Here is a 144,179-nt window from a genome sequence, read left to right as displayed (position 1 = left end):
CAACTTGCCATCCGCCTACACAAAGAAGGATTCAACTCCTTCCTCTTCCTCACAGTCTAAGGGAAAAGGGCAAGCATTTGTGGCTACAACAGGTTCTTCACAGCAATGGATACTTGACTCAGGTGCCTCATATCACATGGGTTCTACAAAGGAGCAGTTTTCTTCATTGGAGCCATCTAAGGTACCTCACATTTACATAGGTGATGACACACGAGTAGAGGTTGAAGGGAAAGGTTCAGTTGACATGGATGATGGAACATTTGAGAATGTTCTCTATGTTCCTAACTTGTCTACCAACCTTCTCTCCATCTACCAAATCACTCACTATGGAAATGGAAAAAAAGTTGAGTTTACACCAGATTCAGTTGTGGTAAAGGAACTTGATGATGATGTCTTGGTAGCAGTGGGACAAGTCAATGACAACTCAAGGCTTTATTCATTCTCCCACTTTGTGCCAAGTTCACCTTCTAGGGCCTTGCTTACTCATTCAAATTCAGAAAGTAAGCTATGGCATGAGCGGTTTGGTCACCTCAACTATCGCTATCTTCAGCAGCTAAGCACTAAAGACATGGTCACAGGTCTTCCTCAAATCAGTTTTTCAGAGGGTGTATGTTCAGGTTGTTCCATGGGCAAGCATCCTGAAGAGAATTTTGATAAAGAGAAAACTTGGAGAGCTTTGGAAGTTCTTCAACTTGTTCACATTGATGTAGCAGGTCCATTTCCAGCACCTTCATTCAGTAAGGCCCGCTATGTTCTTACCTTCATTGATGACTACTCCTGCTTCACTTGGGTCTACTTTCTCATTCATAAGAGTGAAGTATTTGATAGATTTCAGGACTTCAAGACTCGTGTGGAGAAGCAATCAGGGAAAGTGGTCAAGATTCTTCGCACAGATAATGGAAGGGAATATGTGAACAAGAGACTTGAGGATTTTTGTACCTTTGAGGGGATTGATCTTCAGCATTCTGTTGCATACACTCCACAGCAGAACGGGGTTGCAGAACACAAGAATAGAACTCTCAAAGAAATGGCTAGCTATATGATTCATGCACGTTCTCTTGATCCCGCCTTTTGGGCAGAGGCTATCAGTTGTGCCACACACATCCAGAATCGAGTTCCTCACAAAGCTTTACAAGGTATTACTCCTTTTGAAGCTTGGGCTGGTAGGAAACCGATTGTGAGACATTTCAGAGTCTTTGGGTGTCCAGCATGGGCTCGCATACCTCCACAGAAATGCAAGGCATTGGAACCTCAGAGTCGACCTTGCATATTTGTTGGATATCCTGAGGGTGTTAAGGCATACAGATTGATGGATCCAGAGACACATGAGGTATTCATTGAGAGGAGTGTTCACTTTGAGGAAAGCTCTCCTAGCTTAGCCTCTCTACCTCCTCCACCTTCCTCCATTGTGGATAGTGATGTTAGTGATTCAGATGATGAGACTCCCTCAACTCCGACTCGCAAGGTTCCACCTCCGCAGGGTCCACTTGCAGTTGAGGAGCCTCGTTCTCCACCTCCACCCAGACCTCGTTGGGCTCGCCAGACACTTGTGTCTGCGGGTTCTCTTGTTGGGGATCCTTCGGATACATGGAGAACTCGATCACAACATCAGGATCTTCCACATGCATTCATTGCTACCGCTTCCGATCCACAGACATTAAGGGAAGCATCAAGGGTTCCTGAGTGGGACCAAACTATGGAGGAAGAGTATAGTTCCTTGATGAGGAACAACACATGGGATCTAGTCCATCTCCCTAAGGGGAGAAAGATGGTTCGATGTAAGTGGATCTATCGGACCAAGTTTGCAGCGGATGGTAGTGTGGATAAGTATAAGGCTCGGCTTGTTGCAAAATGTTTCTCACAGGTTGCAAGTGTTGACTATACTGAGACCTTTGCACCCGTAGCCAAGATGAACTCCATTCGTTTGACACTTGCTATTGCTGCAGCTCATGGTTGGGCTGTACATCAGATGGATGTGAAGAGTGCCTTTCTTCATGGTGACCTTGATGAGGAGATTTATATGGAGCAGCCACAGGGGTTCATCCAGGATACTTCCTTGGTTTGCAGACTAAGGAAATCTCTCTATGGCCGCCCCTAGGGCTTGGTATGCCAAGATGGATTCCTTTCTTCTCTCCGTAGGTTTCACCAGGTGTCATTCCGATCCGAATGTCTACATTTTGCGACAGGATGACTCTCACTTGATACTTGTGCTCTATGTTGATGACTTGATCATTATAGGGAGTACTTCATCCATCATTAGCAGGGTCAAATCTGCTTTGCATGACAGATTTTCTATGACTAACTTGGGTCTTTTGCACTACTTTCTCGGGATAGAGATTTCACAGTCACCTTCCAGGATTACTCTATCGCAGCCCAAGTATGCTCTTGATCTACTTGCACACTTTCATATGGCTGATTGTAAGCCTGCCCTGACTCCCTTTCTTTCAGGAGTCAAGCTTGAGGCTCAGTGTTCTTCTCCACCAGTTGATGCTACTTTGTATCGTCAGCTTGTGGGTAGTCTCATCTACTTGACTCATACACGCCCTGATATTTCATTTGCAGTTGGCATGGTTTCCCGCTTCATGTAGGAACCACATGAGCTTCATTGGAAAGCCGCCAAACGCATTCTACATTACATCCAGGGTACACATCACTATGGGATTCACTATGCAGCAGGCACAGGACTTCGCTTGGTTGGTTACACAGACTCCGATTGGGCTGGTGATCTAGTTGATCGTAAGTCTACTTCTGGTTACAGTTTTCACCTTGGTTCAGGCCCCATTTGTTGGCAGAGCAAGAAGCAACATGCTATTGCTCTCTCTTTGACTGAGGCTGAGTATCAAGGCGCTGTTAACGCAGCGACTGAGACCATTTGGCTCCAGCAGATTCTCACAAAGTTTGGATTCACTACTCCATGGCCGACAGTCCTACATTACGACAATCAGAGTGCTATTTCCATCTCGAAGAACCCGGTCCAGCACCAGCGGACCAAACACATCGAGATTCATATGCACTATATCCGAGAGCTCATCCAGGAGCAGGTCATTGATTTGCAGTATTGTCCTACAGCAGAGCAGGTTGCTGGCATATTCACCAAACCTTTCACCGAGAGTAAGTTCCAGCAGTTGCGAGCTCTCTTGGGGGTGCGGGATGTGTCATTAGGGGGGGTCAGCTGACTTCTCCTTCCTCTCTTATGGGGGGGACTTTTTCCCCTTTGAGGTTTTGTCCTTCCTCTTTTCTTTTGTACATTCATCTCTCTTTTGGGGGGGAGTTTTTTCCCACTGGGTTTTCTCCCTTTCTCCGTTTGTGAGAGATTGCATTGCATAGTTTTGCTTGCATTTGCATATTGTACATGGGTACCTATCATGGCCTAGTAGCCGGGACCCATCTTGCATTGTTGACTTGAGTCTTCATTCCCCTAAGTTGCACTTAAGGGGGGGTGTTGGTGTAAATAAATATTCATTTTGGATATTATTACACTTACTTAAGTTAACTTAGGATAGTGCATCTCATCGTAATTTGGAATTGAGACAATTAGGGAGGTGTGCACTTAGGGATAGAGCTTGTAGGAGAAATTCCACCTTTTGTGGTCTTATTTTGTTGTTACACTCCACATTCGGTGGGTCATCCACCTCTTGTGGAATATTATATTATTTCTCCTACCTACCCTTAGTATTTCTTACCTACCCTTGTTTCTCATTGAGCCACATGTCATGTTTGTGTGCTCATACATCCATATGGCCTTGCCTATATAAGCAGGCCTCTATTCATTGTATTGGTTAATCCAGTTGATCATTTTTATATTGATGAGAATTCAGTTGGTTCTTGTCATTCTATTGTCTCTTTTATGCTTTTCATTGTGCCCTTGATCTTGGCAAAATCCAACAAGATTGAATTGAAAAGGAAATGACTTCGAAATCCGAGCAACACAGTATGACCAAGTGCTATGAATGAAAAGAAGCAACATGAAATGAAGAAAGTCATTATCAAACACGTGACTGTAATAAATATATGTTAAAAACAATGTAATCATATGTGAAATAGAAAATAAATCTGATCCATTGATTGCCATTGAAAGTCACTTAATAAAATCTTAATTTTCTTGAAAAGAAGATCTAAAATTAGGACCTTCTCATGAAAATTAATTTAAAAGTTAAAAGTGTGGAAATTTGAATTTGTATTCAACTTTGAGGGGTGCAAAAATTGATAAAGTACGCCAATTTTTTGGATTTAAGCAAAAAAATACAGTCAATTCTGACTCCTGAAATTTCGGGAAAAAAGTCACCATGTACAAAGTGCACTCGATCTGACCAACTTTTTTTGAAACTTTCAGGGATGATATAAATTATGTTTTTTTGCAGAATTTGAAAAAACAACCGATTTGGAGATGTCTAGATTGGTCAAATTAGCAGTCAAAGGTCGAAATAGGAGATTCTTAAAAATTAGTGTTTTTCTTTTTTACCACTTAATTTTCATAATGAAAAGATAAATTTGATTTGCAATTTTGAAATAGAAATTAGATCTGAAACAAACAATTAAAATGTTGCACTTCACAAGCTTAATTTTGTCAAAATGAAAAATTAAGGTTTTTATGCAATTAACCTCTAAATTTTGTAAAAAGATTAAACTTGGAAATGAAAGTTTGAAATTCAAATTGCAATAATTCAGATCTACCAATAAGAAATCAGAATTAGAGTATAAGACGTCGGGTTCACCAAAATGTAAAGTGGAAAATTGAACCCTAATGACTCCCCACCTAGGAGAGAGAAAGGAAGTCACTAGGATGATTTTCACTTGAGATAAATTTTACATTCAAAAGAGGGACTTAAATCCACTAGGTCCAAATCCAAGGGGAACAGGGATATGAATTCCAAGTGGATTGCAAGGGTTGGAAAGTGATTTCCCATCTTTTGTAAATAGATATGTTGACTTGTTGACTAAGTAGAAAAGGGAGATACAATGAATGAAATAAGGAGCGACCAATTCAGGATCGTGTTGTAACTTTGGATCTGAGATATTTAGACTAATACGGATCTGCCCTACAAATTTGGAGAAAATTCATTAAGACCATGTTGAAAGTGCACACGGTCCTCCAAAAAATCCACACGCCGAAAGTGTTTTTTTGTCTCTGTAAATGGAGTCCAATCCTGCAATTACAGTTGGGCACCTGCAACCTACACACAAAAAAGAAGGGAAGAAGGATTGTGGATAGGGGTTTGCCTCAGTCAAACCCTGATTGAGGAATCAACCTTTAAAGAAAGTAATTGCAAATACTTAAATGTAAATATAGGAAATTTATACCTTGTAGATCTGCAATTGATGATGATGATTGCTTTGCTTCTTGAATGTAATCACAAATGTTGTATGAAATGGCATGTAACATGACAAAACCCTAACACACACACATGCTTGCAAATGAATGTTGTAATGTTTCTCTAATGGATGAATGAAGAAGACACATGAAGGAGAGAACTTGGTGAATGCTTGAAGACTTAAATGCTTGATGAAGACCTTTCGCTTGAATTTCATTTATTCTCCTTATCTTGCCTATGTATCATGTCTATCTCGATTGAGGGAGTTGAATCTCCTTTTATACATTCTCAAGAGAATTAATTTTGATCCATCAAAGGCCGACAAAAGGAAATTGAAATCCTCGAAGAACAAATTAAGCAAAAGGGGTTGGATGGACCCATCTTAGGGCCTCCCTAAGAGGGAGGACAGGGGCATCACGCCCCTGTCCTATTGTATCTTGGGGCCTAGACGGGGTCATGAGGTAGCATAAGGGCTGAAACAAGGGGAGAATCAAGATGAAAGCATAGAGAGGGGTCTTAGTCAAGAGAGAGATGCAATCGCTTAGGTGAGGACCTAAAATGTGATCAAAATTGCGGGGGTCGCAATTTTAGGACACTACAGTTTTAAATCCCTCTGTGGTTTTTCCCATTTGGGTTTCCACGTAAAAATCTGGTGTTATGATCTTGTGGTTGTTTGTTTTATGTTTCTATATTTTAGCTTCAAGTATTTGCTTCTGGTGGTTTAAAGTTAAGTTTGAAAATATGATAACTAGTAGATCACTGATTCACCCCCCCCCCTCTCAATGATCCTTGATTCTAACAATTGGTATCAGAGCCTAGTTCCTCTGAGGAAGGTCCAGGAGATTGAATCAATGGATTCTGATTTTTAGAGACAGCTCAGTGTGGCCCTTGAGGATCTTGATGCATCTAGAAATGAGATCTGTAACTTGAAGAAAAACCTGAATGTTGATGATGATTTCATCAATGACTTGAAGGATCAAGCGAACACTTCAAGAGACAAAAGGAAAGAATTGATGGACAACCTGAAGGAGAAAGAATATCAGATCATGGAATACCAGGGTAAATATGATGAAGTTAACAAGCTTGAAAGAGAGAATGTTGCTTTGAAGAATGAGATGCAATCCATTGTGATGAGACTAACTAAAGGGATTGAGGACTGAAAGAAGAAAGAAGAGAATATGGCACAATCAGTGAAGGAAAGAGCAGATGAATGCTTTAGGCTTACCTATGAGAATGATCAGTTGAAGCTTGAGTTGACACAATCAAGGAATAATGGTAAAGAACTTGAAAGACATATTGCTACCTTGAGGGATGAACTTGCTACTACTAATGAATATAAAGAAAAATTAAAAGCTAGCTCGGCAAGGCTTGATGAGATGTTGGAGAGTCACAGACATGGAAAGGATATGTGAGGAATTGGATTTGAGAAAGGTGAATCCTCCATATCTAGACAAGGCAATGCAAAACCTAATCAAAAGAAGAGAAAGAATCCTCTGGTAAGACTGCCTAATGTTCATAAATTCAATGGTAGATGTTTTACTTGCAGAAAATTCGGTCATATGGAAAATCAATGCAGAAGTAGGATGAACAATGGAATGAACAACATGAATAATGTTCCTACCTATACTGATCTGTGTTTCATATGCAATAATTTTGGTCACAAGTCAAATATGTGTAGAACAATAATGAATAACTTCCAGAACAAAAGGTGCTATGCTTGTGGGATGTTTGGACATATCTCTAACCAGTGTAGGATGAGACCAAATAAAATGAACTTTAGACCTATGCAGAAGAATATTGTTTGTCGTGCATGCAAAAAAACCGGTCACATTGCAAAGTACTGTAGAAGCAAGAACAATGCTCTGGTAGACAAAAGCAAATCAAATGAGAAGGGAAAAGTGAAGGTAGAAGAGATCAAAGACAAACATGAGAAGATGTGGGTTAGAAAAGATGAATCTAAAGCTGACAATGGATCTACACCCAAATTTGGTGTAGGATCTTCATTCGGTAACTAGGGCTTTATACCTTAGGGGGAGCTTTTTCATGCAAATTTTAAGAACCCCCTATTCAGTGGTCTGTAATCGATTCTAGAAGATTGCAGAAGGATAGAATCATATGTGCAGATATTATCCAAAAATTTCAGAAAAGATTTGCTACTCCGGTAAGCGACTCTATGAAAATCATGGTAACCGATAGCAACATTTATTACAATGGAAAAATAGGTTTTTGAAGGATAAAAGTTCATTTCAAAGTTTCATTTGTCACAATGCAATCAAGCGAATAGTGCAATGAAGAGAGCAAAGTGATTTGGTGATTTCAACTGCGATTTCAGCGATTCTAAAGTGAATTCCAGTACCCGATTGCGAATCAAGGTATTTATTTGTTCAGGCTTTCAGTTTTCACAAACCCTTGCATTTGAAATGGCTTCATCTTTTGGTGTTGCTACCCCTTTGGTTCTTGAGATTAAGGACAGGGCCAGACCTATTTTCAAGAAACCTAAGGTTGATCTGGTGCCCTCCAAGATCAAACCTGAGGAGACCAAGTCTTCTCCTTCTCCAGTGGCACAATCTGTTGGACCTAGGCCATCCGAAAAAGGTGTGTTGAAGCAGAAGGAGAAGCCTAAAATAACCTATCTTGCAGTATCCCTGGTAGCTTCTGAAATAGAGTTTGAGGAGGAAGTAGGAAAGGTAAAGGAGAAAGGAGAATTTTTCAGAGTGGTGAGGAAGTCATAGTCTGGTGGAGCCCAACTGGTGTAGGAGCACCTAAGGGTTGGAATGCCCTTAACCAGTTTTGGTTTTTGAGACCTTCCAGTGGTCATGTACATACATAAGGACTGGCTCTAAGTCCATTTCTATTTGTTTGGTTGTTTATGGAATTTTTTGAGATTTTCCTTATTGGCAAGACCTACCCCGATCAGGAAGTCCTACCCCGATGAGGTCGCCAGAGTGAGAGTAGTTATATTGAGTATAGGCAGGAGTGGTTCACACTTACTCTGATGACTCGATAAGTCATTGGTGTTCGGAGAAGTTGTTATCGGGTAGCGTGAGGAACTGTTTCAAGTCACCCCAATGAGTTAGCATTGGCTTGGAGCAGAGCTATCGGGTATCGGCGGGAGTATTTTCATGTTACCCTGATGACCTGATGAGAAAGCAGGCACAGAGTATTGTTATCGGGTATCAGAGAGAGTGGTTTCAAGCTATCCCACGAACCTAATAGAAAAGTGGACTGACTCAAGTAAGTCATCGGCTATCGGAAGGTATGCTTCAGTGTTACACTGACGGCCCAATGACAAAGCACAAGTGGAGGAAGATGGCATCGGCCATTGGGTTAACATGTTTGGAGGAGACACGATGGAAATGCCCAGGAAGCGAAGGAAAGCATTGGCCATTGGACGAAGGGATTTCTTGCTATCCTAACACCCGATAGGAAAGTGCGAAGCGGAAATGTGAAGACATCAGTCATAGATAGCCTTGTTTTGGTGTTCCACCGAAGACACGATAGGAAGTGTGACAAGTTAGAGGTTGTCATCGTACATCGGTAACCTTGCTTGGATGTTACCATGATGTTTTGATGGAACCTGTGAGACAATTACAAATGGAAACCATTGGTAACGAGATTTATATCGTCCAATAGGAGAAGTTCATAATAGAAGAGAAAATGTATAAAATACCCAACGGGCATCTGTAAGAGGTGGATGGTTGAGTCATTGATTGTCAATTGCCTCAGAGAATACAATGTTGGCTTGATGATGATTATAATGTATTCATCACTTGTTGTCATTGATGAAACACTCTCACACACATATTTGATAACATTGACTACCGGTGTAACTTCAATTGGTTTACACTATCAACCAGTATGTTCCTTTGAGATTACCTGAGTTAACACTTAGTCGGCATCAGAATTAGAATGAAGATAGAAAAGAAGATCAAGTGGAAGATCTCATTACAACGGTTCACTAATTTTATTTCAACCGGTATTAAATTGTTCTAACCAGTATCTAATTCTGTGATGAGTTACTAGCACCATTTGTTTGGTGGTCATTTTTGTGATGAGATATGATTATATGTCTAGATTCACTGCACCTAGGAAATTGTGTCCCTATGGCCAACATAAGGATTGTATGTCTATTTAAAGACATCGTAGAGAGTCATTATGATGATGATAATAGATAGAGAGTTGTTATGCAAAGAGAGTGAAAAATATTTTAAGTGATAAGTGTTAAGATGCAGAGCAGTATTAATTGTACTTAGAAGGATCTAATAAAGCAAGTCTTGTGCTACTCAGAACAGATCAAGCTACTCTTGTTGTTTTCTAATCATTACAACGGGTACAAATCCCTTAACCGAGTAAGCTCTAACAAGCTTCATTGTACAAATCCTCTAACAAGGTGATCCATTAGTTTGGATTCTCAAATCCTCCAACGAGGTTACTCTTAACAGGGTATAAGCTTCTAATCAAGCTTGGAATCTCTAACAAGATTTTCTCCTAGCAGAGCTCTTTGTAAGGCCTTAACCGATCAATTTTCTATTACTATAGATAGTTAACTTGTGAGTTCCATCTCACCGTGGTTTTTACCTATTTGCGTTTTCCACGTATAAACACTTGTGTTATGGTGGATGTTCTACTTTATGTGGATGTTGTTATTTCATTTTGGATAGCATGTATTTTGATTAACCACTTGGTTAAATTTATCTATCAGTCAGTGTTTAAAGTACTGTTAGTTTTGGAGTCACTGATTCACCCCCCCCCCCCTCTCAGTGCTTTTCAAGTCCATCAATTGGTATTAGAACCCAACTTCTTTGAAGCCTAACCGCTTAGAAGGGAATCTTGAAACCACCATGGGGGATAGAAGCTACTTTGAGATGGTTAGAGAACTAGAAGCTAGTACAAATGAAGTTGAAACTCTTAGGGGAAAACTAAAAGCTTCTCAAGTCAAGAGGAGAGAGCTATCTGAAAAATTGTTAGAAATATCTGACAATAGTTCTTCGGATGAAGATAATATTGATGCCTTAGCAGAAGAAGTTGAAAAGTTGCAAGGTGAGAAACTGAATCTAAGAAGAGAACTGGAAGGTCTTGCTATTCGCATGAGTCAGGAGCTAGAATCCAGAAGAGCTGCTGAAGATCTTATCAAAGCAAAAGATCAAGAGATCCTAAAAATCAAACGGGAAAGAGACACCATGCATGAGGATTTAATAGCTGAAATAGAAGAAAAGGAGAACTTAAAGTTAGACCTCGAGTTGGCATCATCTCTGAAAGAGAATCTGTCTAAGCATAATGAAGATCTTGTCACTAAGCTTGTTGAAGCCAATGAGACTGGAAAAGTTTGTCAAAAGTTCTACCATGCTGGAAGAACAAATTCAATCATAGAGAATGAAGGGTGATATCTCTGGACTTGGCTTTCATACAACTGAAAAAGGTGAATCCTCTGGTACCAAGAGCAACTATCCAAAGAATAAAAATGCATCTAAAGTCAATAAGGCTATCGGCAAAAAAGCTTTCAAACCTGTCTATTTTGTTTGTCATAAGACTGGTCATACTGCAAATGTTTATAGGAACAAACCTATTAGAGATGCAAGTTATAATACCAATGCTAGGTATGTATCTAGAAAGTTTGAAGGACATTGCTACACTTGTGGAATGTATGGGAATAAACATATTGAGTGCAGATATGGTGCAAACAATCCTGTACCACACATGCATCCTAGACCATATGGTGACCGAACAAGTAATTTTGATAACCGGATGAACAAGAACTAGCAAAGATCCTATGTCAATCGGTTTAGTCTGGAAAAGGAAACAAATGTTTTGTGTACCTTTTGTAATAAAAGTGGTCATGTGGCTATGAACTGCAAAAAAAGAAGAGGAAATGCAGGACCCTGGAGATCATCTGGTATGGTCTGCTATCACTGCAACAAACCAACAAACCTGGCAAAGTTTTGCAGAACCAGAAACAACAAACCGGTCAACTCTACTAAGGATCAGAAAGGCAAGCAAAAATTTGATGTTGAGGAAACAAGAGAAGATATGAATCGGACATGGAAAAAGAAGAGTGAAGAAGTGCTTGTAGAAGAAATCACTCCTTCACTTAGTGAAGAGAGTCTGGCACCGGTGACCTAAGCTTGTTTAAAACGGCTAAGGGGAGCATAATGGTAAAGCATATTTCGGACCCCTTTGTAGAATAAGCGAGAAAGAATCTTTTTGAATTTTGAATTTTGGTGATTTATTTTTTTTTTGTGTTGACGTGTCAATCAACTAGTATGTCACTTAAGCGGAACAATTAGGGTTTTTAACCTAAAAGTATGAGCATTTATTATGGTCGGTAAAAAGAATATAAACTAGTTTTACCTTATCATTTTTACCCTAATCCTTTCGAAAAAGAATTGAAGCAATTGTAGAGTAGAGCAAGATATTTTTGGTGTGAATTAGCAAATTGCTTTGTGACTAAGAGAAATCAAGTTGAATTGGTAGCTGCAGAGAAGCGAACGGGAGTGCATTTAATCAATCCAATTGAGAATCGAAGCGACGTGCTAAGTTCTAGGTATTTCCTTGCTTACCACCTTGAAACTTATTTGTCTAGAATGGCATCTACTTCTAAATCTATAGGGAGGTTGATGATCACTGCTGAGCCTGAGGAAGCTGTAAAGGCAGAGAAAATTATGTCTTATAATGCATTATCACAAGTCCCAAGTGGATTCGTTATCCAAGGTGATTTGTCCAGCTATATAGACTACAAAATTGAAGATATGGGAACTCTTCACATCTATACTCAGTTGAAAACACTCTGTGATGAGGAAGGAAAGATTGAAGCTAAATATTCTAGGGTTTTTGAGAAAGGATTTCATAATGTCGCCTACCCTCTTGAAGATTTTGAAGAAGAGAACATAAGAATAATTTTGAGTCGAGTACATGAGAATATGTATCTGGAAAGGACTCACACAATTACCAAGGAAGTCATTAGGGTTGTAATGGGTTATTGCTCAATTGGTAAAATTCCCAAGTTGGGGAAAATCACAAAAGACATAGTCTTCAAGCTAACCAGTTCCACCTCTAATGGGCGTTCTTTCTCTGTTAACAATATCAGAGATCTTGCGGTGAAACTCGCAGCAATGGTGATAGGCTACAAAGTATTTTACTCCAGTAGACTTAACAGTGTTTTGTCCACAGCAATTCATACAGCACACAGTATGATTGTTGGGAATGAAGACTATGATATCTATGAAGCTATCAGAGTCCAGCTATTTCTAAATTTAAAGTCTATCAAAAATGATAATACCGAGAAGTTCAAATTTGGTCAGCTGCTAGCTGGGTTATTTTTCTACTTTTAGAATTTTCTACCTGGTATAGGTGACATTGAATGGTCCAAAGAACAACCGTTCAATGATCAGATTAGAAACAACATTAAGGTTGTAAAGAATACCTTTTCAGTTGCCACCAACAGGTATTTTAATGAATTCCAAAAGAAAATGAGTATGAGAATGAGGTTACCTGAAGATGTAGTAAGACATTTTGAAAAAGACATAATCTTCATGGTTACCACTGATGTTTGCTTAATGCAAGCAAGAGAACCTAGAGAGGAAGAAATGGAATAAATGAGCTATGAAGTCAATGATGACTTACTGGTTGGCTATGCTAATACTCTATTAGCATCACCTATAGACAAAAAGAAGGCAAAATTGGATATTCTTGCAATCCAAGCTGCACTTGCTGAAACCAGTACTGGATCTGTAGCTAAAGCTAAAGGAAATCAAAATAAAAATGAAGAAAAATCTCCTGAGAAGAAGACTACAAGGGTGACTCGAAGTGTCCTAAGCAAGAAGGAACAAGAACCCAAAATAATTGAGAAAAAGGAGAGTGCACCAAAGAAGAGAAGGAACAGGAAATTAATTTTGCAACCAGAGTCTGAGGGAACAGAGTCTGATGAAGAACCTAAGAAGGAAAAGGTAGTGCCAAAGGCAACTACACCACTAGATATTGCCTCCTACAAACCTGCAACAACATTTGAAAGAACAATGAAGTCATTGGAAAGAAATAGGTCTGAAAATGTTAAAGAACATTATGATTCTTTTCCTGTAGATGAGAAGAAGCAAATACACCAACAGGTAATAACCTTGTTGAGTCATTACTGTAGATATCCGCATGAATTAGAGAAAGATATTTCAGTATCCTTGTATAATACTTTGTTAGAAAAATGGGAAGAAGCCACTTAGTTAGATAAGGAAATTATTGATGAAATATTTGTACAGTATTTTCCCACATTATCATCAGAAGGAATTAGTGCTTTGACTGAGGAACACAACGTATATTTTGATTTTAAAATAAGGAGATTGAAGCTTCTTACTGAAAAAGGGGCAGTTATTGAGGCAGAAACTCACAAACTAGCCTGTCAAATCAAACAAAGGATAGATTGCATCCAATCTCTCGATAAGGATGAAACCTCAGATGATGTTTCTCTACCAGAAATGGACATAGAGGAAATTGTCCCAGTTGATTTAGTCTTCTCAACCGATAAGAAGGATGACTTAGTTATTCATATTGATGAGGAAATTGAGGATTCAGTAGACCTATCTGAAGAAATTACTGCACCTGATATGGATCCTCCTTCAATCATAGAAGTACAGAATACAATAGGTGATCAACTGGCTACTCAACCAAAGGAAGTCAGTATACCGGAAACTACTCAACTAGAGAAACCCCAACCGGCAACTGAACAACAAGAGAAACCCCAATCTCCACCGGTAATTGAGATCACTCAAATAGAAACCACTGAGGAAGTTGGTACTCAGAAAGCATAAGATAAAACGGAAGCAGATACAGAAAGAGCCATCATTAAGTGTATATTCTCTGAAAGAGGAAAGCAAAAACTGCTTGATGATGATGATGATGATGATGATGATGATGAAGACTCTTTAAGTATTTCAGGACCTATTGATATGAATACCCTAAGTGCTTCTGAAATGATGAATTTTGTGTGTATGATGGAAACTTGTGCACATAAGAAAAGGATGAAAGAACAAAAAATTGAGGCAGAGACAATTTAGAATGTTGTAGACATCTTGTCTGGATTACCATCAGAAACCTCTATCGCACATCTTCCTACTCCTATCAGCAAACTTGCTCAGCTAGTTGCAGAGGAATCTGATCAAATCAAAACACTTGAAGATGCTACTCAAATGTCTCTTGAGAAGAGCCATAAAAAGGCATATGGAGATAATCTCACAAACCACATTGAGAATAGCAAAATGGCTTTATCTCATAATGGCAGTTTGTTGAAGAAAGCTATTGAATCTGGAGGAAAGTATCTTGCCTCTACCTCCAATGTTACTTTCTTTTATTTCGATATTTCTAAAAATCAAGTTGAAACTGAGCAGGAAATAGAAAGGTTATGTAAGGCATATGTCCCACTCCAGGACTAAATTCATGTCTTTAACCAGTCTATGGATGAACTCCATGACAGACTGATCAGGAGTGATAATGAGAGAGCTAAGAGATTCCAATCTCTCAGAGAGCTCAAGAGTTAGCTCACCTCGCAGCTTGACATTCTTCAGAAAGCCTACTCTCGTGTAGAAGCTATTCTTGCTACTCTGGAAATGTACTCACTTGATTTAATGGAAGAATTCTATTTTCAGTTGTTGTCTACATCAGAATATACGAATCACATACTGGAATCATGGCAGAATGCTCTCTCTCGGATGAAACAAAACTTCAACCATATTTTCATGAGAATTCCTAATGCATGACTTTGTTTTCAAAAGTCATATATACTGAACTTTTTGATACAGATTTTCTATGTATATATATTTTACTTTATCATTTTGGCATTGTTGTCAAAGGGGGAGTAATAATATGAATGTATGTGTGTTTGAAAATTTTGTATTTATAATGCATTAAGGGGGAGTATTACAGTGTTACACTCTAAGGAAGCTTGAGCATATATATGTAGATATGTTGTGTATGCACACTTAGGTGTATTGTAAATTTTCTAAGTGTTGCCCTCAATGCCAAAGGGGGAGATTGTTGGCTTGATGATGATTGTAATGTATTCATCACTTGTTGTCATTGATGAAACACTCTCACACACATATTTGATAACATTGACTACCGACATAACTTCAATTGGTTTACACTATCAACTGGTATGTGCCTTTGAGATTACCTAAGTTAACACTTAGTCGGCATCAGAATCAGAATGAAGATAGAAAAGAAGATCAAGTGGAAGATCTCATAACAACGGTTCACTAGTTTTATTTCAACTGGTATTAAACTGCTCTAACCGATATCTAATTTTGTGATGAGTTACCAGCACCGTTTGTTTGGCAGTCATTTTTGTGATGAGTTATGATTATAAGTCTAGATTCACTGCACCTAGGAAATTGTGTTCCTATGGCCGACATAAGGATTGTATGTCTATTTAAAGACATCGTAGAGAGTCATTATGATGATGATAATAGATAGAGAGTTGTTATGCAAAGAGAGTGAAAACGATTTTAAGTGATAAGTGTTAAGATGCAGAGCAGTATTAATTGTACTTAGAAGGATCTGATCAAGCAAGTCTTGTGCTACTCAGAACAGATCAAGCTACTCTTGTTGTTTTCTAATCATTACAACAGGTACAAATCCCTTAACCGGGTAAGCTCTAACAAGATTCATTGTACAAATCCTCTAACAAGGTGATCCATTAGTTTGGATTCTCAAATCCTCCAGCGAGGTTACTCTTAACAGGGTATAAGCTTCTAATCAAGCTTGGAATCTCTAACAAGATTCACTCCTAGCAGAGCTATTTGTAAGGCCTTAACCGGTCAGTTTTCTATTTCTACAGATAGTTAACTTGTGAGTTCCATCTCACCATGGTTTTTATCTATTTGGGTTTTCCACATATAAACACTTGTGTTATGGTGAATGTTCTACTTTATGTGGATGTTGTTATTTCATTTTGGATAGCATGTATTTTGATTAACCACTTGGTTAAATTTATCTATCAGTCAGTGTTTAAAGTAGTGTTAGTTTTGGAGTCACTGATTGACCCCCCCCCCTCTCAGTGCTTTTCAAGTCCATCATACGATTGTTTGTTTTTTTCTGAAATGCAATAGAGAATTCCATTTTCTGGTTTCCAATCAAAGTTTACTTTATGTTCGTGATTTGCAATAATCTGTTAAAAATATCTGAAGTTCTCGTATGTTGTTAATGTAAAGCTTATTTTCTTTTTTCTGTGAGTTGTTGGCTTGAACCTGTGCATAAGCTCGGAATCTATAAATAAAGTTTTCCTTTTCAATTTTTGTTCTTTGTTTTCAATAAACACATGGCTCTGACTTGAGATTCCACATGATCATTGGAGATTGTCAAGCAGAGCCAATTATGTACCGGTAGGGTTTTATTGGTAAGAGTCTAGGAGATGGCATTATCTATTCCTACAAACTGGCCCTAGGCGAGCTTGGTGATAGTCCAGCTAGGTGTCAGTAACTTGAAGGAGATAACTTGCAGGGGGGAAGGAATTGGTTGAGAACTAGAAGAAGACCCAGAATGCTATACGCTTGAAACTTAGACATTGTGTAACAAAAAGGAGTGTATTTGCCAAACCAAATAGGATGGGCGGTTTTACAAAGAGAGAACACATGTGTGTGTGTGTGTGTCTTGCACCCCTGCAAGGATATAGTGAGCAAGATTACTTTGTGAGCTTTAGGAAGGTGAGATAAGAAAACAAATGGTAGGGAAGCCCTTAGAAGTCTAAAGGGATAGACTTGGAACCCGAGAAGGGATAGAAGAAACTATCAAAGAATCCTAATTGATGGTAAACTAGGTAGCCTCCCTATCACCAACAAAGCAAGAAGACAAAATCTTATCTCGCCCCTGCTAGAAGACCTAAGAGAGAAAGGAAGGTTAAAACTCAACCTGAGTCCAGTAATAAACAAGGTAAATCTGCACCTGTTCCTTCATTATCAACAAATCAGTTGATTGATGACATAATTGTAGATGGTAATCTGAAGAATATTGGACTGTGTTATGCAAATATGAATGAAGTTGATCAGAGAAAGGTAGAGGAAGCAGTTGTATTATATTTGCATAATTTTAGTAAAATACTAATTGAGCTAGAGAAGAGCATTCCCAAGGATCTGTGCAGTCTTGTTGATGCAAGGAGAATGACAGTTAGCAAAATTGACAAAGAGATGAAGGAGAGAGAGATAATAAATGTATGTACATGTATCACTCATGATGAAGCCAAGAGGATGATTGAGCAAGCTAATAAGAAAGAATTTTGAAGCAAGAACATGGTTAACTGACTAATGATTGGGAAGGTGGAAGAAGTGAGGAAAGAGATAGAGGATATATGGAGAAAAAACATTCAAAATGATCCCCTGTACAATAATGCATTCAAGTCCTCTCAGCTGGAAGAAAATAAATGTGTTTCTGGTGGTTAGAAGGATGAAACTCAGACTAAGGGACATCTGGAAGATCAAGGTAACACAACACTTGATGTTGAGACTGGTGATACCCCTCTAGTGGTAGACAACTCTACAGCCCCTGAGATCCAAAAGGATGATACTGCACCAAGTGGCAACATCGGTGCAAAATATAAAAGGGGATGAGTCAGAGAAGAAGGATGTTGAAAGTGCAGAGACAAAGGTAGTTGAGTTTAACAAAGGTAAAGGAGTAGCTAACCTAGCAATTGTCACTCCTCTGATTACATGGACCCCACCTTAGATCCCTATCAATCTAGATGGTCCACTAAACCTCGGAAAGATTTCTCCTGTGGAAAAGATCATGCTCACAGTTGTTGTGCAAGCTCAGGCTAGCCAGGATCTAGTGAAGTTTGAAATTGAGGATAAGAAACTAATTTTGATGTCGGTAGATTTTTTGTAGAAGGTGGCTCCAAATGTATAGTTGGATTCTAAGAATAGCCCCTTTGGTAAATTGTTGCAATTAATTAAAAGTGTAAATACCAGTTTTAATTCTTTAGAGAAGTTTGCTACTCAGAAAATTTTGGATAAATTTAAGGATGTTAGGATACAGACATTCCGAAAGATGATTGAGGATGATAGATTGAGACTAAATAACAGATTGCAGATGATTTATGATACATTATCAGAAGGCGGTAAATTGTACAAATCTTGCGTAATTTTGCCTAAATTCACTGTAGATATAGACAAGCAGATAGGTGTTTGCCAAGTCAAGCTTGCTAGTATTTCACAGTCCTTTAATCCTACTATAACTTTAACCAGTATTGTGGAAGGGAATATTATAGCTCTAAATGATCAGATCTCAAGCCTCCAAGCAGACAAGGACAAAATTTTCAAAAAAGTTGGTGAACTCCAGAACCTAATTGCCCCCCGATTGGACACCATGTTGAGTAACAAGGTAGATTGTATGAAGGAAATGGTCTGGCCTGTGTCATCTGACCTAAGGGAATTAGAGATTCATGCCACTATATTTAGTGAATTCATCATAGTTTTGGATAACTTGAAGAGTGGGTGGGATGCTCACCTACGATTTTTTAAGACTATTTATGCTGACATCTTCAAGTATTTATAAATATCTTTGTATATAAGTTTTGAAGAGCACCCCATCTTTGGCATTGCTATCAAAGGGGGAGAGGAATGGTGAAAAATGTACAGTATATAAGAGTGAAATTCTTTGTTTAAGGTGGAGCCTTAGAAATTCTTTTGAACCAGTGTACAATGCTCAACACTTAGTCATCTTTCACGAGTGTTACCATCAATGCCAAAGGGGGGGGATTGTTGGAAATTGACACATCTGGTGCTTTATGGTGGTTTCCTATTGGTTTACGATTGTCATTGATGGTAACTCTTCATGGAGATTCAATTCGGTGATCATAATTATTTATATCTGGAAGCGGGTGTTGTCTGGTAGCTGATTAACTGGTATTTTAGGAAGAATAGAGCTTTTTTGGGTCCGGAAGATTTCTGGTGATTGCGGTACATTGAATTGTGTTTGGGATGATTGGGCCGACTTAGAAACATCATTTTATTATTATTTTGGTAATCCGCATTTATCTTTGGTGATCTGGTCAAGCTGACATGAGACTACACATTACACTAGCAAGCCAACATGACAAATAACCTATTTTGTGGTTGTCGATATATAAGTTTGGTGTAGATGATCTTTTTGGTGAATGGATGCAACTGTATGCGAGTGAGAGGTGATCGAGAATCTATTTTGGTGAAGTTTCACGTGTGCATTCTTGATTCGGTAGCTGACTAAGACAGAGAACAGGGCAGAACAGGGCAGAACAGGAGAAGTGATACAGTCAATATATTTAGCACTCAACCGAAACTCATCTAGGCATTGTGGATTCTATTTCAGAGTTCATTCACTATAATTCATCACTGTAACTATCTTCTAAGGCAGTGAGCCTTCCCTGAGGGTTGTAGCCTTTTGGATTATTGTAATTGAGCAATGAGCTCCAGACGGTGTGCCTAAATACCTATGCATTCCCATTTTGTATTATTGTTTTGCCACTGGCCATAGTGGAATAATATTGTGGGTTCAAATCCCACTGTGGTTTTCCCTATTTGGGTTTCCACGTAAAAATCTGGTGTTATGATCTTGTGGTTGTTTGTTTTATGTTTCTGCATTTCAGTTTCAAGTATTTTCTTTCGATGGTTTAAAGTTAAGTTTGAAAATCTGATAATTGGTAGATCACTGATTCACCCCCCCCCCCCCCTCTTAGTGATCCATGATTCCAACAATGGTTGGGTCATAATCCTTCATTGAGACATCTTAGAGTTTTTGGTTGTGAGGCAATGCACATGTACCAATGGAGAAGTGAACAAAGTTGGAGAACAAGGCTATAAGTGTATCTTCATTGGATACAGTTATGGTTTGAAAGGATACAAGCTTTGAGACCCTGTTGCACAAAATCTCATACATTGTAGAAGTGTTATTTTAAGATAAATGAAGACTCCTTATGTTACATTGCAGCCAGAATAGACTAAACATGAAGATGTGATTTGATTTTCTTCTAGGCCTGAAAGTGTTTATTCAAGACCCCCAAATATACAAGAAGTTGAGGAGAGCTCATCTAGCTCAGAATCTTAAAAAGAGGAGGAAGAACCTCCAACTCGGCTTGTTTGAAGTTCTACAAGACATAGATAACCACTTGAAAGGTATTGATTGATGATTGGAGATTTATTTTTGCTTTGAATTCTAATGTGGATGAACCTAGATTTGTAGAAGAGGCATTAGGTATGAATGATACGAAATCTGGAAGATTGTTATGGATGAAGAAATGACAGGTTTGAAAAAGAATGATACATGGGATCTTGTACCATTGTCTGAAGGACAAAAACCTATTGGTTGCAAATAGGTGTTCATGAAAAAGATTGGTCAAATGGGTGTATTAAGAAGTATAAAGAAAAACTGGTTGTGAAAGGCTTCTCTCAAGTTGAGGGTGTTGATTATAGCGAGATATTTTCTCTTGTCACAAAAATTGCATCATTAGATTTTTGCTTTCTATTGTTGTTTATGATTTAGAGGTTGAGAAAATGGATGTGAAAATTATTTTCCTTCATGGTGATTTGTAGGAGGATATTTATACGACATAGTGAGAGCACTATGTCGTAAAAAGTAAAACTAATTTGGTTTGTAAATTGATGAAATCTTTGTATGGCCTTAAACAAAGTCCTAGGATGTGGTACCAAAATTTTGATACATGTGTTAAGCTTGGTATTTGAGCGTTCTAAATTAGATCACTATGATTATTGTAAATTTGATGGTGAGCAGTTCATGTACATTGTATTATATGTTGATGATATGTTATTCATTGGTAAAGGGAAAGGTATGATTTTAAAAATGAGGTCTCAACTTGTTGCTAAGTTTGAGATGAAAGATCTTGATGCAGCAAAACACATTCTTGGGATGGAAATAAGAAGAGAGAGCATGAACAAAAATCTTTGGCTAGGATAGAGTAACTATGTAAATTTAGTTTTACAAAGGTTTAACATGCAAGATTATAGACCATTATGTGTGTTAGACTTGTGTGAATAATATTGTCATTGATGTCAAACCAATCATCTGGTTTTGTACCAGATAGTGTATGCAAGCCTGGATATCAGTTCAAACATTATGGACATAATGGATATTATGCAAAGTGTTGTGGTTATGTATGTATGGTTCAGTTGTTGTGGCTTTTGGTTAGGAGTCATTATGCAGCATAGACAGTTTTGGATGATGAAATTTTGAGGTCCCATTGGGCTCTCATTGACCCCGGTATTCCAATATCAGTTATATGTCCTAGTGTTAGCAGTTTGCAGCTTTAGTATCTATCAGAAGTATCTCTTCAAGTTTTGTGATTGTGGTTTCATTGGTATGTATGGAGTCTACATTTTGGATATGTTGAGTGTGATCTTGTGGCAATAGGTCCATTCTCTTGGGTCCAAATGACCCTAGCCCTTTTTCAGTAATCACGATATATGTTTTGGTAATCAGAAGTATGCAAAGGAATTATGTAGATGTATTGTAGACATCGACATGAGCTTATTGATAACGTGTTGGGCTTGGCCGGCACACTATTTTGTATTTGTGCTCTCCAATATATATACATATATGTTCATGATTGATGGATGAAGAAGAGTGAAGCAAATTAATCAAGAGGGAGTGAGTATGATGTGCAGAATATAGTTGGTAGCAAAAGAAGTAGTGTATGTGAGAGTTGCAAACAACGAAGGAAATCAGTAGTGCAGTAGTCCTTTACCGAACCTACTATTGAACAGTGGTGCATATATCTCTAACCAGATATTTTGTAAAGTCTTAGGTTTGTAATATGAGGTTATCTTGGAACTGATTCCATGCATTTGGAGATGCAAATTTTCAAAGTTCAACCCTTTCAATTGCAATGAGCATTCTGATAGTTGCCCATTTCATTTGTATCTACAGTGAGTTGTCCGACAGTAAGCCATTTTTTTAATCTAGTAGTGAGACACCTAGCAATGAGATACCTATTTGTAAACACAACTATAACTAGTTATATTTTCCTAAGAGTTAACACTCTTTGTGGTTTTTCTATTTTTGAGTTTTCCATGTACAAATTATGGTGTTCATCTTTTGATTGTGTTATTGTTTATTCTACATTAACTATTTTACTTCAGTCAAGTTTGTTTGATATTTTGAGGATAGCTTCAAATGGTAAAAAGGTTTATTATTTTAAATGAGTGGGAATATTGATTCACCCCCCTCCCTCTCAGTATTTTGATGCTTTCAACCTGATCAAAAATTGGTATCAGAGCCTTGGTCCCTTTCTTGGAAATCCTAACCACTTGAGGGAGATCCAAGTTGGTTGAAGCCATGGCACCTATATACTTGGATGAAGAAGTGGAAAGTGTTGAATCAAAGAATGAAGAACTAAAGGAGAATGTGAAGATTGCAAATGAATGTGTAGAGAAGTTGAGAGAAAATCCAGAAATTCAAGTTGAGACATAAGGAGGGTAACAATCAGTTTAATCAAGCAAATGAGAGCGTCAAAGACTTGATGCGAAAGATAGAGGAAAAAGACAAGACAAGGCAGTTCCTAAAAGATATATTAAAGCTGAGATCTGAGGAATATGAAAATCTTGAATAAGAAGTGAGGAATCTAAAGACAAAAAACAAGATCCTTGACAATAGTAGGCTCCTGGAAGATTTGATCAGCATGCAACAAATTAAGTCAGACAAAATCGGACTTGGTTACCAAACTATGTGTACTCAGATCAGAATATTAAAGAAGAAAGTAAGGAAGTCAAAGAAGAGTAGAAGTCAGAAGATGAGAAGAAATCCGAGAATCAGAAATCAAATGCAAGAAGACCATCGATCCAACAACCCAATCCACAAAGGTACCCATCTTTTAATGGCTATTGTTTTAAATGCAATAAATTTGGACATAAGGCAGTGAACTATAGAAGCATTCAATGTTATAGTTGCAAGATGTTTGGACATAAGGCAAGCCTTTGTAGGAATCATGTTGGGAATCAAATTTATAACACAGTTGTTGCAAATAAGAAGAGTTATAACTTTCAAGGACATTGTTACAATTACAATATCTATGGAAACAAAGCCAGTCAATGCAAATACAGATCTCATCTGGTAAGATTTGAGAAGAAAATTGTTAGTTGTTTCAAGTGCAATCAACCCGAACATTATGCTAACCTATGCAAGAAAGGAAATGAAGAAAAAATTGCTGAAAAGAGTGAAATGAGGAATGATGAACTAAAGAAGAAGGAAAACTTGGTCTAGAGAAAGAAGAATGAGAACAAAGTGAGCCTAAAGCCGAAATCTGGTGCAGGCACCTCTTCCTCTGGAAACTAAGCTTAGAGCTTTGGGTCAAGGGGAGTTATGATCAAAAAAAAAATCTTCTAGCCTCCTCATCTACATGTATCATGTCGCTAATCTGGCATGACAGTGCTTGTGTGGTATTCGGTAATCAGAGGAATCATGATGAAATCATCAAAAAGATAGTTTTTGGTGGAAAAACCCTAATGAAGCATCTTTAGTAAGATAAGTATCTTATCTTGAAGTTCATTTCTTTCATATCAGTTAAATTTTCTTGAGATCATTACGAATAGTAGAGCAGAAACAAAGTGAGCAGTGGAGAGTAATCACAAAACAAAAAATGATCATCAAAGAATCTAGCAGCAGAGAATTTCAGATTATGGACAAAGTGCTCCTGGATGAGTTTAGCATGGAGAAAATCAAAATTGTTGAAGCAGGTTTGAAGGATGATGAATTGCAAAGGGTCAAAGAATTAGAAGGCAAAAGTCTGAATCTATGGATCAAATTCCCTTGGTTTGACAATACAGAAGTAATTAGAATAATCCTTAGTTGTGTGCGAGATACTTGCATCATGTTGGATAAACCCTATCTAATTACGAAAGAAATCATTTCTATTGTCACCGGCTTGTGCGACAAAGGAGAAGTTACGGCAAAGAAATCAATTTTGAACAAGGAAGTGGAAGCCCTAATCAACGTGAACGGCGATCAGAGAGCTCTTATCATCAACTCAATCATTAACACTGTAATAAAGTATGTTTCCTATGACATCTCTTACAAGGTTTATTTTAGAAATAGGGAAGGAGCCACCTTAGCTATTGCAATATATATGGCATATATGTTTGTGATGGAGAACAAAACATTTGACTTGTGTGAATTGCTGTGAGAATTATTGTTTGAAAATATCAAGATGTCAAAAGAGAATAATTATGCCTTCTGGTATGGATCATTTCTTGTAAGTTTAGTTATGTACTGTTTAGAATCACTTATGCTAAAAGATAATGTTTTTTGGGAATCTGGTGTGTCAATTTCAAGACAAATCTTCAGATATCTGAATAGCTTGAATAACAATGAGGAGATTTTCAATAATTATTTTAAATCATTTGTGGATATGTGGAAATCTGGTTCGGTTTCTATTTTTCTCTTCCAGTTTTGGAGAATCTTCTTTTGGACATAGGAAAAGGAGACAATCTATTCCTATTGATGTTTCAGAGTCAAATAAAATAAAGATAGAAAATGTGGTGATAATTGATGATCTGGAATTCCCTGTAGCCAAAGGAGTTTCAGAAATGAATGAGCAAGAAGCTGGAGACTCAAATGATGAGTGTAATCTGTTAAAGCTGATTGATAGTGCAAATGGAATTCACAAGATTGGTGACCTTGGTCAAGTTAGATAGAATTGAGAGAATTTTGATGAAGCATCTGATCCAAAACAACATTAGTCCATAAGAGGTTAGTAATCTCTTTCCAGAATCATTGATAGAGATCTTCAAAGAAATAATGTTTGAGCAGTCAACTGAAGAAAAAAGCCCGCATATGCAAAGACTACTGAATGAATGTTCTATTTCTCAAAAGCACTTATCAAATTGCATACAGGAATTGAAAGATTGTATCTGCAATGCTAGCAGAATCCATAGATATTGTACCTCTTGGACGGCAGCAGTTGTGAAACACAAAGGAATAATTGATGTTATTGAAGTCGAATTGTTGAGTCTAGGTAAATCTTTTAATTTTTTGAATGATAAGGATGGTGAGCAAGGGAAAAGAACTATTTAGGTTGAACTTCTTCTATTGCAAAGGTAGAAATAAGACTTTCTGAGCATGTTTTGGAAAGTTAAGGAGATTGTGGAAGCTAAAATAGAACACTTTTCAGTTTCGCTTGAGAATGTAGTAGAGTATGAGCAGAATCCAACTGCTCTGGATATCTTTTCAAATTCTATTGATATGTTGGTTGAGTGTAGAAGCCTTTTAGTGAGTATCAAACTAGCTATACATTCTTGGGAAGTCCTTCTTTCAGAACTAAAGGAAAAGTAAAAGCTTATATTTCCAAATAACAGCACCTGAAGGTTTCCTTGTGAAAGATTCACATTTTTTGTTGTATATATATGTTCTTTCTCTTCTTTTTCCTCTTTTTTTTCATTAGTGGCATCCTTTTTCCTTGATGTCAAAAAGGGGGAGAAAGGAAAAAGGAATATGAGTTTAAGGATTATGGTTTTGAGGAATTGCATGAGTAAGGGGGAATCGGCGTAGTCATGTTTTCAATATGTTTTGTCATCAATGACAAAGGGGGAGATTGTTAGACTTGTGTGAATAATGTTGCCATTGATGTCAAACTAGTCATCCAGTTCTGTACCGACTAGTGTATGCGGGCCTGGATATCAGTCTGGAAATTATGGATGTTATGGATGTTATGTAAAGTGTTGTGGTTATGTATGTACGGTGTAATTGTTGTGGTTTTTGGTTAGGATTCATTATGCAACATAAACAGTTCTGGATGATGACCTTTTGAGGTCTCATTGGGTTCTCATTGACCGGAATCAGTTATATGTCCCGGTGTCAGCGGTTTGCAGCTTTGGTATCCATTAGAAGTATCTCTTTGAGTTTTGTGATTGTGGTTTCATTGGTATGTATAAGTCTACATTTTGGGGATGTTGAGCGTGATCTTGTGGTGATAGGTCCATTCTCTTGGGTCAGGATGACCCTTTCCCTTTTCTAGTAATCACGATATATGCTTTGGTAATTGGAAGTATGCAAAGGAATTATGTATAAGTATTGTGGAGGCCAACATGAGCTTATTGCTAACATGTTGGGCTTGGCCAACACAGTATTTTGTATTTGTGCTCTCTGGTATATATATATATATATACACACACACACACACACATACATATATATATACACATACATATATATATACACACATATATATACATATATATACATATATACATACATACATATATACATACATATGTGTGTGTGTGTACATGAGTGATGTATAAAGAAGAGTGAAGCGAATTAATCAAGAGGGGGTGAGTGTGATGTGTGGAAGATAGTTGGCACCAAAAGAAGCAGTGTATGTGAGAGTTGCAGACAGTGAAGGAAATCAATAGTGCAGTAGTCCTTTACTAGACCTGTTGTTGAACAGTAGTGCAGAGATCTCTAACCGGATCTTTTGTAAAGACTGAGGTTTGTAATATGAGCTTATCTTGGAACTGCTCCCATACATTTGGAGTTGCAAACTTTCTTAGTTCAATCCTTTCAATTGCAGTGAGTATTCTGGTAGTTAGCAGTTTCTTTTGTATCTACAGTGAGCAATCTGCCAGTGAGCCATTTTTTTAATCTGGAAGTGAGCCACCTATTTGTAAACACAACTATAACTAGTTATATTTTACTGAGAGTTAACACTCTTCATGGTTGGTGTAGTCACCGGTTAGGAGGGACCTCAAATAGATCAATCTGGACCAGGCAGCAAGAGTAAACACCATGGAAACAAGAGGCTATGATGGAGGCAATGCAGAACTAAATGAATTAGATCATGAAAACTAATTACAGATAATCGGTAACATCTCGGTTACGAGATTTGGATCATTGGCCTGCTACAAATATGCTTAATTACAGAACAAGTCACTCCTGGACCTCCAAACCTAAGATCTATCTACTATATTCTATTTGATTTCCTTTCGACTAATTTCTAATGCTCAATTACAATGATTTATATGATCCAAGAAGATCCAGTCAGCCCAAAAGGAATCAAATGTTGAAGAACAAGATCATACGTGTAAAACCAATAGGTCGGCCTCCGCCAAAGAGATTCCTTCGAAAAATCCAAAGGATGAAGTGCGGATCAAAGGGAAGGTCGGCCACACGCCAAGGAACATATGAATCAATGCACAGGGCTCTGCAAGCTATAGAAAGGGATCTGGTAGATTCACCAATGCAAATAGGTCCAAACGGTTCTGGTGCCAGAAAATTATCTCGAGATCTAGAATCGATAACTTGTCAGAAAATGATCCAAATGCTTCACGGTTTAGGAATAAGGAATATGATCATGTCCTCAACCAAAATCCAACTCCACAAGATCCGGTGAGCCAATGCAAGAAAATGTAGAATGAAATGCTGAAACTACAAAATAGAAAACAAACAGAAAAGAAATATTTTTGGTTGATGCAAGATTGCCAAGAACTGGGGATGCTCCTACATCAGACATCCAAGGTTCTTGAAAAAGTGAGTCTCTCACTTTATCGAGGTCAAAGGAAAACCAAGGTGGTCTACCTATGCCTGAGAAATCCAAGATTAATCTTCAACTGGTTTGTCCTTCCATTTTACAAGATACTCCTTATACTGACTACTCCAGGTGCTATGCCCAATTCTACTGTCCAAAATGTCTTCAATCTGATCTAGCTCCTTCTGGGGCAACTGTTTCTCCAAGTCTGCAATATTGTCCTCACTCAATTTCAATTCATGATATTGATGTAGATCTGCAATATTAAATATATGGAAAAAACTCAAACTATCTGGTAGCTCCACTTCATATGCATTTCTGGAACTAAACTTCCTCAAGATCTTACAAGGTCCAAACTTCCTCATCTGCAACTTGTTATAGGTTCCAACTAGAAATCTCTCTTTTCTCAGATACACCATCACTTCATCGCCAACTTCAAATTCCTTATGTCTTCTCTTCTCATCTACTTTCTCCTTATACTTGTTGTCCATGTCCTCCAAATGCTAATAAACCTAAATATGCAAGGCCTTCATGTGATCTGCAAATTATTCTACCTCTGCACTCCACTTGTCTTCATTACTGACATCTCTTAATTCTGATATACCTCTAAGGTGTGCTTCAGTAATAATCTCAAAAGGTGTTCTTCTGGTGCTCCTGCTCACTGAATTATTGTAAGCAAACTCTGCTTCTGCAAGAATCAAATCCCAACTTCCGGTTTTCTCTCCAACTAAGCATCTCAACAAATTTCCCAAGCTCTGGTTTACTACTTTTGTCTGTCCATCGGTTTGTGGGTGAAAAGTAGAACTAAATTTCAAATTTGTCTTCATCTTCTTCCAAAGTGTTCTCCCAAAATAACCAACAAACTTAGTATATCTATCTGGAACTATGTTCTTAAGTAATCCATGCAATCTCACCACTTCCTTGAAAAATAGGTCAGCTATATGCACTACATCTGATGTTTTCTTACAAGGTATGAAATGGGCCATCTTCAAGAATCTATCCACTACCACAAATATAGAATCGTTCCCTCTCTATGTCTAAGGCAATCCAAGTATGAAATACATGCTTATTTCCTCCCAAGGTCTTTCTGGTACTGTCAAAGGCTTATACAATCCCACATTTTGACTACTGTCTTTTGCAACTTGACAAACTCTACAACTTTGCACAAATTTCATAACATCCTTATGAATTTGAGGCCAAAAGTAATGTTCACTTATAAATGCTATTTTTTTGTCAACACCAAAGTGTCTGGATAATCCTCCACTATGTTTCTCCTTTATCAAATTCTCCCTCATCGAACTCTTAGGTATACACAACTGAACTCCTTTGAATAACATTCCATCTTGAATGAAGTAATCCAACCACTTGCTTCTATCTACCATAACCAGTTCTCTACATGCTCTCCAAGGTTCTGCAAAAGTCGGGTCATCATCATACAAGGTCTTCAACTCCTCAAATCCTAATATTGTCACTTTCATCTATGTCAGCAAATTTCTCCTTCTACTTAATGCATCAGCAACTTTGTTAGATTTCCCACTTCTATGCTTCAACACAAAGGTGTAACTCTGCAAAAATTCTACCCATCTCATATGTCTCTGATTCAACTATGGCATAAAATTCATGATCATACATTGAATATCTCCTCTTGGCATCATTCAACTTCTCACTGAAATAAGTTATTGCTCTCCCTTCTTGACTCAAGACTGCTCCAATTGTGGTTCCACTTGCATCACAATCTACTTGAAACACTTTGTTGAAATCTGGTAAAGCTAACACAAGCTGCTCAGCCACTTTCTACTTCAACAGTTCAAAGCTTTTGTTTGCTCTGGTTGTCCACTTGAATTACTTCCTATCTCCCCTCATTGTCTCAGTCATAGGGTTACAAAGTGAACTGAAATTTCTGATGAACTTCCGGTAGAAACTAGCCAATCAATGAAATGATCTTACCTCTCCAATGCTCTCTAGTGTAGGCCATTCAACAATTGCTTTTACTTTCTTAGGGTCCATCTTCAAACCATCCGCAGATGTCACAAATCCCAAATAGACTAACTCTTCCTTCATGAAAGTACACTTCTTAAGATTTATCAGCAACTTTTCTTCTCTCAACCTCTACAAAACTTGTCTTAAATGCAACAAATGCTCCTCTTTTGTCTTACTGAAAATCAGAATTTCATCCAAAATATACAATAACAAACTTACCCAAGAATCTCTTTAATACCTCATTCATCAATCTCATGAAAGTACTCGGTGCATTAGTCAACCCAAAAGGCATCACCAACCATTCATACAATCCTTCATTTGTCTTGAATGTTGTCTTCTACTCATCTCCTTCTTTGATTCTAATCTAATGATATCCACTCTTCAAGTCTATCTATGTGTAGTATTTGGCTCCACTCAAACAGTCCATTATGTCATCCATCCTAGGTAAAGGAAATTGATACTTCACTGTGATCTTGTTTATTGCTCTGGAATCGGTACACATCCTCCATTCTCCCTTCTTCTTAGGTGTTAATATTGTTGGTACTGCACAAGGACTCAGACTTTCTCTGATCAAATCTTTCTTCAGCAATTCCTGCACTTGTCTATTCAACTCTTCATTCTCTATCGGTGTCAACCGATGTGTAGCTTTGTTAGGCAAACTAGCTCTGGGAATCATGTCCATGCAATGACTGATACTCCTCATAGGTGACAATCCTTCAGACACATTATCTGAAATGATGTCTTCATACTCTGTCAGCAACTCCCTTATCTCCTCTGGTGTTTCTTCTTCATGCTCTGGATGCTCAGTATTCTTAGGAACTAAGGCAAAACACACATTCTCATGTCTCATTCCATCCAGGAATTTCCTTCCATCCACCAAACAGATTCTAGCATTCGTACAGACTCCACTCTTCAAAGGCTCCTCCAAGGGTAACAAGGTTTGTTTCATCCCATTTGCTACAATAGTGTATATGTTCTTTCTCTGATCGTGTATTGCATGTCTATCAAACTGCCAAGGTCTACCCAACAAAAGGTGGCAAATATCCATAGGCATAATATCACACAAGACTTCATCATGATAATTTCCAATTTTCAATTTCACCAAACATTGCTCACTTACTAACAACTTATGATCATCCTGAATCCATGATATCTGATAAGGCTTAGGGTGTTTCAATCTTTCCAACTTCAACTTATTCACCATTTCTTCTTAAACAAGATTATCTGAACTACCACTATCAATAACAACTTTATCGCACTTACTGGATACCTTACATCTGGTCTTGAACATATTTTGCCTCTGCAAGGGCTCTTCATCTCCTCCGGTATGACACAAAGCTCTCCTCATCATCAACAGTTCTCCATCTTCTGATTTGTTAGCTGATCTAGTGGGGCTTTCTTCTACCATTTTTTTTCTCCCAGTGTTGTCTATCTTCTTACATTCGAAAACACGATGTCCTTCTCCTCCACACTTAAAGCAAGTTCCTCTAAACACTCTCATCTTGTCTTCTATCATCTTTTCCAAAACCCTCATTCCAGTAGCCATCAGGTTCTCTCCTCTGGTAGAAATATGTCATCCTTCTGGTATGAATTACCTTCTTTTCTTACTTCCTTATCCTTGTTCTGATTTGTATAGGTTCCTCTTCCTCCTTGAAATCTTCCTCCAGAAAACCTTCCACCTTTACCTCATTGTCTCTGCTCATGTCGTTTGCTCATCTTCTCTTCTGCTTTCAAGGCATATTGGTATGCTTCTTCAACACTTTGCAACTTGATCAAACTAAGTTCATCTTGCATAGAAATATGTAGTCCATTCAAATATCTCACAACTTGTTCAACCTCATCATCGTCATTTCTAGATCTGATATTCAACTTGTAGAATGCTTTGGTGTACTCCTTCACACTAGATTCCTTCTACTTCAAGTTCTGCAACTTCTGGAACAGGTTCACTTGATAATCAGCTAGCAAAAATTTTGATTTTAACTTGGCAACCATCTGCTCCCATGTTTTGATCTTCTCTTTACCTCTTCTATATCTATCAACCTGCAAATGTTCCCACCAAAGAGATGCATGACCTTTCAACTGGGTATAGGCATACTTCACCTTTCTTTCCTTTGCGGTGTTCTCAAAATCAAAATACTTCTCCATCTTCGAGATCCAATCCATCAATTCATCTGAATCCAACTTTCTATCATACTTCGATGGGGTAAAATGTGGTTTAGTGTTCGCCCTACTCAAAACCCTCAAGAACCTTTCTTCATCTGGATCAATCGTTGGTGGATTTTCTACTTGTTCTGTTGGGGCCTCTTCTTCCTCATCTTCACTCACAAATTCAATGTCGGCCTCTTCTCTGGATTGTCTCAACGGCTCCCAACTGGGCTGCAATACCTCTCAACATTTCCATCACAGCAGGTTTTGCATTCCCACGAGCTCCACCATTCCTATTTCCTCTTTGTGACATCTTCACGCCAGTCCTCTGCACCTGCAGGTCGGATCCACAGTCTACCACCCCACAACAAGATTCTCAGGATAATGCAATCTCTAAAATGAAATCTCACTCTAATACCACTTGGTGCAGTCATCGGTTAGGAGGGATCTCAAAGAGATCAATCCAGACCGAGCAGCAAGAGTAAACACAACGGAAACAAGAGGCTATGATGGAGGAAATGCAGAACTGGATGAATTAGATCATGAAAACTAATTACAGATAACTGGTAACATCCCGGTTATAAGATCCATCTCACTGGCCAGCTACAAACATGCTTAATTATAGAACGGGTCACTCCCGGACCTCAAAACCTAAGATCTATCTACTATATTCTATTTGATTTCCTTCTAACTAACTTCTAATGTTCAATTACAATGATTTATACGATCCAAAAAGATCTGGTCAGCCTAAAAGGAATCAAATGTCGAAGACCAAGATCAAACGTGTAAAACCAATAGGTCAGCCTCTGCCAAAGAGATTCCTCCAGAAAATTCAAAGGATGAAGTGCGGATCAAAGGGAAGGTCATCCACACGCCAAGGAACATCAGAATCCATGCACAGGGCTCTGCAAGCTACAAAAGGGATCCGGTAGATTCACCAATGCAAATAGGTCCAAACGGTTTTGGTGCCAAAAAACTGTCTCTGAATCGGGAATTGATAACTTGCTGGAAAATGATCCAAATGCTCGGTGGTTTAGGAATAAGGAATATGATCATATCCTCAAGAAAAATCCAACTCCACAAGATCCGGTGAGCCAATGCAAGAAAATGCAGAATGAAATGTTGAAACTGCAAAACAGAAAAGAAATATTTTTGGTTGATGCAAGATTGCCAAGAACCGGGGATGCTCCTGCATCAATGGTTTTTCCCTTTTCGGGTTTTTCGCATACAAATTTTGGTGTTCATCTTGTGGTTGTGTTCTTCTTGTTTATTTTGCATTAACTATTTGACTTGTTGTGGAAAATACCTCCTACTTATCAATTGATGAGCTAAAGGGGCTCTATAATGAATGGTTCATAAGGCACAACACTTGTTGAAGGTTTTGCAAATGGGGTTGCAAGCTAAGTGGGTTTAACCTTCAAGGGAGCTTTGTGGTTAAGCACGCTTGAGTTGGAGTAGTACTAGGATGGGTGACCTCCCAGGAAGGTCCAATGCTTCACCCCTATGAGCATCACCTAGATGCAATGAGTGCTAAGTGGACCATTCATTATCATGAGAGATGGGTTCTTGTGAACCACTACTCATGAAACATGGGTCAATGAGTTTGACTCAAAAACTAAACAGTTGAACCCCAATAGCAATATCATTGTTTTACTTCAGTCAAGTTTGTTTGATATTTTGAGGACAGCTCCAATTGGTAAAAAAGTTTATTGTTTTAAATGAGTGGGGATATTGATTCACCCCCCCCCCCCTCTCTTAGTATTTTGATGCTTTCAATCTGATCAACAATGTGTTCCCTTTACAGTTGGAAAGAAATTATGTATTTCAGATTGTCCTACATCCCCATCAAAGAAGGAAGACATGAGCAGAGTGTCTCACCAGAGTGTAGTTGGAAGTTGGATGTATGTTATGGTTCGCACTAGACCAAACATTGCCCAAGCAATGGGAATTCTTTCTAAATATATGTCTAACTCTGGTAGAGTTCATTCGAGTGCAGTTAAAAAAGTCTTCAAATATTTGAAGGGTACCTCAAAGTATTCTTTGTGTTATTGTTACACCCTATCGTGATATTACTTATTTATTGTTACCTTGTTTAGTTAAAATACTTATACGCATGAATAGGTTTTGATTTATCTTGATTGGAAATCTAATGAATGAATGTGCAATCAATGTGATATTTTTGAGGTGAACTCTATGATGCATATACATGTTTTGATAATAGTTGACCATTGTTGTGATGTGCTAAGTTGGATGCAAGAAATGATCAAGCCTCTGGAAGGGATGAAGAGTATCACTCAAGAGAAGAACTTAGTTCAGTAATCTTTAATATGTGCCTAATTGAGCTATCACACACGCACATCCTAGTTGGTCAAGATGAGTCAAGTTAAGGTAAGTTGGGAATGATAAGTTGCTTTTTATCGAGTTAGTGATGTTTTGTAATGTCATGGTTTGAATGTCCTTGATTTGGAATGTTGAATGAATCTCTATGTTAGGTTTAATCTTTGTGCAAACAAATTTATATATTTATCGATATATATATATATATATACTATTAATGTATATGTGTGTGTACACACACACACACACACACACATATATATATGGTTTACATACATACATATACATACATATACATACATACATACATACATACATATATATATATATATATATATATAATCAGATTTTTAATGACCTTGGCATAATCTTATTGACTCCTCATACTATGCTAGATCCACATCATACATACTAAATACACATATACCACATATGGGTCAGTCAAACACCACATAGTGGTGAGTGTGGATATGGTCGATGTGTATGCTACCACAAAAGTGGAAGATTCAGTCAAAATACCACATAGTGGTGAGTGTGGATATGGTTGATGTGTATGCTACCACAAAAGTGGAAGATTCAGTCAAAATACCATATAGTGGTGATGAACTTGTTTGCCACAATACTTACATGGAAGGAGCGAGGAAGATGGGAGAGGGCACCACCATAAAAGGTGGTGCACCCTACTCCAAAGCGGGGGCGATGGTTAATAAAACCGCCACCATTATAAAAGCGACACCACCTTTTTTTACATAGGATCTCAAGCTTGAAGGGATATGTGGAGGTAGGATAATACCATGTGTACCCTATTTTATAACATTAGTAATATAGTTATATGTTACACCTAATATAAAGGTGGGCTTAGTCAATAAACATGTTTGAGTAAGAAGATAGTTATCAACTTGCTTAGGTAAATAGTAATTTGACTTGGTAAATTATGAGTGATTCATAGTAGAATTAAGTTGGACTTTATATGCGTCAACTTTGTAGTTGATTGGGAGCCACACAGTCTTAGTGGTGGCATTGGAAGAGAGAGTGGTGGCGAATTTGAGAGCTTAATTATAGCATTAAGTCTCTCAAATTCGTGTATATATAGAGGAGCTCTCTTTCTTCTTGAAACATCTCTTTTACTTTGCAAATTGCTCATTGCTTATTCGTTATTCTTCATTTGTGAGAGGAAGAGGATAGTTCAAGTTTTGTGAGGAAGTAGGATAGTTGTTATCTTTGAGAGCTTGTGAGATTCTATGATTGTGGATTAGTTGTGGAGACAATGTGTTTGTGATTAGGAATCAGTATCTGTGTGGAAGCTATAATCCAAGCATGAAGATTCTATCTTTTCCTTTTATATTGAAATATATTTGAATGGAATTATTTTAGGGAAAGATGTTGTAGAAGCTTAAGCAATGTAATGATTGAAATTATGCTTACTTGTAGAATATGCATACATTGAGTTTGATAGAAACTTGTTATTATTCTTTATGGTTGGGTATATGTATAAGTATATAATAGTTATTGTATGCGGGAAAAGCGGGTCGATAGAACTTAATATGTGAAAAATGTTCCAAAATACTTGTCCACACACACACACAGGACTTCTTGGTGCAAGCTATGGAGTAATAAAGTATCACTCAGCTTCCCAAGGTTGGTCCCATGGTTATCTATCTTACAATGTCCCTCAAACCAATGTTTTTGCTCTCAGATCACTGAGCAAAATGGTTTAGGGATGGCAAATGCAAGAACGAGGGATGCAATGATAGATTTTAGTATGAAATGCATCCTAAGCTATGCATGATCTTAAAATGCAATAAACTAGATTATAAGATGACAAGGTTAGTATAAATACTATCCTAACATGATATATTAGTCTATGATTGAGCTAAAATGATAAAGAAATTATTCTAAACATGCATATTTAGACTAGTTCCTGATTTAAAAGAGGCTAAAATGATGAGCATAAAATGAGATATGAAAGCTTGAATGTATTTGAGCATAAGTGTGATACTACAAATTTGGGGGATGATTGTTAAAAATGGAAGAATGAGAGCTCTATTTATAGCAAAAATAGGGCAATGGATGGTCAGGATTGAAAGAGTTGATCAAGGGTTGAGTTTGAAAGTTGGCGATCCATGTTTGTAATTTGCACCAATGAAATGGTGACAAGTGTCAACATAAGATTGGGTTGAGAGAAGGGGTTGGAGACATTAAATGCCTGAGAAGACCTTAAGGTTATCTAGAAGGTAAGGGTCAAGTCTAAATTAGGATTACCCACTGGATTAAGAGTTAATCCAAGGATAAACCTATGTGCAAATGATTAAGAGATAATCATGGTCAAAGCATTAAAGGCCTGATGAGACCTTTGCGTTGGGTGAAGGTTGAGTTAAAACAAATTCTTTAACCATGTAAGAGGGTTTGAGTTAACCATTAATGGTTATTGAAGACTTTGAGGAATTAAGTGGTTGGAGGTTTGAAGCCTTTAATGGTTATCAAAGACTTTGAGGATTTAAGTGGTTGAAGGTTTGAAGCCTTTAATGGTTATCAAAGACTTTGAGGGTTTGAGAAGTGACCTCCTCTTGTTTAGGGATGTGACAAAGTTTAGAAGATGGGTTAGGCTAATTAGAAGCGATTAGAAGAGTCTAGAAGGGATTAGAAAGGGGTTTAGGAAGGCAAGTGGGAGATATAGGATTTTGCAAGTGGATGGAGGGATAATAGGATTTAATTGAATTAAATGATTTATTCAATTTGGTTGCAATTAAATAAATTAGATTTATTTAATTTAGGATAACTATTTAATTAAATTTGAATTTAATTAAAAGTGGATAGGGGGAATTTAATTGAATAAAATGGTTTATTCATTAAATGGGTATAGTGAATTTAATTTAAATAAATTGAGTAATTTACTTAATTAAATAGAGGAATGTGAATAATTTAATTAAATTGGACTTAATTAAATAGATAAATGAACATAAAATATTCATTTAGGAATATGGTCATTTTTATACGTCTACATTTTGCCCCTCTTTGAAGTGACGTGTGTGCACATGTTATTTCAAAGAAAATGATGCTTTATCCTGATTTATGATCAAATGCAATTTTGTGTCGCTCTTTTGATTTGCAAGTTGTGCCCCAGATTCGATTTGATGTGTGATGCCCCAGATTCGATATTTTGATGGTGATGCCCCCTCGGGAGATGAATCAATTTTGTTGTTTTGAAAATTGTTGATTTGATATGATGAGTTGCTTGGATTTGTAGGATTTTGTCGATGTAATTTGTGTGTAAATTGATTCATCTTCCGATAATGTACAACGTGTAAGGTATAGGGGAGACCGCGACCATATTACAGGTCCGTTTGGCTAACCCTAATTTCATTTTCCTCTTATAAAAGGGGAAAAGAGCTTTGATTTAATTCATTTGTACTTTGTTGACTTTGGAGAAAGAGAATTTGGTCTGCAGAGAAAATGCTGATTCCATATTCTAGACACCGTTTCGAGCACGTTCGGAGGTACCGAAGACCTGCCGCATATGGACCACCTGTAAGTCAACGTTTTTGACCCTCTTTTGATTTTTGATTTGGTTGTTTTTAGTCATTTTTTAATTTTTGAAACTCGGGTCTAGCGTTTTAGCGCATCTAAGGCATAGATTAGCGCATACGAATTTTTAAGTAGCGTATCAAGTTTATTTTAGGGGGTACGTCCGGAATAAAATAGGATAGCGCATAGGAAATATAGGTTAGCACATAAACATAGAATAGCGCATGGCGATAGTTGGGTAGCACGTAGGGTCAGCAGGTTAGCGCGTAGGGTAGACCTAGTGCATAGGGGTCACAGGGGTTCGCATGGGTAAGGGGGTTTAGCGCGTAGGGCTAACCTAGCGCATAGGGTCAAACGGGTAGCGCCTAGGAGGGATAGATTAGCACGTAGAGTCAGTCTAGCGCATGGGGGAGGTTAGGTGGCGCATGGGAGGAAAGAGTTAGCGCGTAGAGTCAGTCTAGCGCATAGGGTGAATAGATTAGCGCATAGGAAAAATAGCCTAGCGCGTGGGGGAGGTTTAGCGCAGCGGGAGTCTGTTTTAGCGCATCTGGAAAATTTATGCAAGATGAGCCGATTTGTAAATTTGTTGTGTCTGTCTGTCATGATTTTATGGATGTGTCCAATATGAGTGTTGGTATAAATTGTTTTGATTTGCGATTTTTCAAGTTATGTATAGATATCAATGTGGTGTTTTGATCAAAATATGATTGATTTGCGAACCGTGTTTCAAGTTCAATGTGTGAAGCCTGATTTGTGTTACAAGCTGGTATGGGTTGGAAACTTGAGTTGTGTTACAAGCTGATATGGGTGGGAAACTTGAGTTGTTTTACAAGTTTATGTGATTGTGGAGACTTGAGTTGTGTTACAAGTTTTGATATGGTTTTTGATAACTTGAGTTGTTTTACAAGTTGATATGAAATGATAGGATTTTGAACTTGATGTAGATGAGCAAATTGTTTCATGTTGTTGATGTGAGTTTGATTTTGATATCATTGTTTTGATGTGGAAACTGATATTGGATTTGTTTGGCTTGTTGACAGGAGCGATTGGGTGTGGTCCAGTCACGAGAGAGATTTCCCAGACCGTGGACATTGATACCACGGTTATCGCAGGCCGATCTTGACATTATCAAGAGATGTGGGTTGACTTCCCTCTTGGATATGCCTCGGTTCACTGTGAACCGGGGGCTACTAACAGCACTTGCAGAGAGGTGGCATAGCGACATGAACACCTTCCATTTTGCCACTGGAGAGATGACAGTCACACCAGAGGACTGTTATAGGATCCTGCGCATTCCTGTAGTAGGTGCACTACTACCATATGAGCAGTCAGAGGAGGGTGGTATAGAGGCACTGCACCGCATTTTCCATGATGATATAGTCTGCAGCTATGAGATCCCGTGGCAGGAGTTCCTAGACCTGGATTACGCACCCCTGCCATCTGTACTGGCAGGGTTCATTGGTGGATTCCTTTGTCCTGATCACAGGTCAAAGGGATTCTCGGTGGGATGGGGGCTAGTTTTGGAGGAGATGGTCACACAGGGCTGAAGGTTTTCATGGGGGTCAGCTATGTTGGCCCATCTGTACAGGGGTCTACATGAGGTGGTATACCTCGGTTACGGTAGTGTGTCAGCTGGCGTGACATTATTATAGGTATGGTGCTGGGAGAACATTCCAGCAGCGAGGCCACTAGCAGATAGGGACAGGCTCGTGGGATGCGCATATGTGTACAGATATAGGGGTCTAGTTGTCTAGCGTAAGCTGGGCAAACTAGAGCATTGGAGGAGAGTGCTGGATGATATAGATACGGTCACCTGGCGACCGTATACAGGATGTGAGGTGTGGGCAGAGGATGGGTTGGAGATGCCCTTTGTTTTCATGAACAGATATCTGATCGGGAGGACCTTGTTTGTGATTGAGAGGTTTGTGGTGACCCGAGTTTTGAGGCAGTTTGGGCTCCAGCATGGTATTCCACAGGGAGCGTGCCTATATGCACGGCGGCGGCAGGATGTAGCGGATTGGGGGCCGACCATTGATAGTGCAGTGGCGATGGAGGAGTTTGTTGGGTTGGTCGGGAAGATATGGGATTATGCCCCTGAGATTCAGGATGCGGGCATGACGGATGAGTTTGCCCGATTGTTTGTTGTGCGGGCGGTGGCCAGGATATCAGATCCTGATGAGATGAGGCCAGCCTTTCATTTTGATGAGGAGGAGGGAGAGGGAGATGATGATGATGATGATGATGGAGAGGATGGAGGAGATGGACGAGGGAGAGGAGGCAGAGGGAGGCGGGGTGGTAGAGCTAGGAGAGGAGATAGGGGGGTGGAGAGAGCAGTGAGACAGGGGATGATAGATAGGGGGAGAGGTGGATTGGCTATTGGATCCAGGGGAGAGGGGAGAGTGGGAGAGGTGCTAGCTGCGGTGGGGGGTGATGATGAGGTGAGGCGACCGGCTCAGAGGAGGAGGAGAGATGTGCTCCCACCTCCAGCACCGAGGACAGGCAGGGTTGGAGGAGTTACCCCAGCACAAGTACCCCTACAGGTTCGGATCCCGACACATGTTGAGGATGCACAGATTCGGACCCTACAGGTGACTGTTCAGCAGCTGCAGGCACAGATTTTGACCTATCAGCGACAGATTGCTCAGTTGACCACTGAGCGGGACACGGAGGTAGAGCAAAGGGGGCGAGCGGAGGAGGTGGTGTCCAGCATGCAGAGAGCAGTGGCGGGTGGTCCTATGAGAGACACCTTGAGAGAGATAGCGTTGAGAGCTCAGGAGGCAGAGTACTATCGGCGGCACTATGAGGCTGTGGTACCCAGGGACCGGCGAGTACAGAGCTTTGCACAGTCGAGATCTAGTTGATCTCGAGATAATGGGTCGCGGTCTGAGAGCCAAGGTGTTACAGGGCCATCGAGACAAGACCCTCCTGGGGATCCAGGGGCGGGCGCATCTGGAGCTAGACCATCTCCGTCAGGGGATAGTCATACTTGAGAGACGTGGTCTCTGTTGTAGTTTTGATCATTGTTATTCTTTGTACTGGACACAATGTTGATATATTTTGTACATTTTGATCATTGTTGAGATATATATACGGCACCATTTTCTTTGATCATGTGGTGTGTTTATATGGATGCATGTGATGTGGGTTATTTCTTCATGATGATGCAATGCTTAAATAGATGATATAATGTATGTATGTTTTTATATGTTGTGAGATGTATCTTAAAAATGAGATGTATGATTTGATATGCAACTAAATGTATCTAAAAAATGACATGTATGATTTGATATGCAATTAAATGTAAAATGATATGCAAACATGTTAAAATGATATGCAACTAATTGTAAAATGATATGCAACTATTTTTTTGGTAGCATCCTCATTCTGTATTTGCCATCCGATATAGCCATTTGTTTGCTTTCTTTGTAGATATCATCATTGAGCATTGATTTGTTTAGGATATATTGAAAATTTATACAAGCATAATGGTATAATTGAACCATAATGACCTGAGAAAAATTTACATGATATTTGATTTTGCAAGATAGCACAAGCGTCAAGGTATAATTGAACCAGAACGACCTGAGTGCGGATTGCGTAAACAGACAAGATTAGATCATTTGTATGCGTGAAGTGGAATCAGGCCTTTAGTGATATTCGATGTATCACGTCTCGAGGCAAGTATTCACATAGTACAAGTGATCGCCTCCCAGACAGAAGACTAAGAAAATATTGGAGTTTCCCCATGATCTCTAGCTGTGAAGCATTTTAGTGAGAAAAGGGAGAAAATCCAATAAGTCAAAAAAATTCAAAATGCAAAACTAGTTAAGATGTTTATGTGATAATGCAACATCCAGTACTTCAGAAAATCATCCATCCTTGGTATTTTTGTGAATTGTTTTGTTTTGCGATGAAGCGTAGTTTTTGGTTTGTTGGATGTCATGTTTTTGAGTTTTGCAAATAACCCTGATGTCTTGAATGGTTGCAATTTTTGAGATGATTTGAATGCCCCTAGCTGAGTGTGCCTCGTGATGTGAAAATGTACAGTGATTTCCAAGCCATGGTGGATTAGTGGTAAGAGGATATATATAGACAAACCAGGATAGTGACTACGCTAAGTATGTCCTGAATGAATTTTTGCTAAGTGTCGGGCAATGGCCGATAGTGTTTCGTACGGATAAAATGGTATGGAGATAGATAGAGGAGCCATTCTTTCACAAGAGCGCCTGTTTACGAGGTTTTCACCATTTGTTTTTATTGTACTTTGTTTTTGCTTTTTTTTGGATTTTTTGATTTTTTTGCTTATTTTTGGTTTTTTTGCCGTGCACTAGGCTACTTAAGTTTAGTATTTCTTCAGATGGATGTTGTTAGTTGGTTCGTCGAGCATATCTCCTTCTGAATTTGTAAGCTGATAGGCACCTGATCCATAGACTGATATGATAACATAGTGACCCAACCAGTTAGGTTCAAATTTCCCTTTCTTTTCTCGATCTTGCTGATTTCTTGGATTTTCTTTAAGGACTAGGTCACCAACCTTGAAGTTGCGGGGGATGACTTTGTGATTGTAACTCCTGCACATGCGTTGTTGATATGCTTTGAGATGAGTATAAGCATGCTGACGTCTTTCATCTAATAGTTCAAGTTCTTGCAGTCGGTTAACTCGATACTCTTCATCTGGAATTAAGCCTTTCAAAGAGACTCTGAGAGACGGGATTTCTACTTCCAGGGGTAAAATGGCTTCTGATCCATATACCAATGAGTATGGTGTTGCTCCTGTAGGTGTGCGGATGTTGGTTCTGTTCCATATACCAATGAGTATGGTGTTGCTCCTGTAGGTGTGCGGATGCTGGTTCTGTATGCCCAAAGTGCTGGATTGAGTTGTACGTGCCAATCTTTGCCTGCATCATTCACTGTTTTCTTGAGGATTTTTAGTATTGTCTTGTTAGATGCTTCCGCTTGACCATTTCCCTACGGGTAGTATGGTGTAGAGAACCTATGTTGGATTTTGAATTTTTCACATAGTTCTTGGACATCTTGATTCTTGAAGGGTCGTCCATTATCGGTGATGATTGAACTTGGAATACCATATCTGCAGATCAGATAATTGAGGATAAAAGAGGCAATTTGTTTCCCTGTTACTGTAGTCATGGGAACTGCTTCTATCCATTTGGTAAAGTATTATGTTGCTGTTATAATGAACTTGTGTCCATTTGAAGATGAAGGATGAATTTTGCCCACTAAATCCAGTCCCCACTGACAAAAGGGTCAGGATGTTGTAAATGGCTGCAGTTCCTGTGCTGGTGCATGTATCAGATTACCATGGATCTGGCATTTAGGACATTTCTTAGCGAAGTGATATGAGTCTTTCTCCATTGTAGGTCAGTAGTATCCCATCCTTAGAAGCTTTTTAGCAAGAGTAGTACCACTTGAATGTGTGCCACAAATACCTTCGTGAAGCTTGTGTAAAGCAGAATCGGAATCATTACGATCAAGGCAACGAAGAAGAGTACCATCGAGACCTCGACGATACAAAGTATCGGTGGTAAGGGTGTAACGGGCAGCTTGTCGGATAAAGTTACGTTTTTGGTTATGGGATTGGTCAATTGGTAAGATATTGTGCTTGAGGTAGTCATATATTGGTCCATATAATGGAGAATCTGAACCAGTCAAGGCATAGATAACCTGGGATTCAGAGTGGTCATAGGCGGGGGAGAACAGTTGCTCTACCAGGAACTTGTAACGACTTCGTTGCTCTAGAATTTGTAGTAGTGAAGCGATAGTAGCCATTGCATCGGCTGCTTTGTTGTTTAATTTTGGTATTTGCTCAAAGGTGATGTGCACAAAATACTGTTTGAAATCATCCACCATTCGCTTGTAGGGTAGTAACTTGTCATCCTTTGTCTGATAGTCATTGTTGATTTGATGGACGACTAGTTGTGAGTCTCCATAGACTTTTAACTCTGTGATTTTCCATTCTACGGCCATTTTGATGCCTATAACCAGCACCTCATATTCAACCACATTATTTGTGCATGGAAACATAAGCCTATATGATCTTGGTATAGTGTGTCCTTCAGGAGTGATGAACAAAATGCCAGCACCTGAACCATGTTGTGTATAGGATCCGTCAAAGTATAGGGTCCATTGTTTAGTAGAAAGAGCAAGAACGTCCCTGTCTGGAAATTCAATCTCCATGGTGTGTTTGCCTGGTAGTGGTGCTTCAGCCAACTGATCTGCAATTGCTTGTCCCTTGATGGCTCGTCTTTCTGTGTATTGGATGTCAAATTCACTGAGAATCATGACCCATTTAGCCAATCGGCCTGTAAGAGCTGCCTTACTGAATAGATATTTGAGAGGATCAATTTTTGTGACTAGCTTGATGGTGTGTGCTAGCATATAATGTCGGAACTTCTGAGATGCGAAAACCATTGTTAGGAAAGCCTTTTCAATGAATGTATAGTTGAGTTCATAGCCATTCAATGTCCTACTGATATAATATATGGCGCGTTCCTTCCCTTGTTGATCTTCTTGTGCCAATAGTGCCCCCAGCGATATATCTGCTGTTGAGATATATAAGATAAGAGGCTTTCCTGCGACTGGTGGTACCAGAACTGGTGGATTCATCAGGTACTGTTTGATTTGGTAAAAAGATTCTGCACACTTGGTCTCCCATTTGAAGGGTACATTTTTGTGTAGTAAATGGTTAAATGGTAGACTTTTATCTGCTAGCTGAGCGATGAATCGCCTGATGGATTGAAGTCGTCTTTGTAGAGATCTGAGTTGACTGATATTCTTTGGTGGTGGCATGTCCATAATGGCTTGTACCTTTGCTGGATCTCCTTCAATACCTTTAGCTGAGACAATGTAGCCTAGTAACTTGCCTGATGTAACCCCGAAGACACACTTCTTAGGGTTGAGCTTGACTTGGAATTTCTCCAATCAATCAAAGATCTTTGTTAGGATGTTGAGATGTTCTGCTCTGGTGAAGGATTTAGCGAGTAAATCATCCACATAGTCTTCCATAAATGTGTGCATCATGTCATGGAATATTGTTGTCATTGCTCTTTGATAAGTGGCCCCTGCATTCTTTAAGCCAAAAGGCATAACATTCCAACAATATGTTCCCCAAGGACAGGTGAACGCGGTTTTATCTTGATCCTCCGGGGCTATTTTGATTTGATTATAGCCTGAGAAACCGTCCATTAGTGAGAGCATTGCATGGCCTGCTGTGAGATCGACAATTATGTCGATACTGGGCAGAGGAAAGTCGTCCTTTGGACAAGCTTTGTTGATGTCTCTGAAGTCAGTGCAGATTCTGATACTACCATCTGGTTTTGATACTGGAACGATGTTGCAAATCCATTCTGCATAGTCAATGGGTCGGATGAATCCAACGTCTAATAATTTCTTAAGTTCAGTTTTGACCATGAGTGCCACCTGTGGATTCATCTTTCATAGCTTTTGCTTGACTGGTTTAACTCCTGAAGAGATGGACAAGTGATGCATGATTAAGTGTGGATCCACTCTGGGCATATCAGCATATGACCAAGCAAAGTTAATTTGTTGTTCCTTAAAGAAAATGATGAATGCTGATCTTTCTTCCTCTGTCAGAGATTCTGCAAGGTGTAGATGTCTGACTGCTTCCATGGTACCAATGTTGATTGATTGAGTGGGCTCAATCAATATGGGCGATCGCTCATGAAAGTGCTCAGGAAGAGTGTCAAGTCTCCCATCGTTAGGTGCCTTAAAAAGGTTTTCACCCTCAGATGCGTCCTTTATTTTTACTTTTTTGTGATCTAGAGCTGCCATCAACTGGTTTTCAACATATCCTTTATTTGGTTCATTTTTGCGACTGAGAGACTTGGCACTCCTTGGTTTGTAGACATCGTTATTTTGTTCACTGGTAGAGCTTGTTTCTAGATTTACGGTACATAGGTAATGGATAATAGATTCATCATCTGGGAAAATTGGTATATCATGGATTTCAGGTTCATCCCAGTCGATGAGGTCAGGAAAGACAAGCGGTATGGAATCATTAGGTGGATCAAGTTCGGCTACTGTGAGTGTTAGGACAGAGTTTTCATCATGATTGTTCTTGTTTTTAAAGAAGTTCAGGATTTCGTCAAGGTCTTCAATGGTATTATCTTCTACATAGACTTGTTCATAATGTTCCTATTCACTTTCCGTGGTGTCATAGATATTCTGCGGTCCAAATTCAAGAGGTCTATCTCTTGTGCTATGTTCTTCTTGAGAAAGAGATATAGAATCAGTATCATTAAGGATATTTGTAGTAGCATTGGAGCAAGTACCCCATTCATATTCATTGGAATCAGTCTCTGAGGCATCATCCCAAATTCTATTAGCGCTGTAAACTAATATGTTGTATGGTGAAAACAAATCTTTGACGATAGATACTATTTTGATAGTTTTTGTTGATTCTGTGTCAGATCCGTCCTCTATTTTCTGTATTTGTTCATAGACTGTGCTTTTTCGAGGAGAAACAAAGGTATCCGGAGATGATTTTATTTGTTCTTGAGATATTGGTGTCTGAATATGAGCTACTGCTGCAGATATGGCCCTTTTGTGTTTTAGAAGCTTTTCCTGATGTAACTTCTGATCCTGGCGTTCCCGTGCCTTGCGGATTGTTTCCGTTGATTCAAAGAGTGCTTCCTGCCAGGACTCTTCTTTGTACTTCATCTTTACTTTCCATTGAGGTTTTGTAGTTAGGTGGGGTGGCCTTTTTAATAGGAAGGTGAGCTCGCGACCCAATCCTGCTTTGTTTCTATTGGGTTGCGAAGGAAGATTTATAGGTTCAGTGACTCCTTCCTTGTGTTTCCCAATAGGTCCTTTACCATCATATCCCATTTGCTGCATGATTAAGTATCCTTTTCCATATAGGTGTGTAGGTAGAACAATGTCCAGAGCGGCTGCTCTATTATCTTCTTTCTCATCTTTGTACAACCAGCTAAGAATATCTTTGTCTTCTGATTCATGTGTCAGAGTGCCCAATTGGATGAAGGTACCATCAAATTTGGTGATGGGCTGAGTGACCAGATGTGTTGATGTAGTAGGCAATCCATGAGATCTAGGTGATGTTGGCAATTTGGCCAAACATAAAGGCTCCAAAGAGTATTCTCCGATACCTTGGTCTTTGATTTGCATTTTTTGTTTGAAGTCTCCCCATAAGGAGTTAGATTTTACTGTTTGTTGATCTGATGTTGAAGATCGCTGCTTTTCCCTATTATAAGGAACCAAACTGTCTTGGGCTGCCCCCATTGCGTTGCAATGTTGAAATGGATTGTGATCAGCAGATATGGATACTTCTTGTCCATCATAAGGAAATTTTACACACTGGTGATATGTGGAAGGTACTGCTTGCATTTCATGTATCTAAGGTCGCCCTAATAAAATATTGTAGGTAAGGTCTATGTCCAAGACCTGACATATAGTATCCTTTTGCACTGGTCCCACTTGAATAGGTAATATCACAGTTCCTTTAGAGGACCTTTCCTCATCATCATATGCCTTTATGGTGATCTTCTTGTAGGGATCAATAGATTCTTCTGAGAAGCCTAATGCACGGATAAGCTTTAAAGTACATATATTAAGTCCAGCTCCTCCATCTATTAGGACTCTTTTTACTCGGTGTTTACAAACAATGACTTCGATATGGAGAGGATTATTATGCGGATGGATTAATGAAGCATCGTCATGTTCTGAGAAGGTAAGGTTATGAGGTCCAGTCATATGGGCGACCATGGCTTGAAATCTGTCTGTATCCAAATTTTGAGGTACATTGGTTTCCAATAGCGCTTGTTCTAATATGTCTTTGTGCTTTGGTGATAGTTTCAACAATTCCAGTATAGATATTTGTGCTGGAGTTTTACGTAGTTGGCTGACCAAGTCATATTGGATTTTTGGTGTGGTAGTTGTAGGTGCAGTATGTCCTTTCAAGACATATTTCTGAGTTCGGGTTGTTACATTGACAGATTCATGATCACGCTGATCTCTAATGGTGATGACATTTACTTGATGATCTTCAGCTGATAAGTGATTTATGGTGTTGTTGTAGATATGGTTGATACGAGCTTCGCGTGTATTATCCGAGGTTGAAGCTCCATCTTTGTTGTAATTTGGGAGAGGATTTTTAAAGGCTTCATGATCACCATTTGTTTTGAGACCATCGATTGTTAAGTCCCCTCGATCAATCATATCTTGCACCACATGTTTTAACCACATGCAATCGTTTGTCTGATGACCCTTGTTACGATGGTAATCATAATAGTGTGAATCATTCCACCAAGGTGGTTTGATTTGAGGTTCATAGTTGCTGATTGGAGGCAAGAAAAGAATCTTGTGTGCCAAAAGTTCTCTGAATGCTGACTCTAGTGATTGCCCTAGTGGTGTGAAGATACGCTTTTGGAAATTGTTTGCGTTGTTGCGTGAATTGTTGTTAGGTCCTGGATTCATGTTTTTGCTTTGAGTATCATTGGTGTTGTTTGTGTTGAGTTGTCCTTGATCGGTGTTTGCTGCATATGTGTTAGCATTTGGATTAGCATTTTTAGGATTTTTCGTATTTTGAGGATTTCCAGACAATGCAAGCACTGGTTGCTTAGATTTGGGATCATATGATTCGTTGTTGCCTTCGTTTTTGTTTCGAGTCCAAAATCAAGATTTGTCAAGGTTGGTGTTGTTTTGGTTATTGTAGTTTGATGAGTTTGTTCCTTCCTTGTAGAATTTGAGTGTTCCCTTTTTGACACATGCTTCTTCTACTTGAATGCCATTTTCAATCAATTTAGCGAAAGATGGTATGCATTGAAGTTTTAGTCTGTAACTCATTTCACTATTCAAGTTATCAATGAAGATTTCCATTTTCTCCTTCTCAGGAATATCTCGAGGATATCTGGATACTATACGTCGCCAGCGTTGAAGGAATATCATGAATGTTTCATTGTTCTTTTGTTTGGTTTTGCAAACATCTAGCATGGTTATGGCATGTTGGATGTTGTAAGAATAGTGGGTTATGAATTTGTTAACCAATTCATCAAATGATCTAACAGGCGGTGAAATTTTGGATAACCATTCCATGGTTTGCCCTCCCAAGCTTCTGGGGAATAACCTCATCAAATAGGTGTCATCATGAGCAAATTCAAGGCTCAGTGTGCAAAATTCTCGAACATGATCTCGAGGATCACTTTTCCCATCATATTTATCAAATTTGGGAACGTCTGAGTTTGGAGGAAAAGGCGCCATGTTCAATCTTCTATCAAATGGATAAGGACAGATTTCGTTTAAAGAGTACCGCACTGTTGTCCCTTGTTGCATATCCTGTATTTGCCTTTGCAACATTTGCATTTGTTGAGTAAGGGCTGCCAAAGGTATATTGTCTTGTCGAGGGAAAAGTTCTTCCCTTGTATTTGTTCTCAGTTGAAAAGGTGTGGTAAATGGTATATTTTGCTCTGGTGTTTCTAACTCAGGTATATGCATTTCTGGTATGCGTTGTTCTGGAATGTGTTGCTCAGGTATATGTTGTTCAAAGTTACGGATTTCTTCTTCTCTTTGTTTTTCTTGATATGCATAGTGTCGAGATCCAGTTTTAAAGATGTTTGGGTCCAAATCTTCGGGAAGTTTAACGCCTTTACTTGTAAGCATGAGCAGATATTTTTCTTTGTCATTTTCCATGAGCTTTTCTACAAGTTTTTGGAATGAGGGGTTTTCCTGACATTCCCGAAGAAGTGCTTCAGTAATTTCAGGTTCTTCTAAGGGTGGAACCTCAAAAGGATTTGATAATCTTCGATTCATACTAGACTCAGCGTGTGTCTCACTTTGTTTGTCTCTTTGAGAGCGAGTAACAGGCATTTTAGTAGAAACTCTCAGTGATGAAAGGGACAAAAGCCTCGTTGATATGTTGTTCGGGGGTGGGTGGTTCTGGTCGAGATGTGTTATAAGTGATACACTCGTCGGGCAAGAATTTTGGATTGATTCTTCCGCTGCGGTTTATGGTTTGATTAAAAGCAAACTTTTGACAGTATGCTCTTGTCTTCAAGGGTTATTTGTCAAATTCGCTAGATATGTTTTGGATATAACGTTTGACGTGATGAAGGAATACCCGATGAGATTTGAATAGTTGACGATTGATGTATAAGAACTTGTTTCTTTTAATGAATTTGGAAAAACTAGGTTGTTGTTTCTTCAACGTGATGTTACAATAAAGGTTCTTTCTTCTCAGAATATGAGGATTAGTCATATGCATGAGTGATCAATAGTTTCCTTTGATTGGTTTGGATTTAGTTGATCTTGTTTGAAAAATTTCAAATCTTACTCTATTAGAGTGAAGGTTTAGATGCCCCTTCACGACAAAGCGTGTCAAATGATATGGATAAAAGCTTCCCGATATGGAAACTTGATTTGACAACTTGAAAATTTTAAACAAGTGTTTTTGTAAGATAAAATCTGTAAGATGGTAAAGGATTCTGTTGATACTGATGATGAGGTTTCCGGATTATGATAAGAGAGACATCTTTTATCGTGCGATTCGTTTAGGATCCTGACAACGTTTGTTCTGACGCAAATTTAGCTCAAGAAATAGTTGCAACGGTTGGTTTTTGTCACTCTGTTCTGATGAAAAATGATGTCTAATGGAGAAGGCTTCTGAAAAATGTTTTTGAAATTTTAAAATTTCTCACTGTTTTACCCTTTGTTTTTGTGTTTTGGATCACGCGCTAAAACAGAGACTACATGCGCTACTGAAATGCCTCTATGCGCTAAAATAATAACCACACGCGCTAGGCTGCTCCCAGACACGCGCTAAAGTTTTGACTTTTTGAAATTGTTTTCTAGCTGTTTGAAAAAGATATGTGCTATTCTTGGCTTGCCACGCGCTAACTGTTGAACTTTATGCGCTAATGTTTGGATTCCACACACTAAGCTGTTGTTTCCACGCGCTAGACTATTTTTCTGATGCGCTAAAGGATTTTACACTGTTTTGCCTTAAGATGAAACGCTACTGTTTTGAACTAACGCGCTAATTTGATGATTGGATGCGCTAATAGAAGTACCTTACACGCTAAGAGGTTGCTCTTATGCGCTAATCTGCCCTGATTTTTCCTTTGTTTGAGTTTTTTTGTGAATTTTGAATTTTTGTTGTGAAATTTTCAAATTTGATGGATGATTTTCTGAAGTAATAAATGCAAGTACGGCACAAAAAGTACAACCATTTTGCCTAATCTAACAGAAAGTGTATGTTATGCGAGGATGTGTTCAAATCCCCAATGTTTTAACAGGTTTTGATACAAGTAATACACTTCAGAAAGACTCTTTAGTCAAGGGTCATAAATAACATCATAGCCCACTAGTCTCGATACTCCGTCAACTCAAACAGCCATGTCAACCCTTAGAGGGCGCCCGTTTTTTTGCCTTTTGCCAGAAATTAACTCAAAGTGAATCTCTTCACAGTTGAGTAGTTATCTTGGGAGATATATGGTGAGTAATCTTGGGGGCGGATTCTTCCCCACCCTTGCACTATGATGTTATAAATGTCTGGTTACTGACTCGGCTCAAAGCTTCTATTTCTAGGGTTTGTAATCAGGCTTCCCGTTCGACCGTCAGTGATAAACTCCCTCAGGAGGCTTCCCAACCTTTAGAACAAAGGCTTTACGTATCTCAAGGATACTGGGGGAAGGCTAATCGCTGCGCGTAACCGTTGAAAAGGACTTTCGTCACTTTCCACGTTTGATTATAGTGGGTTGGAATTCTTGGCATTAAAGTCGTTCCCCACTTAGGTCGTTCCCTTCACACCAGCCATAAATGGCTTTAAGAGTTGATTCCAACTCCTCGAGAAGGCAAGCTTGCTAAAGGATGTAAATGCTTAAAGTACAGAAAGCTGTAAGAGCGGTCTGGATTTTTGATCACCCAGTTAAGGGGAGAGCATATTTCTTCCACTTTCGAGACAAAGCAATCAAGTTGGTTTATTTTTAGCCTTTCAATTCAGTGATTTGCTAAAATCTATGTGGAGATGTTGCTCCACAAAAACAGGGTGTTTATTTTATCCTTTTAAGGCAATGATTTTTTTGATCTATGAAAAAGAATTTGTCAACTAAGTAAATTCGATCTTGGTGGTCAACAAAAGAAATTGATAGAAGAAAATTTCCCGCTCCACCTGCAAGAAATTGTCAGCGTCCTGCAAAATTTCGATCAAATAGTTAGAAACTCTAGATTTTGGTGGACTTCTACAAATCTAGATTTTATTTCGGTTACAATTGTAATTTTCTTGCTCACTGTCTGTGATGCACTACAGAAAGGACTTTACGTGCTAAAACAATATCTTTATGCGCAAAACAATATCTTAATGTGTTGCATTGTGTTCCGGATGCGCTACTCTGTGCGTCGGAAGCGCTGCTCTGTTTTTCTCCCGTGCTGAGACCTACAGGAAAAGTGATGATTTGATGCGCTAAAAGATGGTTTTTAAGCGCTGGATTCTGGACTTAAAGCACTGGATGGTAAACTGGATGCGCTATCTGACAGACCCGACGCGCCAATCTATTTTGCACATGCGCTACTCTGTTTTTCTTCCGCGCTGAGACCTACAGGAAAAGTTTAGTGGGGTTATGCGCTAAAGAAAGGACTTTACGAGCTGAAGTAGAGACCCCACGCGCTGAACAGTGGACTGGATGCGCTAAACAGTGAATTGTATGCGCTAATTCATTTTTCCCGCGTGCCTGCAAAAGTAGTTAGTTTCAAAAATCGATTTGATATTTGGGGTCGGGCCCCACTGTGGGCGCCAGAAATGTATGCGGGAAAAGCGGGTCGACAGAACTTAATATGTGAAAAATGTTCCAAAATACTTGTCCACACACACACACAGGGCTTCTTGGTGCAAGCTATGGAGTAATAAAGTATCACTCAGCTTCCCAAGGTTGGTCCCATGGTTCTCTATCTTACAATGTCCCTCAAACCAATGTTTTTGCTCTCATATCACTGAGCAAAATGGTTTAGGGATGGCAAATGCAAGAATGAGGGATGCAATGATAGATTTTAGTATGAAATGCATCCTAAGCTATGCATGATCTTAAAATGTAATAAACTAGATTATAAGATGACAAGGTTAGTATAAATACTATCCTAACATGATATATTAGTCTATGATTGAGCTAAAATGATAAAGAAATTATTCTAAACATGCATATTTAGACTAGTTCCTGATTTAAAAGAGGCTAAAATGATGAGCATAAAATGAGATATGAAAGCTTGAATGTATTTGAGCATAAGTGTGATACTACAAATTTGGGGGATGATTGTTAAAAATGGAAGAATGAGAGCTCTATTTATAGCAAAAATAGGGCAATGGATGGTCAAGATTGAAAGAGTTGATCAAGGATTGAGTTTGAAAGTTGGGGATCCATGTTTGCAATTTGCACCAATGAAATGGTGACAAGTGTCAACATAAGATTGGGTTGAGAGAAGGGGTTGGAGACATTAAATGCCTGAGAAGACCTTAAGGTTATCTAAAAGGTAAGGGTCAAGTCTAAATTAGGATTATCCACTGGATTAAGAGTTAATCCAAAGATAAACCTATGTGCAAATGATTAAGAGATAATCATGGTCAAAGCATTAAAGGCCTGATGAGACCTTTGCATTGGGTGAAGGTTGAGTTAAAACAAATTCTTTAACCATGTAAGAGGGTTTGAGTTAACCATTAATGGTTATTGAAGACTTTGAGGAATCAAGTGGTTGGAGGTTTGAAGCCTTTAATGGTTATCAAAGACTTTGAGGATTTAAGTGGTTGAAGGTTTGAAGCCTTTAATGGTTATCAAAGACTTTGAGGGTTTGAGAAGTGACATCCTCTTGTTTAGGAATGTGACAAAGTTTAGAAGATGGGTTAGGCTAATTAGAAGCGATTAGAAGAGTCTAGAAGGGATTAGAAAGGGGTTTAGGAAGGCAAGTGGGAGATGTAGAATTTTGCAAGTGGATGGAGGGATAATAGGATTTAATTGAATTAAATGATTTATTCAATTTGGTTGCAATTAAATAAATTAGATTTATTTAATTTAGGATAACTATTTAATTAAATTTGAATTTAATTAAAAGTGGATAGGGGGAATTTAATTGAATAAAATGGTTTATTCATTAAATGGGTATAGTGAATTTAATTTAAATAAATTGAGTAATTTACTTAATTAAATAGAGGAATGTGGATAATTTAATTAAATTGGACTTAATTAAATAGAGAAATGAACATAAATTATTCATTTAGGAATATGGTCATTTTTATACGTCTACAGCTATGTTAGAAGTTGTGTAATTGTGTGTATCTTTGGTATGTGGAAATCATTGATTTGGTTAATATTGGGGTTAGGATAATCCGTGGATGGGAATAACCTAGTTAGTCATCATGATATTAACTTTATAGGAATGAATTGGGAATAGAATAAATGGTCAGTATACCAAATTGAGCAATGAAGTGGGTGGACATACGACTCACACTCGAAGTACTAGGTGATGAGTTATTTGGCCAAAGTAGTGTAGGTCACCACTGTCTACATTGTTGGTTCATTGTGATTCGGGTTTACATACAAGACAGGGAACATCATACATGTAGGTTGTAGCCAATATATGGTAGCTCTAGATATGTAGGACACAACACTATACTCACAAGGCTATTATTATGAGGTCACCAAACCAATTTCTTTGTCGAAGGGTCAAGCCGCTCCAATTAGAAGAGGCATGAGGGACTGTAAAGTCTTGGTTGGTTGGAAAAGTGCTTGAGTGATGCTCTTCCTCATGCAGTTGGTGGCCGAAATTTGAGGATGTATGCTAGCAAAGACATCTAGACCATTTGTTTCTCTTATGTTTCATTAAGATCATAGAAGTTATGTATATACTCAAACATTCCTAAAGTAAATGGAAATTTGTGAATGAAAATGTAAATGTTTTCATATGTTTATGAATATGATAGTGTATATGAATTATGATGCAAAGGAAAAAATTAAAATGGGATTTATTTCAATTATGCATCGTGTTTATGAAATGGAAAAGAAATTTTTTATTACTTGAATGATTGGTATTTTATTTCTTTCATTTGTGGGTTAAAACTTAGTAAATTGAATGGGTAGAACAATGGGCATGTACAGTTATCATGGTAATTTGGTAGGAAACGAGATTTCTCTTGATATTCATGGTTATGTTGATTTAGACTTGGCAGGTGATATTGATAGCAGAAGATCCACCAGTGCTTATGTGTTTACTTTATTTGGTGGTCCAATCAACTAGATGAGTGACATGTTGTAGTTGCTTTATTCACTACAAAAGCGGAGTATATGGTAGCTACTCATACTTGTAAAGAAGCCATTTGGCTTAGAGAATATTGGAATAAAACAAGACGCATTGATAGTTTATTATGATAGTCAAAATGCGATCTACCTAGCTATGAACCTGACATTTCATGCCCCGAACCAAACGCATTGATGTTTAGTTCATTTTGTCAAAGATATGGACGAGGATGCTAGGGTGAATATGGTTAAGTTAGAGACTGATGAATGTTGCAAATTCTTTGAATAAGGTTGTGAGCACAGATAAGTTTAGACATTGACAAAATATAGTTGTTTCTCAATATTTGGCAACAATTTTTGTGATATTTGAAATGTTTTCAAAGCGTCAACAACACCAAAAAAGACCCAGCAATGTTGAAAACACCTTTTCTCAGTTACAAATTTTGTGGAAAAGGCTTAAATGGCCTAGCCATCTTTCTCCATTCTATTATGGATAAAAGCAAGGCACAATGGAGGTTTCATTTACATGGTGAAAGTAGCTATATGGGGGCAGCGAGTTGACAAATTTTAGCGCCATATTGAAAATTGTTTTGCTCCTCTCCATTACCATTATTGTGTGTCAAGATTCAATGATTCATTGAAGATTTCCATATTATGCTAAATAGAATGAGATGTATTTTAAATGTGAGCAAATATATAATTTTTCGAAAGGTTTGGAAAATCAAAAGATAGTTTGGGATGTATGCTAAATTAACAACCATATGACAATAGATAAGACTAAGCAAAATGCAATACATATTGTCCTAATTTTGCAAACGTATGATAAATGGCAAAGGGAATGGATTGTATGACAAATGATTGATCAAATATCAATCAATGCAAAGTGAGAAGAGGTTGTAGGTTAAATGTTTGACTACATGTTAAATTTGGAAGGCTCTAAGTTGTAATATTCTCAATTGTTTGATGATTATACGGAAAAATGAGTGCTTGGAGGTTTAGAATAGGATTAATCAAATATCAATTAGTACAAAGAGAGAAGAGGCTGTAGGTTAAATGTTTGAAAAAATGTCAAATTGATTGTGGAGGGATTTGGAAGGCTCTAAGTTGTAATTTGTTGAATTGTTTGATGATTATATGAAAAAATAAGTGCTTAGAGGTTTAGAATAGCCAGTTGGTTGGTATGCAAGTTAAGAAGATTTCAATTGCGAGTAAATGAGTTTTACCCAAGGGTAAAGTTTTTCACCTGCTGAGGTAAGTGCAACAAAGGGAGTGTTTTTACATGCCAACAAATAAAGTTTCACTAAAATGCAAAGCAAAGGGAAAGGAAAACTTTTAGTTACAAATCAAGTGCAAATAAGGGGGAGAATAATGTGAATTGGGATATTCTTGTATGACATTTTTTGTTGATCAAAGGAGGCTAAGTGTGCCAGCGATCAAGTGTAAATTCAATCTAGGTCTCTACTTCTCTTTGAATTGTAGTTTCTTCTTCATTTGTAGAGGTTCCAAACTTTTGGAAGTCTACAAGTTAAAATAGAATCTTTGTACAAGAGTGTGGGAGGTCTTAGTATAGTGAAGGTCTATAGCTATTAGCCATTAGTTCATGATATTTAAGTGTTTTGAAATGGTTTATATGAATATCATACTGTCTTATAACTATCTCTAGGATGGAATGTAACGTTCTTTGACTCAAATAATCAAGGGTTATCGATATCTTCCTACACCTTCATTGCAATGAGTTATTTTTATGATTACTTTTTATTCAAGTAACAGTGTAAATGCTTTTATAAAGGTAATGGGGATATTATATTTTCAAATGGATCTCAAGAATGGTCATATGACATACTTTAGTGATCTTGTTATCATAAGGTGGTAACGTTGTAAAAGATATTCAAAACATTTTTAATATTGTGGCATAAAATGCATAGCATATGACGTTGCAGCCCATACTTTGGCACCAATCAGTCTTATTCAACTTCCTCTTCCAAAATTTATAAATCTAAATGATCTTTGTCTTTCATGTTTAACTTATTAGAGTTTTTGTGTATTCATGGAGATTAGAAAAATATAAGAGATATGCTTGGCAATGATTCATTTGTCACTCCACTATTTGTTTGATATGAAGATGTATAATTTATTAGTTTTCATTATTATTCAAAGTGAAAGGGATCATAATTAAATGTGATAAAGTGTAAAACTCTCCATTCATATACCTGAGAACATGTCAATTATCCACTTTCAATGGTCTAGTATTTTGTTTAGTGAAGGATTTGTCATCTTTTAAGATCTACAAGTAGGAATAGACTCCTGAGTCTTGTGGAGCTCAAAGTGCAAAACGTTAATGATAACCTTGTTCCTTCACTTTTCTTGTCCTTGTTTTGATCATAGGGCTGAATATTATCTCTCTCTCTTGATCCCTAAGTTCAGGCAATATTTTTTCTCTTAAAAATAAAGGTTCAAGAAAAAACTCCAACACTAGGCACCGGCATACTTAGAAGGACTTAACATTTTTAATCTATAAACAAATGCAAAAAGACCCCAACAATCTAAAGATTTGAGTATAACTTCATGCAACCATTGGCTTTAGCCATATAATGAGATTAAGATAATATGCAAAACACATAGAATTTTCTCATTACCTATATAAGGTAGACATTTGATAAGCTCATTTGTATTGAACCTAACTTCTATCACAAATAGGTAAATAGGAGACATGCTTGATATTTTTTGGTACATAGGATTTAACATATACTATAATAGCACCAAATGTACATAATTTACACCCTAATGACTTCTAATGTAGTCTATCTCACACTTGGGAATACAAGTAATAGTTTGGTTTGAAATGTTTTATTGGGATTATATTCAAGAATTATTTTTATGAGCTTAGTCCTAAGCTTAAAAAATGCTTGAAAGTACATTTATACACAATATTCTTCACAAGGCTATGCTTTAAATAGGATTTTTTATAAACATTTGTTACATTGAAATCTATTAGGAAAAGGGTGTTGTAGAGCATGCACAAGAAATAATTATTTTATTATATGAAACAAATATAAATTTGTATTGCATCTTTAGGAGATGTGTTCAACTGTATTAAATATTTATTTGGGTCCACTTATAAAGTTGTATGTAACATTGGTTAGGTATTGTATGTGTAGGTTAAACATGAGAAAAACATTTAATATTGAAAAAAGTTCTTACCAACAAAGTAAATGTTGGGGTCAATGGTTTTGTGTACTCATAATTTTGAGGCACATGATTTTACCTTAACACTTGTTTGTTATGTGCGCTTGATTCTATAAAAACGAGCACATATTCAGTGGTTGAGGTTCGTTGATTTGAGTGGGCTGTCATTGTGTTGAGTGCATATGTGAAGCCCAACATGGGTGTGCGATTGAATGGTTACCATTATGCTTTAACATAGAAAATGCGTTAGAGGGGCTTTATGTTTTAAAAGTATTCATGGAGACTATTTAAGTGTATTGTAATGCTCTCATTAGCGAGCAATACATTGAACTTGGATTTTTTTAGAGGCTAAGCTTTTTTCTAATAAAGGTTTTCCTAGTGTATTTCTTTTGTGCAATCTTGAGTAATGTCTTTGATCTTTGAATTATAGTTATTTTGTGAGCTTGTATCCATGTTTTTCTCTCATGGGGTTATGTAAGAAATAATTTGATCAAGTTGATAAATTTCCTAATAAGATCATGATGTTTGTAACCGCACCTATCAGAGGTTCTTTTGTAACTTCAATACCCTGTACTTCTCCAATTATTTCATTTTCTATCAACTACACAATAATAGCAAATATTTTTAATTATTGTTACCCTTTACCATGTTAATTAAGTTATTGTAATATCTAATAACTTGGTCAATAATTCACTGAGTTGATTGTTCTGTTGTTTGGGCAAAGGATTAAGCAGCACTATACAAGATTCAGCATCTAAATATTCCATTTTGATAAAAACTTTCCACAGAAAACTTAACCAGAAGATATTGTCAACTTGGTTCTTCTGTAAACATGAGCAACATGACGGTATACATATGTATCAATGAAATATCCTATATTATTTCATAGCACGTAAGTTCAACACTATGCCTACAAGTACATATCATGAGCATACACTCTAGGTGATCTTTACAAAAATCAGTAGTTCAACATTTTGGCTCACTCAACTAGCATATCTACGTAACTCTCTACTTGCACCCAGTTGAGTGCAGATGGCAATTTTAAAATTCTGCTTGCAAGTACATCTGATAAGCTGGTCATCTTTAAACAAAATTCAAGTTTGAAGATTCTAGATTTCACTCATCTAGCATATCCCCTCAGCTATTTGCACCCAGTTTGGTATAGAAAATTATTTTAAATGTGCTGCATATATGTTGGTAGCCTGAAGCAACCACTCCAATGGAATATAGCTGGCGAGACAAAAAAATGACAGGAGAATTGACAATTTACTTTTAATGACTTTTCATGCTAGAGGGAGAACTTTTGAACTTTTTGGGTAGCAACCAAAATATTGGATGCCCACTTCCAAAGATCCTAAACAAATTTCCCCAGCCCCTGCTAAGTGGCAATGCTTCAACAGCTCCATTACTTCTGTATTTAAGAGAGTCAATGTAAGTCTTTCCACTATAAAGCAACTGCACCTGTTGGAAAAATAAGAGTCCAATTCCAACAGCCACAGATATACTGGCTACAATAAGATATATCAAAGCAACAGCCCTTGCTGATAATACAACAGAACTTCTCATCAAGGCGTGTAGGAATGCTTTGATAATGTTGAACACATTAGCGGACCTGACTGCAAATACAGGATCAATTGGGACATAAGCTAAAGTAGGCCATACCAAAATGCCTGCGTATATTGACATTAATAGGACATAAATATTACTAACAAGGGCAAAGAAAAGGAATGTGATGAAGTGATGATGATTTGTTGCACCAACGCAGTTACCAATCTGATTGTCGAAGGCAAGAAAAAAACTTCAGTTAGAAAAATGTAAATTCCACTAGGGATGGCATTAGAAGAATAAAAATTGAAACTGCAATTTCAAACAAGCCATTCAAGAAAATAAGGCACTTCAGCTTTAAGATGGCACCTTTACTGTCCAGTTTTTAGTAGTCGTATGGCTTTTACTCTGACAATTTTTGATGTTACTTCATTATTGCATTTCTCCTTGTAGAGAATTCGACAACATAGTAACATTAGATTTACATGGCATTGGAAAAAGAAACAGGTTTAACCAAAAAAATGCCAGGCTGCCAATTCAAAATCAAATGGCCCAGGGCAATGCAGCAGTTCTTTCCCAGGCTTTGGTTCTATGTTTGATACAATTATGTTTCTTGTCTTTATTGTGCAAAAGGGAGGGAAACATTTTAAACAATTTCTGAAATTCCAAGTTGTTTAATTGTTAATCGCAGTTAATTTTGCTTTAGAAACCTTACAAGAGAATGTGTGAAAACAAGGTAAGAAATTGATAAATACAGCTATTTTATATCAAAATAACCTGTAACCCTTATTTAATATATTTCAAGACCTCCCTCCCTGAGAACAAAATCTGCCAGAAATGTTTTAAACCGATCTAGGACAGTGCAAAAAGGTGGACCAAAACTGCATGCATTCTCCTACTTGACATTTGTAAATCAAATTAGCCAGGTTCCTCCCATTTGACTACCATCACCAGACCAAACCACTTCTAGGTCAGAAAAGGCCACCAATTTGCAGACAGGAAGAATTGTGTGTGGCCATGTCTGCCTCAGGTACCTTGTCCTCAAGGTACGTGGGGCAGGCAGGGCCACACCCTCACCAAATCTAAACTGTGCCCAACTACACAAGGGGGAACACACAGGCCAAAAGCACCATTTGTATTTTAAAAAAACATTCATCAAACATCCAATTCACCTTATTTAAACAATAAAATATGCATTTTCAACCCCAAACTATAAGTTATAAGCTAAAAGCGTCCCAATAACACTTGTGAATGATTCATCTCACCAACACAAGCCCACACAAACATCCAATAGCATTGAAAGTTGTCATTTTTGTATTTTTGAAGCTTGCTAGTTTTTTTCCAAGGTGAAGGATTGCAAAGGTGCCAAAGACATTTGCTAAGTGCTAGGGGAGAGATCTCATTTGCATAAAGGATGTTTGTTAATCAAAGATATGTATTCTGTGAGAATGTTTTAAAAAAATATAGATTTTTTTTTTAATATTTTAAATGTTCTTTTGTGCTTGTTTTTAATCTTTAATATATTTATACATATTGTAGGGTTATATTCATAGTTACCAGGAGACCCATCTCCGGAAACTTCTTGACACATAGGGTGCTTTTGGCTGCTGTCTCTGAAGTCTCCCGACCAAAAATTGATGTCTCCTCCTAGAAAACTTAGGGCAAAATGCAGTAAAAAGGCAAAAAAAAAGCAAATAAATAAGATAAGCTTGCAGCAAAACAAAGTCCTAGGGAAATGACTAATAAGGAAACTGTTTTGCAGGACGACAAAAATCCATGCAAAGTTATAGTGATCGGATCTATTGACAGTGTAGACTTTTTGAGAGGACTGATTTCTTATCATTGTAATAGTCTAAAGAGAAATTGAATTAGCTGACAATATTGAGTGTGCTCAACATGTATATTACCTTACTTTCACTAAACAATTTAGACGGGCTATGGTATCAACAATATAAGCAATTTTAATTTCAATTTTTGTTCAACTTTAAAGTTAATGTTAAACTTTACCACTGTTCTTGTTTTCAAAGTTCTCTATCATATGTTTTGGAAATTATTAAATTATATTTTAAAAAAATGGCATCTCCAAGTACCAGTCTTCTATTTTTTAAAATTAGTCGTACTAGTACCAGTACCAATCTCCGGAGTCTCCAAGTACCCCCATCTCTTGGTAACCTTGGTTATATTTATTTTTTATTTTTATCTTTAATAATGTAAATTACATACGCTGGGGTTATATTTCATTTTTTGCTTATAACATCAATCTATTTAGAATGATTGCTAGTTCAAGTTCAGTGACCCTTGAGGCAAATGGACAATTCAAATGACCAAACATCTCCTCTATAGAAATATTTTATGAGAATTGAACAACTTCCAAGAGGTGGGGTTTTCCAATCAATGCAGGATCTAGTATAAGATCTTGTACGGTTGAATAAAATCTCACTTATGTGGTATGACCAGCCATGGAATTGGGGTTTGTCAAGGGCCAAACAAGAAGGGATTGTTAAAGGAACAAATTATGGCACATATTAAATTATTAAAGAACAAGAAGTTAATGTTGTGAGTGAGAAAACAAACTTAAAATATCATCCTTTAGCAAAGGAAGAATTAGGAAGGCCACCTACAAGGTCTCCTTCAATAGTGGTTGCCCTGCATCCTTTCTTGAAGACAATCTATCCAAGGAGATCCCTCTCGTTCTTCCCACTAGAAAGGTCCATTGAATATCATTCCACATAAAAGCCCCATTAAATAAGGGAATTTAGAATGAGGCAAAAGACAATGAAAATAAATACATTGCACATTGCATTTATGCCAATGGTCTTCCTTTCAACTCGGTGAGATCATCATATTGTTGAGTGTTGATGTGTGTTTTATGCACATAACATTTCAGAATAAAATACCAAAGTAATTTACCCTATGTTACCCCAAGTTTCCGGGACGGGGACGGCAAGGGACGAGGGTACACGTTTTCGAGACGATGATTTTTTTTGCCAATTTTGGGGACGGCTAGGGGACGGCTATATAAAAGTAGGGAAAATTAAAATAAATAGGGAAATTTAAAATATTCATATGAAAACATGGATAAAACATGCACATATCCATTATAGAACCTTAACATATAAGAACTAATAGAGTTCTTATGGCAAATTTGTGTTAAATTGAGAGTCAAAGTCAAATTGCTTATAGAATTCATTGTCAAAATTCATTGTCTATATGCAGAATTTATGGGGACGTCCCCTAGGAGTCCCCTGTCCCCGGGACGGGGACGGCTGAAAAAAATACCGGGGACGCGTCCCCGGGTAACATAGAATTTACCCTCTCTTGAACAAAATCACCTCAGATGCTAAGGCTAAGATCAACTAAAATGATTCCAAGGTTTCTACATGTCAGGCCTTGACGGGTGGGTAACTCAATGGTCGATGTGAATTGTCGTTTTCACTTGGGGACTTACACAAATGTTCGAATTAACTTCATTGATCATGAATATGGAATGGGTGTGCTGACAACTTAGGATATGGCAATGTAGCTTTGGACTTAATTCTTACTGGACTTACTAAAAAAGGGGCAAAAGGAATAGGGTTCAGGAAATCTATTCTGTAATGTCCCCTTTTGGGAGGACACTAAATTTTGCCCAATATACTTGTAGAATTATTGCAGGTTGTCTATTTTCAGTCTATTGTGCTAATTTGGACAGATTTAGTTTGATGTTGTTTCCCTCTTTAAATGCACAGGTCTGTTGTTTATATCAATCTGATCTGCTGCCTATACTCAGATATATGTGTGTGTGTGTGTGAAAATCCTTTCTATTCCATCAAGTCTGATTCTCTGGTTATTGATTTAATATTTCCTCTTCTTTTCCTTCAATGCCTGCTTTATTACTATTCGCAGATTTGTATTTGTGTTCTGATCTCTTTGATAAATGTTCATATCATTCTTCCAAATTTTCTTATAATTCTGACTTAGGTCTGCTTCTAAATCTGCTTCTAATGCTTCATATATTTTTTTCTATTCCATGGATCCCTACTTCTCAAATGAAAATTTCTCCACTTTGTATCCTCCAACGTGAGGGAGAGTCACACCTCTTCATCATGTATGCCCTTTGGCAAGAGACGCACCCTTCACCCTTAGCACCCTTTAAAAGAGTGTGTCTCTTTATTATTTCTGTCCTTTGAAAGGGACACAACCTTTCACAATCAGTTCTGCACTTCTTATTTAAACCATATCTGCACTTTTGATTCCCAAATTATCCCCCTCAAATGAGGTTATCTTCTCCCTTTTATATCTCATGTTTGAGGGAGTCACAACTTTTCATTTCATGTCTTTTGACCATTCATTAACTTAAGTAAATTTTAATTATATTTAACTATATTATTTTATATTTTAATTTAAATTAAATTTTTATTCTTTTGTATTTTAATATTATTATCATTATTTATTATTAAATTATATTTCAAAGTGGGGGCATTACATATTCTAAGCCTAGGAATGTAGGAAATGATGAATAAATTAAGTGGAATCAAACTAGGCAGGGTCTCACCATCAAATCGAACAGATCTTGACACGAGCTTAGTGCAATCAACTAAGGCATACTTATAGATTTTCAATTATCACCATCGAACATTGACACCATCCAAGTTGATGCATATCAAGGGACGCACAATAATTGAAGTTAACCTTGCATAAATTTCCAGTTGACCATGCAAGGTGCACTTGCCAACGGCAAGGGGCTAGTGGTATGGATTAAGGATTCCACGCAAATATACTCAACAAATCTTCCACTCAATCTAACAAACATGAAAACAAATTATAATCTAACTTGGGGGGAATTGAGAACCTTGAATGCAAAACAACACTTGAAAGACAAAATCACCATCAAGTCGAACAATGATTTATATTCAAATAGCTGCAGCATATACCAACAATTCTACAAAAACTCTCCCTTACAAATGAGAGACGATGAGGTATACATAGAGTCTCATACAAAATGGATGGCCAAGATTAAAACTAAACAAAGGGCCAAGATCATGCTAGCAAAACCCTAGAATTGCCCTAATTAGGGTTTACATAAAAAAGGGTGCCACCAACATATGGCCCAATAGAATCTAGCATACTCCAAGAATCTAGCCAATACAGAATCTAACTCCTCCATGGAGATGCTAGGTAAAGTATCCTGATGTAAATCAATCACGTCCAATGCATCTGAGCAAGCATCCAAAGTGTTCTCCCAATCTGGCATGAGCTTCTACGAATTATGAACATGAATCAACAAAGAGACCAAATCATCTATTTGACTCTTCTTCAAAGAGTCCAACAGATAAAAATACATAAGTTTCATCTTGTCTCTTAATTCTACTAAGTGTAAACCACTGGCCTCACTGACGTCAACACCCAATAACTCCTCTATTGAGGCAAGGATCTTCAACTGAATATCATGAATTCATCCTTTCATCTCTGTACAACTCAGTTGTGCACTCTCATAAGTTGATTTCTTCATGGCTAATGAACAATACCAGCCATGGAAATCGTATCTATCTACATTGTGCACAACATTCTCCCTGACCAACGTGGACTTAGGAACCTTTTTCAAAGCTTTGAGGCATGGAATAGTCTTCTCCTGAATAGGTCTAAATTCTTCCCAAACTCCTCCAAAATACTGTATTCTGAACATGAGCCCTGTTGTCCTGTCAAATGCCTGGACAAACTGAGTAAGCAAATCATCCGCCTGTTTCCTTGTACTTTCAATCCATTTCTCCACCTCCGAGAGTGCATCTCTCGCTGCCTCATAGTGTGAATGTAGTTCACGATCAACTGCAATAGGGGAAATAAGGGTGGGATTCTCACGCCTTACCCCTACAATGTACTCTCTAAGTCTGATATTCTCTTCTTTGTACTTCTCTTTCTCTTCAATTTATCTATCCAATCACGCATTGATTGCCCTAAGGTTATCACCAACCTCCTGAAATTCCTGCTTTCTTGTAGTACGGCCAAGGGCAACTGAAGTAATATGGAAATCCATAGGAGTAGCAATGTCTGTCATCACACCTGCAATAGGAACAGCCACCTGCGCAATCCGCATTCCTGTCTCATCTCTAGCTATGTGTGACAAAATCTCAGCTCTCTTAGGCTCTTTCTCCTTATTGCTCCTAACTAAATAGTCATCAATGTCATCAATAGGTTGTGTCTCTATCATTTTCTTACTTTTCTCTATACTCTTCATCAGCCAATCAGGAATAGTGGCCATCTCCATAACATCATCGAGACACATATCTCGATCAAGCTCTCTCAATGCCGAGATAACATCATCATCATCATCAAGATTATTCTTGGTCAAATCATATACATTCTTTCCCAAACTAACCTCCAAAAGGACAGTAGGGGATCCCAGTTGATCATCATCCTCATCAGGTGGAGCAAATGTTGCTGTGGCATGTAAATCCTCAATATTCTCTAGTAGTATCACTGTGTTGGAACATTGCTCAAACTCCTTGTTTTGTTCTACCATTTCAACTTCCTTAATTGATGAGACACTAAGGGGTGGTGAAGGAATGGTAGTATTTTTGTTTCTTCTTCTTGACCTCCTCAATCTTCTTCCCTCTAGCCTTGACTTTTCCTGGTGTGTTCTTCCTTCTCTTGGGAGCTTGACTCTCCTCATCCGCATGAATCCTAATATCACTGATAGTCCTTTGATCATCTTTGGAAGCGGATTCCTCCTGTTTCATATTTTCATAAGTGAAGGTGACACCCATATCAACTAACTTGTTCATCTAAAAATCCACCCATGCTCGGGAGAAACTCAAGACCTCTCTCATCAATACATTTAAATCTATTTCTTCTGATTCTGACCGATTAGGCAATAGAATTGCCTTCTTCATTTCATTTTCATATTGTGGATGCGTATGATCCCTGTCATCTAACACTTGGTCAGGAATGAGGAAAAGTCCACGCTTCCTCATGAAATCCACTGACATTCTGGACCACATTCTTCTCTTTACTACCTGCTCGTCCATTAGGTTGGCCCAATAATCTTCTAGGTCTACTTTGAGGATGAACTTTTCTCCCCTGATCCTTCCAACTTTCTTATCTGGATCAAAACTTTCTCTTCTCTTATATGCTGCAAATCAATAGAATGCAAGTTCCTCACTTGTTTTGTCGGCTGCTAAGGCAGACTGGCAAACCTCCAATGTTTTCCCAACTGAAATAGGGAATTTCATGCTCGTCTTGTGCTTTTCCTTTTGGATAGAATCAAACTCCAGAAGCCGTCTCACCACTTCCAACAAGATCACTTTGTCAGAAGGATACCTAGGAAGCCTGTAGGGTTAGGATTAAAACCAATGAATCCTAAGGTATGTGAAAGTGGGAAATTGTATATACCACGATCCATATTTCTCTATTAGCTCTGTTGCCTCCTTGGACAACCTCTTGTGGACTCCACCTTGCAACATCTGCGTTATGTACATTGTGAATACATCATTCACTCTCTTATAATCTTCAATTTGATACATGTTCAGCTGTGGATAGCATTCATAACTCCTGAATTGTCCTTGTCCATTCCCAACTTCACCTCTGCATATCAATCCTTTGTATGTAACAAATCGTGCAAGCAAGTTCACCAAATAGGAAGTCATGACGAATGACTTGGACCGCTCCACATTCCTCAGCTGAAAGTCCAGATTGTCACTTATGATTCTAGACCAATTTATCAATGTTCCTTTCAGACAATCCTGGATGACATCCTCATCACTCGGTTAAGCAAGAATACTAAATCACGAAGTTTGTGCACATGAGTGTCTTGGGAGCCTTGAAATGATAAGTCCTAGGCTCGATCATCTACTCCTTGTTTACTACGGTCTTGCACGCATCCATCTTCTTCTTGTATCGGTCTTCATATTCATCCCTAGTCATATCCTTCATGTCTGCTCCACGTGGAATTCCAAACACCTCAGCAATCGCATCCTCAGCAAGGTAGGCAATGACGGCACCCTTAGGAGTCTTGATCATTCGGGAGCGAGGATCATAACATCGTGCACACTCCAGGATAAGCTCACTGCACTATATGGATTGCGGAAATCCAACGGCCTGATAAATGTCACTCTTCATGATGTTCACATAGGTTGGGGAAGGGATCTAGCTTCCAATTCCGAACATATGTTGTCGCATCTGGTTCATGTTCAGGAAATGCATGTTCGTGTCTGTAATCTCCTTGCATCTGGATGACATCTTGGATTCTGGATAGAATCCAGTCTCAAGTATCTTTTGTTGTTCTCTCCTTTCCCTGAGTCCGGACTTCAACATCGCACTTGTACGAAGCTAGAAGTTAGAACTTAGAAAAATATAATATTCTTGACAAAATTCCTGATTTCTTAATGATTTAGACTAATTTGGGTATGGAAATCAGGAAAATAATCCACACTCTTGATAGATTTCAACAATTGAATACAAAATGTGACAAGGTTAGGGTATTAAACCCTCATTAAGTTCATTAAAATCAATAATTTTCAGACCAAAGTCTGAAAACGCCTCCTTATACTTAGAAATTATGTTCAAATTAGAGTGTAAAGGAGTATACCGGATCAACAATGACTAAGGAAAGGTGTGAAAGGTTGTGTTTTCACACAAAACTAAGTCTGAAGACACCTTCCGAAGTCAACAATGGCTGCCAGCAAATCTAAAGACAACCTGCAACTTCACAAATTAATCTCTAAAAACAAGTTGCAAACACCCAAAATGTGTACAAACTTGATGAAAATCAATCTTAATGATGAAAGCAATCATATCCAGGAATGTAGGTATGGTTGGTAAAAGTAAAATTTTCTAAGGACAAATCTGAAAATGGATTGCTTCAGACTTACCAGCACCTTGCGAAGTGGTGAAAATCCCTAGAAATGATCAAAAAATGACTAAGGAATGAGCTCCTAGCAAAATCGCCTAAGTGGGGAAGTGGTTGGAAATGAAGTTTCTGAGGATTGCCGCCAACCAATGAAATTTTCAGACCTGCAACAGCCCTCAAATGGTCTGAAAATTGACTGAAAACAACTCCCAATCAGCCTCTAGACAAAATCGCCTAGGGCACAAATGAGCTGGGAACACAATGTAGGTCTGAATATCAATTTTTTACAGCCAGCTATGGAGTCACATAAGTCTGAAAAATGATATGCTTCAGGTCTGAAAACAGAATATTAGCAAGTCACAACAATGGCGGCATCACCCAAGGAAGAAAAAATCGCCACCTTCACCAAAAATCGCCCTCTTCCCAAAAAATCGCCACCTTCACCAAAAATCGCACAAGTCTGAAAATCGTGGCAGGTACACTCCAATGGCAGCCAACAAAAATCGCTATGGGCTGGAAATGAGGAAAAAATAGCAATAAAATCAACCTTCAATCCAATGTGTCACTTGGACACTTCACCAAAAATCGCCAGCTGGAGGAAAAATCGCCCTTTCAAGCATACACTTGGCAAATATAATGATAAAATAAGGCTGGGATCTCTCCTCTTAAACTTGCTTTCACCATCAACTTTCACCACACAAGCAATGTGGGATAAAAAACTTGTTCTTATACTTGCCTGGCAAAAATTGATTTGCTTCTAGAAGGTTAAAATCATTAAATGCTTATTGCAAATCATTTATTAATTGTTTTTTATTTTTTAAATAATCGTTGCTTTTCGTCAAAAACAATTAAATGAGGCTCATTTATTAAAATATTTCAAAAATTTAAATTAAATGGCCAATTGGGGAAAATTGATTTAAGTAGGGATAAAAAAATCCCATTAAAATCATAAAAAAATCGTCAAAATTATCCCCTTAAGGGAAAATCGATCCCAGTAGGGATAAAAATCCCTATCAAAATTCATCGATGTGCACAAGATTGGGTCCAGGGGAAAATCGATTTGAGTCTGGAATGAAAATTCCAATTAAAACTTCGTCATTTAACACAAAAATGCCCCTCTTGGAAAATCGCCTAGGGTCTGGAATGAATATCCACATAAAAATCCACAAAATCTTGTCACAAAAGGCCTGGTGGAAAATCGATCCAGGTATGGAGTCATCACAAACGTCATCCGCAACCTTATCCATACTCCCAATGGAAAAACGAAGGTAGTCACAGTAAAATCCCAACACTTATTCAAAATTAAAGCATCCCGGGGAAAATCGACCTTAGTATGGATTCTTAATGGTGGAAAAATGGGGCAAGTCTGGAATCCAAGGGAAATCCATGTCCAGTCTGGATTTTGAGTGGGGGAAAATCATGGGTAGTCAGGAATATGAGGTGAAAAGCACCTCTAGTGTGGAATTTTTACCTTTTAACCTAAGTTGCCGGTACAGGTATGAGCACGGGTACGTGGGTACGTGTTGTGACCATTTCACACATCGCCCCATTAAAATGGGGACCCCCTCTTTTTTGCTCGTTTTGCTCGTTCTTCTCTCTGTTTGTCAGTTGTCTGGACTAAGGTCAAGCCTTAGGGTTTTCGTTACTGTGATTTCAGGCCAGAGTCCAGTCCACCTTGAGAGCTTTTGAGCTTCCTCCCGTAGGATGCAATTTTGGAAATAAAGTGAATTCGCCAGAGGCCAAGCAGGTTGGTCTAGTTTCAGTCGAAATTTTGATGCAAAGTCCAAATTTGTCTAAGTGTTAATGATGAGATTTTGATTTTTGTCTGATTGAGTGATTTTGACCAAATTTTGAAAATTTTGATAATTGATCCCGGACATTGGAAATGACTTGTTTTTGCCTTGTGAAGTGATTGAAGTCCTGAAATCTTGATATTTTGACCTGTGGAGGCAAAATCGCTCCTGTCCCTCACTGAAGGACCGGAGCTTGTTTTTCAAAATTTTACTGTCTTTGCAGGATCAAGACGAATTTCGGATTGGAAGAGATAAAAGGAGGCATGTTCTTCCCGTTGAATATAATTTGACGAAATTCACAAACATGGAAATGTGCCAGGAACAAAAATCGCTCCTGTCCCTCACTGAAGGACCGAAGCTTAAAACCAAAAATTACCTTGTCCTTGCAAGATCTCAACAATTTCACGACTTGAGGAGAACCAAGGGGGTACATTTCATCAGTTGAATATAACTTGGAGGTGCAATCATGAGGAAAATTTGACCTAGAGGCAAAATCGCTCCTGTCCTTCAGTCAAGGACCAGAGCGAATTTCCTTATAAGGCAAAATGTGGGTGAGGATCAAGTAAGTTTTGAGTTTGAGGCAAGTAAAGGTGGCGTAACGGACCCATTGAAGATAATTTGAAGATTGCAAAATGCCAGGTGAACTCCATATTGTCCTAGGCGCTCTTGTCCCTCAACCAGGGACCAGAGCGAATTTCCTTATAAGGCAAAATGTGGGCGAGGATCAAGTAAGTTTTGAGTTTGAGGCAAGTAAAGGTGGCGTAACGGACCCATTGAAGATAATTTGAAGATTGCAAAATGCCAGGTGAACTCCATATTGTCCTAGGCACTCCTGTCCCTCAGCCAGGGACCAGAGCGATTTCTTACTAAGGAGAATTTCTCGCTAAGTTCAAGCAAATTTCATGCCAAGGATGAATGAAAGGATGCACAACAAATCCATTGAAGACAAATTTGGGAGTTAGCAAAACACAATTGAGCTTGTAAATGAAAGTTCGCTCCTGTCCCTCAGCCAGGGACCAGGGCGAAATGTTAGTTATGTTGCCTTTCTTTCAAGTTTAAGGTCACTCCAAGTCAGGGTACAAGGAAGCAATGATGTCTGGATCGCCTCGACAAAGAATGAAGTTACAAAGATCGCCAAAGATGAAGGATTTGCACTATATGCCCAAGTTCGCTCCTGTCCCTCTCCAAGGGACCAGAGCGAAATGTTTAAATGTGTCCAAATTTAAGTTGCCACTCACATTTCAAGTGTTCGAAAGGGAGTAAGGAACATCATTTTGCGCCTCAAAGACAATTGCAAGTCAATATGATGAAGGATTTACACGATATGCCTAAAGTTCGCTCCTGTCCCTTAGTCAGGGACCAGAGCGAAATCTCTATAAAGGCTTAAGTTTTGGATATTAATCACATTTCATGCGTTCAAGAAGGATCAAAGGACCTTATTTTTCATTGTGAAGGCGATGGCGAGTTGATAGGAACAAGAACGAGCCCAAGACACAAAGGATCGCTCCTGTCCTTCAGGCAAGGACCAGGGCGATTTTCTTTAAATCACTCATTTTTCTTCAAAAATCGCGTCAAAGCAAGATTATGCAAGGTTGAAAATATCATTTGGAAGATGATGAACGAGAAGTTAAGGTTAAGAAATGACAAGTTTTGGCTAGAACACAGAGTTCGCTCCTGTCCCTCACCAAGGGACCAGGGCGAAAATCATTCAAACATCAAAGTGCCTTGTTAAGGACGAATAAAGTAAGCGTGGAATGGAAGGATGACGTAGATTGGTGATTGAAGAGACAAAGGTCAAGGAGAAAATGCAAGTTCGCTCCTGTTCCTCACCAAGGGACCAGGGCGATAATGATCACAAGGGGCATGCGTCTACAAAATCAAGTCAATCAAACACAAGATTCTTGTCGAAGATGTTAGTTTCAACGTGAAGAAGGTGATTTTGAATGTAAAAGGCAAGAGATTCAAGACTAAAGTGCTAATTCACTCCTGTCCCTCTCCCAGGGACCAGAGCGATGTGGTTTGTACCCTTACCTCTCCCAAATTTTGGCGCTAATACATTTTTTGAATTTTATTAAATGCTAAAAAATCGATAAATTTGAATATTCAATTAATAGCATTTAAAAAATAGCGCATGAGCATTTATTAATTATTTATTGCCTTTAAAATCGAATTAATTAAAAACGAAGGCATTAAATGAATTAATTATTATTTTAAATAAAAATTGGGGCGCTTGGATTTTATTTGTTTTATTTTACAAAGTCGGCCCTTAATTTTATTTAAAATTTGTTTTTTTAAATTGCTTTATTTACAAAGTCGGCCTATGGGGATTGATGAGGTAAGCGCCTATAAAGGGGAGAGGTGATATTGATTTTCAAATCATCATTTTATCATCTTTTCATATGCGATTTTGGAGAATAAAGGAGAAGTGAGAATTTCATTAAGGATACAAGGTGCGAACATCATCAAAAGGAGTGCGAGTTTGGTTGGAGTTGAGCGAACTTGCCAAGATCACGTCAAAGACCCCCCAAAGGTGGCGAAGTTGCTAAGGGGAATATTCGTTTGAAGGGAATCACGTTGAAATCTTCCAAACATCGATTTTTGCCTAGGCGAATCTCTTTATTTTGCATTTTAGAGTTAGATCTCAAGTAAGGTGTTACAATGGCGACCCCAAAGGCGGGAGCATCCACCAGTCATCCAGCTCTTATGAAGGAAGATCAAAGGACCGAAGAACTGGAGACCAAGATCGTGTCTAAGTGGAGCAACATTGGAGATACCAACTTGGGCAACTTCAGCACGAAGAAGTTTCGAGAGGCCCCTTACATTGGCAAGCCATCACCTGTCGCCAGGAGGATAATTGAAAGTGGCATCATTAAGGCAGCCGGCTTCCCTCCAGCAGTACAGTGCCATGAGTTGATGATCGAATGTGCTCGTCATTATGATCCACAGTCCAGAACGATCGTATCCAATGAGGGAAACACTTTAGCTTATCTTTCAGAGGAAGCTATAAGTGAGGCTTTCCATCTTCCAGAGCACAGAGATATGGTTTACAAAAGCATAGAAGGAGCTAGGTCTATGTACAAAGATGATCCGGATGCTTGCCTAAGCATCATCAACAAGAACTGGTTACTTAAGAGTCGTCCTCGCCTGAGCAAGATCCCGAACACACCACATAGGATCGATTTCCAAGAGGAATACAGAGATTTGATTACAATGCTCAACCGAGTCACAGGAGCCCCTCAAGCCTTCTACTTTGAGAAGTGGATGTTCTACTTCATCCAGGTGATAGTTCAGGGAAAAGGAACAATTCATTGGGCTAGGATGATTAGCCATTGCTTGGACGTACAGTTAAGGAGATTGAAGGCTACCAAATCCTTCCACATGAGTTCATACGTCATATATGCCTTGATCAGGAGCTTTGAGTACGCAGGACTACCTCACAGAGGAGTGATTGGAAGAGGACCCGGCGAGGTCAGAGTTTGTGATTCCTATGTTCACTTGCATCATCCGCCAGGAAGCAACTACAAGTTAGTTAATGATACCTTCATGATGAACATCACAAGGACATTGCAAGGTGGGATTCACAATAGATTGTCTCAGGATGCACAAGAACTAGTAAAGAGGTACGGTGCTTGGTTTATCCAATTTCCGAAATTTACTTATATCAGAGTCCATGGATGTCCTTCACCTCCATACATGTTGCCGAGATATCCGGCAGACAGAATAGTGTTACTTGAGGTAACAAGACAGTTGGCAGCTTATGCGAAGGCATTCAGACACAGACATGGAAATGGAGTTCCTGTACCTATCATCTTAGGCAATTCAGTTGAGGTATGTCCTAATGCTTTAGCCATGGATGACGCAGAGAAGGAGTTAGCTTTGTATTCATTTTCATTCTTTGCTTTGAGAGAGAGCTTTGATCCACATGGATATATAGAGGAGACGGTCGGTAGGAAATTTAAGCATGAGTTTCAGATAGAAGATTTTATGATGAATCTATTAGATGATCTTGAAGTGAAAAGAAAGATGCATTCTAGATTGCCTTTGGATTTCATCAGGAAATGCAAGATTTACAGAGTGGCCGACCAAGCTCAGGACAGTGGCAGACATCTCCAATCATCCTATGATCGAGATAGCAAAACAGTGAGGTTAGATTGGAATGAGCCCGAGGTTGTGGATCTAGATGCTTTGATGGCTCCAGTCTTGTCTTGTACTCGCAGATGGGTTGATGTGCAGCATCAGAAGTTGAGAGAGCAAGGCATAGCTATGACTTTCACCTTGGAGGAAAGACCAGCTGAGGGTGGAGCCAGTGTAAGCGAGGGCAATCCTAATCCCAGAAATACAAGTGAGGGCAACCTTCGAAGTGCAAGTGAAGGCAATCTCCATCCAAGAGGCTCAAAGAGGAAAGAAAGACCTGAGAAGAGAGAATCTTCCAAGAAGAAGCAAGAGGCCAACTGAGATCGTTCATCCGGCACATCTTCTCGACAAGAGAAGAGGACATCTGAGATAGAGGAATCCATGGAATCAATGGTACAAAATGATAAAGAAGGACAGGCACCTCGAAGGTCACCAGGTGGATCTCTTCAAGACAATGAGTTGCATGAAGATAGGGAAGATAATGAAGTAACATCTCCTCCCAGAGAAGAAGAATTGCTCAAGGAAATACAGGTTAAAGAGACAAGATCCGCCATCCCAGATTGGTTGAAGGAAAGATTAACGAAGGTAATTGGGATCGAGGACGAAGACAATGTAATTGATTTGGAGAGCCTTGTTGGACATTCCCAGGAAGTGACAGAGAAGAGAAAAGCTACCAAGATGTCCAAGATGATTAGAGATGAGACTGGATCCAGAATATTGCAGATAGCTACACCGGCCGTGGACAAGTATGAAGGTGAGATCCTTGCAGAAGAATATGATGTAGAGACATTTGAGCTTGGTCCACTCACAGCCGAGCAGACACTAGATGATGCCACCGATTCGTTTGAGGCATTGAAAGATAAGCTTAGGGAAGAAATGGAGAAAAATAGAAAGCTTGAGAGAGAAGTTGGTGCATGGAGAACATATTTCAGCCATCTCAATCAGCCTTTGGGACGTCAGGATCCAGCAAGATCACCCGTACAGGCACTTCCCCTTCAATCAATTAGTGAGGCAGAGAGATTCAGGAGTTTGGTCCAGCATATGAGCACTTGGATGGACAAATCCCATACAGTTGCCGTAGAATTTGCAACAAGGATGATGAAGACTATTCATAGGGCTATCCAGGTTCTTGAGATCATCCACAACTTGATGATAACAGTAGCTGCTTTTGCTCATACCAAAGAGGTTATCATTCCTGTCTTGCAAGTAATCAGACAAACATCGAGGAAGGTCTTAGCGCAGGAAAAGATCATGGATGGAGGACCTCACAGTTTACTTCAATGGTCAACCTTACTCCAGATGAAGGAAGTTCTCTTCGAGGACATCAGTACTAGATGTAGCCATGTTGAGGAGGTTATCCACCCGATCCAGGACAGAGTATTTGAGGTACTACGTACCATTCTTGGCAGGAGGATCGAGATTGAGACAGATGTGGATTTGCAGGAATTGGAGGATAGAATCAAGGTTATCTTTTGCAAGGATGCAAATGTTATCACAGATGAGCAACGGGACCAGATGTTTGCTACCATGCTGCTAATTGAAAAGACTAAGGAACTTGAACCTGGTTGGGACGCTACTCTTCTCCAGGCATTTGATCAGGTCATCCACTTGGAAGAGAGAATGAAGAATCTTCCCGAGATTCCAATTGCTGAGATCGAAGGAATCGTGTCTAAATTCATTGCATATGCTAAAAAGGAGCATTGGAAAGGGAATAAGATTCTAGATGAGAGATTGTTATAGATGACATGGCACCTTAATTGTCATTGGTTTATGTCTCCTAGATTTTCGTGCCAAATTTAATAATTGGCTATGCATTTAATGTTGTGCAATAAAAGGGGAACTTTTGTAATAAAACCCTAATTAGGGTTTAGGTGTCATAATCTTGGCCATTGATCTTCTTTCGATCTGGACCGTTCATTGTAATTGAGGATGCTATTTATACCCTCATTTCTTTTCATTTTGTAATAGCTAGAAAACTAGAACTAGAAAATTAGAAGATCAGATTATTGATGTATTAGAGAGAGATTAAAGTTTAGAAGCAATTTACTTTTGTAGTTAGATTGAGCTTTGAGAAAGGAATTCAAACAATTGTTGTGCATGATGGCTTTGAGATCAATAAAGTATTGAAGTTATGGTATTTTGTTGCAACTCTCTTGGTTATCTTCATGGTTGTTCAATTTTCTTGAATCATTCTCAATCAAAGTAGTGTGTTAATTCGAAGGACAAAGTGTTGGACTTGACCTTTGGTAGGATTCGCTTTCCAAACCACTAGCTTCTTGCTGATTGTAGGAACGCCTTGTGTGGTCTACTGGAGATATTTGAATCGCTTAAACTTTCAATCGTTGTGGTATCTTGGATATGTACCTTCGTGGTAGTGTCCTTGATCTTTGATGTATTGGAAAATCATTCGTTACCTTAGAAGATCGCATCAATTTCAATTGAGTTGTTAATTTATGGCATTATTGAAGTTGGTAGAATCTCACCAAGTCTCGTCCACATTAAGTCAATCTTAGGGTTAGACTAGATTAGACCTCTTGCAAACCCTATCCTTTTGATATTTTTTGAAAAGCTTGTTTAGTTTAGAAAAATCTTCGGCGACGTAAGGCCCCTTGATGACACAGCAATCACAACGACCACTGGTGCTTATCCACACGTAGAGACCCTACTAAAAAGAACATTGGAGTCATCCTAACTGATCCTTCTTGCGATATCTTCAGCAGTTAGCGACTTTATTCAAGAGAGGATAAGATGCCTTTGGGTATTTTATTCTGTGTATGATTGTGTACAAAATACACGTCAACAGTACGGTACACTGGTATGGCATTTTTGGGGGGGGCAGTTGGGTACGTATGGGTAGGTCCATACAAAAAAAAGTAAAAATCATAAATATATACATATGTGCAATCTAATAAATAAGTAGAAACAAAAATTAAATTTAGAATCCCACATATCATCCATATGCTAAACAAAACTTGGAACTATCATATATGATTCATATAACTATAACAAAATTACAAATTTACTATAAGTCTAATCTAATATGAAATATGAAATATCCATTTGTCAAACTTTGAATGTTATGATAGATATCGAATTCATTGTTCATTGGTTCAACAATAAAATAACACAACTAATAATCAGCAATAGCATCATATGGGTCACTAGGAAGATCAAGATCAACATCATCATTGACATTAGATGATGTAGGTAGAGTACAGGAACCACATGCAGCCTCACTGCCACTTGCACTAGCAGCAAATTGGCTATCAGACTTCCCAGAAAGTAAAGATTGTGTGGCAGCTGAAAAATCCAAATCAGTTCGCTCTGGATCTACATCCCAAAACTTTGTGCTCCCATCCTTGTACTCATTTTGTTTATGAGTAAGAAGGCGCAAGTTTGAATGCACATAAACGAGCTATTCTGCCTTACTTGCTGCCAGTCGGTTGCGTTTCACTGAGTGGATAAAGGAGTATGTGCTCCAATTTCGCTCGGATGAAGAGGAACTAGCAACCTATTGAATAATTGACACAAAGTGAGAGAGCGACAATTATAAAATAGTAAAAAATATAAATTTAGAGACAAATAAAAATTAAGAAACTTACTTGCGATAAAACTTTGATTGCAAGAGTTTGAAGGTTCGGTGATGCATGGCCATTGAGGTACCACCAAGCATGAGAATCCTTTTTATACTTGTCACGGAGAGCAGAAACACTTTGACCATTGGAGGCTACAAAATCAGCAAACTCACTTGTCATTAAATCCTCCATTTCAGAATCGGGGAAGAGTTTAGTAAGTGCTGTCCTACACCCTTCACTTACTTCTGAATCTCTATATGGTGGTACCCTTGATGGCTTAGCAAGCATTTCATCACTATAAAATTTGGGAGTCAATGCAAATGCAAGAAGATGTAGTGGGGTGGTCATTTTGTTCTACTGCTCAACACAAATTGTCTGAACCTCTTTGAAGAAAGTTTCTTCGGGATCTTGCTCTTTTGCATTGATGATGGCTTTCATTTTCTCAATCATCGAGTCAATGCCATCATATACCTCTCCCAAACATGGGTGATCCATGTCAGTATAACGGATCATACTCATGATGGGCTCAGTGAAACTCAAAAGATATTCCACTCGATCCCACCAAGTGTCATCTAGGATCATGTGCTTTACATTTGTTGCCCTTTCAGTATTGGATTGCCTCCATAGGGACCAACTTTGACTAATTACCATGCTAGCAAGTGGCTCTCGCACCTTCACAAGTCGCCTCAAGACGATTGTGTTGGATGCAAATCGAGTCTTAGCAACCTATTCAAAAATTAAAAATAAAATTTAGAATACAAAGAAGACATGATTAATAAAAATAAAAATAATGATTAACAAAGTGAAATGTAGATTTTAAAAATTGAAGTGTTTCAATTACCTTTAGCAACTCCAACTGTGAAAATGATCTGAAAATGGCCTGTGACATGTTATGGTTTGTGATGAACATTTGGATCTCTTCAGCCTCAGCATAAATTTGTTTGATCCAATGTATTTTCCTGCCCATCTTTTGTACCATGAGGTTGAGAGAGTGGACAGCACAAGGTGTCCAAAATATGTGTTCAAACCGTGTCTCAATCAACACACTTGCAACTCTACAATTCTTTGCATTGTCAATTATTACTTGGACAACATTTTGAGGTCCCACATCCTGAATGCATTGTATAAGGATGTTAGCAATAAATTGTGCATCCTTCACCTGTCCCTCGCAATCCACAGCTTTCAGAAACATTGCCCCTTTAGGGCACACTGCAATTACATTAATTAATGGCCGATTTTTGGTATCCTTCCATCCATCTGAAATGATGGACACACCTGTTTGTTTCCATGAATTTCTAATGGGAGCCAATGCATTGTCTATGTTTTTTACCTCCTTTGCCAATAAGGTGCTACGCACCTTCTCATAACCAAGCCCTGTGTACCCTTGTGGAGCCTCATTTACCTTTCTCAACATATCCTGCCAATATGGTGATCGTACCACATTAAATGACAAACCGTTTGCATATAGACATCTTCCAACGGATTGATCTGCAATCTCTCTAGCATCATTCTGAAATGCTCTCTCTAATGGTCCCTTGCTTCTCTTCACAATAACAGGTTCTTCACTAATTGGGTCCAAGAATGGGTGGCTCTCTACCACGATATCGGGAAAATTACTATAAGATGGAGAAGTAGGGGGCCTCTTTGATCTACTTCTTCCTGTCAACAAAGGATGGTTTGAGGCACGACCAACTCTTGCATCTGCTTCCTCTTGCTCTCTAATATATCCTGCTATTTCTTGAGGTGACATCCCATTTCCATCCTTTCCTAGTCATGCTTTGATTCCTTGTTGGGGAATGGCACAAAAATGGGCTTTGACACGACTGTAGGAGCTAGTTTTTTTCACACTGCAGAAGTTGCATATCCAATTAAATGTTCCACCACCTTTTACTTGGTCTATTAATTTGACATATTTCCATAAAGGTGAATTTGGGTCGGTTTTGAAAGTCCGTTGCGGAATAGAGCTAGCAGTCGTTGTCATTATGATTTCTACAACAAATTAAAAAATAATTATTAAAATTTAATATTAAACAATAGATTATAAATGTTAAATATTTAAATTTAATTTAAATTGAAAGTGAAATTATTATAATTATGAAAGTAACCTATTACAACATTTAAATATTTAAAAACTTCTAAAGACTAAATTACACAACTAATTAAAATATACCTATTTAAAATAAATTAAATAATAATACTACAAATTATATTTAATTTTGATTTGTATTTTACTATTTACTATTTACTATTATTTTAATTTTAAATATGAATATTCATATTTTAACTAGCAAAATGCCAAAATAGTTTTATTATTTATATATATTTAAATATGAAAATAGACTATTAGTTTTATAATATGATTTTAAATTTTTAAATAAAAACAAACAAATTAAAAATTAAAATAGACAAATATGATTTTAGATTTTAAATATAAACATTTAAGTTTTTAACAAACAAATTAAAATAAACAAACATTTGAAAACAATTAACAAACTATAGAAAAGAGTTAAATTTTTTTTATTTCTTACCTCCTTAGCCCCTGTGCCGTCACTGGTTGTGCTGGTCGTATTGCCTCCCGTTGCGCCTCCTATCGTGCTGGTCGTATTGCCTCCCGTCGTGCTGGTCGTTGCATCTCCTGTATTGCCTCCCGTCGCGCCTCCCATGACGCCTTCTGACCTTCTCCTGTCACGCCTTCGAACCTTCTCTGTGTCAACGTTGCGCGCCTTCTCTGTGCCCTCGCGTTTTCACCTTTCGGTTTTCACTGCGCCTTCTTCGTGCCCTCGCGCCTGCCGTTTTCACTGCATTTAGGGTTTAAATTTTAAAACTTATTCGACGCGATTACATCCCGTGAAAAGGCAGTAAAAACCCCTTGAAATTCGTGCACGACACGAATTCGTGTAAAAAGCCCAATGGAATCGCCACGTCTACAGCAGATGCGTCAGGATTCGTGACTCAAAAAGCAGATTCGTTTCAGGAGGGAAAAAACAGAACCCTGTCCGAATCCACAGGGATTCCAGGTCGAATCCGAATCAGATACGTACCGTACCAGGATTTGGGGGAAAAAGGTGACGTACCAGTAACTTAGCTTTTAACCCTTAAAATATGGATTTTCATCCGGAAAATGATGATTTTTCCACTCAAAATCACTAGGCAACTTCAAAACTCAATAAAACTCATCTGGACTTAGGCAAATCCACCAAAAACTTGAGTGAAAAAAAAGGAAACCTATCGAGATAAAGTGCAAAATTAACTGGATAACTTGCTAGGAGCGAGAAAACAACTCCAAAAGGTCTTGAAATACCTTAAGCACTTTAAAATCACCGACGTGGATGTTCAAAAACACATTAACGCTCAAAGGGTCTACACTTAGACAAAACTAGGATCATTTAAAATCTCAACTTTACGCGCTTGATCCTATAACTTCAAAAAAAACCTAAACGACAATAGGCATCATCAAAATTCCGAGACTTGGGCACGGGAAACTCAAAATTGCCCACTAAGCTGCCAAAACCCTAAACTAACCAACACGAGAAAGCAAGAAAAGAGGGGGTCCACGTTCTCAATGGGGCGATGTGTAAAAGGTCACAACACTGAGAAATGCTGATGTCAATCAGTTGAATGCCCTCTAGTTACACAAGGCTTAGGCGTGAGAAGGTATGCACAACCTTATTGGCAAAAGAAAATAATTGTAGAGATATCACTTAAACCAATCAAAAATTCATAAGCTAAATTAGGAGTGTCTGTCATTTCTAATGTATGGAAAGATTGCAAAAACTATCCTTTAATAAATGTCATTAGTGTTCCCTAAAGGGGGAATGTTTGTGAAGACGATTGTGAGGGACAGGTTAAAGATGCAAACTTCACTTCCAAAATCCTCATTGAGTCCCTAAGAACATTGTCCAAGTCATAAGGAATGATGCAAAAAATTGTGAGGCACTAGGTGCTTTGGTTGAGGAGAGGTGTGAACACATTTTTTGGACACCATATACTGTACACCCACTTAACTCAGTGATAAAAAAGATTGGAACTCAGATAAAGGGGATGAAAACAATATACATCAATTGTAAGGAGAATCAAATGTTTGTAAAAAACCATCATGTCACAAGCGTATTCAATACTTTATCCAATTTGGAGGTGTTGAAGATAAATTTATGAAATTTCAATGTTTATTTTAAATTCAATTTATGAAATTTACTTATTTGAATTTTTATGTGTTTTTTATTAGTAAAGCAGTGTCAACTAGGGCGCTGACCCTTAAAATAGTAAAAAACTATCAATCAAAAAACAAGCAACAGCAAGAGAGATGATGTTGGCAAAAAGAACAACAGCCCAAAGGCGGTTAGAAACAAACACAGTCAAACAGGAAAGGAATCCTATCCAACCGGAGGACAAAAAGACCCCACTCAAGAGGGGGGAGAGCCACCCAAACCCCAATGAGGGGGGGTTTGGGGCAGGGGAGAAGACTTCCCCTTCCACCTGCGAGCAACCACAGTCCAAGCGATGTCGTCATTAGGTCCATCAACATAAAGATCAACCGGAAGGGACCTATTGATGTGTTTTTTATGACGGCGTCCAACACAGAATAAAGTTGCCCAACGGTCACTTCACTCTCTCTTGATCAAAGTACGATTGCATGCTGATATAGTTGGAGAATCAGACAACCGACTCCAAGGTTCCTTTATGCTATAGATGTGACTCAGTTGGCTGATATGATTGCTGGTAATCCAAGGGGGCCTTACGTATGTCAAAGAAATTTGTGCAAGCTCAAGAATTTATTGACGCGGATGATTTGCAATAAAGCTCTAAGTTTTAGATTTTAGATTTTGAAATATGCAGAAAGTAAATAGGAATAGGGTAGAGGGGAACTAAACTAAAGGTAATCTAACCCTAGGAACAAGGAGACGGGATAACTTGTGCAAAATCCAACCGCGCTTCGCTTCGCCAGCAAAGCACAACTTACACGAAGGCGGTGCAATCTTCAAGGGGAGTGCTAAAGATTTTCAAATCGTCAAAAGAAACCATCAAATAGAACAATCTCTTCTAACAATCGAAGTTGAACATACACATATAACGGGGCTCAGACTAACTTTGCACGGTATGCAACAATCAGCTGCACACCAAAAGTATGAGCAAGAATTTGGCAACAAGCGATCCTATCAAATCCAGTTCATCTAATAGAATGAAAACAAATCTAATCTATGAAGAGAACGAGACCATGCGAGTTCCAAAACAACACAACAACACACCAACAATTGAACAATGTATTAAGTGTTTGCTTCAAAAACTCTTAGCAACAATCTCTGACGATAGTCTCTCCCCCTTACAAATGAGGGGGTCACCCCCTTATATAGGCCTCAAACCCAGATTACACTCAAAACCCTAATTAGGGTTTGCCCTAAAGATTCCCCACTCAAGGTGCAACAAGGTGGGAATCTGCATTAAATAACCCATTATGCCCACTTACAATAAATTTAAAAAGTGCCTAAAATAGCGCCCATGATGATGATCATGCCCGGAATATAACTGACGTCGTCATAAATACCCATCACTCTCCAAGCGACGGCGACATGCAAAAAGAATCCGTCATAAAACCATTATGAGGGGACGACATGCAAGAAGATTCCCTTATCCTGGGGTGGCATGTGTTGACCGGTCCCGCGCCTAGTCAATGTTTCCTTCAGCCATAAATATGCCATTATTGTTCAGTCAAAAGATTTTCGTCCAAAAACGGATGACCATTATCTCGCTCATTAATGGCGTATGCAATGAACCTACTAACGACGGCCTCCAATTCTCCGATGGAGACACTTGGCACATTCTCGATGTTGAATTCCATCAAGGTAATCTCCTCTTCACTTCTAAAAAAGAAACTTTCCCAATCCGCCATGGCTTCCTGTGTTTTCTTCATCATACCGGAAAATGAAGAAACATTTGCAAAATGTTCCTTAGGAAACGAACCGACGAAGAAGAAATCATGCAACTGGGATTTCAAAGAATTCACTGTTATTCCCCCGTCGCCGAGTTTCCTTGAAAATAAAGCTTCTATGGCACTGAGGATTTCTTCCTGTATCCCTCTGATAGATTCCTTCAAGGTGACGGAATCAATGCTGAATTTATCAAGGGTGTTCTTCCCTGAACAGATGGTGTAGAACCATCAGGGAAAGTCATAGGCTTCATTCTCCTGGATTACTTTCCCGTCTACCAGTGTTTGCCTTGGGGTCCTCATCAGAGCCCTGAGTCGGGAAATGGTTAAGTCTTGGTAGACATCAACATCTTCCCATAGTCCTTCTGCCGTTTCAAACCTACTTAGGAGGGCCACAAATCTCGAATGGAGCTGAGCTAGATCTTTTACAAATTTCCCTGCCTCAACATAAACATCTTCTACCCATTCTCGGGAATTCTGTGCCATTGCCTTTGTAAGTTCTGCATCATCAATTACTTCCTTGGGAAGGAAGGGAGGGGGAGTGGATGAAGGACCTGCTTCCCTGAGGGGTTTCTTGAAACTCCTCACATACTCGCATAGAAGTCCGTTTTCCTCCTTCAGCCGCTTACATTTTGCTTTTGACTTCAGCAATTTCTCCTTCATGGCAAAGGAAGAATCGTCGAAATCTCCCATTACTTGACCGGTGGAAGCATGGCCAAGATCCACCTGTCTAATGACGTAATCTTCTTGCCTAATCTCACTCCTATCCTTATCCACCGCAGGTTCAGCAATGTGCAAGGTCCGGGCTCTGGATTCTTCTCTGACTACCTTGGAAAACTTTCGGGGGGCTTTTCTTTCCGGTGGCTGATCCATCCTCTTCAATAATTCCTCTAATTCCTGAGCAGGATTGGGCTCTCCTCCTGCTTCATTTCCCAATCTGCCTACCAACCAATCTGACGCAGGGATGGAATGGCTGTAGTCCTCTGCATGCTCTCGTTCTTGAGATTCCTCTTCCGTTTCGCCAAGTATAGTCTCTATGAAATTATCCTGGCGAACCTCTTCCAGATGCGGGGAAATTCCTTGTCTCTGACTTCTTGGCTGATGACGGCCCTATGAAGCATTGATGCTAAGTATATCAAGTGCTGGAACGTTCCCTGGAAGTGGGCCTGCGGGATGTGGGAACATTTCTACTTCTTGCATGCTTGCGGAGCTGACTGGTGAATGTTCCCTTCCTGTCCTCGTTCTCTTTTGTGGAGGCTCTCCTGTTGGGCTTCCTGCTGAATCTCGCGCAGGACTTCCTGTTGGGTATCTTTTGTCTTTGTTACCCTTGGCCTCTTTGGGGCACTTTTTCCTTTGTCTATCAGGGCCTCTCTTCCTACCTAACCCTCTGAAGAGTCTTCAGTTGCCTTGCTGTGAGAATCCAGATTTCCCATCAGCTGGTATGTCAAAGGGACATGGTTTTCAACCAACTTTCTTGTCTGCCTGTCAATCCAGTGCTTAGTGAATTTTAGCACTGGCCTAGCCAAAATGTTCAAATCATCTACCTCAGGCTCCGACCAATCTGGAAACAAGATAGGTTGATCCTTTATCCTCTCGAATTCAGGTTGCATCAAATCTAAGTCTTCCTTCACCTGGTCTGGCACCTGATGGATCTCACTTATTCTGATGGTGTCGAGGGGCAGTCTGGAGTGCATTCTTCTCCGGACCTCAAAGTCATCCTCGGCACCGGCCCAGTAATCCTCCAAGTGAAATCTATGTATGAATTTGACACCGGCAACCTTCCTAATCTGGCTGTAGGGATCATATTGAGCCCTGGAAGTGTAAAATGGTAGGCGGTAGAATGCCAACTCGCTTGCTGCACTTTCAGCGGCCTCCAATCCTGGGCATATCTCCATGATATCCCCCAAGACAACTGGAAATTCAATAGATTGCTTCTTCTTCTTCTTCTTCTGCAGTTGATCGTAGGCAGTCAATTGCCTCATGAGCTCGAGCAATATAAGCTTATCTGACGGATATCTAGGCAATTTGTAAGACTGGAAGGAGAAATCCTGCGTCCTGATGTAGGTGAACTTGGGGAACTGCAAGAACGCGGCACTGTACTTCTAGACCAGAGCACTCGCTTGCAGAGACAATCTCATGTGCAACTTATTTTGCATAAGTCGTGTCAGGTACATGGTGAAGGCGTCATTCGCCAACTTGTAAGAATTCACGTTGTGGAGATGTAGCTGAGGATAACATTCATGCACCTTCAGCTAAGCTGGCCCGCAGCCCATGATTCCTCTTGCTGGCAGCCCATCGAATCCTCCCCTTCGTGCAAGCATGTAGAATAGGTAGGAACTCATGGAAAAGGACTGAGACCTTTTCTCCTGCAGGTTCTTCAATTGTTCATGCAAGTAGTGGCTAATCAATCTAGCCCAATCGATCAGTGTATTAGAATTCATGATCTCGCCAATGTAGAAGAACATCCAAGGCTCGAAGTTCACCGAGTGTGAGCATCCCATTACTCTGCTCAGCATTTTTATCATGTCCACATATTCCTGCTTGAACTCGAAGATTGTGAGAGTTTTGGGCATCTTGGAAATGTGCACTCTAGGCTTCAACAACCATTGCTTGTTGATTAAATCAGCACATCTGGCGGGGCCTGCTTCATAGACTGCTTGAGCTCCACTGCTGGTCCTGTACGTCATGGAGTAATGTGAAGGGATTCCGAGGGCTTCACCAATCGCCTCTGGAGTCAATGTTGCCAGTAACTTTCCGTCTAGCGTTGAGATCGTCTTCCGCTCCAGGTTGTAATGTGTTGCACATTCCAATACTAGATCTGGGCATTGAATGGCGGGAGGAAAGCCAGCTGCTGCAACTATTCCGCTTCTCACAATTTTGACAGCTGTCGGAGATGGATTGTGCCCTGCAGTTCCGAACATCCTTATCTTGAATGCAACCCAGTTGAACGTGTCGAAGTTGGTATCACTGATCTCTTCCCATCTTGAATTCAACCGAGAATGGGGAAGAAAACCCTTCATTTCTGCTTTGATCATTGCCTGCCTGGAAATAGTAACTGTCCTGCTAGGTTCCGCCATCTTGGGAATACTTCGAAATGATGAAATAGAGACTAAGTATAAAACTTCACTTCTTTACTCTTCCTTTCCTGAATCTTGCACATGAAAAATGAAATGTTTTTTCCAACTTATATAGAATTCCCAAGAGGTATCAAATTAGTAATTGCATTTATGGCGCGTCATACTTTCCTTAATCACTTCGACATGCAAGGCAGTTTCCCATGCGTGTGAGTTCAAATTTAGAACCTTCCTTAAATGCTCCCAATCATGCGTCATACTTGGAAGATTCTTCCTGCCAACTCGTTGATTTCATACTTTCCAATTTTGGAGAGAGATTGCAGGATCTTTCTCGAGATTTGCTCAATTCCACTCCGACTTGTCATCTCGTGCTGTCGAAGGAACTTTCCCGACTTTTCTCCATATCCCTATTTTTTAGGGATCTTCCTAAATTTTAGGAGTCAGGTTCATTGGATGGGGAATTTCATCCTGATTCGGAATCTATAAAAATTTCTATATTTGGTCGGGATTTGATGTCTAAAAATAGCATATTTGAAAATCCGCCCGAGGGGAATTTCTGCTTTTTATTCCTCCTTGACTTCTTGGATTCCGTGCCTTAGGCGAAATTTCAATTTTTTTGCTTGGGTGAAATTTTGCCATGCCAAGGATTCATGAATTTTCCACTTGTGAATGCCTTCATGGATTCAGCGCCCCAGACTAGACCTGGGCGCATTTTGGCTCTATCCATGGAGAGGCGGAATATTGCACTTGTGAATTCATCCTTGGTTTCAGCGCCCCAGACCTGACCTGGGCGCATTTTGCACATGTCCATGGAGGTGGAAAATTCCACTTGTGAATGTCTTCTTGATTTCAGCGCCCCAGTCCTGACCTGGGCGCATTTTGCACATGTCCATGGAGAGGTGGAAAATTCCACTTGTGAATGTCTTCTTGATTTCAGCGCCCCAGACCTGACCTGGGCGCATTTTGCACATGTCCATGGAGAGGTGGAAAATTCCACTTGTGAATGTCTTCTTGATTTCAGCGCCCCAGACCTGACCTAGGCGCATTTTGCACATGTCCATGGAGAGGCAGAAAATTGTACTTGTGAATTCATCCTTGGTTTTGGCGCCCCAGACCTGACCTGGGCGCATTTCGCACATGTCCATGGAGAGGCGGAAAATTGTACTTGTGAATTCATCCTTGGTTTTGGCACCCCAAACCTAACCTAGGCGCATTTTGGCCATGTCCATGGAGAGGCGGAATTTCCTGCTTGTGAATGACTTCCAGACTTAGAATATTTTGACCTTCCACTTCAGGGATGATTCTTCAGATTTAGCCATTTTAGACCTCTGCCTGTCTGTTTTCAACTTTCCAAATTTAGAAGTGTAGTCACATAAATCTGTCCACTTAATTAAATGAATATTTAGTATTTATTTGATTATTTAACCATCAATCAATAATTAATTAAATTAATATTTAATTAATTCATCTTAACCCTCTTCTCCTATTAATTAAATAAATTATTCAATTTATTTGATTTAATTCACTTACCAAATTCAGACCATTAATTAAATAAATAGTTCATATTTGTTTAATTAAATCTTCTCTCACATTTAAATAAATTAATATTTATTTAAAACCCCCAAAATCCCATCTCTCACATTTAAATAAATTAACATTTATTTAAATCACCTTTATCTTCCACCCACTTGCATTTTCCTACAAATGCAAGTTGCACAACTATTTTAAATAAATTATTTATTTAAAATCCTATTTATCCTCACCCAATTGAAACCTTTAATGGTTTCCCTTAAAGTCTTCAAACTTAATGGCTTCCTTTAAAGTCTTCTTAAGACTTTAATGGTTTCCCTTAAAGTCTTCAAATTTAATGGCTTCCTTTAAAGTCTACTTAAGACTTTAATGGTTTCCCTTAAAGTCTTCAAATTTAATGGCTTCCTTCTAGAGTCTTCTCAAACCTTTAATGGTTTCCCTTAAAGTCTTCAAGCATTTAATGTTTTATCTTCCTTTTTCTCATTTAAATAAATTAATATTTATTTGAATATTTACCCAAATGCAAATTACACCATTTAATTGAAATAAATGATTTTATTTTAACTGAAAATACCAGAATTCCTCCCACTTGCATTTTCCTACAAATCCACTTGCATGCCTAAACCCTTTCTAGATTCTTCTAAACCCTTCCTAATTAACCTAATCCATTCCCTAAATATTGTCACATTCCTAAGCAAATTGGAGTCACTTCTCAAAGACTCCAAAGTCTTTGAAAAGCAATTAATGCTTTGTGTGTTCAACAAATTAACCTCTAAAGTCTTCCAAACCACTTATGGCTCTTACATGACCATTAATGGTTAATTCCACTTGCACCCATGGTTAAGGACTTTGACCCCTAACTTAACCTTCATGTAACCCATGTGTCTCTTCAAAGCATTTATTTCTTTGACTAGGGTAACCATCATGTCCCCTCAAGCATTTAATGTTCCTTATCTCTCCTCTCAAGCCTCCTCATGATGACACTTGTCAACATGGGATTGGGTTGAAAGTCTCACATGGATTGAATGTCTTTCAATCCTAACCCTTGTTTAGATTGCTCAATCTTAACCCTTCATTTCCCCATTTCTTCTATAAATAGAACTTTTCTCCTCAAGCAAAGAAAGAAGCATTAGAATATTGTTGTTATACTGGTATTAGCATAGAGCTTTTTCATAGCATCACTATCTACACTTGCATAGCATTTGCTTATCATATTCAACCATCTTGAATCTCCATATGGCATCCATGGCTAGTGCTAAAAGCTGAGAGCTACACTCATTTGGGACATGGAGAGGGGAGAAACAAGGGAGAAGCATTGAAAGGCATCATGAAAGCATCTTAGGGAGGCTCTTCTCTTTTCTTTTATTTTGTTAAACTTCTTTCGTGCTTTTTGAAATCTCTTTTGATATGTTTGGAATGGTTTTTAGTTCTTTGTTTTGTTTTTATGGTTGAAACTAACTTATTAACATTGAACTTTGTTGTTGCCTGTCTCCATTTCCATGACATCATTTGGTGAACCCGACATGAATCAAAGAGCAATCATTTTGAAGACTACTAACTTTTGAATGTTTTAATTGACACACAGGTCATTCTCTTGCGTTTTTGTTCTCAATTTAGCACCTTCGCAAATTGATACTTTAGCGCTATTGTCTATATTGTTGCTCTTTCGTGTTAAATAGCACTTCTGTTTTCACACAGAGTAGAGCTATTGTAACAAAGAGTTGTAAGAAAATTCCTTGTAACCGAAAACCAAAAATTTTAGGCTTGTAGAAGCCCACCAAAACATGCGGATTTTTCTAACTAATTATCTTTTGTGCACGTTTTAACTAACCCCTACAATAGAATTTTTTAGCAATTTTAGGTTAGGAAATAAATTTGTTCATATTTCTAACTTCGTCTTTCAAGTTAGGATAAAATAAATTCATTTTCCTTTTGGGTTAAAATCAACTACACATTCATTTGGAGTTTTAAAAAGAACCACATCTTTCATTTAGAGATCTAAAAAGAATCACACTTGTTCAAAGTTAAATAGAATCACAAAAACAAACACGCAAATTTATTTTTTTTGCAAAGTTAGGAACAAATTCTTTTGGTGCTTAAAATCAACAAGACAAATTTTATTTCTTGCATCAAGATAAAACTCACAATCCACACTTCCATTTTTGCTGCAAATAAAATTCACAATCAACTTGTCTCATTTTTAAAGCAATTTTACTTCATGCAAACGTGTTTTTCATTAAGTTGACTAGGATTTTCAAATTCTAGTTTACTCAAACAATTGCCTTTGAAAATTAAAAAGAACACCATGATTGTTGAAACAACATCTCCAAATAGATAGAAAATCATTGCGATGACAAGTTAAAAGGAACAAGTGAATTTTGTGTTTGGCACACTTGTGCAAAAGAGTTGGTCGAGTGGTCCTACTTCTAACACACACTATCCTCTCCCTTGGCTCTCGTGGTCCTAGGTGCAAGAGAAAAGTGTTAGTAACACTCAAATTTTATCTTTTTAAAAAAGGCCTGTTAAGGGATCGATACTCTTGGGAACGACCTCGAGCAGTAAATCCTTCGAGCTGCTATAGAAATCAGGTGTGAGCAAAAGTTGTAGCCTTGGGTATAGCTGTTCCTACAGTGTAACTGGCCGAAAGGACAAATGGGTCCCACCACTGGTTACAAGGCTCTTAAGTGAGTCACTGCAGAATGAACTTATGTCCAAAAACATCGAACATGACTAAACACCTTTAAGTAGTAGCCCACTCGTTCTATTGATTGAAGATATTTGTGATATAATTTAGTGCAAGAGCATAGATGGTTTTGCTCCCAAGATACTCACCATACATATTTCCTTGAGTAGAAACATAGCTTTTTGAAAAGTCACTTGTGGCTTGATAAAAATGGTGACTCCCCCATCATAGGGATCATCTATTTTTTATGCTCATGCAAGACTTAGTATATCACATCCTTACCTGCCACAGTGGGATTCATAAGGTATGTAGTACCAAAGTCGAAGAAATATCAAGATGTGAGCTAAATTTATCACAACTGGCCATTTGACCTTAGGGATAAAAAGTGTTTGAAGTGTGTTTGTTTTAGTCAAGACCAAGTGCAAATTGAGCCGACTTCAAGCTTTGGAAATACACCTTAAAAATACATCTAAAGGAAGGGTCATATACAAGTCCAAGGATTGGGTTGATTTAGACCCATACTCATTTGTGCCTTTGGGGGCAACATTCTTGTGTTTGTGTGCTTGCTTTGTTTTCTTGTCAAAGTAACATCAAAAGAAAAATCACTTCCAAAAACAAAGTATTCATCCAACCAAACATCTTTCAAAACAACCAAAAATACCAAAAACAAAGTGCAAACAACAAAGAATCAAACTTTATAACCATTCTTCACATCTTGCGAAAGAAGAAGCGTCATCAGAATATCAACTTGAAAAGAAGACCATTGAGCTCAAAGGCTTTGATCAAAAGGAGGAAATTCTTCTATATAAATAGACAAATCTTTGTCTCACATAAAGTTTTTTTGCGTCACATGCGTCTCTACCTTCAAGGCAAAACAAACGAATTTGATTCAGAGACATTGAACCGCAGAGCTTTTATGCAATATAGAGCTCTGAGTTATCACAAAAACCAAGGAGGTAAAATTAATCCCAACTTTTTCCCAAACGTCTGTATCACATACAACGTAGCTCAAGAAATACCACCAACACCTGAAAGGGAAGAGGTAGAGTTTGTCCCATTTGTGACACAAAGCTTTTATTGAAGTTAAAAACATTTTCATCCATTATCTTACTCATACATCATCACTTCATCATCAATCCGTTCCAACTCTCAAAACATTAAGAGGTTCTTGCTCCAAGTTCTCTTTTTAGATATTGCTTGAATCAAACGCATCACATGACTTTTTAGATTGTTTCTACATCTAGGATAAGCTCATCTTAAGAGACATCTACGCAGGTTAAAACTAGTTCATGAGTGAATCCTCTCATTGCTAGGTAGTTAAATCTATAACACATCTCAGATTTCTCTACACCTTATCACATCCAACCTTATCAAAACAAACAAGCAATTCAAAGAAGGAATTTCGGTTACATCTTCCTTAAAAGTGCTAGAGATCCACATGCAACACAATTCACCAACCATCAATCTCTCATTTCATCAAAAACTCATCATCATTTTCACACAACTTCAACAAAAGCTTGTAAACAAAATGGCCCAAACCCGATCACAGTCAAGGCAACGAGAAATAGAAATGGAAGAAGAAGAGGAGGAAAATCTCAATGAATTTCAAGAAGCACTTGGAGGAAATGCAAATGACGAAAACCCAAGTACTCCCACTCCTTCAACAATAGAAAGGGCCCAGCATAACCCTCTCTTTAACAGACTTTTTGACGAAATACTCAGGAGCAATGCGGATGCTCACTTTTTAAAGCTCGCTCAAGAAGGAGCAAAACTCCCCTCTGACTTTGATCTGGCCCAATTAAGACAAGCATCAGAACGACAAAGTCGCCATGAAGAGGACAAAGGAAGAGATCCCATTAGATATAACATTCCTCGAGGTAACCCACCACCTCCTCCTCCAAATGAAATGGAGATGTTGCGGCAACAAGTTGAGAATCTCGCCCAACAACTTCATAGTGGTGTCAAAACTAACCAATTCTCACTTAATGACATATGTCCCTATCCTTTTGATAGGAATCTTTATATGCCACCCTTTCCACGAGGATTCGAAACACCCAAATTCGAAAAATATAGAGGAAAGGGAGATCCTCGTGATCATGTCAGAGAATTTCATTCCACTTGCCTCGAAGTGGCATATGAAGACACCTACCTAATGCGCCTTTTTCCCCAAAGCTTGGGAGGAACAATGTTGTGACGTTTTCACACATCGCCCCATTGCAAATGGGGACCCATGTTTTTTTTGCTCGTTTTGCTCGTTTTCGCTTTGCTTTTTCTAGGGTTTTGTTAGTTTGTTAGTTGTCTGGATTTAGGGTCAAGCCTTAGGGTTCTAATTACCGTCTTTTCGGACCAAAATCCAGTCAGTTTTGGGAGCTTTTTGATTTTCCCTTTTCTAGAATGCAAATTTTGAATGCAATGAATTCGCCAGAATGGTCTAATTTTCAATTGGAATGTTGACGCAGAGTCTAAATTTGTCTAAGTGTTGACCGTCAATGTGAATTTTTGTCCAATTGAATATTTTTGACCAAATTTTGACATTTTTGATTTTTGATCCTAGGCATCTCAAATGATTTGTTTTCGCCTTGTGAAGTGTTAAAATGTGTAAAATCATGATATTTTGGCCTGTAGGAGCAAAATCGCTCCTGTCCCTCAGTGAAGGACGGGAGCTCGTTTTCAAATATCTTACTATTCTTGCAGGGTCAAGATGAATTACGAATTGGAAGTGATGGAGAACGGCGAGATCTTTCCATTGAATATAAATTGAAGATTTTCATGAGCACAGAAATGCCTCAAGGAGGAAAATCGCTCCTGTCCCTCAGTGAAGGACCGGAGCTACAATTCAAATTTCGTCTTGTCCTTGCAAGATTTCGACAACTTAATGATTTGAGGACGTCCAAGGGAAGATGCTTTGCCAAATGAATATAATTTGAGATGCAAAAAACGAAGGAGAATGACCTATATTGACCAAATCGCTCCTGTCCCTCTCCAAGGGACCAGGGCGAGGTACCTTGTAGCTCTCGTCCCTCTCCCAGGGACCAGAGCGATTTCCTTCATTATGCAAAATCCAGACAAAGGTCAAGGCAAGTTTACGTTCAAAAACAAGGAAAAACATGAGATAAATGCGTTGAATATAAATTGAAGATTTTTGGGACGTCCATAACAGTGCTAATTGCCTAAATCGCTCCTGTCCCTCAGTGAAGGACCGGAGCTACAAATCCAATTTTGCTTTGTCCTTGCAAGATTTTAACGTCTTGATGATGTGAGAAGGTCCAAAGAGGTACATTTTATCAAATGAATATAACTTGAAGTGCTGTCGGGGAGATCAACAGGGTAGCAAGTCCGGCTTGAGTGAGGTCCTGATCCTGAAATTTGGCTAAGTCTGGAATGTCCTGATCCTGAAATTTGACTAAGTCTGGAAACTGAAAAACCTCCAAAAACTAGATTTTGCAATATAACTCCTGGAGGTCTGAAACCACTCTCAAACATCCTGAAAGTATATATGGAATATAACTTAAAGTATAAGAAAGAAGAAACATAGAAGGAAATGTCACTTATACTTAAATGTTATATTCCATTAAAATTGACCTGATCGAGAGTGCGAAAAGTCAAATTTCGCTCGTGTCCTTCTCCAAGGGTCCAGAACGAAATGCGCTCGTGTCCCTCTCCAAGGGACCAAGGCGAATCGCTCGTGTCCCTCACCAAGGGACCAGAGCGAAAATGCTTAGTTAGGCCATTCCTGACCTTGTTTGGACGAATCGAGACATCAAAGGCATGGTGAAGGACGAAATGAGCATGATAGAGCATCCAGACTTGATCAAAAACAACGAAATGATGAAGTTTTTGCCTAGAGGGTCAAATTCGCTCCTGTCCCTCACTGAAGGACCAGAGCGAAGTTCTTCATAAGGTACGATCTGGGCAAAGATCAAGCAAATTTTATGTTCGAAGGCAAGAAAGGAGGTCAATCGAACCCGTTGAAGACAAATTTAAGATTATCAAACGTCAACAAAGGACCAAAATGCTTAAGTTCGCTCCTGTCCCTCAGGAAGGGACCAGAGCGATTTTTGTTGTAGATGATTTTCTCGCCAAATTTCAACCGATCTCAAGGCATGAATGAATGAAAGGAGGCATTGCGAATCCGTTGAATATAATTTTCGAAGGTGATGAAGTGAAATGAGGCCCACAAGAGCAAAATCGCTCCTGTCCCTCAGTCAGGGACCAGGGCGATGAGGTACGTATCTTCCCACTTTTTCATTTTTGGGCGCTAAACAAACATTTTTTAAATTTATTTAAATGCTAGAAAAAAATCGATATTTAATTAAAAGCATTTAAATAGCGCATGGTATGTATTTATTAATTATTTTTTGCCTTTGTAAAAAATCGAAATTTATTAATTAAAAATAAAGGCATTTAATAATTAATTATTAATTTAATAAAAATCAAAAGGGAGCGCTTGGGTTTATTTTGTCAAGGTCGGCCTTTATTATTTATTTAAAAATCGTTTTAATTGCTATATTTTGCAAAAAGTCGGCCTAAGGTCAATATGAAGGTGAGCGCCTATAAAGGAAGGTGTTTATTTCATTTTCACATCATCATTTATCATCTCTCATATGCAACTTGGAGAAGGCAAAAGAGGAGCGAATTTCATACAAAGGAAGGGCGAAATTATCATTCAAGAAGAGGAGCGAATTCAATCAAAGGTGGTGCGAAACATCTATCCAAAGGAGAGGCGAACTTGAAGTTTCAAGTTAGGCGAACTTGCCAAGGACATTGAAGAACACATCAAAGACTTGAAGGGTGGCGAAGTTAATAAAGAGGAACGTTCTTTTGAAGATCACATCAAGACCATCTTATTTCAAATTTTGCCTAGGCGATTTTATTCATTTTGCATTTTAGAGTTAAGCTCTCAAGTAAGGTATGGCAAGATCTCTTGTTTTAATTTCGAATTTTGATTGTCATTGCCTTAATTTTGAAATTTTGTTTTTCAATAAGCTCAGTCTTTTTTAGGAAATGATTAATAAAGGACTTATCATTAAGTTTCCTAAAAAATTGCTCTCTAATTTATGTTATGTATTGCAAAATCATGTTACTAATTTTGAAATGTTGTGTAGGCATCAAATGGAGGTCTCTTCAAGGAAAATCAAGCCGGATCAAGGACGGTCTTCGCCAGGACGATCAAGCCAAGACAAGGGCGACCTCTTCCAATCCAGCGTTCCAAGGCGAGGTACATCATCCTGCACATCAAGGACAAAAGGAGTTAGAACAAGAGTTAATTAAAGATAGCCTCTCAACGACATCAAATTGAATATCTAGCAAGCTTCAAGTGTCAGATGAGGTGGCATCCCAGTCATCACTCCTCCAGTCAGTGAAGTCCACCTCAGCATGTCCAGATTCAATGTACTTAACTCATGGAAGGTGGCACAAACTTCGATGTACCTACCCCGGCTATCCATTGGTCGATTTTTCTAGAAGGGACATGTGTCCAAGCAATACAATTTTATCATTGGTCAAGCATTAAATGTTATGTAATGGTTGTAACAAACCCTAATTAGGGTTTTCATTGTAAAATCTTGGCCATTGATCTTGAATTGATCTAAGCCATCAAATTGTATTGTGGGCACTATATAAGCCCAAACATTTCATTTGTAAAAAATAATTAGCAATTAGAGAGAATTGTAAATAGTTAGAATAGTTAGAGAATAGTTGGAAGCAATTAGAGTAGAATAGGAGGACAAGGCAAGAAATTGTTGCCATTGATTGTAAACAAACTCCATTTTCATTGAAGTAATGGTGAAATATGTCGTTTTCTTGCAATTTGCATGGTTTCTTGTTGAGTCTTCAATCTTAGATGGTAGATGATTAAATGAATGGAGGAAATGTGATTGATTGATGGTGGAATTCGTATGTCCATACTACTAGCAGTTTGTTGATTGCAGACTTGCCTTGTGTAGTCAACTGGAATCATTCAGCCTAAGCTCAATTTCAATTTGTCGCTTCTTCATTGATATGCATCAACTTGGATGGTATCTATGCCTGCGGTGATGATTTGAACATCATAAAGCTCCCCTAGAAGATCGCACTAGCCTTGTGTAGATGTTCCATTGATGTCAAAACAAGATCTAGTTAGAGTTTTGTCAAAAATCAAATCATTGCTCCTACATTCTTAGTATTAGGATTAGATCCTCTCTTCGCCCTTATCCTTTTTCCATTTTTTTTAATCTAAGTTAGTAAGAGCCTGTGTCCAGCAAAGCAGATCGGAAGTTCAATGTAAGTCCCCTTGTGATTCCAGCAAATCACATCATACCACTGGAGCTTGTCCACATGTGGAGACCCCACTAAAAGAACCTTGGAGTCTACCTAACTGATCCTTTACGCGAATCTTCAGCAGTTAGAGACTATTTTCTCAAGAGAGGATAAGATACCCTTAGGTATTTTATTCTGTGTATGATGGTGTACAAAATACACGTCAACAAACAACCACATCATGGTTTTCCCGACTATCAGGTGACATTAGAACATTTGAGGAACTCATCCAAAAATTCCTAGCTCGTTACTCTCATAACATTGAACGCGACATCACCATGGCTAATCTGTGCAGCACTAAACAAAAACCAGGTGAACTATTCTCAGTATTCCTGCAACGATGGCGTCAAATGTCTAGCAGACGTTCTCTTCAGTTACCTGAACGAGAACTAGTGGAAATATTCATTTCCAACTTAAACGAAGAAATGGAATTTCACCTGGATGTCAAAGACACTGACTCTTTTAATGATATGATCACCAAGGGTTTGAAATGTGAAAGGGCACTTATCAAGAAAGGACTTATCAAAATCTATAATGAACCAAAGGATAGTCCTCGCCCACGCTTCAATAGTGATAAACCCAGCTTCTGGAACAAAAACAAGAATATCATCAACGATGGGGTCGTGGATGCCAGGACTATACAAACTGCACAATCTGTGGTTCGGTTTGCAGGACAGAATCCTCCACCTCAGAATAACAAAAATGTTCCTACCAATCAAGGTCGCATCACATCTCACGATGAACCAAGACCTCGTCAGCAAAAACAAAAACGAACACACTCCCTTAGGGGAGCCCATTGAAATAGTATTGCGACAACTCATTTCTCAAAATTTGGTCACTCCCTAAAACATCAAACTATGAACCTCAGGTCAAACCCGCATGGTGGCGAGATACTGAACACTGCGATTTCCACCAAGGGAGAGGACACAAGACAAGTAATTGTCATCGATTGAAAGATCTTATTCAGGACCTTATTGACCGAGGAGAAATTGAAATAGAAGGACATGACCCAAAAACAACAAACAATGATCATCTGATGTTCAAAAATCCACTTCCATCACAAGATCAAAGGGGTCCTTCCACTTCCAGGCGAGGCACTGATACCACGGATTATACGCAGGCTGCATATAATTACACTGTAAATCACCTGTATGATGCCAGAGAACAAGTTGCAACTATAACCATCAAAAATCCCAACTCCAATTGCAATGTTGTTACACGTCGCGGCAAGGTTACCATAAAGGCAGCTCCACAAGGCACCACCTCCATCCCAAAGCAGTACAATCTTGTGGAACAATTAGACAAAACACCTGCGCTTATATCCATTTTAGAGCCATTGCGCCTATCGCCATCTCATAAAACAATCTTGGATCAAGCACTCCAAGAGGCGTCAGTCCCTGCAAACCTGAATACAGACCAATTTCAAGCCATGGTTGGAAGTCTAAAGTCATCACCTTGTCTCACTTTTTCTGAAAGTGACAACTCCTCTTTCCAGCAACCTCATAATGCTTCGCTACACATTGAAGGCTTTATCAATCAGCATAGGATCAAGCGAGTCTTGATCGACAATGGAGCAGGCCTGAATATTTGTACACTACAATTGGTCACAGCATTGGAATATGCCATAGAATCAGTGGATCCTCGCAAAAAGATCACAATCAAAGCTTATGACGATGCGGAGCGTTCATCCAAAGGAGCTGTGGTACTACCAATCCGAATAGGCCCTGTGGTAAAGCACATCATCTGTCAGGTTCTGGACCTTCCTCTACCATACAATCTATTGTTAGGAAGACCTTGGATACATGCCATGCAAGCCGTTCCATCCACCTACCATCAATGTATCAAGTTCCCACATAACAGTGTAGAGATCACAATCCTGGGCGATGCAAATCCCTTTGCGTATTGCCATAATATCAGCCATCAACCAGAGATTACCGTTCCTAATAATAGAGAAGCCATTTCCTCCACATCATATATAAATCCCGCCTCTCTTGCCAGTTCGAACACCACTATACCAAAGCAAGAAAAGCTTAAAATGAAAATAGCAAAGGAAGGTCCTGGGGAATACAACTTGAGTCAACTCTTTTGTGTGGGACAAATGCCCACTTCTCCTAGAACACATGGTAAACCACAGCAGTTACTCCAGCAACCACTAATCACACCAGCATGTGCTTTGACGCCTTTCATCCTTGGAAAAAGTCAAGAAGAAGAAACCCAAGATGAGGACTTAGCGGAATGGATCTATAAAGATCCCCTCACCACTGATATACCGAAAGTTAAACTTCCTACGGATCAGTATGGCAAAGGTCTCCTCATTATGCAAAGAATGGGGTATGATGGTCAGAGTGCTTTGGGATATTGCAAACAAGGACGACATGAACCTCTGCTGCCGGAATTAAAGCCCAAAGGTAATACAGGCCTAGGCTTTGAAAAAGAGATCTTTCCTAAACTCAAATTCAAAGGAAAACCCAGCAAACCATTATGTCAACCTACTACAAAAAGGACACCTTTCATTATCAAAGCAACATCGAGCACCATCACAACTGCCCCACCGAGGCTCAGAATCCCAACACAACCATCACCAATGCCACTCATCCCACCAAACGAACCAGTATTCCCATCAGCAGCACCATTAGCAGCAGCAACTGTATCAGAACCCGCAGCAGCATCTATGGCACCAGCAGTTCCAACAGAAGCCACTGAGTCAATACTACCGATACTCCTTGTACCAGATTCTTTAATCCCCATCGACCTTCCTGCAACACCGATCACTGCAAAGGTACATCAACCAATCACACCTGCAGTATTTAACTCAAAAGACATCCCAGTATGGTATAGTGATCGAATGCTGGAAAGTAACTCAGAGACCGACTCACATGAGTGGGAATTTGATTCTGTATAGCTTAACACTTCAGATGAGGAAGATGCATCACTACCTCCGCCACGCAAAGACATCCCTGTTTATGGAGAAGCACAGATAAAGACCACATGGGTTCCTGAACTGGAAACATCTTCCACAGACCCTACGTCTCATCCTACGCCTGATTCTGACAGGGAGAGTACCATCAACGACCTTCACCACACTGTCTTAACCCTCACTGATACATCTAATGAACTTAACCTAATCGATGAAGTAATGCCCATTATTCACCCTGAACTCATCGAATGGAACCAACCAAATCCCCCATGCCTTGACTTTTTGGAATTAAGGGATAACCTACCAAGCGGGGATCACAAAGCTGGATTCGCCATTGAACTTAATAGCGCAGCATACTTCGGGGCGGATGCCAAACCTTTCAGCTGCAAAAACATAACAATAAAACATGGATCTTCCAGTGAAAACCACACTGTGGCACTGTTTGATCCAACAAAAGTAAAAAGAAAGAGCGTATCCAACGGTGAAAACCTCTCTGAGGCGCCTGAGGATGAAAGGTTTCACATCCTCCCCGCTAGTACACAATAGGAACGATCAACGATTCTCATCGAGGAAACCAAAGAATACAATGTGGGGACTCCTGAAAATCCTCACCTCATACATCTGGCATCTCTTCTCACTCCAAAGGAACAGCCTAAATTTATAGAGTTCTTCCAACAGTGTCAGATCAACTTTGCATGGTCATATGCAGACATGCCTGGGCTTGATCCTGATTTAGTCATGCATCACCTCACCGTTGCAGAAGGAGCCAAACCGGTTAAGCAGAAGCTTCGCAAGATGCATCCTCAAATTGCAGTGCTAGTCAAAACAGAACTCAAGAAACTCCTAGATGTTGGATTCATTAGACCAATTGATTATGCAGAATGGATCTCCAACATTGTGCCTGTCGGCAAACCAAAAGGGGGCATCCACATTTGTACTGACTTCCGAGATCTAAATAAGGCATGTCCTAAGGATGACTTTCCCCTACCAAATATCGACATCATAATGGATCTGACAGCAGGACATGCCATGCTTTCACTCATGGATGGCTTTTCAGGATACAACCAGATAAGGATCGCACCAGAAGATCAACATAAGACAGCCTTCACATGTCCATGGGGCACATATTGCTGGAATGTAATGCCTTTTGGTTTAAAGAATGCAGGAGCGACCTATCAACGAGCAATGACTACTATCTTTCATGATATGATGCATACCATAATGGATGATTATGTTGATGACTTACTGGCAAAATCACTCACAAGAGAAGGTCATTTGGACATATTAGAGAGAATCTTTGATAGACTGGAACAATATCATGTTCGACTCAACCCAAAGAAATGTGTCTTTGGAGTAACCTCCGGGAAGCTTCTAGGATACATTGTCTCAAGCAAAGGTATTGAGGTCGACCCAGCAAAGGTAAAAGCAATCATGGACATGCCACCACCAAAGAATATCAGTCAACTAAGGACATTACAAGGGCAACTTCAATCCATCCGAAGATTCATTGCACAATTGGCTGATAAGTGTCACCCATTCACACAGCTGCTACACAAGAACATCTGCTTTCAGTGGGATGCCCGATGCTAACAAGCATTTCAGACGCTTAAAGACTATCTCATGAATCCACCATTGCTGATCCCACCAGATCCAAGTAAACCGTTGTTACTCTATATCTCAGTGACAAGTACAACATTGGGTGTACTACTGGCACAACATAATACAGAAGGAAAAGAGTGTGTTGTTTACAACATCTCTCGCACACTGGTGAGCTATGAACTCAATTACATGCCTATTGAGCGAGCTTGCCTAGCAGTAATCTTAGTAGCTACTAAACTGAGGCACTATCTGTTAACACACAAGGTACAACTCATTGCAAAGATTGATCCACTCAAGTATTTACTCAACAAAGCAGCATTGACAGGTCGCTTGGCCAAATGGGTGATGATTCTAAGTGAATTTGACATCGAGTATATAGACCATAAAGCTATCAAAGGACAAGTCATTGCAGATCAGTTGGCCGATGCACCCCTCATAGGCAATCATCCTCTCATTTCCAATTTTCCAGATGAAGAGATATTCATGATCACAACAGCACAACCATGGAAACTATACTTTGATGGTTCATACACTAGGCATGGCTCAGGGGCAGGCATTCTGTTTATCACACCTCAAGGTAACAGCATCCCGAAGTCTTACAGGCTCACATTTCCATGCACAAACAACATGGCAGAGTATGAGGCCTTGATCACAGGACTCAGGCTAGCCGTACAATGGAAATTACAAGAACTACAAGTATATGGCGACTCACAACTGGTCATTTGACAAGCAACTGATGAATATCAGACCAAGGATGATAAACTCATGCCATATAAGCAAATAGTGGACAATCTAAAGACATCATTTACTACTATCACTTTTGAGCAGATACCAAGAGATTAGAATCGAGCTGCTGACGCTATGGCTACCATTGCATCTCTCCTAGATCTTCCACATATTCAACACGCTACGAGTTCTTGGTAGAACAGCTTTGGATTCCCGCTTATGATATCCCCGAATCCAAAATGATATATCGCCTTGTCGGTTCTGAATCCCCATGGTATGGTGAGTTCTACACCTATCTCCGCGATCACACCCTTCCTCCCAACCAATCGAATAACCAACGTAAAACCTTCATTCGCCAAACCGCTCGATATACCATTATTGCCGAAACCCTATACCGACGCAGTCTTGATAGTACTCTCCTTCGATGTCTGGAACAAGATGAGATAACAAAGGCCTTGGAAGAGATACATGAAGGAATATGTGGGACTCACTCAAGTGGTCCGTCACTAGCCAAGAAACTCCTGCGCAATGGATACTATTGGCCATCTATGGAAAAAGACTCCCACACACCTAGACTATAAACAGATACTCTGATCAAGTATCTTCAGGTCTCAATAGGTAATCGATCATGGTAATCCTAGACTACATCAGGCATTTATCATAATGACCTAGTCTCAACGGGGCTGCCATGATTCCCCACAACCATCCATCACACGCACACACTATCAATTGATCAACCAATCAAACACAATCCAACGGACAATTACATCAATTGTCTACGTCTCAACGAGTATTTTGCTTCATATACCTTGACTTCATCGAGCAATTACATCAATCGTCTAAGTCACATCAGGTCACTTTGATTCACTTACTCAGACTTTATCATGTCCAAGCAACCAACTGACATCAACTGTCACGCTTTGACTTGACCGGGGCAATTAAACCAATTGCACCAGATTGTCCAACCAATTTTGATCAATTGTATAGCATCAATCCAAACCCCACACTACATCTGCTATGTATCTCTTGCATGACCTTAGGGTACTCACTAGCTTGCCATTTCTCTGTATTCACTCCATTTTCTCCCATTCTTTCATCATTAGTTCTAATTTCTTCTATTCTACCTCCCCTCCACTTTTCATTTTTTTCAAGAGATCGCCCGATTTTTCAAAAAAATTCGGCCCATCTCTCGAGGGGGCATACCACCCATTAAATTTACATTTTATGTGGCATTTCTTCACACCTATTTTTCTTTCTTTGAAACGATGCGATAAACTGCACCGTCTCAAAGAGGGGCAAATGTAGTCACATAAATCTGTCCACTTAATTAAATGAATATTTAGTATTTATTTGATTATTTAACCATCAATCAATAATTAATTAAATTAATATTTAATTAATTCATCTTAACCCTCTTCTCCTATTAATTAAATAAATTATTCAATTTATTTGATTTAATTCACTTAACCAAATTCAGACCATTAATTAAATAAATAAATCATATTTGTTTAATTAAATCTTCTCTCACATTTAAATAAATTAATATTTATTTAAAACCCCCAAAATCTCATCTCTCACATTTAAATAAATTAACATTTATTTAAAATCACCTTTATCCTCCACCCACTTGCATTTTCCTACAAATGCAAGTTGCACAACTATTTTAAATAAATTATTTATTTAAAATCCTATTTATCCTCACCCACTTGACACCTTTAATGGTTTCCCTTAAAGTCTTCAAACTTAATGGTTTCCTTTAAAGTCTTCTTAAGAATTTAAAGGTTTCCCTTAAAGTCTTCAAATTTAATGGCTTCCTTCTAGAGTCTTCTCAAACCTTTAATGGTTTCCCTTAAAGTCTTCAAGCATTTAATGCTTTATCTTCCTTTTTCTCATTTAAATAAATTAATATTTATTTGAATATTTACCCAAATGCAAATTACACCATTTAATTGAAATAAATGATTTTATTTTAATTGAAAATACCAAAATTCCTCCCACTTGCATTTTCCTACAAAATCCACTTGCATGCCTAAACCCTTTCTAGATTCTTCTAAACCCTTCCTAATTAACCTAATTCATTCCCTAAATATTGTCACGTTCCTAAGCAAATTGGAGTCACTTCTCAAAGACTCCAAAGTCTTTGAAAAGCAATTAATGCTTTGTGTGTTCAACAAATTAACCTCTAAAGTCTTCCAAACCACTTATGGCTCTTACATGACCATTAATGGTTAATTCCACTTGCACCCATGGTTAAGGACTTTGACCCCTAACTTAACCCTCATGTAACCCATGTGTCTCTTCAAAGCATTTATTTCTTTGACTAGGGTAACCATCATGTCCCCTCAAGCATTTAATGCTCCTTATCTCTCCTCTCAAGCCTCCTCATGGTGACACTTGTCAACATGGGATTGGGTTGAAAGTCTCACATGGATTGAATGTCTTTCAATCCTAACCCTTGTTTAAATTGCTCAATCTTAACCCTTCATTTCCCCATTTCTTCTATAAATAGAACCCTTCTCCTCAAGCAAAGAAAGAAGCATTAGAGTATTGTTGTTATACTGGTATTAGCATAGAGCTTTTTCATAGCATCACTATCTACACTTGCATAGCATTTGCTTATCATATTCAACCATCTTGAATCTCCATATGGCATCCATGGCTAGTGCTAAAAGCTGAGAGCTACACTCATTTGGGACTTGGAGAGGGGAAAAACAAGGGAGAAGCATCAAAAAGCATCATGGAAGCATCTTAGGGAGGCTCTTCTCCTTTCTTTTATTTTGTTAAACTTCTTTCGTGTTTTTTGAAATCTCTTTTGATATGTTTGGAATGGTTTTTAGTTCTTTGTTTTGTTTTTATGGTTGAAACTAACTTATTAACATTGAACTTTGTTGTTGCCTTGTCCCCATTTCCATGACATCAAGAAGTGATTGTGCATGTTGACTCTTCGTTGTCTGCTTGCCTGATCCTGCCACAAATAGACTTCGTTGTCTGCTAGCCTGATCCTGCCACAAATAGACTTTCCCGAAATAGAAACTTTCCAAAATGTCAGAGTTAGAGCCCAAGACAGGGCGCAGGATGACTTACTAAAAATAGAAATTTACTAAAAATAGAAATTACTAAAAATAGTAAGTTTGATTTTTGGCAAAATGGCAACATTCTGGGACTCGAAAAAATCCCTAAAAAATAGGGACTTTCTAAAAATAGAAAGTTACTCCGTTTGGATTCAAATTTTGCCGGGAGGTCCCCTGAAGGGTCCCGACTCCAGTCGTATGCTTAGTTTTTCCGAAACCCTAACAGGAACCCCTAAAATCTAGGGCAGAAGGCAAAACCCTAGAAAAAGGACAAAACAGGCCCTAGACCTCACAGAATTTGCTTGACAGAGAAGCAGATTAACCCCAACTGACTCCCAAACACCCGCAACGCGAACGCGGAGAGATTGAAGAGATTGCCACTAACACACACAAAAACGAAAGGCAAACGACCAAAAGGGCCTAAAAGCAAAGGGGGGGTCCCTATCTGGGATGGGGTGATGTGTGATTAGGTCACAACAAGACCCCGCAGGGTTACAAACAGAGGTGTCCACAGAGTATTGCAACAGAAAAGCAAGAGGTTGTTGTAGAGCAGCAGCAAGCTGTGACGAAACAACAGCAGCAGAAGCAGATCCAGCAGCAGGGGATCATGGCTGCAGAACAGGAGAAACAGAAGAGGGGACCTCAGGAGATGAGGCCACAAAAGGAGCAGTGGGGGCATCAGTAGCCGTGAGGGGCACAACATCGACATCATCCTCATGAGAGGAGCCAATAGACACAAAGTCAAGAGCATTGACTGTTAAGTGATCAGCAATAGCATTTTTCCACCAAGTAGAAACACCTTTGTGGCATGAAATAGAGCAGTCCGAAGCGAGATGACCGGTAGAGAAGCATCTCTTGGAGCGGAAGGGGAGGCCCTCAAAATCCAACAGTTGTGTCCAAGGCCTATCCCCCACCATAAGAACCACGTCTCCCGGGAGAGGAGAGATTAACTTATTTTGTATAGAATATTTGCTTGTTGAGACTTGATTCGCATCACACAATTGTTTTGAGATTATTTGTGAAGGTGAGAAAGGTATTGAGTGCAAGAGTCATCAGCAACCAAAAGATTTTGTGTGAAGGCAATCAAATTCAAAGAGATCCCAAAAAGTCAAATCATTGATTTTAGTTGACGATTAATAGGCTAATGTGGACTACATCTTTAGTTTCACCAACCCCATCATGAGTATGATTGGGTTTACTAATACAAACATATTGATTTTGGAGAAAAACTATGATGGCATGAACTCCATGTAAGAAAAAATAAAGACCATTATAGTAGAGGAGAATGATTACAAAGAAATATTTTTCTTAAGGGTAGAAAAAACCATTCTCAACTGATAGGACAAGGTAACAAAACCATTGCATTTGCATTATCTCTCAAATAATACAGCAGAGAGATACTTTCTTTGCCTAGGAGATCAATACCATATAGAGACAATGAAGTTGCTAAAGGGTACAAGAAAACAATTTCAAGGATATACTCAAATACAGAAGTGGTGGATAATGTTAGAACTAAATTTGGCGAGTTCATTTCATCATAATATCATACTATTTGTGCTCCTCCAAACAAATACAAGACGGGTGCCCATACATGGTGGTACCTGCATGGGCAAAAATATATGTTCCTTCAGCTTCTTACAATCAAAACTCTATCACAAGTAAATACTTTTTATTTTTTAACATTCTTACATTCTTTTGTATTTTTAAGTTGTATTGACTTTCTCTCCAAATTTAACAAGTTGCAAGTTTTTTGACTAAACATAATTGGAGTACATACTCCGGTATCCACTTAGTTAAGCACAGCCAATTGGCTGCAAAAAAAGCAGAAGATTTGGTCTACATCCACTACAACTTGCACCTCCTACCACATAAGAAAGTTGACTACAAACAAGGGGCAACATAGAATTGAGATATAACCCGAGTATGCCAATTTGGATGCATCCATGGTAGAGCTTCCCAAAGTCAATTTACACAATAATGTGGCTCCTACACATGATGTGGCTATCAAGAGTGGCACTACAATTAATCGTGGTTCAAATTAACTTGAACCCAGTATGACTTAGATCTAAATAATTTATCAAGATTAAAAAGGCAGCAATGGAGGGTGGTGACTCAATTCTTATGAAAGGTGGTGATCCTTTCACCAATCAAGTATAAAGGCGAAATCATTCCAAGCATTCAAGGATCACTTATCAATCATCACTCATGAATCCACAAAAGCAATCATCAATTACCAAATCAAGCAATCAAATCAATCAGCAAATCATTCAATCAAATCAGCATTCATTCAATCATCATTCACCAATATATCAAACCAGTATTCATTACATCATCACACACCCATCATCTAATCAACAATGACTTAATCATCACTCATCAATACCTCAAATCATACGGTCAAAGGAATTCATTCGATCATTCATTCAACAACAATCCATCAATCAAGTGAAATCGAATCACCAAGTTTGGATTTGGAAAAAAGTTCAGAAATAAAAGAACAGCAGTATATAACATTAAGGAAAGTTATTGGTATGCAAGTATTATTGTATTTATTTATGTATCTCAATATAAATCTGTTAGGAAGATGCAGCAGTACTGGTCTCCCCTCATCTGCCACCCTGAATTGGATGACCTGGAAGTCCTGCCATACTTGTGGGCCAAGGGGCCGAATGACTTGGAGGCTCATTCCATGCCCTTGGGCTTGGTTGAGGAAGATAATCTCCCAGCATCCTAACAAGAAATATAAGATTAGTAATTATTTATCTGATTTCCATTAACAATCATATTTGGAATCAATGTGAAACATTTGATAGGGAAATGCAGTAGTACTAGTTCCCTCATCAAGTATGCCAACCCCAAGATGGATGTGTCAATACCTGGGGCCAAGGGGGTGAATGACTCCGAAGCTCATTCTGTGCCCTTGGGCTTGATTGAAGAGGACAGGCTCCCAGCGCCCTATCATACTTTCCCATCAAATTTCATAATAGGGTTGGCTATTGGTAATAACTATGAAATGGATCCAAATAGATTTAGGATATTTTGTATTCTATAGGGATTATCTATGATCAACATATGTGATGTTGATTAATGACAATTTTCTCTAAGTTTTGTAGCAATTGTGTAATTTATTTATAGAATATTCCTTGTAAATGAATTGTATTGTTGGAATTGCTATTTTGGGGCAAAAATCAGGTATATCCCAAAAGTGGACATTACATAAGTCAAATTAGAGGCCTCCAGCACTAAAGTGTGGCTCAAGGGGAACTTCTGCAGAAAATGAGCCACACTCAAACCATAACTCAGAGGCCACAAAAACAGCCAGTCGCAAAGGTGCAGGTAGCTCAATGGTAGAGCACACAAACATGGGAGGTCCTAGATTCAAGTACTATCTGGTCCATGAAAAAGAACAGTTGCTAAAGTGGATTTTTTAAGGAATAAGGAAGGTCCTCTTGTTGATGAATAATGAGTTGAATATGATGCCATTTTCTGTATTCATTGTGAGTAGATATGGTGAAGTCAATGGAGAAATAACTCAGTAATCCCAACTCCTGAAAGAAAACCCACATTGAGGATCAGATAGCATTGCCCATGGACATTAATCCATTATTGGAAGGTTTGTTGATAGTGATGTAATATTTCCCAATTTAGTCAAGGCCATGCTGACTTAGCCAGACAATCCCCATAGTGTTTGACTAGAACGCTTTGAATTCTAACCTTCCCATGCAGTTTCTTGACACAATGTTACGCAGGAAAATAGATGGCAATCTATAGTTTAAGCATCAATTATTTTTCAATGAAAATCCAAAGCCTAAGGACCTTTGAGACCACTAAATATAATGAAGATGGACCAAGAGAATGAAGTAAAAGAATTCAGCTGATAGATCTAGGAAAATGAAATCTCATTGATTGAAGCTAGAACAGTTAAAACAAATGCAAACTGCAATAGAAGGTCGGAAAAGTTGGAAGACACAGAGTGTCACCTCATCCCATTTTATCCCTTTATTCTGCAATGACAACAATCCTAATTTGATAAACTTAACGTAGCTAAAACAGCATATCAACTGTCATAACAATGTTGCAAGTAAATTGACGGGCCAAGCACACAAGGAAATATGCATGCAAAAAATAAGAAATGGCAAACACCTGAAATAGTTTCTCAGATAGAAGAAGACACTTACAAAAGGGCAGTGGTGATCCATATTTAGCACACAGGTTTTACATGAACTGCAATGATGTGTCTGTTCTGATTTAGGCTTCAAACAGAACTGACAAAGGCTATAATTATCCAGGCCACCTTTGCCCACAACTTCGTAATTGCCCCATGATATGATTGGTGGTGGCCCTGCAGGTCGGAATGCTGCCAAGAAATAGCTGGCAAGAGTCCCACTAGCCAAAATGAAAGTAGAAATAGAATGAAAAACTGAGCTTAAGCTGATTGTTGAAAATACTACAGGATACACTGCCCAAACTCCACCACCTGCATTTAAGCAAAAGAATAGAATTTCTTGTTTCATGTGTGTTGTAGAAACAGAGGGCAAACCATATATTCAGACTAAAGAAACCAGTTTGAAACTTCTCATCAAACTACTCAGATACAATAGTGAATACTTGGCAAAAGGAAAGAAGTGAAAGCAAAACTGACCAAGAAGAACACATACATATTATAGACAGAATGATGCAGACGACAATAAGAACAAAGAAACGATTTCCAAATGCATGGCAACAATCAAACCAATGTCGTGTATGCTGCTTAACCATGTCATTTGTAATAGCTCCACACCATCCACATTTATAAACTGGGGAATATGATGGAAGTAAGAGCCGCAACCCACATCCCCAGCAGATTGTCTCATAATTTTCTTCTAACATCTTTGAACTACAAACTTCCTGCAAGATGATTGCATATCAAACTAAAATGCCCAATCTAAGATTTGATATATAAAGCACATAAAACTGCGAAAAAAATCCAACTAATAAAGTCCCATGCAGAGTTTAATGTGTCCTAAGTCTAACAGACTTCATGCTGATGTCAAAGATTTTGAGCATCATCCAACACTATTTCTAGTCACATGGGGTAATGCACACATAAAGATATGTTCCTTATATGACCTGGGTATTTTTTACATAGAATAATCATAGCTGTTAATGCCTCTCTTGTCCTGAATGGAAAAAAATTCTGATCTTGGTTGTTTACTAAGTTAGTATTAATGTTCTTGATAACTGAAAAAATATTTTCCTAAGAATTTATGTATATTATCACATACATGACAAATATGTTACAAACTTATAAGTATAGGAATTTCCAGTGTGACTGGAAGCATTAGCTACAAAACACCAAGACCAAATTACCAGTTGTGGAAGGCTCATTTGCTCCATATTTGCAATCATTTAACACAGTTTTGCTGCAATATAGGACTGTTTTTGGCTGGATTTCAGATTTACAGTAAGAGCTGGAGATGAAACATCACAAAACTCTGTAACCACCTCATCATTAGCCTTGAACTATGTGAAGTTGACACCTTCATGACCTGGTTATGCATTCCAAACTAGTTAATTCAGGAATGTAAATAATATTCCCAAACCATCAGAGCATGAATACTGTAAAGAAAGTTCCATCCAAACATTGCCTTGTAACCCTGGTGAATGGAGTACGAACTGTTAAGTTTAAAGCTGTAGAATCTGGCATTTACATTTGTAAATACTGGAAAAATAGAACAGGATTAAGATATATGCTGCATAAAAACAACACACAGCATTCAAAAAGTCTAGCAAAAATATTTCAAAGCTGAGAAATATAACAGCTCAAGAATGAGGGGATAAACCACAAAGGACAAAAGGGGCAAAGAATGCCTTTCAAAAAATTTAATTTAGGAAACAATAAACTTAGCCTTATTAACATAATCACATAATCACAGAAAAATTGTAATATACATAATGTTTCACCTGCTGATAGAATGCCATATTGAACACTGGAAAATTTCTGACTTTTTAAAAACTTGAATCAGCCTCAAGAGTCTTAGAACTTTTAAAAGACATGAAATTTAAATCAAATGACAAAAATCAAATGGTATATTTTCACTATAAAAGCATCCATATAAAAATTATTGTAAATGTTTGTTAAGTCAAAGTTACAAAAGAGGAGGAGAATGAAGTACAGCTTTTATTGCTAAAGACTTCTCTACTCTTTCGACCCTCATATATTTCAACAGATCACTTGACAATAGTATAACATTAACATACATAATCCAAGGTGTAGGAAACAATTGTAATATTTATATTTATTATTATTACAAAGTTGTAGGTGAAGCTGAACAATCATCTTAGGAAGATGAACTAGGAGGACTCTTCTTGTATGATAAATATGTACCTTTTTGGCAATACAATACAATTCTGGTTTGCATCACTTCCATTTGTTATTTATTTTCTGGTCCATTTTCTAGCCTAACATTGACATTAGAGCCAGGCAGTTTTTGGTAGTTTCAAATACACGATGCCTTTTTTCTGCAGAACTTGTTCTCATTTGCCCCTATATTTGCTGTCCCAACCAAATCAGATATCAATCACTTCTCAGGAGAGTTCAGACATTTTTTCTTCCCAAAACCAAGTGCAACAGAAACAAAGTGGAGGTTGAACTGCATACATCTGTGGGGGGCATGATCTCTGGAATTTTTTCTTCTTGTCCTGTTTCATGGCTCCCAGCACATGGCTCCTATTCTTCAAAAATCATTTTTCTATGCCTTGAGCCTCTTGTTTAGTGCATGTAGGCCCTCAAAAATATACATGTTAGCCACATCTAAATTAATGACCGAAATTGTACACTGTTGACATGTCTAAAGTCGCATCACTGCCACTCTATCCGGCCAATGCAGAATAGAATGACTCGCTGAGTATCCTATCCTCTCTTGTATAAGGAAGCCCTAATGCTGTTTGGTTTGATCATGTGGGGACAACCTCAAAGTTCCGAATGTCAGTTCTTGACTGCGGGATAACTCAACGGTCAATGTGTTTTGTTGGGAGCACAAGGGGTCTTACGTTTTGCAACAAGCTGGTCTGCATCCTACGATGCTATGATTCTCAAGCTGCAAAATAAAAGCAAAAGAGAAGGGATAGGAAACCTAAGGACATTGATAAGAATGACTAGTGTAGCGGGTAGACATTCCATTAACAGATTTTTGTTTCGCCAGAGACACCCTCACAACTAGACAAGAACAGTGCAATCTCCAAGGGATGAAGGATTTTCAGACCGGAGACATTCATTTAGGCACCCAATTCTGGCGCAGCCTAAGACGAACACCTGCAATTGAACTAAGTACAGTAAGGTTCAGACTAACCATACACAGTGGCCTACAATCAGCAAGCCCCCAATGGTATGAACCAGAAATGCATCAAATACACCTTCCACACTTCACCATTAAAATCTCTACACTCTAATTCTAACTAGCTGAAAGAAACCATGCAAACAGAAGAAAGCAAAGACAATAAACACCATATTTCAACGTTCATATATTTGCTTCAGCTGCCATTACAACAATTTCTGCAGCAGTTCTACTCTACTCCTAATCTGAAAAACTGAAATCTAACAATCTAACTACCTAAAAATCTAATCAGAATCTAACTATCTAAAAAAATCTAACCCTTTACAAAAGAAAGGCCTCTGCCTTTTATAGATTTTACAATATGAATCGATGGGCAGGATTGACTGCATCCAAGGGCTACATTCTGCCTTCCAGAAGCCGACAGCTTTAACCCATGCCCACTCAATTATCAGTTATCTACCCAACCACTATCTCAACTGCCTACAACTATTTGGCATTAATTCGGTCCTCCTGGTGGTTGGGAATAGCTGTCCATAACTGACCTATTTCCCCTTTGTTTCAAAATATCTTGAGTGGGGCCCACAGGCAGTTTTACATTAAATAATTTCAGTTTTTTTAGGAACTGAACTTCTGGAATTAAATCTAGTTGTGATTCCTTCAAGAATGCATACTTGCTGCATTCTGAATGTTCTTCAATCTTTGGTCTCGTTGGTGGACTTCAATTTGGGGTCCAGCACCACACTTCCCAATGCTTGGTTTTGCGCTCTGCATCCTCTTCTCCAGCTTCAATTTGAGCTTCAAGTTGACGCCTTAGCTCTTCCTCGACGCCGTTTTCCTACGAACAATCAATTTCACTTTTAATCAATCAATTTGAAAAATTAAATAAATTAACTTGACAAATGTTAAGTTTTTAACGACATCGGGCTTTGTCCTGTGGATTTCGGGCTTGAGAAGCTCTTTGTGAGATGTATCTTTTAAATGTCTCTCCTCGAACGTGAAATCCAATCCTTAGATAAAATTCAGGCCTGAGAGGTGAATTGCGAGATGTTATATTGAGCGATTTTCAGGCAAGTTGGTTATATTGAGCGATTTTCAACTCTTGAAGTTTTTGCAAACATGCAGACTTTGGGCCTTTCAACGTTTTTGGGCGATTTTGTCTAACTCTCCATTTTCAGCTCACTGGACGATTCTGAAGACGTTTCAAAAGAACTGGTTTGGCCGAACTTTACATCAAACACAGGCCTAAAGGAAGACTTCTCCTATTGGGCAGATTGCAAAAACTCAGGGGTCCCCCAAAGCAAGGGTGTGTGTGAGAGCACAACATACACCCTTACAATTTTGCATTATATTTTGAGCACCCTTTGGCGTCCATCTCCATTAACTTGTTTATAGGTCATTTCAGCTTCTGTCATAGCCTCCTCCACCACCCACCCCAACTGCCAAGGCTTAGCATCCAGATGTCATCTTTCCTAAAGCTGACATCATAGGTGTCATCCTTGTGTTACTATCTAGTGTTTGAACCTTTTCCAAGCTAGCATTTCCTGATACTCAACCATAAGCTCCTTCTCTTTGTTATATTCAACTTAAGTCATTCCCACATTCATTATTGTTTCACTGAGTGTGGCCATCTCTGACTGAATCCTTAATTTTTCATTAAAGATACTACCAAATCTTTTTCTGTTCCACACTTCTAATTTTTCTTTCAGTCTCTTGTAAAATATATGCATCCTTGTTCCTTTTTCCTTAATAGGTTCTCCCACTGAACTTTTAAATTTGATAATAGATCTGGATGCCTCATCCACATTTTTTCAAATCTAAATTGTGCTATTAGACCTCCAACCTCCTCCATCACGTCCAAATCAAATGGGAAATGATCAGATATAGGTGACGGGTATATGTGTGATGTTGGAGAAAACGGTCTAACCTTTCTTCTATATTGGTGAAACTGCTCCTACGGTTGCTCCATGTGTAAGTTCTATTTAAGGGTATGCAATCCAATAACCTGTTGCTCTCTACAAATGCAAAAAAGTCCTCTTGTGACAGGGAGATTCATCCAACTCCCCCTACCTTCTCCTTCATATCCAATATTGCATTAAAGTCATCCCCCAACACGCACTTATCTTGGATTCCTGCTAACTGGTTGCTTATCTCTGTCCACAATCTTCTTTTATCTTCTGTTTTTTGTCAGCCCATATACATTTATAATTGAAAATTCCAGCTTAGATCTTGCAATTCTTACTGTTGCCATCTGCCAATCCATGGATAAATTGGTTGTGTTGAGGGTTATCTTATTTGACTTCCACATAATTCCCAACCCACCTGAAGCACCTATAGCTTCAACAAAGCTGCCATTCCAACCTCTGCAATGCTTAACAAATGTATCTGCTTCTTTAATGGCTAATTTCATCTCCTGCAATAGTGCCTATTTGTTTTTTCCAACTTCTAACTGGCATTTCACCAGTCTCCTCTTGTCAGGGGCGTTTAAGCCCCTGCCATTCCATGTTTGTATCTTCATTGTGCTCCAAGAGAGGTATACCTCCCTTGGATGCAGATTTGGACATGAAAGTTTAATTGAAGTTTGCTCCTGTTTATGTGCATCTTTAGCCCTCTTTTGTTTATCAGATCTCCTTCCCCTTCTTCTCATGATTGATTTATTAGTGATGAAGTTGGCAACAGTTTGTGTAATTCATCCTTTTTCCAGTGTTCCAATAATATCCACGAGGTCTTCTGGGTCTGATTCTTCCTCTGCCTCCATTTCTTCACCTATCATATTTTGAATTGCTTGAATTTTTTTCTTTATCCTCTCCTTTCTGCCTCTTTTCCTTTTCGACTTTGTTTTCACTTTGAATGGTGGATCTGTGTTTTCCAGTTTATTTTCCTCAACTTAAAGGTTCTCTTCTTTCTGGTTTTCATTTTCTCTATGGTTCTGTGTCAACTTTAATATAAATATTTCTTCATCATTTCCTTCATTCAGATAGATTGTGTTCATAGTTTCCTCTTCAATCGTTGCTCTCTGGCTTGGAGAAGATGATTCTTCCTTTCCCAAACCTTGAATCTTTTATATACTTCTCTCTATTTTCTGGCATTTAGGGTTTTCCTTTTGTTTTCTCACTTCTTTTGCTGTATTTAGACCTTTATTATTCCTTTTGAGATTTCTTTGTTTCCTCTTTCTTCTTTCCTGATTCTTAGAGGTTCTCAGTGGTTTTGGCTCTCCTTAAAGGTCCTTGTCTTCTTTGATCTAAAAAGGCCTCTTTCCTTTGGATTCTCTCTATCTCCTCTCCTAATTTCTTGTTGAACCATTCTTCCCCATCATAAGAAAGCCATAGATATTTTGGAACTAGATCAATCGTGATTAACTTTATCCTTGCATATAAGCCTGAGTCGTCATTCCCATATTGAGCCCTACTACCATGCCTAATTAAGATCCTACTGTCCTAAGACAATACCCTCTCCAATACTCAAGTGATAGGTTATTTAATCGAATCCAAAATGCACCTTCGGATGGAACCTTGGTTTTTGGGATATAATTTTTTACCCACTTCTGCACAGAGATTATTTTCCCTTCAAACTATTGATGTGTTTTTTATGCACTTCATACAAAGAATAAAATACCAAGGTATCTTATCCTCTCTTGAACAAAATCTCCTCAAATGCTGAACCAAGTGATCACTCGAGGTGACTCCAAAGTTTATACTGCCAGGTCTTGATGTGTGGATAAGCTCAATGGTTGATGTGATATTGCTGAAATCACAAGGAGGACTTACATTTTGCTTTAAATCTGCTTGAATGTGGCTGGAACGTGGAATTTACTTGAATTTAAAACAAAAGGCAAAAGAGATAGGGTTTAGGAAGCTAGTCTAATCCTAGGAATGTAAGAGACTATGAATGACTTAGTGAAATTCTACTAGAATTTGCTTTGCTATGCAAAACAACAAATCCACAAAGCTAGTGCGATCTTCTAAGGTAATCTTATGATTTTCAAATCACCAACAACAACATAGACACCATCAATGTGATGCATATCAATGGGTAAGTAGCAATCGAAGTTGAGCTTGAATAAAGAGTTTAGTTGACCACGCAAAGTATTTGGCAATCAGCAAAATACTAGTATGAACATGCAAATTTCACCATTAATCATCCAAAATAGCTTCCATCCATCTAATCAACATGAAAATAAATGAGAAGTAGAGACCATGCAAATGTTAAATCAACACATGAAGTTCACCATATCTTCAATGAAAATAATATGCTTCTTGCAACAAAGTCTTGGCAACAATCTCCTTTTCTCCTACTCTACTCTAGCTATTTGCTATCTAATGTCTATTGACTATTGATCAGCTATTAAGTATTAACTATTAACCTTTACAAATGAGGAAGTGGAGCCTTATATAGTGATCTCAATACAATTGAATGGCCAAGATCGAAAGATAGAAACCCTAATTAGGGTTTATTACACCCATTACATAACATTTAATGCTTGACCAAGATAAAATTACAATAAACAGGACACATGTCCTTCCTTGAATATTGACCAATGAATGACGAGGTTAGGTACATCGAACTTTGTGCATTCACATGTGGTAGCATGTCCTTCCTTGAATACTGACCAATGAATGATGAGGTTAGGTACTGTTGTGACCAATTTCACACATCGCCCCATTACAAATGAGGACCCCCAACAGTTTGCTTTTTAGGGTTTTGTCCTAGCTTTGCAATTTTGTAAATCCATCTTCTTTGAGAGTTTTTGAGTCAGAGTTTTTGAGAAGTCATCCTGAGCCAAGTAGAGAGTTCATGCTTAGAACAGTGTTTGAATGTTGTCAAAGTGCTTAGAAGGTCTGAAGGGCGAGGATCACAATTGCTTTGAGTCATTTCTGACAACTTTCTATTTTTCGAAACATCTGTTTTTTTGCTTTTTTCTAAATTTATAAAGTTTTGTTTTTGGCACTTTGGGCCCAATCGAGAAGCATCTTTTTTGGCTTGCTTTTTGCTTTTTTCTGCTTTTTTGAAAGTAGAATTAGGGTTTTGCTCCTCAAGTCATATGATCAGTACCCATGTTGTCAGAATTGAAAAAATTATGTCTCCAAGTGTAAAAAGAAAAGTGAAAACCCTAATCTAGGGTTTTTGTTCCAGATGATCCAAGTATGAGCACGATAAGTCAAAGATGGACATGGCAATTTGAATGAAGATGTTTGGAAGAGAAGTGGCATGAAGATGAAAATTCGTCCAAGGGAAGACCAAGTTTGACCAGCCAAGCATATGGAAGAATGACAGACAGAGGGTAAAGTTTGCCCAAGGCATGAAAGACATGGCCAATGATGTGCCAAGTCCACCCAAGGAAGTTGGCAAAAGACTGGTCAAAGTTTGCCCAAGAAAAGATGTCCAAAGCACTCCTAACTCCACCCAAGCCAAGGATGGCTAATGGAAGACAAAGTCCGCCCTTGGCTGATGGTCTTCAAACTCCACCCATGCACTAATGAAGTTGGCAAACAAACAGCAAACTCCTAGTTTCAGTTAAGAGAGATGATGAAGGTTAAGTTAACTCCTGCTTGCAGTTAAGAGGATGGTACAAGGCTCCAAACTCCGCCTAGGAAAGATGGCACAAACAAGGGAAGTATGGCAAAAGGTTGGAATGTCTAAACATAACCCAAGTCCACCCTTGGCTGATGGTCTTCAAAGTCTGCCCTTATCCGAGAAGCCTCCAAGTCCGCCATGCCAAAGAGGAGATGGCAAGACGTTGGCCAAGTCTGCCCTTGGCTGGTGCACTCCAAAGTCCGCCCTAGACAAATGAAAAGAAATTAAGTTGAAGTTGGCAAAAGACCTCCAAAGTCCGCCAAGAAATAAAGCAAAAGGCTTTGGCATAAAGCATGCCAAGTTTGACATTGGCAAGAGACCTCCAAAGTCTGCCTATGTCCTAGAAGCCATCAAGTCCACCCAAGAAGGAATGTTAAGTATGTCTCACATGATGCAAACTTCGCCTAAGAAGTTAAAGGATAAAAGCAAGACATAATTGAAAGAAAAACAAGAGGTTTGACATGTCAAAAGAAGCCAAATTCATCTTGGCTAGTGAGCTCTCAAGTCCACCTAAGTTGGAAGGTATTAAAAAAAATGGCAAGGACCAAGCAAAGTCCGCCTTGGCATAAAGCTATCCAAGTCCACCAAAGGAAATGGCTAGCCATGCTTCAAGTCCGCCAAAAGCACAAACAAAGATGGCAAACAAACTTCCAACCCCGCCCTCCTAAAGCACATGGAAAAGCAAAACCAAAATTAAGGCAAAGACATATATCCAATGCACTCCAAAGTCCACCTAGGCCAAAATGAAAGCATAAAAGCATGGTGAGACTTCATCCAAGTCCGCTAGGCATGGAAAAAAGATTAAAGCTAAACAAAGTTGGCAAAACATTGGCCAAGTCCGACTTGGCATAAAAGACTCCAAGTCCGCCATGAAAACAAAGATTGAAAGGAAAAGAATTGTCCAAGGTTAGATCAAAAATTCGCCCAACATGTTAGAAGTTTGGCATGGCAAGACTTCCTCCAAGTCCACCATAGAAAAGCAAGAAATTTTGGACATAAAAGCAAAATTTGTCAAGATGAAGAAGACATTAGACACTAGCCAAGTTCGCCTAGGCATAAATGGAATATGTGAAGATGCCTAAACAAGATCAAAAATTCGCCCATGATTTGAAGATTAGACATGAAGACAATCAACTTACCATGGCCAAGAGAGAAAAATGGCTAGAGAAAAAAAATTGACAAAATAACATATGAAATCAAGGGTCAATCAAACGAACAGGAAAAATTAAACTAGACATAGAGAATATTTTGTTTATTATTTTCCAACACTTTGAATTATTTTCGAAAGGAAAATGTTTTCAACACTTGAATTATTTTCAAAAATTCAAGAAATTTTTGGAATTTGAGAGAAAGATTTAGAAGATTCTTTGCTTTTTTGGCTAAGAAAGAATCCTTGAGAGAAAAATAAAACTTTCCATTTTGGAAAGATTTAAAACATTAAAACACAAAAATAAAAATAAAACATGGAGCTCCTAAAATTAAAATTCTTAACTCTATATACTTTCAACCAGTCACTTTCAAATTCATTATCAAGTTGGAAGATTGGAGTGCAATTGAGAAGAAGTTTTCTCTCTCTCAGATTTTGTGGAAAATTGATTTTCAAGAGGGAATTTTGAAGAATTAAAATTTTTCTTAAGTGTTAGAAGGAAGAAAATAAGTGTTTTTTCTGAGTTTTAGACAAAATTTTCAAAATTTTCATCAAAATCAATCAAAGAAAACTCCAGAGGCTCAAGAAATTCATATTCTTGACTGATTTCTTCTGTCTAAATTGTTTATTTCTCAAAATTTACTAAGTACTTGACCAATTTCATCCACTTTCAGTCCGATTTTTCACAGATATTTAGCTTTTTAACAAGTTGAAAGTGAAATTTCTGAGTTAGAAGGTCCAAAATCTGAATTAAAACTGCAAATTTTCTCAATAAATAATAATAATTTTCATGTGTTTTATAGGTTAAAGACCACCAAAGGAGTTCCTTCCAGGAAAACTCAAGATGAAGTTCGCCAACAAAGGATTGCAGCCGGAGTCAAAGATCAAATCCAAGTGGAAGAATGTCACAGATACTGACCTTGTGCATGTGGATTTTGAAGACTTCAAAAAGAGAATGTATGGCCATGATGGATACCTGCCTACACCCATTGCTCGTCGGATGATGAGGAATGGCATCGTCCAATCAGCTGAATTTCCACCAGCTAAAGAATGTGTTGAGTTGATGATTGAATATGCTATGTACTATAATGCACAAGAAAGAGCGATCATTGCACCTGATGGAAGGGTATTAGCTAATCTTTCAGAGTTAGCCATTCGAGAAGTGTTTGGAATACCAAGCTACAATAAAACCTCATATAAAACTAAAGAAGATACCCAAAAGATCTATGATGACCAGTCTGAACTCTGTGCAGCAAATAGCAACAATTCATGGTTGGAAAAGACAAGGCCTTCTCAAAAGAAAATGCCAAAGAAGCTGCTACGCCCATACTTCAAAGAGGAATATGGTGGCATTATCCTATTGCTGAATAGAGTAACGGGCAGCCCTCAAGGTGCGCCATTTGAAACATGGATGTACTACTTCTTTGATGAAATCACCTCGGGAGTCAAGATGTTCAATTGGTCCCACATAATCAGTAACAATCTTCATGAACAATTGACAAATTTAGAAAAGACAAGTCATTTTACATGAGCTCTTACATTGTCTACCTGTTCGCCAAAAATTATGGATATTCCAGACTGATTTGCAAAAGCGTAGTTGGCAATGGTGAAAATGAATTCAAATCTTATGACTGATACCCGCAGCTGCAGCTTAGTGAGGAGCCATTTCAAGTGAGTGAATGATGCCTTCCTCACGTATATCGCAAGGACGCTACAAGGGGGAACTCATCAAAGGCTGTCTCCTAAAGCTAAGAGTTTAATCAGCAAGTATGGATCCTGGTTTATCCAGTTTCCGAAATTCACATACATAAGAGTTCAAGGTTTTGTCAGTCGTCCTTACCGACTTCCGATCTATCCCACCAATAGAATGGTCCTACTAGAAGTTCTTAGACAAATGGAGACATATCAAGGCTTCAAAAGAATAAGGCAAAAGGCAACTATTTCTTTCCCATTCTTTATTGGAAATATGTTGGAGTCTTGTCCAACGACACAGGAGCTGAAAGTGCCAGACTAGAGATGAAATGGTATCCCTTCACATTCTACAAGTCTAGAGCTAACTATGATCCTCACGGTAATATTGGGACAATAAATGGAGAGAGATACAGGCATAGAGTGGACTTAGAAGATTTTTGGGCAGATGTTGTAGATGAATTTGACATCAGGAAGCAACTATGGTCCAGACTACCAGTAAGCTTGATCAGAATGACTAAACTTTTCTGTGTGCCTGATCAGTTGGAAGATAATGCAAAATACACTCAGCCACGCTTTGATGAGAATGCACCTCTTCCGCCTATCAATGGTAGACTTGGCTACTTTGATGCGGCCAGTTGTGAAGTATTCTCGTTGGTGGGTCGATCAGCAAATTCATGTGCTAAGACGAAGAAATCTAACCTTGACTTATGACCTGATGAGTTAAGCAGAAGAATGTTCTTCAAATGCAAAAGCATCTCAAAGTGCCAGACTGGTTGAAAGTGCTAAAAAGAAAGGAGTAGGAAGCTCTTCAAGAACAAAAGGGAAGATAGTTGTAAATGAAGGACCCGCTCAGAAGAAACAAAGGCTAGAACCATCTCATTCTGCCACATCAAGGAAAATAATTGATACATTGGCTATTGATGCGTCATTGGCGGAGATGGAAATTCCTTCCCCAATTCATGAAGGAAATGTGGAGTCAATCCATCAAGAAGATGAAGAGTCCCCGTCTCCTACAGGCACAGAAATATTGGAGTCAGATAATGAAATGGATATTCTGGGCAATGAATTTCAGGAGGGAATGATTTCCGCTCTTCGAGGAGGCCAAAATATGCCATGTGAAGAGAATGATCAGGAAGTGGAAGGCATTGAACAACCTACAGTTCCTAATTGGCTAAAGGAAGGATTGAAAGAAAAGATACAAGTAACAAAAGTTCAAGAAGAAGATGATATGGCTGACTCCTTGACCAGATTAGAACAGGTTGTTGTAAAGAAGCCAGCCAAAAGGTTTTCCACCATCCAGCAAGATGAAGCCGGCTCTCGCACGGTGCAGATTGTTGTGCCAAAAGTAGACAAGGCAAAAGAAGATATTGCTTCTCATGAATATGCAACCACTACAATCAATTTGGGACCAACTACTAAGAGTCAAGACGTTGAAGACTTGAATAATTCAATCGCTTCCATGAATGCAAGACTGGACAAAGAAGTAGGAAAGAAAAGGGAATACAAAAGAGAAGTTGAGCGCCTAAGGGAATACATTCAGCACTTGACTAAGCCGCTCAATCAAGCCAATCCAAAAGCTCCTCCACTTTTAAATTCACAGGAGACAGTCAAATATTCTGAGGAAGAAGCAGTTACGGCCAAAGAAACCAAAGAATGGATGGCAAATGGAAAAGGAGCAGCAACATTTGCGGACAAATTGAGACTAACATATGGGCAGACTTCCTTCCTGCTCTCCAGAATTGCAAGCATGGCAGAAACATGGACGGATCTCCAAGACATTCAAGACAGGATTACCCCATGCCTTAGAGTATTGAAGGGCATACATAAGCAGGAACTGATTAACAAAGAGATAATTGCAGCAGGGGCTGTCTATGATTTTAATACATGGCATTGGACAATATTTGCACGCAGTGATGTTCTGGAGAAGGTAAAGGCAAATAGTGCCAAGGTCGAGGAGCAGATAAAAGAGATTCAGGATAAGATCTTCCTTGTAGCTGTAGATGTGCTCGAGAAAGAAACAATCAGAGAAAGTGACATGCAGTTGGAAAGCCTAAAGCTCAGAATTCAGGAGATTTTCTTCCCCATCACAGGAGTAGTCCTAAAACAGAATTTGGCTAAGGTATCAGAATTCTTGTCTATTCGAGATGCCTTCCAAAAACAGGAATTGGAGTGGGAGATTGCTTTTGCCGCTTACGCAGATGATTTGGATGGATGGGAATACAGGATCAACATGTTGCCACATGTCACCATGGAAGAGGTCGACTCAATTGTGTCCAGATTCATTGAACACACTGCTGCCCGCGAGGATAAGGATGCACCTTCTTAGGAGATGGCTAATTACACCCCTTGTCTAGCATGCATTTGTCTCTAGTTTTATTTTTAGAAACTCTATCTAGGGTTGTGGAGTCTTAATCTCAGCCACTGATCTTAGATCGATCTCGGCCTTTCATTCATTTTTCATAACTCTATATAAACTCTCATTCTCTCATTTCATTGTTGTTGTGGAGAGATTTATGAAATTGTTGCTTAAAGCTACTTGAATAATAAAAGTTCATTTGCAAGTATTTGCCTTGAAATCTTGTTGTTATTAAGTGGTTGCATGGTTGAGTATCTTTCTTCAACAGTAGAATAAAATAGAATAGATTTACTTAAAGTAATTTGCTTTGAAGTTGTTAGATGAATGAAGGATTGATAGTTTAGATTGGTGAAACTTTTGCTCATACTTTCTTTGGATGGATGATTTTCGTTCAATGTGTAAAGTTAGCCTGAGCTTTTGATGTGGATGCTTAACTTCTACTTCAAGTAATATTGTTCAATTGTTGGTATTATTCACAAGTATGAAAATCTTGAGCACAACCTTAGAAGATTGCACCCGCTTTGCGTAGTTGTCCAAGAGTGGCGAAACAAAGTGTTATTATTGATTTCACCCAATCTTTACTGTCTCTTGAGTTCATAGGAATAGCTTAGAAGTAGCATAAAACTCTTGAACCCTTATCCTTTTTATCCTTTTTTTTAAGAAGTCTAAAATCTGACAATCCAAAAAAAAAAAAGAGAGCATTTATTGCCATATTTGTCTTAGTCCTAGCTTGTGAGCGATAGTTGTCAAGCGTAAGTCCCCCTTGTATTTCAGCATACATAAACAACGTAGTTATCCAACATAAAGTCGCTCATTCGCACATATAGACCTTGGAGTCGCCTTGTGGTCTTTCTCGCAATCTTGGCACAAGTAGTGATTTTGTTCAGGAGAGGATAGAGTATCCTTGGATATTTTGTTCTAATGTTCGGTGAATGATAAAACGTACACCAACAAGTACATCGGACTTTGTGCCTTCACATGTGGTAGCTATCTATCTCGTTGGATGAGTTAAGTGCATTGAATCTGGATGCTCTAACTTGGAAGGATGTGATTGGATAGATGAAGGCGAGTTGTTGCCACCTCAGCTACTCCTCCTATAGGATTACAAGTGTTTGTGATTTGGGCAATATCTCTTGATACTCAACATTTCCAAGAACTTGATGTGATGATGGTGGGAGATTCCCAAATTGCATCATCTTCTAAGTTTGATTAACTCTTCTAGAACTATCTTCTGCCTTGATCACATTTGCATTCTCCTTCCCTTGTGTGGAAACTCCTTCGTCTTGGATTACTCTCTTGCTGTACTGGCAACAATTCTTGGATTTTCAGAGGAAATTCAAGATAGTCATATCTTCCTTCCTTGACATTGATCTCTTATGCTTGCTCTTTCATGATCTCTCACATTGTAGTGCTTTGCATTTATCTTCATTTTACACCCACTTCATCTTAAGCTCTCATCCGTTGCAACCACCTTGGACGTATGAATCTTGTCCTTAGCGTTCCCTCTTCTTGCATGATTTGATCTCTTGGACTTGCTGTGAAATTTCTCCTTCTTTTGGAGTTCTTCATTCTGCAATGTCTTTCCTTGATGCTATCTTTGAATGTGGATCTTGATTTCGCTTCCTTGATCTTCAAGTGGTCTCCTTGTCTTGATGATTATTTCTGTTGTGGTGTTCATTCCTCTTCATTCGCCTTGACGAAGTATTTCCTTGATCTTCTCTCATGTGGTGAAATCCTTCCTTGAAGCGCTGTAGAGCCTTTCATCCTTCTTTGTAGTGTCCTTTTCTTTATTCCTTGTGAAGTTCTCCTTCTAAGTTTCATTGCTGACTCTTGATGTTGTATATTCTTGAATGCTGATCCATCTTTGCCTCATGAAGACCTTCGTTTTGATCTTTACCCCTTATGTGGACTAGCTCCTTATGATGTTGACTCGCATCCAACCTTGAACCTGATAAGCAAACATAGATTAATTAACACACCAATCTTTGATAACAATACCCTTTAAGTTCTGATTTCTGATCCTATCTCTCTGGTCTGATCCATTGATATTTTAAAGTCCGATTGCACATGTTCTCAGTCTGAGATTTCACTTCTTAGAGGTCTGATTGATTCTTTTGCCAAGTGGTAGACAAATATGTGTCTGATCTTCCAACTGCCTGCCCTTGTCCGTGGATTTTAACATGTCAGGACACCTTGCTTGAGATGTGGACGAACTGTTTGGTATGCCAGGGCATTTTGTTGGTCGAGGTTTTGAGGCTGCCAAGACAAAGTGAGGTCGGGGATTTTGGAGGGTGAGGACATGTGTGAATAAATGGTCAGGGATTTGGAGGAGTGCCGCCATGAAGTGAGAAGAGGTTAGGGATTTTGATGACCAAGGACATGAAGTGTGGGAAGTGATTGGGGATTAGTGGTGAGGACATCTCACTCAAAGTGGCCGAGCTTTGGAGGGGGTAAAGACACATTGTGGCCGGGCTTTTAAGGTGGTGAGGACAAAACATGGAAGTCGCATTCTTCAACATCAGCATTAAAATCACCTCACTCAACTTGCCTCTAAAAACGCTTTCATCTTCATTGACCAAGGCAATCTCAAACCTCTCGAGCACCAAATCTCCAATGTGCTGGTCTTAGCAATTCAAGGGAAAATCATCATTCACCTAACTGGTCGTGGTTTTGAGGGTGTCTGGACAAAATGCCAAGGATGGTCGGACTTTTGAGGGTGTCCAGACATAATGCCAAGGATGTTCAGACTTTTGGGGGTGTTCGGACATTCTCATCCTTAGTTCAATTAGCTTTTACGGCATCTATATCTTCCCTCATTTCATCAACAACATTCATCGTTGTCTGGGCCTTGATTGTTTCTCATCAAACACTTCATCTCAATTGACCGCTTTTCACTCCCAAGATCTATATCCTGACCTGATTGGAAGGCTACCTTGTGAAGCATCATCCAAAGACCGCCTTGACTTGATCACTTCCTGTCAATAAAAGGCACTGCATCTCCCACTAGCAAAAGGTTAACGGCACTAAAACTACTGCCAAGCTTGATGACTAAACTAAGACAACTAACCTACGAGCCAAAAGTGGGGGTCCCCATTTGCAATGGGGCGATGTGTGAAAACATCACAACACAAACCACCAGGCGATGCATTGATAACTTTGTCTCTTTCTTCTTTCGAGTTGAATTATGCTACAAAGAAATTTTTTGGTAGAAAATGGATTTCTGCATCCATATTCCAATTTTGTTTGACCCAATTTCTTATCTGTGATCTACTTCCATTTTTTCCCATTATTTTCCCAATTAGAGCTTTTTCCATAAGTATTTCTACTTCTTTTGTTACTGCTGCCGTGACATCTATTAATAGCATTGCTTCCTCTTTTCCACATAGATTCGGTGTTTCTTTGATTCAGATTTTGCTGCTCGAAGCCCTTCTTATTTCTTTCTTTTTCAAGGATTCGTATCTCATGTTTTGTTTGATTGTTATGTTGTTTTGACATGTTACGAATTTTGGGATTATGTCTTCTCCTCCAACCTGCAAAGTGCTTTTCTTTTTGTTGCATTTGTCTTTCTCACATTCTTTCGAAACCGTATTTTTCCAATTTCGCACTTCTCTTGAATATTTTTTCTTTTCTATTCGCATTTTCGCAAAAATAGTTTAAAGAAATTATTGTAGTATTCTTCCTTTGTTTTTACATATATGTTTTTATTTTTAAATGGTAATGGGAGTTATTTTATTTGCAATATAATTTGAAGGTGTTTTCTAGTTCCCATTGAGACAGGTTACCTATATATTTTAATACTCCAACATAATCAGAATAAAAAAATAGATAAATTGCCACAAAAACTGTAATATTTGAATTTGACAAAATTTCAAATAACTATTGTAGCGTCCTAAATTGTAATCCCTTACAATTTTGTCCTCATTGAGGCCCTCACCTTGGCGTTCATCCACTAAGGCCTAATTGAAGCCATGATTCTGCTCACATGATGTATCAAGTTCAAACTTTCATGATTTGCATTTCTTTCCCCAAGATCTTGGGACCTTAATGTCCAAGACCAGGGCATCCAGCGCCATGGTCCTCCCATTTTGGGGTCTCATAACGGTAACATGATTTGAGTGAGACCCTAGACCCCATGTCGGCCTGTTTTGGAAAATTAATTTGTTTTTCGACTAGCATGTATAAAAGGACGTCTACCCCTCTCATTTTAAATCTAATCCAGAAAATTCAAGTGAGCAAGCAATCAATCTTCTTTCAAGCATTGAAGCAGAAGTAAAGTCAAGATTAAAGCATTGGAGATGGCATTCATGTTCTATGTTTTACGAAGACTATCTACATGAAACCCTAATTCTTTGTGAAGACAAACAAAACTTTATAAAAAAGTATAACATTAATGTTTCAGACATTTTCAGCCTTTCCCTCAAAAAGAAAGCATTTCCATTATAGTACTTCATTTACATTTCAATTCTATTCATGGTTAATTCCAAAACCGGGGTTTGACCTAAGGCAAACCCCTATTCCCAACCATTTTCCCTTCTCTATCATGTGCGGAAACGAGTGCAGAGTTACAATTTTCAGGAACGACATTATTCGCAGAGACGAACAGGTTCCCTTTTGGACGGCGAAAAGTTCAAAGGACCAAGGTGACCACCACCACAGTCCCAACAATTCAGGTCGACCTTCTCGAAACAAATCCGAATATTCATATATTGCTCAGATTTGGGTTCGTGGCTCCGTTTGACGACTGTAGCTCACTGTTTATGCATAATTGCTTCAATTTACACACATTTACCCTAATTTCAGCATCATTAATTAAATCAACTCAACTTAAAGAGAAAGAAGAGGCACATCTAAAACCCCTGGAATCTGATCAGAATCTTGGTCTTTTAAGCTTAGATCTATCAAATTCCATCGGTCCCTAAGCAAAAATTAGCAGTTTTACCACATTAATGGGTGAAACCATAATTTTTCACCCATTTCAACTATAAACATCCAATTTAAAATTTATCTGATTGGCCACTATAACTTTTCCATAAGTGAACAATTTTGTTGTTGACTGATATATTCCTCTAAAATTTCACAATGAACTAGAACAATGCATCTTGTCAGTCTTAAATTGAATTCCCAACTGTAAAATGTAAAGGAACCGCTAACAATTTGTCTGCCACCAATTTATCTCCACAGAAAAATAATACAAGTTTTTCCAAATATAAAATCTGTACAATATGCTGTCAGTATTAATTTTAGCCAGCAGATGTTTTGGACAACATTGTGTCATATAGATAAGTGGCTTTTCTGTCCAGGCAAGGTAGCTATGTCAATTAAAGAAATACTTCATATTTTCAACTCTCATTTAATGTAAAACTTAAATTATCACTTATCAGTGAAAGCAGTGATGAATAGCAGTGGCAAGAAGGATGTGAAACTTTAGCATATGATCTATGCTCCTCCATATTCTCTAGAGTGCCATCTAAAGCGATATGACTAAGAGGAGTGCATGAAGAATTGTATTTGAGGTTTGACAACACTATGGCAGTACTTAATTCAAAGACAACACATCTTATAATGTGTTTTCACTACATCATATGATTAGTGCAGAATCAAAATTTAGAACTCATTCACTGCAAGAAGAACAAATTACATGCATTTTCAACAAGGCTTTAGGTGAAAATCAAAAAACGTTTTGAGTTTTATAAATATTCACAGATGTTTAAAGAAAGACTTTTTTTTGTGAGGCTGCATAATGATTGTATTTTGCTTCAATTAATCTTACTTTGTTTCTTTCCAGGTGTAATGTCCCCACTTTGAAATATAATTTAATACTAAATAATAATAAAAAATAAAAAATAAATTAAATTATAAAAATATATAATTAAAATTTGATTTAAGTTAATGAATGGTCAAAAGGCATGAAATGATAAGTTGTGACTCCCCCAAGTATGAGGTATAAAAGGGAGAAAAGGACTCACTTGAAGGGGGGATAATTTGGGAATCAGAAGTGCAGATCTGATTGTGAGAGATTGTGTCCCTTTCAAAGGGCAGAAATAATGAGGAGTTGCACTCTTTCAAAGGGTGCTAATGGTGAACGGGTGTGTCTCTTGCCAAAGGGCATACATGATGAAGAGGTGTGACCTCTCCCTCACATTGAGAGATATAGAGGAAAGGAATCAAAAACATCCATTGACATCACCATCAATCAGATCAGATCAGAACTATTATTAAGTTACAGGCAGTGACATCTTTGTTCTTAGTGGTGTGCATGGGGATGTGCTTAATATGTATGCTTAATATATGAAGCCTGATAATGATCTTATGCGGAATTTAGTAGTAATATTTATACAGGCTGCAATATGTATGACAGTCATACTTAATTTCATATATATTCATAATTCATGAGAAGTTAGTATTCTCATAGCCTAGTCCTTGATACTTCTGCTAATGCCTATGGAGGATGGGCTAGATTTGTGCTAAGGGAGAGGCAGTCTAATTCCAACCAATTCGGTGGTCCCAAGATGGGGTAAGGATCAGTGTCCCATAAACCTTGAGGGAGTAGTCCCAAGATGGGGTAAGGGCCTGCATCTGTAAACCTTGAGGGAGCCTGTTGTAGTTTGGTTTCTGAGCGCCCTGGTAACATAATTACCCCTTCCTCCCTTGGGGTTAGGTAGTAACAAGGTTAGATCATAATATAAAGGGATGTGAATTATAAAATGTGGAATTAATTTTAAAAAAGCAAAATAACATGATAATCCATTCAGTAATATATGGTAATTGTTGGAAACATGACAGCTTCCAAATGGGGGACATTACACCAGGTTTTAATGTATATTTTCATATTCTGCTATGAAGTGTTTGTCCTATTTTTCCTGAAAACAACTATAATTCTGAAGATTAGTTTTTCAATTCCATAGAATGCTGAAATGATATGATTTTTGACCTATTATTATCAGAGGAAACACCATTTGTAAAGATACGTGCATTTCATCTTCTTGCTCCAAAATCTAATTTAATACATTTGCCATCATTTCTATGTTCGTGCCTGTCAACTAATTGATATTTGAATAGAATCAAAATTAGGAAGAAAATTTTTCTGACAAATATCACATTCTGTATAGTTTTATAATTGTCAACTGGTATATGAGATTAACTCCAACTTAGGTAAATGGTCAAAAGTTCTAATTTAATTCTTCAATCTTGAGAAATCAATCACTAATTGGCAGAGATATTTTATTTACCTTTGATACTAATTTAAAAAAGCGTATAGATAGAGCATCTAGCCTATACAAAACTTGGCAACAAGAAAAGGGATTAAGAATATCAAAGAAGCACAAGCAAAGAATGAAAAATACTATAGAAGCAAGGATGTGCCATAAGGAATTATGAACATTGGAGAAGCACGAGCATGAAATGAAAAGTACTATGAAAGCAAGGATGTGCCATAGATTAGAAGCACTACCAACATGCATGAAGCCAAATTCCTCTTATAAGTTAAATTTGTAAAAATTGGAGATAGGTATTCAAAGGAAAGAGTCCAGCACATAAATTCGTCCTACAGTAAGGATCAACAATATACATCAAGAATGGCTGGCCAGGATGATCCACATGGAACTAGAAACATGGAATGCTCAAGCTATACTTGAACAAGTTGTGTCACATTGAAGTTAACAATAGTGACAGTGGACGCATGTGCACCCTTGATTAATGGTTATCCCAAAATTTTGTGCTACCTCCATTTTTAGTGCATCCCAGGCAGTTCCATAGTGCAAAATGCCCTCACAAAAGGCTACACAAGCATAATTTGGAGCTAAAAAGGCAAGGTAGCCACTGAAGTTGGACAAAATGAACTGAGCATTGCAGCATGCACTCAATCAATGAAAAAAAAAAATTATTCTGGTAAATAGATATCTCTGCTAATTGATCAACATAAAGAACTTAAAGCTGCATAAAATAGGATAAATTAAACACACTGTAATACATTAGTTGCTGCTATGGCAGAAGATGTAATTAAGGTGAACACACATCCCAGTTGAATATTCCATATTGCTTACAGATTGCGAATTGTTATTACACAATCATTTGCTCAATTTTTGAAGTTAAATACTTTTCTAGATAAGATGATAACACATGGCAATCACCTTCTCTGTGTAAAATATAAAGGAATATAATTAAATTAAATTAAATTTGATTAAAGTTAATGAATGGTCTAAAGGCATGAAATGATTAGTTGTGACTCCCCCAAATATGAGGTATAAAAGGGAGAAGAGAACTCATTTAAAAAGGGGACAATTTGGGAATCAGAAGTGCAGATCTGATCATGAAAGGTCGTGTCCCTTTCAAAGGGCAGAAATAATGAAGAGTTGCACTCTTCCAAAGGGTACTAATGGTGAAAGGGTGTCTCTATTGCCAAAGGGCATACATGATGAAGAGGTGTGACCTCTCCCTCATATTGAGAGATATAAATGAAAGGAATCAAAAGTCTCCAGTGACATCACCATCGATCAGATCAGTTCAGATTTGTTATTAAGTTACAGGCATTAACTTCTTTGAACTTGGTGGTATGCATGGGGATGTGCTGAATATGTATGCTTAATATATGAAGCCTGATTATGTTCTTATGCAGACTTTAGTAGTAATATTAATATAGACTGCAATATGTATGACAGTCGTGCTTAATTTCATATACATTCATAGTACATATATATATATAGCCCAGTCCTTAGTCTTCTGCTAATGCCTAAGGAGGATGGGAATGATTTGTGCAAAGGGAAAGGGAGTCTAATTCCACACCAATCAGGTGGTCCCAAGATGGGGTAAGGATCAGTGATCCAGAAACCTTGAGGGAGTAGTCCCAAGACAGGGTAAGGGCCTGCATCCGGAAACCTTGAGGGAGACTGTTTGTAGTTTGGTTTCTCAGCGCCCTAGCACCATAATTACCTCTTCCTCCATTACGGTTAGGTAGTAATCAGGTTAGACCATAATATAGAGAGATATGATTTATAATATGAAGGAAAAGTAGTAATAAGCATAATAACATTTGGTGATGCATTCAATGATGTATGGCAATTGTTGATAACATGACAGCTTCCAAGTAGGGGACATTACACAAAACTTGAAGACTTGCCACAATGTAGGCTTGAAAGTGAAAGTCTAGCTCTGGTTATTGGACGTACATGCTGTGCCAAGTGTCTAGGAGCATGGGGGCATGTCCAGTTTTAAGATTCAATGTGACTGGAATCAGTCACTTGATCAAGATTCATGACTGATCATTTAGTTGGCGGTAACAATCACTAGATATTTAATTTGGCTTTGGTTCTCAGTCCCAGCGAAAATTTGATTTTGATTTAGCTGAGATGCAGACTGAATTTACACAAATTCAATCCAGCCTTATTCCTTTAATACTAAATTCTAATTTCAGGAATGAAGAAATCATAGATTCATTTAGATATATCATCACTAAAATGATTTCAAATTTTGAACTTGGCAAAGAGATATTTAATGCCAACAGTAAAATTGTCTTTGACTATACTGGAGAAATAGAACTGATGGGATTATTAAGGTAAGAATTTGGCAGGTCAACTTCATCTTATGGTCTATCATGTCAATTTAGGTCATGCTCCAAATAACTTCTCATGTGTAACTTCAATTGTACTGGAAAAGTTATTTGCATGCAAAAAATTATCTATTTTTCTTTCTGTTTCGTTTGCCCACATATATATAAATGGAAACAGTTTTGGAGAAGGTAAACAAAATTCTGGGAGGTGAGAGACAACTATTAAAATAATATATAAAAGTTATTATTAAAAAGTTTAAAATACATAAATAAATATAACTAAAAATAACTCAATCAAAAACATGTCAACCACAAAATTACACCAAACACTCACATGTTAAATGCATAAAAATACCAACTACTGACAATCATCATAACCCTTATTTAATACATTAATTTGATTCCCACATAAAAGACATGCTATATACAGGCAATCGCAAAAACTAGGTGTGAGAGAATAAAAGAAAAATTATAGTAAAAAAGCCAGAACAAATCAACTAAAATCACTCCCGAATTAAGCTAGACCTTCCCAAATTGAGCTGATGTCATAGAGATGTCCCCATTTTTTGCATTTTTGGCGGGATGGGGTGGGGAGGTTTGGTCCTCATCCCAAAGCTCGTGAAATGCTCCCATTTCCAGGATAAAAACATCAGGAAAAGCATACCCAGTGAACAGTACTGGGATGTCTGTCTAATTCATTAATAAAAAAGCAGACTCACAAATCACCAAAGGAAGGAGTAAAATCCTGAGATGCTTGACCCAGATCGTTGTCTCCCTCTTCAGGCAGAAAAGGATGTAGAAGAAGGGCTAGGAGGGAAATATAAGGAGGCCTCCTTTGCAGAAGCTTCTAAGGAAACCACCAAGACAAAACTCACTCTTTGACAAGAAAACTTCTAACTACATACCAGACAATCTACAAAATGGGAAAGAAAGACGAAACCTCCTGATTACATAACCATAGTCAAGAGCTGATAGAAGGGAACAGCTCTGTATTTCACAGAAGCTGAGACAAAAAAAATGCAAAGATGTAGCCCTTCACTAGAAATTGATTTTTACTAGTGTCTTATGCATTAGGCATAATAGTCTTCTTTTAACTTGTGTGTAAAAATTTTATATGTAGAAATGTCCTTTGGCCATTGAGAACCTCATTGAGTTCGCTAAGATTATGTCATAATGTTGCATTTCCACAAATGTTATTGGCAACAATTGGAGTCAAAGAGACAACATTGCAACTAACCACATATGCTGGAGCATGTCAAAACAAATATTAGGTTGCACTAAGGTACAATCGTGATGCTACACAACATTTTAATCCAGCAGAAGGTCTCTCATGAACATTCAAACCACTACCTCAAATGCAAAAGAAAACACCAATTTGAATTAAAAAAAAAATCATATTTTTTAATTTGTAAAGTACATTAGCAATTTTTTATGGACATTATGTGCTAAATTCACTATATAATATTAATAATTCCTCAACATCCCCAAGCTAGCCCGCCCAGGTTCAATGGGTCCATACTAGTTATCTGTGTATCTCTGCACACCCATGAATATGGTATTCTCAGTATAGGTGGATTGATGTGTTCAAGATTACAAATGGCAGTCATATGGTCAAAAACCAAGGATACAAAAGTTGAATAATATAAAAGGTAAAAGGGAAACAAGCCTCTTGTGGGTGTCCATATTGGAGTCCCCTATGTCAAATCAGTGTCTCACTCGACAATGATCCAATGAATAATCTTACCTCTTCTAATGTAGCCTGCATTAGTAAACAACGAGTGGTTGGTCAACAATTGAGTGCTCAAAGGCCTCCGATAGGTCTCTATGAATGGGAAAGTGACTCAATGGAGATAAAATTTGAACAATATATGTTAAATGGCAAACAAGCATCTTGTGAGCTTGCACAAAAGGGGTACTGGTGTCTTGCTTGGCAGTGACCTAATAATTAGGTCGACCTAAATATAAACTGCACCCCGGCATCAGTAAACACTAAATCAAGGTAGTGGTCAACAATTGCATAGTTGAACATCTTCGAGAGATCTATATGTGTGAATACATGGTCCAACAACCCCGTCATCCCAATCCCATATTGCTATCACTCACACCTCAGCCTATTAACCACATATATATATATATAATGTACCGTCCCAATCCTGATAGATTCTTTTTGCTATTTTTTTCAAACTAAAAGTAGGTTTCCATAGCTTAGATGCAACTGCCAAAGAATATAATTCCATTAAAGGCATTCCAGGCTTACAAATTTAACTTTCTCTGTTTTAGAATCTGACCATCAAGATTACAGGAACCTGAGACTTTTATTGAAAAATCCCCTTCAACTTAACACCAAATCACATCACAAAATGCTATTCAATGCTATAGCCATGTTTAATTTTAAGTTGCCCTTTTATTGAACAATCCCCTTCAACTTAACGTTACAGGAACCTCAGACTTTTATTGAACAATCCCTTCAACTTAACACTAAATCACATCACAAAGTACCATTCAATGCTATAGCCATGTTTAATTTTAAGTCGCCCTTTTCTTCAAGTTACACTCGTTTAAACACAGAAACCTGATATGTCCACTGCAGTTAGACCTGTGTTAAAAATTATAACACCCATAATGTTTTTTGAAATAGTCAATCCAACCTCTGTCAGATTTTATAGCATTCGTCTTGTTTTTCGATATGAGAAATCTAACCAGGTTGAATTTTATGACACTCATCTTGTTTTTTGAAATGGGCAACCCAGCCTCCGTCAAATTTTAAACACCCATCTTATTGTTTCACTATGGCCAATCCAGCCATCATGATTTTTTGAACACTTTTTTTGGTTTTATGAAATGACAACTTAACCGTTTTGAATTTTTTAACACGTGTTTTGTATTTTTGAACTGTGCACTCCTACCTGAGCCATATCGTACAACACCCATCTTGTTTATTCAATAATGGCAATCTAAGTATCTTGAATTTTATGAACCTATTCTGTTTTTGAAACATGAATTTTATCATACGAAGAAATTCATCGACGCCTACAGACATTTAGAGGCAGAAAAGATTAAAAAGAGAGAAATCATTGACTATAGACTTACAGAATTGGTGTCCACGTCGGCCTAGAATTTCTGCTTAGACCCAGTGCGTTTCCATTGATCTTCCACCAGAGTGAAATGGAAGTTTGGTCTTTGAAATGAATTGATGAGGCTTCAACCAAAATCTCAAGCAAGAAATGAACAAAAAAGAACTCAAATCATTAAAAGTGGTGGTTTTCTATATTCAAATCGGAGACAAAGGATCTTTACTTTGGACTCAGGAGACTGCTCTTTATTCTTTCCGTGGACAGAACCGATGTGAAACTGGTTATCTGTTTCTGGGGAAGGGGACAACTCCATGGATTTTGAAGAAGCAGCGGACTGCTCTTTATTCTTTCCTCCTTTTCAGAGGGTAACTTCATAATATTGTATGTTTTAGACACAATATTTATAAAGGCGACTTCCTTGATTAGGATTAAATCGGGGGTATCAACTTTATTTTCATTTACCTTGCAGCATTTGACTTTTAGTTTAATCGTGTAAAGAAATAAAATCATGAGTCTCTTGAATTAGGTTTAATAAATATGAAAATTTAATTAATTTAATTCAGAATTTATCTTAATAACTTTTATTAGTACTTTTATTGTAATGAGTTTTTTGTTTTTCCAGTTAACTAGTTATTAAAAAAATTAATTTGAACCAATCACAAACAAATTTTAACATTTAATTTTTTCAATCTTTTTATTTACCAAATCTAATTCTACAATTTTTAACATTATAAATTACTAAAAATTATTTTTCTGTACACTTATTAGCTAAATACAATTTAGCTGTTATAAGCGGGTTAATTAGTTTTAGTGGCAACTATGTGTTCAGACCAAATTTAATGGACATTCTGTATTTTATAGAGGAAAATAAATATAGAATTTTATAATGTTACATTATTTTAATAATATATTATTATAACATAAATAGATCTATAATCAAATCAAATAATAAAAGTATTTATAATAATAATTACATAAGTAAAAAAATGTTATGTTATAATAAAATAAATTGATTTGTTATTTTTAGTTACAATTTTTTTTATTGAATTAATATGTTTAAAACTAATTATACTTTTATACATATTTTATTATATTTAAATTATAATGAATTTTAAAAATTATTACTATTTTTATTTAATTAATTTGACTTAATAAAATTATTATCTATCAAGACTATTGTTATTTATTATTAATTTTAATTTTTCTTAATATGTAATTTTTTATATAGTTTTGCTTACACATTTTTGTTTATTATATTTTAGTTTTTAAAGTAGATTTAAATCTAAAACTATTTCAATTATTTAACTTTATTTTGTGAAATTAAAAATTTATTAGGATTTTTTAATTTATATTATTTTTCCTAGTAAATTTTTTTTTTTTTTTATCGGTAATTTTGTTATATTGATTTTCAAAAATAGCTACATTCAACGAGAGCCATTCTGATTTCAACATCAGCCCAAAATTTCAGTTCAAACCTACTGTGCAGAGTTCCAACCGGAAATAGAAGTAAAAACAGTATTGTGCAGTCATGCACAAAATATTACAGTCATCCAGAAATATTATTGTTTTAAAAAACCATATAAGCATAAAGCAAAAAAATAGATTTTTGGCACCGTGATCGCTCAGTCTGAATCGCTCTGGTTCGTCTTCTTCACCTCCTCATCCGCAATCTCTATCAAAGCTTTCCCTTTGGCTACTTCAGTCTTCATCTTCGGAATGCAGTCCAAGTTCCCAAAGTCTGGGTCACCTTCAAGGCTAGCTAGGAACTGAACTGCTCTCCCCTCCTCGAAACGGTCATGAAGCTCTCTTCCCACCTCCATGCGCGCCACCACCTTGAGTGCCTTTAAGACCTCGTATGTTCGTATCAACTTGACACAAAGCTTCATGGCTTCCCAGCCAATTCGAGCTCGTTCCCTGCATTGCTCCTTTAACCGATTCTTCGGTCCTCTGACAAATGGTAGTATCTCCTCCGCTGCCTCTCCTTCTCGGATACGAATTCCGGTCTGAGGGATTACCCATTCCAAGATGGAATCAAGATTAATCAAGTAGTCCCCGTCAACAAGCTTTTTCATTGTAAGCTTGACTTTCTCCACTTCAGGTTCAAATTCGCAAGCCCAGGCCATTATCAAAGAATAGACCTCCATGTTTGTCCTGTACCTAAAATGGATATGCACCAGTTCGTCCCCTAGCATTAGCCAAGCCGCACTCCACAACTTTTCTTCCTTATATTTTAAAAGGCCTTGCATTCGTTTGTCTGACACCGTTCCCAGAAAAGGGACCAATTTCTTCTATGTTCTGAGAGTGAAATTAGTCTCCATCAAACCTACTCAAACCCTGTTGATACAAAAAAAAAAATTGCAGAGACACAACAAACCTTCATTAATCCGGTTTTTAACTAATACATTACTCAAAATTCAAAATAGTTATAAATCCATCGTCGTTTGCGACAAGACATCAATGCATAATCTGTGGTATTAATGGAAAGATATTTCATGGCAGATTTACTGCCCACCGCCATTGTCTCGAACAACCACTTCGTGCTTTTGAACTGCCACATTAATTACGATGCCTGTGATAGTGATGACTCGTCCTTTTTAGCTATCTTGCGAGCTTACTGGTTTGTGCTTCTCAGACTGCATTAAATCCACTTCCATACTCTGTCATTTCCCGACCACCACTTTGCCACTTGACATGTTATGTCACATCCAATATTGGAGAGGAGGTCCACCACTGCATTGGCACCTCTCCTGACATGGGAGACCCGAAAAATCCTCAAAAGAAGTGAGTTTTTCTCATATTATCTCCACCCAATGAGATAGTTTCCACGAGGGGGTGGTACCCTTCGCTATTGTGTTGATCACCACTTGGGAATCCCCTTCTAGGTGCACTTTTGTTACTTTCATGTTTATGGCCAATTTTGCGGCCATTAGTGCCGTTGTGCTTCAGCTTCATTATTTGTCCCCATTCTAAAGTCGTCGAGGCCCCTTGAATAGGATAACCCCTTTATCATTTCTTGCGACTACTCCCACTCCTAAGATTCCCAGGTTTCCCCTAGAAGCCCCATCAAAGTTTATTTTAATCCAGTCCTTAGTAGGCGGTTCCCATTTGGCCTCTTCTTTTGCTGATTCTGAAAGGGGATTAGCCCTCCGGGACCCATTAACAGGTAGTAAAATTTTAATTATTATGAAATAATTATGTTTAATTTTTTATCTTAATTATTATAATTTTTAAAATATAATCATTATTAAAATTAAATCATAATTATTATTAAAACTATACTAAAAACAAGGCAAGTACTAGCCACTATGTGGCACTTGTTTTATTAGTATTTGTCTAGGTAATTTATCAATTTAAGCCTAATTTATTAATTTTTTACATCAATCAAAAGTGATTGTTATTTTGTTTTCAAAAATAAACTTGATTTTTATAAAGTTCAAATTTATATTTTTAAATTAGAAATTATTTATTTGTAGAAACAATATAGAAATGATTGATTTTACATGCTTTTTTTTAGATTTTTTATATTTAAAAAATAAATTTGTATTTTAATTAACTTTTTTTAATTTTTATTAATTATCTTGTAAATAATATGATCTCTCTCTCTCTCTCTCTCTCTCTCTCTCTCTCTCTCTCTCTCTCTCTCTCTCTCTCTCTCTCTCTCTCTCTATATATATATATATATATATATATATAATTTATTTATTTATGAAAATATGGGTAATAAAATCAATTAACTATTGTATAGGGATTTGACTCACACCATTTAAATTAAATAAAACAAAAATTTCAATAAATAATTACAAGCATTACATAACAAATATTTCTATTAATAAAAATAAACCCAAATATTTATCTTTTATAATTATAATTTTGTATAACTTGTTTTGAAATCATTCTATTTTTTATTAATACTTTTAGAAAATCATAATTTTCTTTTTAATCATTTAATATATACAATATAATTTTATAATATTTAATCATTAGATGGCTCTAAGTACCCTAGCTTATTCTTTGGATGCACGGGATTAACAGTTTTTATTCACGATTGGGATCTTGTCTTGATTCGATATAAACATGGTATCTATTAATTGGTCATCCATTTGTGATTGGCCCCCAAGATTAGAATGGCATTGGCTCAAGAAATCCTTTTAGTTTGGCAATAGCCTAAGCAAATCTCAATAAATCTTTTTTTGGGCAAGTCATGGATGACAAAATTGGCTATAAATTGGTTACTAGTAATAGACAAATCAATCTGCATTAAGGAATAGCAAATCACTTCAATCTAAGTTGCTTATGCAAATAGGAAACATTAATGGAGTAGTGTCGACACTTTTTCACCACGAATGATCGACGGGTGGGGGAAAGTTGCATAAGGGATCTGGTGAAAGTTTGTCTGGGTGAGGATCACCATTGGTGTGATGGGTTTGTTTATGAGGCAATGTTGTGCCCGTTGGTTGACATAATAGATTCTAAAGAAGGCTACATTGAGAAGATCTCAAATTTCATCTGGGAGGTGGATGGGGAGACAATTCCAAATGCCATCCTAGATTTGGAAGAGGGAAAATTTGTGAGCATTCTCAAGATATACTTTAACTGTGACAATTATGTCTCGAATGATGATGGTGTTGAAATTGGGTCGTTAGTCTCTACTATAGATGATGAAAGGATGCAGAGGAAAAAGAATTTCATTGACAATGCTTGGGAGGTGTACCGAATTGCTGTAATAAACAACAACTTTACCCCTTCTGCAAATTGCTAAACTCGGATGGTAATTAGCTCTCAACTGCAAGTGTCGTCAAGGTTATGGAGATTGGAAGATGTCTAGTTGTGATCTTCAATTACCTCACAAACTAATGTGGTCTGAGAGTATGCTCTAGGTGGTTTGATCTAGATTGGGTCATATTTTTTATCTTTCAATGTAATGGGAGCTATCCCCTTTGATAGCACTTATCTATAAAAATAATAATAATATTTAATCATTAATTTAAATATTCATTTAGCTATTAAAAAATACGTATTTTCACTTTATTGTTTATATTATATAATTTTATAATTATCAATAGTTATTTTATTAAGATCAGTTATAATTAATATTACATAACTATTAATTAAAATAATATATAATCTTAAACTAATAATTAATAATTAAGTTTTGGATTAATTTTATTATTATAATTATAATTATATAGATTTTATAATTAAATTAGGATTTTATTAATAAGAAAAATGTATATTTTCACTATAATGTTTATATTATATTATAATTATTAATAATATTTAATTGGATTGAGAAATAGTTAATATTACAAAAATACAATTGAAATAATCTAATTTTAAAATAACAATGATTGAATTTTTTTTCAACAAATTACAACCATAGGGGTAGCTCCCTTCCATTACTTACAAAAAAAAGATTACATATTTATTCATATAGAGTACGCATCGGTACTTGAATAACTTCGATGATCTCTTGAAGCCATTCGATCTATGTCAAAGATAAAGCTTCATTATTAAAGCGTACAAGATAGGCATATGTATCTATAGACACCTAAAAGTTGCACAACAAATTAAGTGAATTTTATTCATTTAATTATCCCTATTTCTTCCAATTAATAGCCCCCTTCTAACCATTTTTAATTAAATTCGCATTTAATTAAAATCCCCCCTCTGGCCATTTTTAATTAAATTCACATTTAATTAAAATCCCCCTTCTAGCCATTTTAAAATAAATTCACATTTAATTAAAATCCCCCTTCTAGCCATTTTTAATTAAATTCACATTTAATTAAAATCCCCTTCTAGCCCATTTAATTAAATTTACATTTAATTAAATCCCCCCACTTGCAAAATTAAAAATCACATTTAAATAAATCAATATTTATTTAAATCCTACAAATGCAAGTTGCAACCAAAATTAAAATAAATTAATTTTATTTTAATTAAATTATTTTCCCCCCCCCACTTGCAAAATCCTACATCTCCCATTTGCCTCATAAACCTCTTCTAGAGCCTTCTAGATTCTTCTAAATCCTATCTTAATTAACCTAATTCATCTCTTAAACATTTGCACATTCCTTAAGAGAGATCACTTAATTATCAAGAGTGCATTTCTGGATTTGATTGTGTGAAAGATTTTTGCATCAACGTTTCGGATCACACTCTGTGATCCATCATCAAGATGAAGAGAGTCAAAAAAATGTCTCAAAAATGTCTCAAAGTCTTTGAAATGCATTAAAGGCTTTATTTCCTCAACAAGTTAACCTTCAAAGTCTTCCAAACCATTAATGGTTAACTCAACCTTCCCACATGGTTAGAGACTTTCTCTCTAACTTAACCCTCATTTAACTCAAGGGTCTCATCAAGTACTTATGGCTTTGACCCTAATTATCCTATTAACCCTTGCACAAGAGTTTACTCCTTGGGTAAAAGCTTTATCCAATGGATAACTCTAACCTAACCATAACCCTTACCTCCTAAGGTAACCTTCATGTCTTCTCATGCATTTAATGCCTCTTACATTTCCTCTCAAGCCATCTCTTGTTGACAATTGTCACCATTTCATTGGTGAAAATTGTAAACATGGATTGATAACTTTCAATCCTAGCCCTTGTTGATTCAATCTCAATCCTCCATTGCCCTATTTTCCCTATAAATAGAGCTCTCATTCTTCATTTTCAAAAATCCAAGTCTTTGTGCATCAAACTTATAGTCTCATTTCATCAAGCATTGTTCAAATCTCTTTAATAATAGTAATTAGATCATTTTAGTTTTGCATATCATTTAGCAATATCATGTTAGCTTCATTTTATATGCTAGTTTAATATCATCATTTTCATGCTAGTTAGCTTCATATCAATATCTTGCATCCTATCATCATCTAGTTTCATATCTAAATCATCACTAAGATCTTAGTTGCATTTCCATTTTGATCTTAGAATCATCATATATCCCTCGTTCTTTTGGTTGTCATCCTATAGATCAAGTGCTCTTCCAAGCTGAGAGTCACCTTGATTTGAAGGATCCTTGGAGATAGAGAACAATGAGATGCGCTTAAGATCTTACTTCATTTGTTATCCTAATAATTTTGAATCTCTAACATAATGTCTCATTGGTGTGTTTGTGTTGTTTTCCTCTCTCATGTAGTTACCACAATCTGAGCTCACAATATCTATTATGCTATCTTCAAGAGCCTTCACTTCAACAATCTCCTTCAGTTGTTCACTCTCCTTTCAAGATTTGACATAGATGACATCACTAATAAGCCTTGATCAAGTTCCAACAAAATGTCTTTCACCACATCTAGAGCCATGTTTTTTAACTACGGATGCACCAATTATTTGATGGTATTCACCATGTATTTTTGGTTCCCTGTTGTTTGAACTATGTTGTACACATACCTCTCCAGGATCTCAACATGTGAATGTGCACCCTCAACAGTTTTTTCTCCCGAATAATGTCTCTAATAACATATTTTTCAATGCCGCCCATGAAAGAAAAAACCTCATTTAACTGATCATTGATAGACTTTTGCTTGTAGCTACACTTGCAATCTAGGA

The 144,179-nt window shown here is 38.0% G+C and overlaps 2 protein-coding genes across 7 annotated transcripts; both read right to left on the bottom strand.

The window, feature by feature from the left end:
• Positions 1–58,978: 58,978 nt before the first annotated feature.
• Positions 58,979–137,039, bottom strand: LOC131050699 (protein S-acyltransferase 11). 6 transcript variants are annotated; one of them, XM_057984914.2, is made up of 6 exons: positions 136,640–137,036; positions 111,273–111,451; positions 110,582–110,810; positions 110,102–110,400; positions 59,943–60,005; positions 58,979–59,848 (listed from the first exon to the last, which is right to left on the bottom strand). In XM_057984914.2, the coding sequence occupies exons 2-6, from the start codon at positions 111,309–111,311 to the stop codon at positions 59,798–59,800; spliced, it is 681 nt and encodes a 226-aa protein (XP_057840897.1). In that variant the 5' UTR covers positions 111,312–111,451; positions 136,640–137,036; the 3' UTR covers positions 58,979–59,797. The 6 variants fall into 6 exon arrangements, with proteins under 6 accessions (XP_057840897.1, XP_057840895.1, XP_057840899.1 ...); XM_057984912.2 differs by adding an exon at positions 111,580–111,655 and having other exon boundaries at positions 58,979–60,005; positions 136,640–137,035; XM_057984915.2 differs by lacking the exon at positions 58,979–59,848 and adding an exon at positions 60,147–60,223 and having other exon boundaries at positions 59,869–60,005; positions 136,640–137,039.
• On the bottom strand, positions 77,597–78,791 carry LOC131050700 (uncharacterized). Its single transcript, XM_057984917.2, has 2 exons — positions 78,131–78,791; positions 77,597–78,039 (listed from the first exon to the last, which is right to left on the bottom strand). The coding sequence occupies exons 1-2, from the start codon at positions 78,449–78,451 to the stop codon at positions 77,944–77,946; spliced, it is 417 nt and encodes a 138-aa protein (XP_057840900.1). The 5' UTR covers positions 78,452–78,791; the 3' UTR covers positions 77,597–77,943.
• Positions 137,040–144,179: the final 7,140 nt, after the last annotated feature.

This window comes from Cryptomeria japonica, chromosome 9 (genome assembly GCF_030272615.1).
Source record: "Cryptomeria japonica chromosome 9, Sugi_1.0, whole genome shotgun sequence".
In the NCBI taxonomy this organism is placed as follows: Eukaryota; Viridiplantae; Streptophyta; class Pinopsida; order Cupressales; family Cupressaceae; genus Cryptomeria; species Cryptomeria japonica.
Note: the sequence above shows the minus strand (reverse complement) of the source record. Positions and strands in the feature narration are given on the sequence as shown.

What these genes read in the sequence shown, in the direction of transcription:
- LOC131050699 (XM_057984912.2), bottom strand. Translation starts at nt 111,311, where the DNA reads ATGATTGCAAATATGGAGCAAATGAGCCTTCCACAACTG. An exon ending in AAATGAGCCTTCCACAACTG is followed by an intron (nt 110,811 to 111,272) that starts GTAATTTGGTCT and finishes ATCATCTTGCAG; the next exon opens with GAAGTTTGTAGTTCAAAGAT. An exon ending in TGGATCACCACTGCCCTTTT is followed by an intron (nt 60,006 to 110,101) that starts GTAAGTGTCTTC and finishes TTCGACAATCAG; the next exon opens with ATTGGTAACTGCGTTGGTGC.
- LOC131050700 (XM_057984917.2), bottom strand. Translation starts at nt 78,451, where the DNA reads ATGACCACCCCACTACATCTTCTTGCATTTGCATTGACTCCCAAATTT. An exon ending in CAATCAAAGTTTTATCGCAA is followed by an intron (nt 78,040 to 78,130) that starts GTAAGTTTCTTA and finishes ATTATTCAATAG; the next exon opens with GTTGCTAGTTCCTCTTCATC.